The 124,808-nt window shown below is 41.2% G+C and overlaps 3 protein-coding genes across 11 annotated transcripts; 2 read left to right on the forward strand and 1 right to left on the reverse strand.

Moving 5' to 3' along the window:
* Positions 1-18,883: 18,883 nt before the first annotated feature.
* Positions 18,884-70,345, reverse strand: apol1 (apolipoprotein L, 1). Of its 7 annotated transcripts, none has more exons than XM_048242548.1 (33): positions 70,235-70,345; positions 68,669-68,725; positions 68,433-68,501; positions 68,233-68,292; positions 58,382-58,426; positions 35,188-35,256; positions 35,018-35,083; positions 34,852-34,920; positions 34,608-34,664; positions 28,838-28,906; positions 28,656-28,727; positions 28,313-28,372; positions 28,102-28,152; positions 27,912-27,965; positions 26,825-26,890; positions 26,693-26,746; positions 26,454-26,522; positions 26,250-26,303; positions 25,953-26,015; positions 25,705-25,770; positions 25,458-25,517; positions 25,221-25,298; positions 25,044-25,103; positions 24,712-24,768; positions 23,612-23,671; positions 23,348-23,407; positions 23,066-23,149; positions 22,231-22,287; positions 21,917-21,970; positions 21,275-21,343; positions 21,144-21,183; positions 21,002-21,053; positions 18,884-20,889 (listed from the first exon to the last, which is right to left on the reverse strand). In XM_048242548.1, the coding sequence occupies exons 3-33, from the start codon at positions 68,478-68,480 to the stop codon at positions 19,812-19,814; spliced, it is 2,901 nt and encodes a 966-aa protein (XP_048098505.1). In that variant the 5' UTR covers positions 68,481-68,501; positions 68,669-68,725; positions 70,235-70,345; the 3' UTR covers positions 18,884-19,811. The 7 variants fall into 7 exon arrangements, with proteins under 7 accessions (XP_048098505.1, XP_048098468.1, XP_048098459.1 ...); XM_048242511.1 differs by lacking the exon at positions 70,235-70,345 and adding an exon at positions 68,924-69,062 and having other exon boundaries at positions 23,624-23,671; XM_048242502.1 differs by lacking the exon at positions 70,235-70,345 and adding an exon at positions 68,924-69,062.
* Positions 58,216-60,820, forward strand: LOC125294152. Of its 3 annotated transcripts, XR_007193494.1 has the most exons (8): positions 58,216-58,504; positions 58,746-58,833; positions 58,947-59,099; positions 59,218-59,286; positions 59,440-59,644; positions 59,734-59,893; positions 60,218-60,293; positions 60,388-60,820. XR_007193494.1 is itself a non-coding variant. In XM_048242562.1 (7 exons), the coding sequence occupies exons 1-6, from the start codon at positions 58,344-58,346 to the stop codon at positions 60,268-60,270; spliced, it is 729 nt and encodes a 242-aa protein (XP_048098519.1). In that variant the 5' UTR covers positions 58,216-58,343; the 3' UTR covers positions 60,271-60,293; positions 60,388-60,820. The 3 variants fall into 3 exon arrangements, 2 of the variants coding, with proteins under 2 accessions (XP_048098519.1, XP_048098533.1); XM_048242562.1 differs by lacking the exon at positions 59,734-59,893; XM_048242576.1 differs by lacking the exon at positions 60,388-60,820 and having other exon boundaries at positions 59,734-60,380.
* A 28,505-nt stretch (positions 70,346-98,850) lies between the features above and the next one.
* LOC125304216 (complement C1q-like protein 2) lies at positions 98,851-100,212 on the forward strand. Its single transcript, XM_048258296.1, has 4 exons — positions 98,851-99,016; positions 99,096-99,143; positions 99,530-99,655; positions 99,804-100,212. Exons 1-4 carry the CDS (start codon positions 98,902-98,904, stop codon positions 100,082-100,084), a joined length of 570 nt encoding a protein of 189 aa, XP_048114253.1. The 5' UTR covers positions 98,851-98,901; the 3' UTR covers positions 100,085-100,212.
* Positions 100,213-124,808: the final 24,596 nt, after the last annotated feature.

Below are 124,808 nucleotides of genomic sequence, written 5' to 3' on the forward strand. Positions count from 1 at the left end.
AATAGCCTAGGCTACATTATTTCATAGAGATGCGCGGTGTAGCCTACACAACTTTGTTCAAAATTGATGCATTCAAGTAGCCTAGAAATCTAGACGCGCCCCTAGCGGCAGATTACATTTGCTGCCAGGGCTAGTCTAGCAACTCTCCGTTGGCTTGTGAGCTCCAGAGATCAAAACTTAATCAGGCCAATGAAATCGTGAGTCGTTAGGTGGGCTTAACATAATGATTGATGGCAGAGTTGCAACGGTTTGGCTTGAATTCCCTGCTACTTGAAAACAAATAAGATGGATGTTGCTGTTGGCGAACAGTTTGACACGAGTTAAGCTTTTAATAAGTTGGCAAACGTTTGAGCTAGCCAACTAGCTCCGCTGGTGGGAAACGCATGGGACTCATAGCGCTGCCACTGTCCTATTGCGTGCAGAGGGAATTTGAAAGACAACTGATTATCCCGCCCCTCGGACTGAGCACTGCGAACGGTGAGTGCCCAGACCCTATATTTTAATGTGGGTCTGGCTCGTCAGGCTAGCATTCAAGTTGACTTTGCAAAGTTAGTAGGCTACTATAGCCTATTTATCACAACATTGTCAGTCGCGTTGTCAATCGGCTACGGAATTAACTGTAGTTTAATTTGTGGAGGTCGAAGGGAAAGCACCTGTTTGACATACGCGTAGCCACGGGCTGGCCTGGACGGGCCTAGGCCCATCTACTTGTCAGTCTTGTCCGTCCGATTAGAGGGCTTTCCTTCGTTTACGCTCACCATCAAAGACGCGCAAGTCAACACTGCGCTGAGAGCTCAATAATCAGCATACCTGTCAACACTCCCGTTTTTCCCGGGTTTCTCCCGTATTTCAAGGTCATCTCCCAGCACCCTCCTGTTTTGTTATTTCTCCCGGGAAACTCCCGTAATTTGCATGGCCATCTTCATTTTAAAATCATTGATCCATTCATTTTTTCTATTAGTCTGATATCTCCAGGTTGCCAGATTGTGTATGAAATACACCCTACACATACACAATCACTTAGTTTCAATTTCAACCGTTTTGTCATAGGCTAAAACCTGGCAACCCAAAACCCAAATAAAGAAGCGGGTGCCGATTGCGCAGCCTGAGTCTCGTCGTAAGCAAGCGGGCTAGTTGAATAGCCTACTCCAGAACAAGCTGTTGTGAAATTGTTGGAAATGTAATTGATTAACACATCACATAAACTGTTACTGAGTGTTGTTGATATACTGAACTTGTGTCCTCGGAACCAAATCAGGCAGCAAGCAGCTTTGGAGTTTTGGAAGTAGGCTGCAGGCAGGCAGCTGGTGGATACATAACTGGCATGCATAAGGTAATGGTAAGGTAAAAGCAACGACCGAAATGCAGTGTTGAAACACGTGTATGAAGCATATTAAAAAATCTCCCGTTTTTGGAAAGCTAAATGTTGACAGGTATGATAATCAGTCAAATCGCAGTTCACACTCGGTATCATGTTTCAACACACTTTAGGTCAATATCACACCGGAATTCTCCTTTAACAAGTTACCAGTCCAGAACACACAGAAAATTGCAACAGAAAGTTGCCTTTATAATCAACTATTTGTTCCAACAGCATTTAAACAAAGCATTTATAAAATTGAAAAAAAAAAAATTACATAAGAAGTAAAATAAAATACTGTTACTGTAGTGACTGTATCACATTATCCCAAGCTTCAAAGAGCTCCCCACGTCTGTCTGTGACAGGCAGACGTGACACCGCTAAATTCTCAGCTTGTTTATACCCCACACTGAACGCATAAGAACGCTAGGCCCATCTAGGCTAGTGACAAATGGTCAGAAAGGGCTTTAGTTTTTGAGATACCCCTACCGGAGGTAGAACTAAACCCAACAATGTTTTTCCTCATCTATAAGGTCTCCCATATATGAAAGGGATTCTCGGCTAAAAATATTTTACTGCTAAGATTGTTAAATTAACAGATATTGTTATACACCCCAAAACCAAAAAAGGACTAAAATATAGCCTGTCCGTATTGGAGTTAAGGAATATAAATTAATGCAGATCAATCACACAAGCTTTGAGAGCTTTGAAACTTGGCATGTTTATAGTCCGGAAGTTGCTTTACCAACTAGAAAGGACTGGATGTGAATATCTTGATGTATGGAATGAATAGAGACATGTAAACATACACCTAAAATAAGCGGACATGCAAGAAATGAATATCTATGCAGAATGTTTTCATTTACTTTGTAGCTGCTTAACCAGGGATTATCATAGAAACACATATGATTGCTTGTTGGAAAGGTGGGGTTGTTCTGGATCCAACAATACCAAATATGTAAATATAGTATGACGAATCAGGGTGTTCTGTCACTCAATGTATGAGGTGTCCAAAATGAAAGAAAACGGAACACTGGCAAAATACAGTCTCAAGTCCAAATCACATTATCAGTGGTGAGAAGAATGTTGACAAATGCATTGTTACTGCAAGGTAAGTGCTGCTCTATATTTACATTTAATGATGATACATTTCATATGTCCCAGTATTAAACAATTCATATGAAACACAGATCCAATTGAATCAGGTTAACATTGGAATGGAACACCTTTATTAAAATATTTATATTCACTTGAATTTTGTTTTGGTCAAGTCATTACTGAATAATGGAAAATAATTTTGTTAGCTTTTGTCTGTCCAGACCAGCAGTGGAGCAGCAGCAAGTTGCAAATGTTGAGAGTGAGAGCACATCTGCACCAATAAGGCTGAGTAGGGTTGAAACAACATCATTTCAAATACTGAGAGATTGTTTCATTTGTGGGAAAGCCAGCTCTAGATCAGAACCTCTGACAGCCAATTCGACTGGTACAGGGGCAATGTAAATTATAAGCCAAGTATACTTGCGTATACAAGGAATTTTGTCTTTGCATTTATCCCATCCGTGAATTAGTGAACACACAGAGAAAACAGTGAACACAATGAGGTGGAGCACACACTAACCCGGAGCAGTAAGCTGCCTTATTACAGCGGCGCTCGGGGAGCAGTGAGGGGTTGTGTGTCTTGCTCAAGGGCACTGTGGATATGGGAGAGCAGTGCTTAACCACTTCCCCCGACTTTTTTCCTTTCTGGGTCGGGGATCGAACCGGTAACTCTTTGGTTAGCCCGAACCCCTAACCAGTAGGCCACAGCTGTCCCCAGAGCCAGAGACAAGGTCCTTCGGGCAGCTTCTGAATGTACATTCAAATTCTTTCATGCCCAGATCTCTTTGCATATGATGGCAAATACCATAAAATGTGCCTTGCACACTACATTTCTAAACAAAATATAACAGCAGCCATAGAAAAGAATCAAAAAAGCAGACCAATGTCTATAACAAAGCCTTTATTAAGCTCACTGAAGACATTGATAAAACAGTATTGTCCAAAGATATAAAAGTGAGGACTCAATTATTTGACTGATAGCTATGACAACATACTAAAGACCATTGCTGAGCAAGAAGGTGTGTCTATAGTTCAACACAAGAAATATAGACCCTGGAAACTAAAGGAAAAGCTGATACAGCATTACAAAGACAGGCTTGCATTTTTTCCGTGTCCAAGACAGTCAGATCTGATCTGCTCAGATAGTATGACCATATTGTGCACTGAGGGAAGCTGCTAAACTCACAGAAATAATAGTAGACTGAGACTACACTTCCACAGACAAGTCAGAGTCTTTCTAAAATCCAAATATTACACAGGGCTGCAGACATATTGAGGAAAAGCATGGATCAGGTAGAGCATGACAGTGAGTAATATGTCAGCAGTGACTGTCTATTATGTTTCCAATGCAGCAAGTATGTACCCAACATCCTGTATGACTTTGTGAACTGTTGTGTTGATTAACATGCCCACAGAAATTACCAAACATGTGATGATGACCCAGCTTCAAAGGAGAATCTGTGTGTTATCGCAATTTGTCATGATCTCATTGAACAGAGCTGTCACATCCATACGCCAATCACACTGGGACTTCCCATTTTGATACATCAGAAGTTTGGTAGTAAGACAGTCATCAATGAGCTCAGTGCAATGGGACACTGTGTTTTCTATACAGATCAAAGTCAAAGTCAAAGTCAGCTTTATTGTCAATTTCTTCACATGTTCCAGACATACAAAGAGATCGAAATTACGTTTCTCACTATCCCACGGTGAAGACAAAAGACATATTTTACCAATTTAAGTCCACAGACAAACATAACATTCAAGTAAACAAAAAAGTAAGTAAAAAAGTAAACAAGAGGGCACATATAATAATGAAAAAATAAGAGCAGCAAAATTTGGTGGAAATTGTGCATAGACAGTCAATAAAATACTAGTGCAAAGTCAGGCCAATAAAAGGCTTGGGTAGTTCTGTTTGACCTAAGTAAGAAAGAAAGTGGCATAGTGGTGCAAGTTATGTAAGAGCAGCAGAAGTGTTTTCAGGACAACAACAACAAGTTGTAAAGTGTACAAGTGTGCAAGTGGAGTAGTGCAGGTGGCCATTGTGGGTCCAATGTCCAGGATGTTATGTAGCTGAGGGTGGAGGGGGGAGAGGAGGGAGAGAGTTCAGCATCCTTACAGCTTGGTGTATGAAGCTGTTGGTGAGTCTGGTGGTGCGGGAGCGCAGGCTTCTGTACCTCTTCCCAGAGGGCAGTAGATCAAACAGATTGTGAGCGGGGTGACTTGCATCACTCACAATTTTGGTCGCTTTGCGGGTGAGGTGGGTGGTGTAAATGTCCTTCAGGGAGGGGAGTGAAGCACCAATAATCCTTCCAGCTGTGTTCACTATGCGCTGCAGGGCTTTCCTGTTGTATTCAGTGCAGCTTCCGCCCCACACAGCGATACAGCTGGAGAGGATGCTCTCAATGGTGCTGGTGATGTTAGGCACTTCTCACATCTTTTGCAGCAGACCAGATATCAAGGACAGAGAGTGGTGTCTACATCCCAACTGGCCCCACTGGAGTTGCTGAACATGGAATTTGTGATGCAGCCATCAGCAACTTTGACCAAAATGAAAAAACCCTGGATGTGAAGCGTAAAAGAATGGACAAAATGTACCTGTATACAAGTTTATCTCCATCCATTCATATCAATCGTGTTTAAGGTGGTGAGGGACCTCTGAACCTGAGGGAACCTGTGCTAGGCATTTATCTGCTGTGGAGACTTGGCCTCTTCGGAACACAACAGACATTATAGCATGAGTTGTACACTTCCCATCCAGGCTGTCTTCATTTTGGTAAAAGTCGTCGATGGCTGCATAAACAATTCCATGTTCAGCAACTCCAGTGAGAACAGTTGGGATGTAGACACCACTGTCCTTGATCTATATTTCTTGTGTTGACACCTTCATGCATGACCTTCATGCTCAGCAATGGTCTTTAGTATGTTCTCATAGCTATCAGTCAAAGAGTTGAGAGTCCTCACTTTCCTACCTTTGGACAATACTGTTTTATCAATGTCTTCAGTGAGCTTTATAAAGGCTTTGTTATAGACTGATATATATATATATATATATTGGTCTGCTTTTTTATTCTTTTCTATGGCTTCTGCTATATTTCATTTAGAGATGTAGTGTGCAAAGCATTTTATGGTATTTGGTATCATGCAAAGAGATCTGGGCATGAAAGAATTTGAAGATGTACATCTTCATCACACATATCTTCACTGTCATCACTCACATACATTACATACAGTACTCTGCTTGCAATAGTAAGTCCCTGCCCCCCCCCTACATACACAGCACATTATTTCATCAGGAAGCTTCTCCAACACACATCCCCAACATACTTACAGCACACTGCCCCCAAATACACAGCACATTGTCTCATGAGGAAGCTTCTCCAACACACATATTGCACACTGCCCTCTCCCCACATACACAGCACACTATCCCATCTCCCCTGTCATCCCCCCACACACACACACCAAGACCCTGGCAGTTGGGTTAGCCCCTTGAGCCGTGGATCTGCCCAAGGTTTCTTCCTTGGTAAGGGGAGTTTTTCCTTGCCCCTGTTGCTCTTGGGTGCTCCTTGTTGGTGCCCCCACCCAATTCCAATCCTCCCCACCTTTTTATGCAGCCCTTGCCACTTAATCTACTAAACCCCTCTTCTACTGCACTTTTTACCCCCCCATAAATGCACAAATAGGCTGACACCAGACATAATTTCACTGCATTTCTTAGTTCCAGTAACTATATGCACGTGACAATAAACTTCCTTGTATCCTTGTATCCTTGTATCTTCATCAAGCCTTTCAGAAGCTGCCCGAAGGACCTTGTCTCTGGTACTTGCAACTGTTCCAGTTGAAATTGCTGTCAGAGGTTCTGGTTTAGAGCTGGCCTTCCCACAAATGAAACAATCTCTCTGTATTGGAAATTATGTTGTATCAGCCCTACTCAGCCTTCTTGGTGCAGATGTGCTCTCACTCTCAACATTTGCAACTTGCTGCTGCTCACTGATTTTTGTCTTACTGCAGTAGTTCGCTATACATGATACATGATATGAAACTTTGATTTTGGAGGAAATATCATCTGTATATAGAGCCAGAGTTTTATGGACATCACCATCTCTCTCGCTGCTGAGCAAGGGGTGGGTATCGTTGGAGGCCTTCTACTGTGGGGTTTTGGACATACATAGGAATCTTTTTTCTTGCCCTTTTCAAAATGTTTCCCACAAGCTTTGGATCCAATCTCTACAATTCAAGAGACTAGTGAAAAGGAAAAATTTCAGAATTTTCATTGAAATTACACATGCAACATTAGTCAGAGGGCTAAGTACTTTCTTAGCTAGGGAAAGTAGTTTCTACAACTAACTGTTTAGCTACTTAGGGGTGAAGTAAGCAGTGTAGGCTCTAATGTCCACTGCTGGTCTGCACAGACAAAAGCTAACAATATTATTTTCCATTATTCAGTAATGACTTGACCAAAACAAAATTCAAGTGAATGTAAATATTTTAATAAAGGTGTTCCATTCCAATTTTAACCTGATTCAGTTGGATCTGTGTTACATATGAAATGTATCATTATTAAATGTAAAAATATAGAGCAGCACCTTGCAGTAACAATGAATTTGTCAACATTCTTCTCACCACTGATAATGTGATTTGGACTTGAGACTGTATTTTGTGTTTCATTTTGGACACCTCATAAATTGAGTGACAGAACACCCTAAGTTGTCATACTATATGTACATATTTGGTATTGTTGGATTTAGTACAACCCCACCTTTCCAACAAGCCATCATATGTGTTTCTATGATAATCCCTGGTAAAGCAGCTAAAGTAAATGAAAACATTCTGCATAGATATTCATTTTTTGCATGTCCGCTTATTTTAGGTGTATGTTTACATGTCTCTATTCATTCCATACATCAAGATATTCACATCCAGTCTTTTCTAGTAGGTAAAGCAACTTCCTGACTATAAACATGCCAGGTATCAAAGCTCTCAGAGCTTGTGTGATTGATCTGCACTAATTTATATGCCTTAACTCCAATACGGACAGGCTATATTTTAGTCCTTTTTTGGTTTTGGGGTGTATAACAATATCTGCTAATTTAACAATCTTAGCAGTAAAATATTTTTAGCCAAGAATCCATTTCATATCTGGGAGACCTTAGAGATGAGGAAAAACATTGTTGGGTTTAGTTCCACCTCCGATAGGGGTATCTCAAAAATGTGGGGCCATTGTCACTAATCACTCTGGGGTGTGGTAGCCTACTCTCTGGGATTTATGCACCAAGGTAACTGAAGTATCCAATTTGTGTCTTGAAATTATGTTTGAAATAAATGTCTTAGAACAAAAACGTTGATAGACTTGTATTTTATAGTTAGGCTAGTGAAAACAAGTTGATAAGTAGGCTAGTTGAGTTTGTTATCATAAACATAACAGCTAACGTCATGTTGAGCAGGAGGAGTTGAGCACTAGGCTACCATAAATTCTCAAATTATGCCCGGGATTGATTCTATTTATAGCAGGACAAATAAAGGCAGGTTCCCATATACAAGACGGGGTAACAATTGCCTACCATACCAACAATTGCCATCAGTCCACTAGAAGACATTGTTCGATTTAAGTCAATGAAATAACCTCTTCTTAATATTTTATTATATGTTGTATTGTATTGTATTATGTTGGTTGGATTAATAGCCTACAGTTGGAAAAGAAAAGTCGTTTTCCTACCATGGGTCTCCAACACACGTTCTCAAGCTCATTCTCTTGCCGCCCCTTTCGAGCTAATTGCCAGAGGCTGAAGCCTACTACATTTAAACACAATTGTTGCGACTCAAGGCATTCCAGCCTACGAATTTTATTTATTTAAAAATACTAAATCATGCATAATTAAACAATAACTCAATTTAGGCTACTTGGCTACACAAAAAGGTTTCCATTACAGCACAACTCAATGAAGGACTGCTCACAATAAACAGCAGTGGAAATCCCGACACTTTTTCAACTGCATGAAACTTAACAGTGAACCATCAAATATCTTCCAGATTTCAGTGCCCATCAGTCCCAACATTTAGCAATATAATCAAACAGTGCAAAAGTACATTAAATCCCAAACCAAACCAAAAATGCTTTTGATAGCCTACGGGTATGCATGCCGCTCCAAACGAAATGCATGTCTAAAGCCTGCCTCGAATACCAGCATGCCTCAAATAAAGATGATTATAAATGATTTATGCTAAGCAAGTAGCCTGGATTATTTTATGATTGTTAGTAGACAAACTGGCTTCAGATATCCAACAGAGTGAATATGAGATTGTGCAGTCTTACAGTACTGTAGATGGCTGTGGTTAGTGATGTGATGCTGTTAATCGGGAGTTTTAAAGTTAGCGCAAATCCTATATGTTATTATTTTTTTAGCGTACCTATAACTTTTTTTTCCTTATCAAAAGTCTAAAAAAAAGGCTTTTTTCCTTATCAAAAGTGAGGGGGACGACGGCTGTCTCTTCAGCACTGCGTTGGACATATCCCCCACGTCCCCCGTGCCTCCTGCGCCCCTGCATTTGCACAAGTGTTACCGCCTACGAATTTAATAAAAAGTAAATCATGCTTAATTAAAAAATAAACTAAATGTGGCTACTTAAAGCTAAACAAATTAAGTTCAACGGTTAGATTTATTTGGACGTGTTTTAAGTTGGCTACAGCCTGTAAATAGGCTAATGATTTTTGAAAACGAACTTCTGTGGTCATATGCATTTCACATAGGCAAGCAGTACAATTTGGGAGTTTTTGACTGCATGGAAACGATAATAATTAGTGTCAAGCACGGTTGTGTTTAGCCTAGGCCAACCATTTGCATTTATTTCAGTTATGAACATCAGACGCTTGAGTGAAATCTCGACCTTATTAGTGATTGATAAAAATAGCCTATTGTAGGCCTATGCGCTGTGTTTAAGCAGGCCGTGAACAAAGGGTTAACGTATATAGCCTACAGGTAGAAAAAGAACAATGGTGATAATATAACCGTTAGCTAAGTTAGTTTGCCTGCTAGCTAGCTCATCAGTAGGCTATACAGTCTCAATGGGAATTTATGTGATCTATTTACCAGTGCAATAGCTACTTCTGTCTAAATAATAGGCCTATTTACCTCTCCTTATTCAGTGTAAACTTGGAAAAAGATAAATCAGGCCTTTCACACTGTCAGTTCTTGCAGTTCATTACCGAGTAAAAAAAAACAGCTGGCAACAGTTAAAAAACAGCTGTTCAGGTGGGCTCACAGAATTGGAACTGTATATGAAATGTTGCGCTGAGCTTACCAAAATGGCGCCCTGTCGGGCTCAGAGCGTACTTCATGCCTATGACGTAACTGATCTATCTTGCTCTATTCTAGAATCTTTGATGAATATTTTAAAGAAAATACATTATTTGCCATCATGAATGGTCTCCTTTTCTACTATTATATGGAAGGTATTGAAAAAAAAACAAAACGATTTCCATAAGAAATAAATGGGTACTATAAAATATGTGCAAAAATTATATTAATTTGAGGTGTGTCTGATTAGTCCCATAAAGGATATTCTGCATTGGTTTGGTGTCCCTACGTCACTTCCCTTGGGGGGGCTGGTATTGAAAAAGGAGACCATTCCTTATAGGAAACAATGTATTTTCTTTAAAATATTAATATGAAATAGAGTGTGCATTCAATGGTTATAGGAAGAGGTGTGTCTGATGAGTCCCATATAGGATAACTATTCTGCATTGGTTTGGAGTCACTAGGTCACATGGCTTGCGAGGTATTGAAAAAAGGAGACCATTCCTGATGGCAAATAATGTATTTTCTTTAAAATATTTATATTAAACATGTCAAAAGCACACATTTTGTAAATAAGCGGGTCGGATCGCGGGTCGGGTATAATGTTGTCCTAATTAATATTTGCGGTCCGAGTTGCGGTCGGGTTGATTAAAATATCGGGCGACCGCGGGCCGTCTGTGACCAAACCCGCGCAACACTGGTGTGTAGCCTACCCGTGTGTGTGTGTGCTTATGACATTTGCTGGCCGTTTTAACCTTGTAAACGTCATTTTTCGACCAGTTTTATTTGATTCACGTAAGGGGGGAGGGACTAGGAGAATTTTTTTGAGCCGGGGGGAGGCCCCTGGAAAAAAAAAATTGACCAGGGGGGAGGGCCAGGCAGAACATTTTTAACCTAATCGTCTGGCGACCGCCCCCCGCTAAATATCGTACAGTCCCTTAGGCAGAAACATTTTAAACTGGAGCAAAACAATGCATGAATGTAGGCCTAGCTTCAGCGCATCACATGAAACACAATTGAGACAATAGATTGACCATATTGTACAACTGCAAAGCCTTATCATAGGCATGTTAGATTCATGACATGAAAAGTAGAACTTATTGAACAAAAATGGCAAATTACGCAGTTGGCTAAACATTTTAAACTTGCGCAAAACGGCATGAACCCAGCAACGGTGCGTTGCATAACTTAAAACACAAACTGAAGCAACAGCTTGGACAATCCTACTGCAAAGCCTACATGCCTTTCCTTCCATAGGCATGCAACGTCTATGACATAAAAAGTTGAATATGAACACATTTCACACCTGACAATTAAACGAGCTGCCGCCTGTTCGATTCTTGAGCTCTCAGAGCAGTGTTGACTTGCGCGTCTTTTTTAGATGGTGAACGTAATTGGACGGGCAAGACTGACAAGTAGACGGGCCTAGGCCCGCCTGTGGCTACGCCTATGGCTCGATTTGAATTATTTGCTCTGTTTGTGAATGAAGTTGTAGCCCCTCTTTCATTTGATCAATGTGCTTGTTGAACGATGTGTGTCCCTAGTTTCCCTGTCATAGCTACTGTCTTAGGTGTAATCTCACCAGAAGGCTACTGCAGCTGGCTGCCTTCCAATGATGTTGGCGACAAATGATTTTTAATCCATTTTAGCACAGGGGTTAATTGACAAACGTTTCGGCCTGATGGCCTTCGTCAGTGTGTTTCGTCCCTATGGCTACTTCCTAGTTTTAAATAGACAAGTATATTCAATTAGTGACACCTGTCCTCATTATCTCCGTATGAATTCAACAGGCGCTCCGACACATCAGGCCTCCCCGGCCGTTCATCAGTCGGAGCGCTTGGTGTCTCCAAAATGCAACACACTAATTTACATTGTAACAACGCACCACCACATATCGTATAGTCAGACAATGATAAATGCATAAGACAGTAACATGTAAGTAACACTCAGAATGACACAATCACAGAAATGACGACAGATCAAAGTCTTCATTCATTCCCTGGTGACATAGAACGTAGGCGATACATCCAGAAAGACTCCCTCTGAAGGAGCTTTTTGTCTGTATCTCCTCCTCTGCGTGGTCTTTGTATGTGCTCTATACCAGTGCATTTCAGATCTTCTAAAGTGTGATTTTTTTCTATGAAGTGTCTTGCTACAGGTGAAGTTATATCATTCCTACGAATGGCTGATTTATGTTCACTCAGTCTTGTTCTTAATTGTCGCGATGTTTTCCCAACATATCATAACTGGCAAGGGCATTGCAAAAGATCAATTACGTTTTTCGTAGAACAATTTATTAATGAATCTATTTTGTACAATTCTCCCGTGTGAAAGCAGCTGAACGTATTGGTTTTTAACATGTGTGGACAAGCAGCACAATTTCTGCAAGGGAAGCACCCCTTGATGAAGGAGGGCTTCCCTGTGCGGATGACGTCCGACCTAACCAATAGATTATTTAAGTTACTCGACCTTTTATGAGTGAAGAGAGGTGGTGTAGCAAATGTGTTATTCAAAGAGGTGTCTGTTGTTAGAATATGCCAATGTGTATTCACAATTGATTTGATAGGTCTTGATAATTTGTTGTATGTGAGTGCGTAGTTCACTGAAAAAGGACGTGTCTGTTTTTTTCCTTTCTTCGATAGTAATTCTGATCTTTGCGATGATCTTACTTTCTCATAAGCTGGGGTCAACCATTCTTCAGGGTACCCCCGTGATCGGAATCGGTTAAGCAAAGTTATTGACTGTTTTTCAAATTCGTCGTCTGTATCGCAGATACGTCGGACCCGGTATAATTATGACCGCCGCGCAGCGAAGCGGCGGTCATATAGGTTTAGTCAGATTTTTTTTTTTTTTTTTCTTTTCGCATGTCCAAATTTCTGTCAATGATTCCCGGACACTGAAAGACGGGGTAGACAAAACTTGGTGGACATGTAACCCCACATGGATAGCATGGAACCATCGTTTTTCGTTTTGATCTGTAGCCCCCGCTGAATTGGACCCCCAAAGGAGTGGTAGGGCAGACACAGTTTTCTGTGAATATCTCGAAAACCGTAGGGTTTAGGAGGACCATTTTTTTTTTTGTATGTTGATCTCAAGGGGCCATGTCAACCCATTCCATAACCACTCATTTCATGTATAGCGCCACCTAGTTAAACACAAAAAGTAAAAAAATGAGGTGGTGTAATTGAAGGTATCTCTGGCTGACAAGGTCAAAACTGCAACGAAATTAAAAGTGTAGGATCATTATGACACCCTCTGAATGCATGCCAAGTTTTGTGTACTTTCGTTCATGGGGGCCTTACAATAAAATAATTTATGTGTACATTTAGTGACGACACCAACAAGGATTCCCGGACACTGAAAGACCGGGGTACACAAAACTTGGTGAGCATGTACCCCCACATGGATAGCATGGAACCGTCATTTTTTTTTTCATCTGCAGCCCCCGCTGGACTGGACCCCGAAAGGAGGGTAGGGCAGACACAGTTCTCTGTGAATCTTTTATGGTATGTTGGTCTCAAGGGCCCACATCAACCTGGCTCATAATCACTCATTTGTGATTTGCCCCCCGTAAAAAATGAAAATCAGTAGGATTAAAAAGAAAGCCAAAATAAATATTCATCATCATCATCATGGCTGCATTTTCAGTATTGGCAGAAGTAGTCGCTTTGTCCACTAGATGGCGATCTTGCAGTGAGACGTAATTTTGTTGGAAGTTAAAAGTGGGTTGGAAAAACAATGGACGCTTTCCATACAAGGACTGTAATTTACCGCGAGCTTAACATCTAATAAGGATAGGACACACAACTTCATGTTCACATGAAGTGTAATTCCCATTTCTTCTTGAAATAAATAAATCTGAGGATGTTTATCGACATGCTTGGTTTTACTGCAGGTACGTTAATCTTGTAATATCAATAAGGACCTAGGTAATGTTACCGTTAGCGTTGGTTGAGTGATGGAGGCATTTGATTTATTGCATTTGTAGAAAACTATAAATGCGTTATACAAGCAAATGTATAGCAGCACTGTTTGTATCTTCGACTGTCATTTATTGCACGTATGCCTACAAAATCATTCTGTGCAATGGAAGATTTACCAACGCTACAATCGGTCTGATACAGTTTTGCCTATACATGCATTGGAGACTGAGACGCCTTGTTTATTTTGTTTTAAGCGCGTGCAGGGTGTGAGAGGGGAATCGATGTTTTTGATTACAGCTTGATAGTTGTAGTCTGTGAAATTAAAAAAGCACGCGGTGCGTGAAGTATCCAAACAATGACACCTTCATTTCATTATGGCTGCTTTAGCAAAACACCTTAAGCTACTGTGTAGTGGGTCCCATTTAGAAGTGGCTACTTCATTCACGCTTTCCTTGACTCATGGAGCTCGTGAATGTTATTACAACTTTTCGCCACGATATGACAGTTTAAGTCCGCTTGATACTGTAAGGCGTAAGCCATTGGTTTCAAAGGAGATTTTATTTGTGTCACCAGCATAGCCTATTGACAATTTATGTTGTCAATAGGCCTACCTTATAATCCTACCTGTAGCTTAGGGAAGCTAACAACTTTCTATTAGGATCTAGTTTGTTAGTTACCGTTTTGTCATAACTCCCCTGATGCATTTTGCATTTAGAATAGCCAGAGCGTGTATATCTCAATCGGAAAATTAAACAATATCGGTGCCTATGGACTAGGCTGGGTGAACCCAGCCTGATCTGCCCGCTATTTATTTTTGATTTCTTAAAAGATTGAGCTTGGTCTGATGAAAGCCAGACTTAGCCATGGACCCTCAGTTAAACAATGCAAGGGAACATGAATCAGCCTATATTTGCACTAACAATAACGAAAAAAGCTCTTCAACTTTGGCCCGTTAAATGTGTATGAACAGTCTAGCGGCGCATTTCATCAAGGCCCATTTGGACATGTCAGTTATTTGCACCACTGGTTAGATGTAAAACAGCATTTTCGTTTCAGACTAGGCTACTGTTACTTAATTTGTGCATTAACAATAACGTTTCAGACTACTGTTACTTAATTTGTGCATTGACAATAAAGTATTACATGAACTAAAGATGACTAAAATCTTATGTAGAAGAAGAAACATTACAAAAAATCCATCCATCCAAAAAATGACCTTTTGTTTTGATAGCTGCTGAAAAACGGCATGGAACTGACAGAGCGTTTTGTTTATAAATACATAAAAAAATAAATAAATAAATAAACATTTATGCTGATACCTTTTGCTTTTCCCAAATACAATAAAATACAGGTAAGTGAATTTTCATCAATCCAGTTGCAATGGATGAACTGTGATGAACTGCCTACTTGTGATTGTTTAGAGATTTTAAAGTTTATAACAATTCTACATCTTCTTTTGGCTATTCTATAATCTATTCACCTTTTCAGCACCAGTAGGGTACTTTCTGTGCAGCCGCGATTAATAGACCAGGCATGCCAAACAAGCATACAGCCAAAAAGTTTCAAGAGTGGGGATGGAGTAAAAATATGAGACAAATTGAAGTGTGATTTATTTTTCGAACTGATGTACAGGACTGAGGCGGTCATATTTTGTACCGCTTATGGGTACATCTAGTTATTGCTGCAACCCTTTCAGCTTTGGCACTGATGGTGGCTAGGGATGGCCAAAATTAGTAGCTAGGATTTAGCAACAAAGTCACTAAATTGTCAACACTGATCATTGACAGGTCTAGACCAAGAAAGAGACTAGGATAGACTCCAGGTCACAGAAATCGGGAACAAATAAATATCAAAATCAGTTTCCGCCCCCTGGAAGTCATTTTTTAAACGCTATACTTTTGATTTGACCATGAAATCAAAAAGCCTGAAAAACAACGTTATTTGTTTGTTTGTATCACATTCATAAACAAATAATGAAATAACAAGTCATTTTATTTTTTTCGTTTTGGATTCTCAATTGAATATCAAATGAACGAATGATACACTCGACCCGGGTCAATAGCCCCCATTTAAATAACCCATTTTCCAGTTTAGTATTTACATTCTGTGAGTTCCCTCTGTCTAAAAATAAAGTTTTTTTTTTTTCTTTTTTCAAGATGTCCAAATTTCTGTCAATGATTCGGGACACTGAAAGACCGGGTAGACAAAACTTGGTGGACATGTAACCCCACATGGATAGCATGGAACCATCGTTTTTCGTTTTTTGATCTGTAGCCCCCGCTGAATTGGACCCCCGAAGGAGGGTAGGGCAGACACAGTTTTCTGTGAATATCTCGAAAACCGTGGGGTTTAGGAGGACCATTTTTTTTTTTGTATGTTGATCTCAAGGGGCCATGTCAACCCATTCCATAACCACTCATTTCATGTATAGCGCCACCTAGTTAAACACAAAAAAGTAAAAATGAGGTGGTGTAATTGAAGGTATATCTCTGGCTGACAAGGTCAAAACTGCACGAAATTAAAAGTGTAGGATCATTATGACACCCTCTGAATGCATGCCAAGTTTTGTGTACTTTCGTTCATGGGGCCTTACAATAAAATAATTTATGTGTACATTTAGTGACGCACACCAACAAGGATTCGGGGACACTGAAAGACCGGGGTACACAAACTTGGTGAGCATGTACCCCACATGGATAGCATGGAACCGTCATTTTTCGTTTTCATCTGCAGCCCCCCCCCGCTGGACTGGACCCCCCGAAAGGAGGGTAGGGCAGACACAGTTCTCTGTGAATCTTTTATGGTATGTTGGTCTCAAGGGCCCACATCAACCTGGCTCATAATCACTCATTTGTGATTTGCCCCGGTAAAAAAAAATGAAAATCAGTAGGATTAAAAGAAAGCCAAAATAAATATTCATCATCATCATCATGGCTGCATTTTCAGTATTGGCTAGAAGTAGTCGTTTGTCCACTAGATGGCGCATCTTTGCAGTGAGACGTAATTTTGTTGGAAGTTAAAAGTGGGTTGGAAAAAACAATGGACGCTTCATACAAGGACTGTAATTTACCGCAGCGAACATCTAATAAGGATAGGACACACAACTTCATGTTCACATGAAGTGTAATTCCCATTTCTTCTTGTTTTAAATAAATCTGAGGATGTTTATCGGACATGCTTGGTTTTTACTGCAGGTACGTTAATCTTGTAATATCAATAAGGACCTAGGTAATGTTACCGTTAGCGTTGGTTGAGTGATGGAGGCATTTGATTTATTGCATTTGTAGAAAACTATAAATGGGTTATACCAAGCAAAATGTATAGCAGCACTGTTTGTATCTTCGACTGTCATTTATTGCACGTGCTACAAAATCATTCTGTGCAATGGAAGATTTACCAACGTTACACCGGGTCTGATACAGTTTTGCCTATACATGCGTGAGACTGAGACGCCTGTTTATTTTGTTTTAAGTGCGTGCAGGGGTGTGAGAGGGGAATCGATGTGCTTTGATTACAGCTTGATAGTTGTAGTCTGTGAAATTAAAAGCACGCGTGTGTGTGAAGTATCCAAACAATGACACCTTCATTTCATTATGGCTGCTTTAGCAAAACACCTTAAGCTACTGTGTAGTGGGTCCCATTTAGAAGTGGCTACTTCATTCGCTTTCCTTGACTCATGGAGCTGCGTGAATGTTATTACAACTTTTCGCCACGATATGACAGTTTAAGTCCGCTTGATACTGTAAGGCGTAAGCCATTGGTTTCCAAAGGAGATTTTATTTGTGTCAATAGCATAGCCTATTGACAATTTATGTTGTCAATAGGCCTACCTTATAATCCTACCTGTAGCTTAGGGAAGCTAACAACTTTCTATTAGGATCTAGTTTGTTAGTTACCGTTTTGTCATAACTCCCTGATGCATTTTTTGCATTTAGAATAGCCAGAGCGTGTATATCTCAATCGAAAATTAAACAATATCGGGTGCCTATGGACTAGGCTGGGTGAACCCAGCCTGATCTGCCCGCTATTTATTTTTTTTGATTTCTTAAAAGATTGAGCTTGGTCTGATGAAAGCCAGACTAGCCATGGACCTCAGTTAAACAATGCAAGGGAACATGAATCAGCCTATATTTGCACTAACAATAACGGACAAAAGTTTCTTCAACTTTGGCCCGTTAAAATGTGTATGAACAGTCTAGCGGCGATTTCATCAAGGCCCATTTGGACATGTCAGTTATTTGCACCACTGGTTAGATGTAAAACAGCATTTCGTTTCAGACTAGGCTACTGTTACTTAATTTGTGCATTAACAATAACGTTTCAGACTACTGTTACTTAATTTGTGCATTGACAATAAAGTATTACATGAACTAAAGATGACTAAAATCTTATGTAGAAGAAGAAACATTCACAAAAAAATCCATCCATCCAAAATGACCTTTGTTTTTGATAGCTGTTGAAAACGGCATGGAACTGACAGAGATGTTTTTTGTTTATAAATACATAAAAAATAAATAAATAAATAACATTATGCTGATACCTTTTGCTTTTCCCAAATACAATGTAGCCTACAGGTGTAAGTGACCTTTCATCAATCCAGTTGCAATGGATGAACTGTGATGAACTGCCCTACTTGTGATTGTTTAGAGATTTTAAAGGTTTTATAACAATTCTACATCTTCTTTGGCTATTCTATAATCTATTCACCTTTTCAGCACCAGTAGGGTACTTTCTGTGCAGCCGCACACACACACTCAGGCATGCCAAACAAGCATACACAAAAGTTTCAAGAGTGGGGGATGGAGTAAAATATGGAGACAAATTGAAGTGTGATTTATTTTCGCGGAACGGATGTACAGGACTGAGCGGCGGTCATATTTTGTACCGCTATGCGGTACATCTAGTTGGCTAAGCGGCAACCCTCTTTTCAGCGGCACTGGATGGTGGCTAGGGATGGCCAAAATTAGTAGCTAGATTTAGCAACAAAGTCACTAAATTGTCAACACTGATCATTGACAGGTCTAGACCAAGAAAGAGACTAGGATAGACTTCCAGGTCACAGAAATCGGAACAAATAAATATCAAAATCAGTTTCGGCCCTGAAGCCATTTTTTAAACGTTATACTTTTGATTTGACCATGAAATCAAAAGCCTGGAAAACAACGTGTTATTTGTTTGTTTGTATCACATTCATAAACAAATAATGAAATAACAAGTCATTTTTATTTTTTTTCGTTTTGGATTCTCAATTGAATATCAAATGAACGAATGATACACGGACCCGGTCAATAGCCCCCATTTAAATAACCCTATTTTCCAGCTTAGTATTTACATTCAGAGTTCTCTGTCTAAAATAAAGAAAGTTAGGTAGGCTTACCTGCACCCACATAAACTTAATAAAAGCTAGATAGAATAAATCAATATATTTGTTTTATGCCAGTGGCCGACAGTTAAGTCTTTCAAATTTGTACATAAATTCTTGAAACAGATAGGTAGTGGTTGAATAAGTGTTTAAAAACTGCAGCTAAAATAGGCATACATACATTGCAATCAAAGCATGTCCTGAGGCTTTACACAGGCCTAGTGAAAACACTATGCTGGCAACAGTCCAATAGTTTGATTAAACAAATGGAAGAGAAAACAATGAATAAAAAAATAAAATACTATTATCTAATAATTCAAGAGATCTTGGGTACATCATGGTTAGCAAGAGTTCAAATCCCCACAATCCTCCACATCTGTGCGTTTCTACGCATGCCACTTTGCTCATGGTTCATCTATAGTGCAGCAGATATGTGTTTTCATACTTGCTTAACAGCTGGCTGTTTGGCTAGCTAAATACCTGTAGAGCAGCAACAACAGCTTTTGCATAACCCATGCAAGTCTGTGAGTGCATACAGAGGGAGAGTGGTAGAACCACAAAAGGGCTGAGAGAGCTTGGAGGGCGAGGCCGCCTGTTGCTGTGTAATATGGAGTGACAAATAAATAATGTGGACCATGGTGATAAGGGAGTCAACTGGAAGAGAATGTGGTTTGGCCTTGCCTGTTTTTTTTTTTTCAGTTTCAGGCAGTGTTTTAGTAACTTGAGTATGTTTAGTGTCTGTAGTGTTTGGTGTAGGGGAGCTCAGAAGCTCAATTCTTAGCCTTGCGCTTGATTTCGGCGATGTCGTCAGAATTGTCCCTACTTGGAGGTGGGTTGTTTTTTAGTTTGCGCTTGATTTCGTCAATGTCGTCGGTATCATCAGCACTGGGGGGTGGGTTGCTCTTTAGTTTGCGCTTGATTTCATCAATGTCGTCGGTATCGTCCCTCCTCTCGGGAGGAACACTCTTAAGTATGCGTTTGATTTCATCAATGTCGTCGATATCGTCTGGCTGGTGGTCCTCGGCTCTGCCTTCTGGCGAGCTGGAGGACTGCAGCTCCTCACGGATACTGTTGAGCTCCACCAACCCGGCATGCAGCTGTTCCGCCACCTCCCTGATCTTGCCGGCGAACTCCGACTTGGCCCCCTTCTTGAGCTCGCGGGAGTCTTTGGCTACAAAATAGATGTCCATGCCCACGAAGAGTCCCGTCAGGACGCCGGTGGCCATGCTGGCTATCTGCACGGCTCGCGCCGCTGTGCTCCCGGCCACGTTGGCAATCTGCACTACACGCATGATCTCGTTGGCATTGATAAGAATGGCCTTGCCGGCCATGGCCCCATCCTCGTAGATGTTGTTGAGGGCTGGGAAGTCCTGGTTGTAGGCCTGGCTCTTTAACTTGATGAGGTCGAACCTGCGCAGGTTCTCGATCCCTTGCTTGATGAACTTCATGCACTTGTTGAGGTCACCCATCTTTTCCTGGTAGTCCTCCACGATGCGTTCCACTTTCTTGCGGTCAAGCGAGTTGTTCACCTGGTTAGAGATGCCAGCGGAGGCGGAGGTGAGTCCACCTGCTGTTGCCACACCCAGGCCCACAGCGGTAATAATCAGCGATGTCCCAAAGGTGACTGGAGCCAAGGCCAGCCCGGTGATGGTAGCAACGCCCCCAATGGCACTGGTGGAGCCCCCGGTGATCTGGGCGATCTTGGTCCTCTTGTTGAAGCGGTCGAGGCCATCTGCGATGGAGTTCAGGTCGATGACATGCTGCCACAGTCCCTCTGCCCGCTCGGTGAACAGCTTGTTGAAGACGCGGATACCTTTCTGTACTTTCTCAGCAGTCACAGCAAAGGCTCTGTGAGAAGAGACCAACATGGGAACATGGGTGAACAAAGCTTAACCACCAAAGAGAGGATAAAGGATGAGGAGGTGGTAAAGAAAAAATCCTTATCTGAAAAATGACATACTTTGCCTCTTCTTTCTCTGTCATGTCATCATTCTGTGGCAGGTCTTCCCATTCTAGAGAAAGAAAAACAGATAAATCACGTTTGTGTCTTTCAGAAAAACTGCTAGGTACACATGGACGTTAAGGGTCTACGGTGCACTTACGTTCTACCGTATTCCACCATTCCATCAAGCCATCCAGATCCTGTGAAGTATTGTCATTTAAGAAAATTAAAACATAAAATCTATTTAACAGGACTTTCATTCTGTATTCTGAAGATGGTATCATCACAAACCTTGTTCTCTTCTTCATCCTTATCAAAACGGTACTCATCCAACTGCTCAAACAGCGACTTATTTTGGCCCTTTTTTGTGAGGCAAACATTGAGAAAGAAAACAGAGAAATTACCATTAGTAAGATTTCATATGTATTTAATAAAGAGCTACCAGTAGTATCTACACAACCACATGCAGCTTCCTGGAGTTCCTGGACCAAAGAATACAAATATGGGCTTCATTGACACAAATGGTTTAATTTAACCATTTCATAAGAAGATGAAGTATTTAGATCACATTCAGTGATGTGGAGGATTTAGGTGGCATTACGCTGGTCATGTGGAAATGTAGGACAGCCTGCATGGTACACCTGGGATGTTTGCAGAAGTCAGAGGAGGAAGTAACAGAACAGGTTTGAGCACATCTCACCACAATCAGATAACTGAAGCACACATACAATGCAAAATACCTTAGGCCTTTTTTTAATTAATTTTTTTATTTTGAGCATTTGCTGCTCAAATGTCAAACCTGGCAAAAAGGGAAATTACCAGAGCTGTTGGTAAACTGTCCATACAGAATACAGATTCATATTCACCCAGCCATGGTGGGTGGTCATTATCAAGTTGTGAGGGACAGCAGGAGAGCGACAACACCAGACATACCTCAGCAGAGTCATCCCCTGGGGCTCCTTCCTCCTTCTCATTCTTCTTTTTACCCTGGTGGTTAGGAATGAGCAAACCAACAATGTTTTCTTTTTCTGTGTTATATCACATGTTTGTGTAGGTAACTCATTTTTGTGAGGTTCTCAAAATCACCATTTAATTCTGTGAAGGACAGATAAGCAGTCCTTGGTTGGATGGTTGTAAGTTTTAGCTAGTTAGCATGGTAGATTCAAAAACTGCTGCTTTAAACTTGATCAATATCTAAGGCAATAAACGATAGCTAATGGCTAACCACTAAAAGAGTACGTTCATACCTTTGCAACATGAGCCATGAATGGATTTTTGACTTTTTTAGGTTTCTTCTTCTTTGGCTGAAAAAGTAATAACATACAAATTCAGTATCTTTGTGCATGAATGCATCAAGGTAAACAGTAGTCTCACATAATGTATGACTGTTAGATGTCATCTAGACAGAAAGACAGGAATGGAAGAGATACTTAACTCATTGAGTTCCTTTCCTTCCCATGCGTTGAGTGCCAATAGCTGTTTTTTTAATTACGAAACTAGACACTCTAACACACCTTATATGTGATTTTGGGAACTCTGTGATGAATGGAAATGAAATATATGACGATCGAAAACTCATGAAAACGCACAATCTGGACATTTTATCATAACTCGTTTGCCGCTTTGGGTCGAATCAGTGACGCATGCACCTCAGGTCAAAACCAGGCCATTTTCGTGGGTCTATCACTGGGTGGCAGTCTCGCCAGGTCTCGCTGATCACTTCCCGGAAAGTTTACACAAGTAACAGGCAAAACTTCATATTTCATGAAAGACGTTATATCTCCATTTCTAGAGAAAAAAAACAGCGATTTTGATGAAAACTAGCCACTGTTTAGCTTGGGATTTCTCAGGAACAGAGGCGTGTAGAAATACACGGTTTGCACCCACCGAGAGCTTAAAGTCTCACCTTTTAAACGAGCCATTATATGTGTTCATAGCTATAACACAGTGGCTGTACAAAAATCATCAACAATGGTCTAGATTGCTGGCACTCTAGGACAAAGCTCCCGAAAACAGCTTGGCATTCAATGAGTTAAAGAAATGCAGTGAATTTGAGAGGCAGATCACTTGAGGACTTCATACTTTTGTGGATGACACTTCTTGTTCTGATTTCTTTTCTTCTGTGGAGAGTTCCTTCCTATCTTCAAGCCCATCTTCACTTTCATCCTGTGAAAAGTGACAATATATAGTTTTGGAGAAATGAATCTAAAAATGATGTACACACTGTTTATGTATAATTATGTACACACATTTTTATAATTGATTGTGTAACAGGTCTAAACATGTCTTTGTATAAATACTACTCGGCCTGTAAAACCATCTTGCTAAAATGAGAACACAAAAAAAATTGACAAAATAAGGTACCTCCAGATAATCACTACCCGACGCCTCTTCCTGCCCAGTCTTCAGTGCTGAGGCTTTGTTCTAACGAGCAATGAGAGCCATATTAAAGATAACCGATATATGATAGACGTTATGATATTGCTGATATAAGGTTTTTAGAACCCTACACTGTTAAAACGACTGTGTTGTCCCTATCTGGACACAGAGATGTGTTAAAAAACAACTCAAGATGTGTTATTTTCAACACATTCATTTTAAGAGTGTACTAATGACCCTTAACATTACCGTGGCAGCTACCTGTGACAGGAACGGATTCTTAGGCTTCTTTGCCTTCTTTGTGGTAGGCTGAAAAACAAATGTTGCCAGTAAATGTTAAGCACAAGGTTACACATAGAGGGCCAGAGTGTAATCAGTTTAGGGCAAAACACTGAAAGACAGAGAATAGGAAGGAGAAAGCAATACAATGCTTTGCTTTTGTAAAATGCTTAGTCCCTGGCAGCGGGGTTGGTATAAATTGAGCGGGTGTCCATGGACACCCGCATTTACGAGTCAGAAAGAAATATTTCTAATGATATTCGTGTAATTTGCGGGCGGGTCAGTTAAAATAAATTAAATATATTTTTAAAAAGACTTAAAATATCATGAGAAGGCTGACATCAACTCATTTAACTCATAATTATTTTTCATTGGTTAGGCTATCTGTGTGATAGGAGGATGATGGAGATGGAGACGGTAGAGAAGCTGCTTTTGGAGACACGAGAATTTAAAAAGACACTCCTTCGGGAAAAGCAAAGTATGGGAAGTATTTGGAGAGATTCTTAAAGATGACAGCATTACTGGTTATGTTCTATGCACTTCTTGCAAAGCCATTTAAAAGCATGACAGCCACATACTCAGTAAAATAATGCTGACACTTTACCACTTTTTGTTGTAGCCTACCATTTTTTACGATCCCGACCATGTTGTAGCCTATGTTAGACTTTTACCCTACAGCCAGTGTTGTAGAAGTTAAACACGTTGTGTTTGTGCAGTATTTGATTAGGTAAGTCATGGGTAGGCTAAAGTGATTAAGGAGGGCCTTCTGTTCCTGTTTGTGTAAAGGTTTTACATAGCCCAATAAGGATACACTGCATGTTAGGCTACAATAATTAAAGCGCACATTTTGTAAACAAGCGGGTCAGACTGCGGGTCGGGTATCCTTTTGTCTTAATTAATATTCGCGGTTGTGAACGGACCTACGCAAAACTGGTCCCCGGAAGTGCCCTCAAATAACACACACTGAAAATAATCTCCTAATTATGTGGAGTTCACAGTGTCCAACCTCACCTCACAGTGGTAAAGGGCACTCAACATGCTCAATATCACTCAGAGAAAATGAGCCTTACCTGAATGCCCTCCTCCCCACCATGTGTCGGCTCATCACAACACTCCGCACCAGCACCCTGACAGAATACATCAGGCCATTATCATAAACAATATACAATAGTAAAGTCATAATTTGGACTATCTGTTTATATGATAACTACATACAATTTGAATAAAGGGCCCTTGGGATAGGGATCAAATGTATGAAAGCAAAAATAAAAGCAATTTTGGCAAATTCTGGGATGTCTAGAGTTACTTTTTGAAGACTAGTTTTTTGCAGAGGCTAGACTCCCAGGGTCTTTTTTCTGGATATCTGGTTTCATGTAACCCTGTTATGCAAGTTTGTGTATACCTGTTGTTCTTTAGACTGTGCTTCCTTGAGTTCGCTCTCTTTCATTCTTGCTGTCAGCTCCTGGAGTGAATGGATCAAAACCACATCAAGGACAACACACAATCCAAAAAAGAAAACAAGGGCCTATTTTAAAAAAAAGTCCCATGTGCTCTGTAACCCAGGCTATTTTAGACTCACCTTCTCCTTAGGTTTGGGTGGAACCAGGGAAGGTCTAGCTATGCTCTTGTTCTCTCTCTGACTCATATTACCACTGACCTGACAAGGACAAAGCATGGTTACATACGGTTCTCAGTTTGGGTAAGTAAATGTGTTTCACTCACACAGACACACACACACACACACACACACACACACACACACACAATACTAACTGTTGTGAACAACCTAGAGCACATTAGACATGCTGATATCTACCTCCCTCTCCTTTGCTGTGGTTCTCCCCAGCTGGCTGTTGGAGGCTGCGCTGCTCCGCTCCTGGTCAGAATAGGATAAAACAGAAAAACGAACACAACCTTAGTGAAGCAGGTCCAGACAGGGATCCAGATTACAGCTGACCGGATCTGCGATCATCAGATCATGGCCACATCTGGGCCACACCTATTCCCCACTCAGCCGCTGCTGAGCTGAGACTCGTGAGGAAGAAAATAAAGCGCTACTGTACCTTGTCAGTGGGACGGGGAGGGACCAGAGCCGCACGAGTTGTTCTCTCTTTCCCCTCTCTTTGGTCCTGTTGTGCATCCATTTGACAAGAGACACATCCCATAATTTTACACAATACAGTGTCTATGTTTCTCAGCTCCTCTTTTTCTCTCCCTATCTCTCTTTCTTTCTGGGGTACATGACTGAGTGATATGACAGTGAGAGTAACAATGAATGAGAGAGTGTGTACAGTGTACATGAAGGACATACCGTTTTCACCTCATCCTTGTCTCGCTCTAGCTCCTCATCAGATTCCATCTCTGAGTTGAGTTTCTACAGATAATTAGTGAGATTTATTAAATCATTATTATAAAATCATTCCCTCTCCAGCATAGTACACTTACGCCTATCCCACACAATCAAACAGACAACAAGTCACAAACCCCTTCACCACCTCTCACTGATTCTGCCTGTAGCCCGACATTTCACCATTACCCTTTCCATCACCATTTCCTGTCTACATAAGTCACCGCCCATCACCACATGATAACCAAAAGTACTTATTACTTTGGGAGCGGAGCGAAATGGGTTCAATTTCGTTAGGGCTCCAACCTTAACATTCTGATTTGAAAGAAAATTGCAGACGGATTACAGAATATGTCAATACAAAATATGTCATACAAAATATGTCACCACACACACACATGCATTTTAACATGTATAGCAGAGACCATCCATGACAAGGCTGTCTGCATCTAAACATTGCCACACCTGTTTGCGATGGGAATGGTTTTCACTGCCAGAGGACTCATCTTCATCATCCTTTTCCGACTCTTTATCCTCCAATAGAATGTTATTTGTGTTATAAAGGTATATGATGAACATAATCAATATTATAAGTAATGAAAGTAATATATGTAAAAAGTAATGAACTGAATGATAGTTTATGTGCATGCAGTAATTTGATGTTGAATGTGTGATACTATTGTGAATTTGTACTAAGACCTTACTTTGTTGGCATGACGGAATGGATTCAATTTTGACATGACTCCAACCAGCGCATTCTAAAGAGACAGAGTAAGTTCAATCAAAACACAACAGAGACAAGCACCGCATTTCAAACACCACACAAATTCACAAACCTGTTTGTGACCGGAGTGTATGCCACTCTCCTCCATCTCTTCTGTCTCTGAATATGAATCCTTCTCCTTCAATACAGAAATAAGCACAGATCCATTAATTTATATGAGCCATTTACATGGGAGCACTAGTTGACTTAAAGGAGAATTCCGGTGTGATATTGACCTAAAGTGTATTGAAACATGATACCGAGTGTGAACGTATGTCTCATAGCCCATCTCGGCTTGTCCCCTGCACTCCAAAATCTGGCTAGTTAGCGATGCTACCAACAGCTTTTCAATAGTGGTGCTTCGGCATCGGGCTAACCATGCAAATAAATCACTGTTTTACACCCATTTTACGAGGCTCAATGTATCTCCACACGTCATTGGTAGACTTCCGAGGGCCCTGACATTTAAAACGAGACATTGAGAACTTTGAAAAAAGCACTGGTAGTTTACTTACAAGGCGATTTATACAGACAGTATCTTCCACGAAGTTTAAGCGTTTGCAGCCATCTTGAATTTAGTCATGATAAATTAGAACAGCGGTAAGAATGAACAGGTATGATAAGGGATGCATGGATTCCAGTTTCTTCCAGTAGCAGCAACTGGAATCCATGCATTTCCACTGAATTATTTTTGGAATCTGATCCCTTATCATACCTGTTCATTCTTACTACCGTTTGCTTTCGAATTTATCGTGACTAAATTCAAGATGGCTGCAAGATAAACTTCGCGGAAGATACTGTCTGTATAAAATCGTCTTGTAAGTAAAACTACCAGTGCTTTTTCAAAGTTCTCAATGTCTCGTTTTAAATGTCAGGGCCCTCGGAAGTCTACCAATGAAGTGTGGAGATACATTGAGCCTAATAAATGGGTGTAAAACAGTGATTTATTTGCATGGTTAGCCCGATGTCTAAGCACCACTATTGAAAAAGCTGTTGGTAGCATCGCTAACTAGCCAGATTTTGGAGTGCAGGGGACAAGCCGAGATGGGCTATGAGACATACGTTCACACTCGGTATCATGTTTCAATACACTTTAGGTCAATATCACACCGGAATTCTCCTTTAAGTGGAGAGAACACAGAAAAACACTAAATATCCACCTGTTTTGACTGTGAAGCCTTTGCATCTGAAGATTTCTCTGTTCTCTCCTTGTCCTGTCAAAACCATCCAAAAATAACCAAATCCATGTAATCCAAACCGTTCATTTCATGGAAAACCCCAAAATCGAAAGACCCAAAAGGCTCTACAGAGCGACGCTAAACAGGAACTGGCCTGTCCCTGTTGGGTTACCTGAGCAGTGGAGTGAAATGGATTCCTCAGAATCTTTCCCATCATCCCAGTCTGTGAGTCATAAATAGAGACGTCAGCATACAGAGAGAAAGGGGGAATTGTGGAACAAGTAATTAAATAATATCCACATTATTGGAAATCACAGACATTACATCACAGATAATTTAACCAAATTTAGAGTATGTCATGGTTTTTGATTGGCTGATCGTACCTTAGGGTTACTGTTTTCTGAGAGACTGTCACTGCTAGCAGATATATCACTCAGGTTATCCTGACATAGATTAAAAAAATATATATGATCAAATGCGACAGTTCTAATATGCCACTATAAGCTACACCAAAACAGTCTTCCAATCTTGGAGTCAGCAGTAATTAATGTAAGTAATAAAAAACACTTTTTGACAAATGTATCCTCCATGTTCACTTTGCTCATGAAATAATTGAGTTAAAATACAATGCAGAAATATATCATGAACAAAGTACGCAAAAACCTGTTTAAAAATAGCGAGAAAATGTGTTTGGAACTAAGATCAGTTAAGCTGTGGTTATCTCACCTGTGATGCTGTGCGCTTATGATTTGGTTTTGGAGACTTTTTGAACATGCCACTCAACATGCCAGATTTCTCCTATAATAAGAATGTTTTTGTTAAAGTCATGTAAAAAGACTGAAAGAAAATAACGGAAAAGAGGAAAAAATAAGGAACACCAAGCAATAGGCAAGGATACATAAACTTACTTTGTTTGAGCTACTCTCTGAGAGACTGTCATTGCTGGCAGATACATCACTTTGGTCACACAAGTTATCCTGTCATAGACAAAAAAAAACCCAGTGTCTTTTAACCTTGGGGTTATCAGTAATTTACGGAGCCCCGGATATGTCTTTGGGAAAAAAAATAATAAGTTGTGGCCACGAAATGGCAATTCGTTCCCACAAAATAATAAGTTGTGGCCACGAAATATTAATTCGTTCCCACGAAATAGTAATTCGTTCCCACGAAATAGGTAATTTGTGGCATCGAAATATTAATTCGTTCCCACGAAATAGTAATTTGTGGCCACAAAATATGTATTATCTAACGTGCACTGGACAGCTGGGTGAGCAAATCGAGCGCCAGTAGAAGCCTGTCGTGTCTTTTCTCATCACTCCCCACCAGCTCTCAATTCTCTGGTTTGCAGTAGGGTAGGGGAGAGCGGGGTTAGATGTCACACGGGTAAGTTGTCACATGTGTTAGATCTCAGCCACTCAAGGGCACTGGTCAAAACTGTTAATACAGAAATGATCAGAATTAGTGTCAGAGGTCATCTACGTTGGAATTTAAAATGAAAGATTTATTAGCTTGATGTGAGACAACTTTAACTGTTGTTCATGTCTAAAAGTACATTTTGAGACATTCAGTCTTTTTCTTCTAACTCATTACACAATGGGTTGACAATAAAACAATTAGTACCATTTGGAAGTATAAAGAGAGAGCTACAATTCAGTTACCTTTCATCATAGCTACACTAAAACATGTGGATGCTGGCCATCAAAAGAGCTAGCAATGTCAGTTGGGGTTGGTTGTCACATTTTTTGTGAGGTTAGTTGTCACATGTTGGCCTATGGACTCTTCAGTATTTCATTATATCATCATATTACCTTGGTTTCAAAAGGGATTTAATCTAAATAGTCTAAAAAACAACATAAAACATAAAATACTAATGAAAAGAACATACTTGATGTTTCCTGTTCATGTTCTCAACGCATTAGATGTATGTAGTTTTGCATTTCAATGAAATTAAACTTTTTACATTATTTTTAAGAATGTATCCATTTTTCATTTTTATCCCATTGGAATAACATTGGGACAACTAACCCCATAGCGTGTGACAACCTACCCCGTGATGGGGATGGTTGTCACATTTGCGCAAGGTGCATTTGACAGCCCACATCCTTCTAACTGAGTGGATTCAAGCAGACCAAGGTCCCTCCATTTGTACCTGACACATGAGGCTTCCTTTGTGTCCTGAAAGGGAATTTGTGCAGGACACGGTTTTTGTGGAAACTAATTTTAAGTAAAAAGTGTGACATCTAACCCCGCTCTCCGCTCTACAACCGGGACGAATGAAACATTCTGGTTTTCTCCGAGTGCAACGATGATAGACAGACATCATTTGGACAAAACATAGAGCATATTAACCTCCGTTGCTCAGCCAAATGCCTTCCTGTTACGTCCTGTTATCACAGAGTTACAGGCGATAAACGATTTCTGATGGTCACAAGTTTACTTCATTAGCGGTTTATTGTTTTTTATTATTAAAGAGTGTTTTTCATTTAAAGGTTTGACTTCATGCTCATTCAGTAGAGCATTTAGTGCTCTCCCCAATCCCAGACGTTCACATTGCATGTTTGTTTGTAATGGATGCAAAACAGCCTATAATGCTAAATTTCTATGGGGGGACGATTGAAACACCTATTTGTCCCGACCAGGCAGTAAACCCCATTTATTCTAAGTCAATGCACACATATCTGTGTTTATACTATATTTTATGCAGGTGAGACATGGAAAAGCAGTTTTAGAAAGATGCAAATATATTTGGGGCTATCAGGTAGGGGGGTCGAGTTTTGCCATGTTAACCTATGGAGACTGACGGCCTGTGGGTCATGAAGGGCACTTATTTGGATGTGTGGTGGCTTTAACCACATAAAAACAGAGTGAAATATTTTTTTTTTGTATAGTATGGAAACATTATATAATTCGAAACATGCATTATTCTAGCTATATTAATGGCATAGTGCATGCTATTTCCATAACCAATGAAATCTGGCGCATCACCCATGACGGCAATGAGTTGTTAACAGACATGAACCAAGACATATAGCCCAGCAGCAATCTATCTAAAATAACACATACTTGAAGTACCATTAATGGTATGTTGTCAAATATTGAAGTTGTGGGAAGTTTACATAATTTAAGCTGTATGTTTCATTCGTCCCCCATGCTGTTTCATTTGTCCCAGCCAGGAGGGACGGATGAAACATAACGCACGTTCGACTTCTCCTTAAATAACTCTTGAACGGTTTTGTTCAGAGCTGTAAATGCAACTGTATCTGACAGAGGACAGATGTAGGTTGCTAGAGACAAAATATTAACTTTCAGTGTTTTACAATGTCTTTGTAAATTACGTTTCATTCAATTCATTCATTTCATTCAAGTGTTTCATTTGTCACGGTTCTCCATCAGCCTCGGCGTCAACGCACCTCTGCGACACGACGTTTTACAAAAGATAGAAGTGCCCGATATATGATTTCATCAGCGCGCGGCGTATGCAAATAATAACTAAGAAATGGAACAGTGATGGGTGTGTGGGTAGAAGGCGTGAGATGAGATGAGGATGGGGAAAAAGTGAGAGTGAGGGGGGGATGAAGATTCACCTCCAGTTAGCTGATGCATGTTTTAATGGAAATGTTCACGGCTGCCTTATAAAAAAACACAAACGAGAGAGACACGTTCAAGTCGTACCTACGCCGGTGTGGCGACCTGGGGCCGGTTCCCCAACACGTTCTTATCGCTAAGTAGTTCTTAACCTATTCCTTTACCTCACTCTTAACGTTATGGCACGATTCCCGACACGTTCGTACGCTAAGTATATCTTCTGTAAGTCACACGTTAAGTAAGGTTGGTCTGGACCATTCGTAAGCTCTTTCTTAGCGTTGTTTGAGCTCAAGCCGCCACTGTGCAGCAGTCTTTAGAAATCAGCGCAGCGCAGTACAAGTCAAACTATGGTACAGTATGTTGACAATGTTGTGGCTCAACGATGATTTTATGTTATGGACATTTTAAGACTAATAATAAAATATGTTTGCAATGGATACAGGCCTATTTATGAAGTTTACTTTATTTGGTATCAGAACTAATATGGTGGGCTATTTTAGTAACGTCATTAAAGCGTTCAAATTGGCAACCACTTTTGATAATTAAAACTGGCAGAGAATTTGCCTCTAAATGGCTAAGATCTATATATGGGAAAGCATGGTGGTGTCCATTGACCAACTAGGCCTATTTTGTGTCCTTGCATTAAATGCCCGTGTAGTTATTCTCCATAGCTAGAAAACAGTGTCACCTATTGAAAGCTGGAAAACGGTGTCACCTTGTGCAAGCTCACCTCGTCCAGCAAAACTTCAAGTTCCTCTGACGAAGCTTGGTGCCTTTTTTTTTATGTTGCTTCCCCACCATATTCTGTATCTAAATCTCTCTCTGTTCATTGTAGATAGGTTGCTTTTTATTGAAAACATTAACCAATGGCAATCTTTGTTTTATTTGAACCTTGAATTTCCCCTGGGGATCAATAAAGTATCTATCTATCTATCTATCTATCTATCAATACCGCATTAAACAGAAGTAACTCCTTGCCAATCAAATTATTAATTGTACCTTACCATTAATATAAAAGTGCATTACATAATTTTTAGAAGTTGTTAAATCCATGTCAAGAAGCAGCTCAAGTGGCACAACGGGATAAGGAGGGTGGATGATTAGCGAGGGATAGGCCTACCCGGTTAGTCTACCCGTCACAACATATCGTGTGAACATATTCCTGGCAATTTGATAATTTAGTTAATAGTTTATATTTTATTGATAACTTAAACTATGTTAAAATAAATGTTACTGGAATAATTTGAGGAATGTTTCATTTGCATAGAACGTGTTGTCTTTCTTAACGCCGTCATGCACCTTCGCGTGAAGTGGAAAATCTATTCCTGAGCAATCGATGCCAACTAATTCAGCACCTTCACTTGGGACAGCGCCTTTGTAACGTCGAACGTAGGAGGCAGCGTGTTAAGAAGCTTCCTAAGGGACACTTTGGGGAACACACTTAGGAACATAAACAACTTTGGTAAGATATATCTTTTGAGTCTTCTTAGCGCGCTAAGAGTGAGCGTTATCGGGGAACCGATAACGAGTCTGTGGAGATGCCTCTCGCTAATAATGAATCCCTCCAATGCCAGGCTTTTCAAAATGTCTTTGTATTTCATTCCCAGCCTAAAATAGCACTCTACCATATCCCTGTCCATTGTGTGACAGGGCCCACTTCCCCGATAACGACGGAGACACGCTCTTAAGAGGGTTTTCTACGATTCATCTTACGATCGTTCGTTTGGTTTTTCCTACTGTTTCCCGAACATGCTCGTAGCGTGAACGCGCATGCACTGCTCTTAAGATGCTCTTAAGGGGAGCTGTCCACGTTAATAGTTCTGAAATATCCTCTGATTTGACGGTGATGTCAGGTGACTGCACGTCACAGCTATAGGCCTACCATTTAAACTTCGGATCTACACATTAATTCACATCAATACGAAAATAGAAACACTTTGACATCTGCATGTAAGCATCCCAAGTAGGTTATACACACAGAGACATAAATAATTGTAATTATTTTAAGATTAGATTGTTGCACCATGCAATAATTTTTCGCGGTGCCACTTAAGAACACGTTTGACGATAAGAAAGACGTCGAGTAAGAAAGAGAGGAAATGTGTAGGCTTAGATTTTGATGCAGTAGGCTACAGACTAAACCACATGTTGCTTTCTCTGCTTTTTACCTCATAGGCCTAATAAAATATTCACTTAGCAAAGATAATGTCAAACTATTCTGGCAACATCTCGTTTCTTAACTTGATTGCATTTTTGTCCGCTTTTCATCACATTATTATGCCCATTAAATGTAGGCTATTTTGCACGCTAAAATCTGATTCATCACAGGTAAACACAATAAAGAATGGGAACGTAAAATGGATTATGTATTCTAAGTTGTACTTCCTCTGTATGTCCTGTTGGTGACCTCAGTGAGAAGTACTGTTAAGGCGCTCTTAGCGTGCCTGAGTACTCTGGAGCACTCGTAGATCTCGAGTGTTTTCCGCGGCGCTCTTAAGATCTGATGGTTTAGGTGAAACAGTCGGCAAATCTTAAGACGTTCGTAAGAGGGACTTTACGACGCTCTTAGGCTTAAGATGCTTTCGGGGAAGTGGGCCCAGGACTGTTCCTGTTTGAGGAGTTGCGCTTGATTTGCTCATCCAGCTGTCCAGTGCACAGCCTATAGGCCTACCTATTTCGTGGCCACAAATTACTATTTCGTGGGAACGAATTAATATTTTGTGGCCACAAATTACCTATTTCGTGGGAACGAATTAATAAATATTTCGTGGCCACAAATGAGTACTTTGTGGGAACGAATTGCTATTTTGTGGCCACAACTTATTATTTTGTGGGAACGAATTGCTATTTCGTGGCCACAACTTATTATTTTTTTCCCTAATGACATATCCGGGGCTCCGTAGTAATTAACATAATTGCTCAAATAAAAACACTTTAAGCCAAATGTACCCTCCATGTTCACTTTGTTCATTAAATACATTAAAAACATAATGCAGAAATATATCATGAACAAAGAACGGAAAAGCTTTTGTTAAGAAACGAGGGAAGGGAAATCATTCAGAATTAAGATCACTTAAGTCTCAGCTATCGCACCTGTGATGCTGTGCGCTTCGGCCTTTTGAACATCCCACTCAACATACCAGATTTTTCCTTTAATGAGAATGTTTTTGTTAATAACAAAGTCATGTAAAAACTGTAGAACTATAAGAACATTTCTCCTTTAATGATAATGTTTTAAGATGTCAGTCATGTATAAAGACTGAAAGAAGAAAAAAACAGTGACAAAAGAGGAAAAACTCAGGAGAACCAAACAATAGGCAAGGATACATATACTCACTTTGTTTGAGCTACTCTCAGAAAGACTGTCATTGCTGGCAGAAAGGTCTTTGTCAACAGCCAGGGAGGCCTGTGAAAGTTGGCAATGTTAAAACATGCTAATTCACACAGATTGACAGATGGAAGGAGAATCTCAAACACAAGAAACAACAGAGAACAGAAGCAACCTGGTCCATGCCTCCAGGGGGTTTGGGAGATTTCCGGAACATTCCACTGAACATTCCTCCTTTTTCCTGACAATAAACACCACATGTGGTTGTTCTAATGTAGCCTATATGGAATTGCTTATTTCAGTACAGAATGTATCACTGTCAAGTCACAAGATAAGTGGACTTACCTTGGGGTTCGCCTTGGCGGACAGACTGTCATTACTGGCAGATAGCTCTTGATTATCTCCAACACTGGCCTATGACAGATCACATGATCAGTGAGAGAACAACTATTTTTCTCTCGTTCTTATACTATGATGTATACAAATGTTGTATGAAGTAGTAACAGTAGTACAGTGTACCAACACATGCACACTTGCGCAGACAAACTATCGTATGATGGTTTGGCAGCCTTTAGGATTCCACTGAAGACACCCCCTTTTTACTGGTGGACAAAACAATCAGGGGTCTAAATTAACACCCGCCAACCCGCCAAATGCTGGTTAAAATTCATTTTGGCGGTAGTTAATAAAAACGTACTAGCCAGTTTGGCCGGTGATGCATGAGGCATTACATGCATGATACATAAGGCCCTGTTTTCGGTCATATATCCCCCGGCAGTACTTCCTACATTTCCCATGGACAATGCTACGTCGGCTGCACGCAGTTTGCAGTGAAACCAGCGCGAGAGACCATGGAAACGAACGGAGCGTCTACCAGAAAACACAAGGAATTAAAAGAACGAACGGAGCCAGAGCAGGGAGCATAGACTGAAAGAGGAGGGAGTTAGCCAGTAAAGTAAAAAGTAGGCTACCTAACATGTACATAACACAAATGCATAATGCAATACGAAATATGAACGCATTGTGGTTACCTATTTCCTTTGTGGGGGGCTGATGTCATGTAAGGAGGCCGCAAAACCTGAAGCAGCAAGATTGTTTATTTTATTGTCTATAAAGTTAGCTGAAGATGGAACATGAGGAGCTTATAGGCGAAAAGTTTCAGTTTTAAAAAGGTAGCCTAATCGTTTATCACCACCACCACACGCATCACGCACTGTGCGTAGGGCACCAAGAGACAGAGGAGGGACCAACATTTAGCCAATAAATAGTAGCTGTACTGCAAACTGTTTTTAACTCTTGTTAGAGAAAGTCAGAGGTGGAAAGTAACGAAATACATTTACTCAAGTTACTGTATTGAGTATTTTTTCTGTGTATTTTGTATTTTTTAAGTAGTTTATAAAATCGGTATTTTAAATTTTACTTGATTACATTTTGAGTGAAGTAGCCTATTGTACTTCGCTACATCAAAAATCCCATCCGTTACTTACGATACAACATACGAAAACAGAAAGGGAGAGAAAAAATCGCGCCCTAAACCACTAGCCTAGTGATAATGATCAGCATGTAGCCTACAACAGGACATGAATCAAGCTGGCGCCATGTCTTTCTGAAAGTGATTGAGATGGAGCTGGATCACGAGATGCATCAGATTACATGTGTAGCCTAACCTATGAAAGTGTATTTTCCGCTATTTCAATGGGTTGTCTCAGTTCGTTTTAGCACTATGATTGCGGAGATATTCAAGCAAACACCATGGGATTTCGTGTTTTGACGTTTGTGCTCACCTTTCTTTGGAAAGTAGTTCATTAGCAGTTGTTTCCCCTCATTTCTCTCTTTTTCCTGTTTTGGCATTTGTTTTTGGTAACCTGACTTCTTGGATAAAGACATTGCACCAGCAGCACAACAATTAGCGGTCCACTACTAGCGATGCTCAACTAAATAAACAAAAGATAGACTACCTTATGAATCGTGCAGGCGGACTAAACCATTTAGCTCTTTAGCAAGGGAGAGTGAGAGTGACCTTAGACAGTTTTCACTATGTTTTGTATAAACATCCAGTCAGTCAAACTTTACATTTCGTATGACATTCATTTTGACATTAATTTGGAAGTTAAAATATTAAGGTAAAATAAATATATGGTGGAAATAAGTATTGAACGCTTAGACTTTTTTTCAGTAATTAGCCTAAACTTCCAGTGAGTTCTTCAATACTTTGTGGAAAAGCCTTTGTTTGTAATGACAGCATCAAGACATTTCCTATGACAAAACTTATTAGTCACAGTATCAGGTGTGATTTTGGCCCATTGTTCTAAACAGATTCCATGGGTCCCTCTTGTGAATCCTGATCTTTACTTCCAGAACTGTTTAATTGAATTTAATTGAATTGGCTGCCTTCGAGTCTTTCTGGAGCTTTCTCCGAGTGGTCTTTGGCTCTTGGAATTGACTATCCTTCTGACTCCCTGGTCAGAAATATTGCGAGGAGATCCTGTGCATGGCCGGTTGATGATGCAGTGATGTTCCTTCCACTTGCAGACAATGGCTCCCATGCTGCTAACTGGAAGATTCTGAAGTTTTGAAATTCATCTGTAACCAGTTTCATTGATATGTTTTGCAACAATAAGGTTGCAAAGGTCTTGGGAGAGCTTTTGCTTTTATCCATCATGAAATGTTTCTTGTGTGACACCTTGGTAATGAAAAACCTTTTATAGCCCATCAATATGTAGGCTACTAACCAAGCTTATATTATATTATATTAAGATTATATTCATTTGCACAGATAGCAAGGATAACTACTCTCTAAGATTCCAGCTCGTTCCTTTCCTTGCCTTAGTGCCTTTTCTTAGCGTGTTCAATACTTTTCCCCTGTGTATTTCCACTTCATTACACATGACTCTACTTATGGAGTTGTTTGGATTTTTATTTGTGGATTACCTGAGTTATTACTAATGCCTGGTGAAAATGTTGTGCCCCCGTATTCCACTTTTCAAGGGCCCTCTCCTACATTGGGGCCCTATACCCCCACTTTCCCCCAGTTCGACGCCCTTTAATCTGCTGAACCTTCTGCTCGTTTCAAAATATTAAAAAAACTCTGCAACTCAACATTGGCCTGCCTGCCTCAGCTGCCTGTGAGGGGTTTTCAGTTGTGCTGGATTACTGTTCACTGCAAAGCGACCAAGGATGAGTGCAACTAACTTTGAAAATCAACTACTGCTCAAACTTAAAAGGAGAACTCTGGTGATTTTTCACATACAGTAGATCTCCATTTCTCAATGTCACCGAGTACTGTCGGTATGAACAAAACTGAAACAATCAGTTTTACCTTGCTTGAGTTGCTGCACCTACAGCGCTACACACTGGGAGCATGAACACGGCTGCCTTAGCTGCTGGCTGCAGCAACTTCGAGCTAGGACCAAAATCCTTTAGGCAAAGTACCTCCACTTTCGCCGGCCATATTGCAACGCTTTTGGGCACTTATCGGGCATCTATTTCAGCAGAAATCTTGGCGTGCATAATAACCTGACCCTCGCCAGATGAATTTCGTTCCACTTAGCTCGCCTAGCTTCACTCACATCCATCTGGGACCTCTTCCATTGAGAGTGATTTCTGCAACCGACTTTATGGTTCAGCCAATCAGAGCGCAAAGCGGGAGTTTCATAGATGTGATGTAGTGGAGAAGCGACCGTGAGACTGTTATCAGCGTCCACGGGTTGGCTTCGATGTGAGTGGTTGAAGTAGCACGTCAATAGATGACAGACAAGTGGCTTATTCAATCATATGCAAGCATTTCAGTGTTTCCCACAGAATTAAATTCTATTTGGCCATTGGTAGGTTTGCAGAATTGACTTGAATGTCTTGAATGTTGAACAGTTTTTAACAAATTAAGCAGCCTGGTTATGATGCTAACCAGATTTAAGCACAATTTAGTAGAACATGGAAAATCATTGTGTGGTGTTCAGTGTTGATATTGTGGTGGGCCGCCACAAATAAGTCAATGTATGGGAAACACTGCATTTTTTGATTAGGCCCAGCCTTCTGAAACACCTTTCCGATGGATCGGTTCCAGATGGATAAGTGGAGCTAGGCGGAGCGAAATTCATCTGGCTAGGGTCAGGTTACGTGCATAAGGCTTCACAACACCAATCTTGCTCCAGCGGCGAGATCACAACAGATGATTGGCACGATGTCTTCACAGCACACCACATGATTGGCTCAATGTATTCTCAACACACCACATGATTGGCTCAATGTTTTCACATGTCAACGTTTTGCCGTGGAAGGGTTGTAATATGTGTAGACAACGTTACAAACTAACCCCATGCATTACTATTGCTTCGGCAGCACATATACTATGGAGGATTTTTTGAGTGCTGTATCTCCTCATTAGAAAGTCTCTGGTAAAACTGGTTGTTCTGGTACCCCAAAAAAAAAAAAAAAAAAAAAGTAACTAAGTAACTTTTACTTAAAGTACATTTTAAATGGACTACTTTTTACTTTTACTTAAGTACATTTTCAGATTGGTATTTTAACTTGTACTTGAGTAATATTTCATCAAAGTATTGGTACTTTTACTTGAGTACAATATTTTCGTACTTTTTCCACCTCTGGAGAAAGTATACAATGTCAACATGCACCAACAGCATGTTACATAAAGATGATACTTTTCGGGTCCTCTCTATAAAGATCCAACTTGAACATAGGCCCTACTCTATTTAATTGAGCGTCTGAGTGTGCAGGAGAGGGAGTAGTCAGGGGGGCAAAACTGATATTAAAACTTTGTCGGACACTTTTTGGTACAAGCATACAACCTATCCAGTGTTAATATTTAACCCCTCAACATGTGTTCTAGCCAGGTTGTCAGCTTAGAAAATGTTTTTTTGTCCATTTAAACACTATATACTTAAAAGTGGTAAAAGCGGATTTTTTTCTCAAAGTGCTTTCATTTTCTTCCATGTTACCTACTGTAATTTTGGGCAAATGTGCAATATAATCCCACTTATGTGCAAGCATGATCATTAGGGTGGTTGTCAAGCTATTTTTTTTTTGGTGTGTGTATGACTTTAGCAATGTCAGGCCAATTTGTTGGTTTCCTGCTCAACACGACATGCCAACAATAAATGCTGAATATCTCCACAACCACAAGGACCATATACATATATATAGATAGATAGATAGATATATAGATACTTTATTGATCCCCAGGGGAAATATAAATGGTATCAAATGAAAGCTAACACTCATGGACTGTCTGCTGAAGTGTCAGAATAAACATGTATTGTACAGGGTAAGAGACAACAGAACTAGCACATGAAAAAAAAACAATCTTCACCTAAAGAGAACCAGTTTTCAAAGTGAATATCAGCTTGGAAACATAACATAGTATCCCGAAACCTCTATCAATCAGTACCCCTATCTATGGGAACGAGTCAAGCCAAGTTTAAAGCTTGTAGGGAGAGACAGTGCAATACTGCACAAGTTATAATTCTTTAATGGCAAGGCAGAAATGGTGGTCTATGGTGCTATTTGACTTCATTAATGTACCAGGTTGTAACACAAATTATATTTAATTGACATATCACTATACTTATCAATTCCATCCTAACATAACTGCTCTCTCACTTCTTTAGGGTTAGGGGTTAGTAACTAGTTAGTACCTAGTCTTGCTGATCCTTGCCACCTGACTAGAACTGACTAGATTGTTTAAAAAACAGCACTCACTGATGCACTATAATCTTATTGTACTAGAGCTTTTTTAATTGTCCTATAATTGTTGAGAGAATTGCTTTAAAAAGCTTAAAGCAACACCAAAGCACTTTTCCTCTGTCGCACGCATGCTATTTGTTTATCCAGCACTGGCTTTGCAAATAACGATGTCCACAGACAAGGTAGAGTAGCCTATGTTGCATGATTTTATGAAAGTATGATGTACTGCGACATCAGAAGCAAGTCAAATTTGTAGTTTCTTATGTCTCATTCCATCGAACTGAGATCCGTTACCCGATCTGGCAAACTTACATAGTGCGATTATAGCCGATAGAGGGCCGCGAAGCGAATGTAAAAGTGCCGTTCGCCCTGAACCACTGAAACGATTTTGGAAACATTATATAAGCTACAAAAAACTCTTTGGTGTTGCTTTAAACTGTTAACCATGTTGTTAGTCACTTTGGTTAAAAATGTCAGCCAAATATAATGTAATGTAATAACTAATAGTCGTATGGCAAAGGTATGTTTTTCCCCATCCAAGCAGTGACACTCAAGGCAACCAACAGAAGGCACCCAGGGACCATGTCCATGTGCTCAGTCTGAGTCCTGGGGCCTCATGTACAAAGACTTGCGTGGATTTCATACTAAAACATTGTGTAGGCCTACGTGCAAACCTGAAAAGTAGCGTACGCACAAAAAATCCTGATGTATGAAACTGTGCGTAGGCCACTGTGATCTGGATGGCGTTGCGGTGATGGAAACAGGAGACAGTGGTGATGTTTCTCAAAAGTAGCCAGGTTTTTATTTCCACCTTAGCAGCTACATGCATGAACCAGTATGGAGAAAATCGGAAAAAGAAAAGAAAAACCAAACTCCAAACAATAATCTCAAATCAATCAATGAGCTTTCAAAATATATCAAAATAACTTTGACAACCCTTTTCAATCATAGGGCCAAGTGCTGCAAATCACAAAACGAGTGTTAGGCCTATTAGCAGGGGCTATCACTTGCTCACCTCAGACCATTCTACCTCCTTCTGCTCTCAACCATAGTCCCACCAGAGAATTTAACTCTGCCGACTAAACCAATGCACCATCAATCAATCAATCAATCAATCAATCAATCAAAAACACATCTTCTCCATATAAATATCCAATAATACATTCCATACCATAAAACCCACAGTTTCATAACTAACTTCATCTAATACATAGCATACATAACCAGAACGTCCCAAACACCCCTCTTGCCCTGCACACTTGACCTCTGCTTGTGCAGTAAGTCACCTCCCACAGGCATTATAATGTTCTTGCGACTTTCCGTCGGGTCTTTTCTCCGTCCCCAGACCAGGAAGCGCTATTGTCCGACATAATGAAATGTTTGCTGAATGTCCGTGTTCCCTCAACCTTCAGTTGGCCACCCTGAAAGTAAGGCTTATATTGTCCTGTATGCGTTTGTGGTTTGCAGTTGCTGCAACCATGGTGGATGCCGTTCGTGTTCGTGTGTGCAAACAAAGTGTGTTTGTAAATCACGTTGTCCGTTTTTGTATTTAGCTCCCGTGTGAAATAAACTGTAGCCGTAACGGGCAACCGCACCGTTACACTACGCAGCATTCCACGCAGCTTTTCTTTGTAGGCCTACATCCCAATTAATGTGAAATTAAGCACACATGCACAAGCATTACACTTCTCCCTCAATCACACTCATTTTAATATGCTAACTAGGACATTCGAGCGCAGACATCCGCAAAAACAAAATGGCCTATCCCGCAATAACAATGAAAACTCATTTGTGGATCCATTCATACCCGAACCTGCTCCAAAGTTTAATAATTGAAATCATCAAATTAGGCTAATACAAAAAAAAGTTTATCTCTAGCGAATGCGAGGTAGAAGTGTTTATCCGACGAAATGGCAAGAATCTTACGTCTTTATATCATCTGTAATTAATAACAAAACAAAAAAACAGTAGTGGCAGAGCGTAGCAGTGGCTAGCTATAGGGTCAGAGACCGTGGTAGAACTAGAAAATGTAATTTCGAGGAAATTACCAGTGCATGAAAATATAAACATACTGTATATTAACATAAAATGCAAAACAAACTTTTATTCGATAACAGTTGGCAGAAGTCATAGTTGATAACAACTGACAGTTGAAATGGCTGAACAGTTAAATAGTTGAGTAGTTTAAATAGTTAAATTATTTAATAGTGAATTATTGTAGTGAGGACATTTATTTTGAAACAGTTGTGGGCAGAGGAAATAGTTGAACAGGATCTGTAGAGCCAGATTGTATGTTTAAAGCCTGAGACAGAGTATATAGTTTAAAAGTTAAATATAGATAGTGTAATGGATGTTGATAGACAGAAAGTTGAATGGATGTTGATATGCAGATTGTTTAATGGATGTTGATGGGATAGTTTAATGGGTAGATGAGTGAATGGTTTGAAGAGGATGAATGGATAGAAAGTTGGATGGAATGTGCCTTATATCCTTGTAGAATGGAGATACACAGAGAGTTGAAGTGAATTGAGCAGAAAGCAGTTGATACAGGTGCAATCAGTTTAACTAGCTTTTTGATGGGACCTAGTAGAGCAGCTGGAAGTTGATTCAGGTGCAAATCAAGTTAATTAGCCCATTATGATGTCATAGTCCCCATACAAAGTCTATGGGGGAAAATAAGCTTGTTTTTTATTATTATCTCAAAAAGTATAAAGTTTACAAAAGTGAAAAATACATTCCTCAAGTCTCCTTTTCAAGACCTATGTTACAAAGTTTGAACGAAGTTTCTACGTTAAACGGTTGAAGCTGAATTAGACGCAGAAATTTGGTGGGAAGAATAATAACTAGAAAATGTAATTTCGAGGAAATTACCAGTGCATGAAAATATAAACATACTGTATATTAACATAAAATGCAAAACAAACTTTTATTCGATAACAGTTGGCAGAAGTCATAGTTGATAACAACTGACAGTTGAAATGGCTGAACAGTTAAATAGTTGAGTAGTTTAAATAGTTAAATTATTTAATAGTGAATTATTGTAGTGAGGACATTTATTTTGAAACAGTTGTGGGCAGAGGAAATAGTTGAACAGGATCTTAAGAGAGCCAGATTGTATGTTTAAAGCCTGAGACAGAGTATATAGTTTAAAAGTTGAATATAGATAGTGTAATGGATGTTGATAGACAGAAAGTTGAATGGATGTTGATAGGCAGATTGTTTAATGGATGTTGATGGGATAGTTTAATGGGTAGATGAGTGAATGGTTTGAAAGAGGATGAATGGATAGAAAGTTGGATGGAATGTGCCTTATATCCTTGTAGAATGGAGATACACAGAGAGAGTTGGCGTAATTGAGCAGAAAGCAGTTGATACAGGTGCAATCAGTTTAACTAGCTTTTTGATGGGACCTAGTAGAGCAGCTGGAAGTTGATTCAGGTGCAAATCAAGTTAATTAGCCCATTATGATGTCATAGTCCCCATACAAAGTCTATGGGAACAATAAGCTTGTTTTTTATTATTATCTCAAAAAGTATAAAGTTTACAAAAGTGAAAAAATACATTCCTCAAGTCTCCTTTTCAAGACCTATGTTAGAAAGTTTGAGCGAAGTTTCTCGTTAAACGGTTGAAGCTGAATTAGCCAGAAATTTGGTGGGAAGAATAATAACTAGAAAATGCAATTCCAAGGAATTACCAGTGCATGAAAATATAAACATACTGTATATTAACATAAAAATGCAAAACAAACTTTTATTGATAACAGTTGGCAGAAGTCATAGTTGATAACAACTGACAGTTGAAATGGCTGAACAGTTAAATAGTTGAGTAGTTTAAATAGTTAAATTATTTAATAGTGAATTATTGTAGTGAGGACATTTATTTTGAAAACAGTTGTGGGCAGAGGAAATAGTAGTCTTAAGAGAGCCAGATTGTATGCTTAAAGCCTGAGACAGAGTATATAGTTTAAAAGTTGAATGTAAGATAGTGTAATGGATGTTGATAGACAGAAAGTTGAATGGATGTTGATAGGCAGATTGTTTAATGGATGTTGATGGGATAGTTTAATGGGTAGATGAGTGAATGGTTTTGAAAGAGGATGAATGGATAGAAAGTTGGATGGAATGTGCCTTATATCCTTGTAGAATGGAGATACACAGAGAGAGTTGGCGTAATTGAGCAGAAAAGCAGTTGATACAGGTGCAATCAGTTTAACTAGCTTTTGATGGGACCTAGTAGAGCAGCTGGAAGTTGATACAGGTGCAAATCAAGTTAATTAGCCCATTATGATGTCATAGTCCCCATACAAAGTCTATGGGGAACAATAAGCTTGTTTTTTATTAATATCTCAAAAAGTATAAAGTTTACAAAAGTGAAAAATACATTCCTCAAGTCTCCTTTTCAAGACCTACGTTAGAAAGTTTGAACGAAGTTTCTACGTTAAACGGTTGAAGCTGAATTAGACGCAGAAATTTGGTGGGAAGAAAAATAATAACTAGAAATGCAATTCCAAGGAATTACCAGTGCATGAAAATGCTAAAGTTGTGATGTAAAATATCATGTATAGTTAAAACAGATAATACAGAGATGGTTACTACGGTGATGCTAGGATAGACATGGTGGTTGCATAGCTTAATAAAAGTTGATAGTTTAAAAGTAGACTGTTTAAAAAGCTGAATGTAGATAGTTTAAAAGTTGTTGATAGACAGTAGATAGTTTAAAAGTTGTTGATAGACAGCTAGTTTAATAGATAGTTTAATGATAGTTTAAAAGTAGACCGTTTAAAAGTTGAAGGTAAATAGTTTAAAAGTTGTTGACAGACTGGAAGTTGAATGAATGTTGATATTCAAATAGTTTAATGGCTGTGTATAGGTAGATATTTGTGATAACTGAAAGTTGGAATGGCTCTAATGTTTGCTAGCAGTTATGCTAAGATTTTAACTATGCTAACCATCTTATTTAAAGTTAATGTTTTATAGCAGTGTTAGCAATGCTAACCTCTTAACCATTTACTTAGCTAACGTTTTCTAGCAGTTTAATGAATGTTGATATTCAAATAGTTTAATGGTGATAACTGAAAGTTGGAATGGCTCTAATGTTTACTAGCAGTTATGCTAAGATTTTTAATTCTGCTAACCATGCTACTTAGCTAATGTTTTATAGCAGTCTTGCAATGCTAACATCTTAACCATCTTTACTTAGCTAACTACGCTAGCAATGCTAACATGCTAACCATGTGACTTAGCTAACCAAGCTTATAATTTTAGTAGTCATGCTAACTAGCATGTTAACTATCTTTAACCATGTTACTTTAGCTAACTTAGCTAATCATTTTAGCAGTTATGCTAACTATCTTAACTAACATGTTAGCATGCTAACTATCTTAACCATGTTACTTTAGCTAACCTAGCTAATCATTTTAACAGTTTTGATAAAAAATGCTAATCTAAGATGTTAACTATGCTAACCATGTGACTTAGCTAACCTAGCTAATCATTTTAGCAGTTTTGTTAAAAATGTTAACAATGTGTAATCTTGCTAACATCGCTAACCATGCTAACTAGCTACAGTGGGTAGGAGTCATAGTTGATGAAAAGTGTTGACATAGTTGATGACAAGTTAAAAGTTGTTGATAGACAGCTAGTGAATGTATATAGTTTAAAAGTTGAATGTAGATAGTTTAAAAGTTGTTGATAGACAGCTAGTTTAATAGATAGATAGTTTAATGATAGTTTAAAAGTAGACCGTTTAAAAGTTGAATGTAAAAAGTTCAGTAGTTTAATGGGTTACATTGTTTAACAGTGGATTATTGTAGTGAGGACTTTTATTTTGAAACAGTTTTGGGCAGAGGAAACAGTTGAATAGGATGTGTAGTCTTAATTGACCCATTGTATGCTTAAAGCCTGAGGCTGCAGGTGGCCTGAACACCTGCCATAGGATTCTAATTGCTTAACGGCCGTATTATGATGTCACAATCGGCAATGTTAAGTCTAAGTTTTTCTTTAATAGTTTAAAAAGTAGCTTTGTTGCGCTGCATTGCCTCTAAGTGTCGCCAACTGACGATACACATTGGAAATGTGCGTACGCCTATGGCAAGCCATTTTAACATTTACCCGCTAGACTGGATATGTAGGCTATTGCAGATATCTGTAATTCAGTTTTGCCTAGTCAAAACGAACATTTTAGATATCCGCAATTGAATTGAAATTGAATAATTGTCATTTCAGATATCCACAAAGACATTCTTCCTAGGACAAATGATGCCACATTTGCCATTCATTTCTATGGGGTTTATCATTACGGATATCTACAATTTAGTTGCAGATATCCACTATGTGAATTACAGATATCTGCAATTGAATTGTAGATATCTGTAATTCCATTTAGAGATATCTACAATTTGATTCTGACTAGTCATAACTCCAGTTGAAGATATCTTTAATTCACCTCAATTCAAGATATCTACATGTTCCTTTTCAGATATCTTGAATTAAGTTTTGACTAGGCAAAATGACATTGTAGATATCTGTAAATGGAATTATGACTAGTCAAAATGACGTTGTAGATATCTCAAACTGGAGTTAGGGATCATAATTTGATGTAGAAATCTATTATCAAGTTATAGATATCTTGAATGAGTTTTGTTTAGAGATATCTGAAATTGGAGATATCTATAACTTTCATTCTGCCTAGTCAAAATGTAATTATAGATATCTTGAATTAGAGTTTTGACTAGGCGAAATGACGTTAGAAATATCTGTATTGCTATGCAAATTAGGCCCGCATCCTACTTTAGGCGGGAGCAGAGCGTTCAAATCATAAAATCACATACATACAGTCGGCACCTAGTCATAATCGTCTTTACCGCCCCCAGTTGCCGTGGTTACCGTGGCTGAAACGCCCCCAAGGGGGAAAATATTAGTTTCAATTGCATGTAATCTAATGGATGTGCACCGGCTTGAGTACAGCTATAAAAATATTAAATCTTTTAGCAAACATCAATAAACGGTACAAACACGTTTGAATTGAGAGTTATCTGTGTGTCAATGAGGTTAAGGGTAACATTAAGTTCCCTGATATTGCTAATTCCAGTTCAACGTCCAGAACTGTCTCGAGTGTACTCATTGTAGAACTGCTTTCAATGGCCGGACTGTGTAGCTCGGTTTAGCAAGCTAAGCCTTTTGCCGTAACACCACACACTCATAAGTTGCATCTTAATTTATTCTCACATGAATGCACATTTCCTACAATGTCTGTGGGAATAGTTTTAACAAGTAATGTGTACCAGTTGGTTATGTTACACGCCGCGACTCCCCCAGTCAAGGTTGCATAGCAACGGCAATGTTTCATAGTTTGTCTTCACCGAAATGGAGTTTGTGACACCAGAGCCTGTCTACGGAGGTGGCACTAACCCTGCGTGAAATCATCATGTTTGATAGGTTGTTAATACATTCTGAAAACGTTACTGTTCTGATCAAGGTCATGCAAAATAAAGCTATCGACTCAATACGATTCAGCCTCTGATTCCTAGTCTGCTTATCATTATCTGTTATTCTTGAAAAAAAATCTCATCTCGTCATGTCTTTAGTGTCTTCGTCGGCAATTTCTTTCTTTTTCAAATATCTCAATAACAGCCAACAAACTCGCACAGTCAAACCAAAGTTAAGTCATGTTGAAAAGAGGCTGAACCTTGCAAACGATTTACATTTATAGACCACTGAAACCACGCATGAATCACACGTGAAAATGACCATCAGTTAGGTTGTGACCGGGTTGTGAGCAAGATCTAACGCCCTCCTCCGCCCGCATACATCGGAACTAGCTCCCGGTTAGCATTAATAATCGTTTACTACTTAAACGGCACCGACAATCAAAAAGTCCAGTGGAAACTAGATGGCAGAAGTGTGTAGGCCAATCGGCCCACCAGCCTTTTCTAGTTTGTCACCTACAGAGTTTGACAGGTACGATCTTTCGAAACGCCATGTTATTTCCCATAGACATTTGACGACTGGAAGTTGGATGGATACGGACAAATTAAACATTCTGGTTTTCTCCGAGTGCAATGATGATAGACAGACATCATTTGGACAAAATATAAAGCATATTAACCTCCGTTGCTCAGCCAAATGCCTTCCTGTTACGTCCTGTTATCACAGAGTTAGCCTACAGGCGATAAACGATTTTTGATGGTGCAAGTTTACTTCATTAGCGGTTTATTTTTTTTATTATTATTAAAGAGTGTTTTTCATTTAAAGGTTTGACTTCGTGCTTATTCAGTACAGCATTTAGTGCTCTCCCGGGACACTGAAAGACCGGGGTACACAAAACTTGGTGGGCATGTAACCCCACATGGATAGCATGGAACCATCGTTTTTCATTTTGATCTGTAGCCCCCCCGCTGGACTGGACCCCCCGAAAGGAGGGTAGGGCAGACACAGTTTTCTGTGAATATCTCGAAAACCGTAGGGTTTAGGAGGACCTTTTTTTTTTGTATGTTGATCTCAAGGATGTCAACCCATTCCATAACCACTCATTTCATGTATAGCGTCACCTAGTTAAACACAAAAAAGTAAAAATGAGGTGTTTTAATTGAAGGTATCTGTGACCTAACATAGTCAAAACTGCACGAAATTGGATGTGTAGGATCATTATGACACCCTCTGTATGCACGCCAAGTTTTGTGGAATTCCGTTCATGGGGGGCCACACAATAAATTATTTTATGTTACTATGCACCAACTGGCCTGTAGGTGGCCGGAGACAGTTTTCTGTGAATATCTCGAGAACCGTAGGGCCTAGGAGGTCCACCTTTTTTATGTATGTTGGTCTTAAGGGGGCATGTCAACCCATCCCATTACCACTTATTTCATGTATAGCGCCACCTAGCGGACTCCTAACTCACTAAGACCTATTCATAAACAGCTTTTTTGTGGCATTTTACGTTGCGATGTTTTGAAATGCGTAGCTTATGCGCAACAGGAGCTTCCAATCACGAGGAAACTATTTTGCATTCATAAAAGGGATGCAATAACGCCACCAACAACAACCAAAACTATGCATTGTTAACATGTACAGGGCTTAAATTTCACTGCGGGATTGCGGGTATTGCGCATAATTTGTTCAAGTCCCGCAACTCTAGCCATCATAATGCGAGAAATTCCCGCATACACTTATACAGCCTGTCTGATGACGTTAATATAGCCTAATCATTAAGTGGCGAGTTGAATTGAACATAGCCTCATGCGGGGCCTAACACACGGAGAGAGAGAGAGAGAGAGAGAGAGAGAACCACTTTGGCGCTTACGCTAAATAGGCTACGCTTACCATGGCAAACTTTTACATCTGGAAAGAGCTCCTTGGTAACGATCCTGCTAGCTCAGGTCACGCCAACACTTGATCCCAGAAAGATTGTCTTCGACATGTTAGTTTTTGAAAATGTATTGTATCTAATGACATAGAAAACATAATAATTTGCATACACATACCGCACTATGCACAACTTTTTATTCACTAGCTTAACTATAGCCTAAAACCGTCAGGTTGAAGGGGGCTAATTACTCCATAGAATTACTCTCACGTATTTTCTTAAAGTGACAGGCACTCAATTACACCTACTCATCAGCAATGTGCACTCAATTGGACCTACACACCACATTAAAGATATGCCTAAGTGTTATAGGTTAAACGTCAATATGAGGCATTCAAATGACTAAATATGTTTAGCTACTAGTAATTACTAGTAAAATGCTAAATGCATTATTAAATAAATACACTCTATATGAATTAAAAACATATATGATAGAAACATATCACATAAGCTATCATTTTCAGTGTGTGTGTGTGTGGAGAGAGTCAAGCAGAATCTAGGATGTCCACTGTTGTGAATGATCCCACTACAGTATATATTACTGATGACGTCAGGGTGGTGGGGGCCCCAAAATCAAACACTTTTTAAAAAAAAGTATCGAAGTATTGAAGTATTGAAATCGCAATTCTTGACTTGGTATCAGAATCGACCCCCCCTCCCCCCCAAATTGTGTAAATCCCCCCTACATGAATAACCTAAGGGGGGAATTCCCCCCCATTTTGAAAAATGAATTTTAAGCCCTGATGTAAATGAAATGTAACGTTTCATTGTGAATCAAATTAAAATGTTCTCCTCTTTGCAAACGTAGCCTAGGCATATGGTGACAGATTAATTTAATATAATATAATAATGCTGCAAAGGTAGGCTACTGCATCAATCCATTGGCCTATGTTTCATTAGGCTACTAGGCTATTTGTTTTGCCTTACTCTTTATTCATTTAGGCTAGGCCTTTTTATTCAGTTATTAATCATCTTCCATCCTTCGCACTACTTGTGTCATGGAGGTATTATATATAACTGGAGAGTGACTAAGTCCCGCCCCCATTCATTTCAATGGCCCATGCTAGGCTAGCTACTTCAGCCAAAAAAGTTTGAAATTGACCGCAGCCATCTTTACAAAAATGGCGTTTCATGGGTGTTGTTTCCGGCACCAGCTAGAATTAGCCTATTAGATTCCACGTTACAGACAGGGACAACGAAGGTACAACGGTATGTCGTTGATGAAGATTGGACATTCCCTCATAGGAAAAGAAGTTATTCGGGAACGCGCTTCACCTCGTTATAAGCGCAAATGTATTTAATTGTTTGGGATAACATTTTGGGAATGGTGGTAGAAGTTTGCCCTGTCTCTGAAGTCCTGGGTTATTTAATGTGATGTTCATATTGTGATAATAAACATACGAATCAATATTGAGTCACGTTAGGCTACACAAATAATGATCCCTAAATGCTATATTTGGACAGGTTGTATTACGCAATAGGCTATCCAACGAAAATGACTATTAATTAAGTAGACATGCGATGAAAGAAACTTGTGGATAGCTGGGATTTTTGCTGCACCCAGTATGAAGGCAGACGAAATGAAGCCAACGCAAGTTAAACTTCCGATAGAAGCGCACATCCCTCGGGTATTGTGGTTCGAGCAGGCATAGAGTCTGCAACTGTTGTTGGACATTTGGCTTTTGCCTCGACTGGCAGCCTGAACATTTAAATCAAATGCATAGCCTAATCATGTCAATGTTGCAAGAAAGCAAAGGAAATAAGTCATTGACATTTGTTTCGTTTTAAATCACTTGGGGAGACATAGGTTATATGATCCAGACGTTGCGTTCTACAGAACTACAGGCTGTGCGTTTTAAAATAGTCTTCATACACAACGCAATGAGTAGGCCTTACTCCTTGCCTTAGCATACTGAACAAACATGAATGCATTTCAGACATTTAGAGTGGCCTTTTATTGTGAGCAGTCCGGGGCACATCTGTGCAATAATTATCATGACCTCTCTTGATAAGTCACACATGGAAAGTAGCCTTTAAATCAGCAGGTTTTGGTTGGATACAGATTGGATAATTAAAGAATATGGCATCAGTGACTGGCTATTGTTTGAATGGACCTTGGCCTAACTGTTAATAACTACCTCAATGGGGTGTAGATATGAGCTTACACTGTTCCACTGAAAACATTAAAATACAAGAAATGGTTGTTCTACAGAACTTTGAATACACCAAATTTGGTTTTGCTTATTGCCTGCATAAACAGGACATGTGCAAATAGTGGAATACGCCTGTCCTGTCCCCATTCAGCTAAGTGTTCTGTGAGTTTGTTCATTATACATATTGGGAGTATTTTTTAGCTTAATTTGTGAGCACTTGTTCATAGTTTGCAGTAAGTTCAAGGATGTGACATATACCAATATTTCTGTTTTCAGATCTGGAACATTTTGAAATCATTGAGCAGTGGCAGCTTCTGACTTCAAAGACTTTGTTCACCAGCAGACCCCTTGATTACCTTTATTTACAGCATTTGCATCTGTCAGTCTTTAAAGTGATCTAATATGTATTGACTATGTACTAGCTTAGTACATATTAGTTTTTGTTATTTTAGTTTCACAAATTCAGTGGTTACCTGTAATGCTCAAGATATACAAGTAAAAAGTCACCTTTACTTCTGATTCTGGGTCTTCAACTCAACCTACTGACTGAAGCTGACAGATTTGTATAAATGTTTTTGAGAGCACAGGCAAATTGCTTTGATAGATAGATAGATAGATAGATAGATAGATACTTTATTGATCTCCAAGGGGAAATTCAAGGTCTCGGTAGCATACAGACATCACACACAACATGCACTTACAGCAGAAATGGTAAATATAAGTATAAACATAACAAAACTCCACTGTACAATAGACAGTTGAAGATAAAAAAAAAACTAACAAAACTAAATACTGGCATGAGTTTTAATGTAATTCACAGTTCAGAAAAGTTCCATAAACATTTTCAAGTTCAGTGCCATCAACAGTAAGTTTGCTTTCTGATATTTAAAGAACATAAATGGGTTTGGCATAAGTAAAGGGTAGGTGTAACATTCATCAATAGACATAAAGTGAAATGTACTGTATAGTCTCAATGGGTTCAATATCACCACACCCCAGCCAAACCACTTCACCTGGACCTCTAGTCCCAGGTTAAGAGCCCATGGACCTCCTTGCCGCCTCCTCCCCATGGCGAACTGCCAAAACAGAAAGGTAAACATTTTATTAGTCATACCTACTTACAAGATAATACAATAATGCAAACCAACACCACTTGTTGTAATCAACAAAAGTACAGTTGTTGTACAATGCTGTAGTACTATTGTGCGATTTGAAATGGGTCTTCAGTGACAGGACACTAATATTGGCATTGTTATGCAAAACACCGGACACTGTAACGGGATTTAACGTTTTGATAATAGCCTGACAAGGGGAAATCAGGCAAGCTAACCGAACATGAACGCTGGATCGTGAAATGGCCACCGATGAGAAATTTCAATGTCATCTTAGACCAAACTACCACTGACAACTTTAGAGCAATATAGCGATTTCAACACGTGATATTAAGAGTTAATGATGTACAAGTTAACTAATACCCTACGATTTTGTTATCAATTCACACCATACGTTGACAGAATACAGCGAGCTGGCTGATGTTATCGTAAATTAATTAACGTTACAATGATGGCTGCCACTGAGGATATGAGATGGATAACGTTAACTACAAAACAATAAAGGCAAAGATACATTTTTGTCAGTATGAGTTGCTGAACCTGTAAACTGCTAAGTTACTCTACGTGAGTTGGTGAACCTGTAACGCTAAATTACTCTACGTTATTTGACCGTAACCTCAGCAAGGGAGGGATAGCTAAGCTAACGTTAGTTTATTTCACCTAGAAGCTAGAATCTGCAAACTCAACTCTTCATTCTCAACTTTTCAACCGTTCACCCGAATATAGGGAGGGAAAGTGAAAACCAGCGCCCCAAGTGGTTGCGTTCCTATCGAAGAGCAGCTCCAATGTTGAGTCCCATAGACCTATTTTTTTTTTTTTTTTTAAATACTGTGAAGCCAAATCAGCGATCTTATCCACCAAAAATATTTTTCAGTGTCTATACAGTAATAATCTTCTAACTGTGAAAATGTCAGACCATATTTTGCCTTATTTTAAAAATCGAAATTGCTCCTTTTGTTTCATCAACGAACTACAAAAAAAGCCATTGACTTTACCCTTCGGACGTTACTCGCGGTAGCATGGTTTGTTTATTAGCCTGGTTAGCATTGCCACTTAACACTTACTGCCAGCTCTTCATGTGAGTAGAAGCACAATACCAGTTATCCAGACATAAAGGTTATCACCATGCGGTTTACATCACCTTCCGTTATTACAAAAATATGTAAGCCATTTAAGCAAATTGCTGTATTGATCAGTTAGAGATTAAGAGCCCAAACCTGTGACGTCACATGCAACTGTAGTTTGTTATCACCATGTTACGACAAAAACTCAAAATAATTCAACTGATCCTAAAAATAAGGTATGACCACTTGAAGCAATAGAGGTGACCCCAGTGCCTAACATATGGAAGGCATTAAATTAAGATCCCAATGTGCACAGAGATATATTTTTTCTAAAAAAAAATCCCATCCCCTCCGCTAAACTCTAGGAACGCAACCACTAGATGGCGATGAGATTACTGTCCCTCCCTATAACCTTTTAGCATACAACATTAAAAAGTGTCTGAACATGGCATTAAGAAACATACATGAACTTCACATTAGCAGATCAAACTTACCAGCAATGTTACAGCAACGTCTGTGCCAGTCCATCTTGTAGGCCTAACGTTAGCTGAGGCTGCTCGGCTGACGACGAGGCGGGTTCACCGGCTGCTCAGTCTCATACAAAGCCCCGCCCTTTTACCCATATATGGATTGGCTAGGAGGTAGGTGGGGTTAGGATTTCCCAAGGTTTTCCAAGATGGCGCCGCCCATACCCCCTGTCACTCCCCGATGTGAGTCGCTACCGGATGTGAGTCGCGCATGCGTCACTTTGCTACTTTGCGACTACCAGTGCTGTTAGCCACAGAATGACATTAGCCTAAACAGCAGTAATGTATTATTTAGCGTAAGGCATCACATTTTCACGGCATAATCTCTAATGTCAGTTCTAGATTAGAGGCTGAAGTAGCCTGCTAGCGAGAGACTTCTGTAATATCGATAAAATTTGACCTATAACGAAGTTTGTTTACTGCTGGGAAGTAAGTAAGCAATCAAGCACAACAAAGGCTGTCACTTGAATGGCGTTTGCTAACGTTAGCAATCAAACAATCTTAGATAGCTAAAACGTTTTTGAAACAGAAAAGTTAATTATTTTATGGATTTCAGTCGGATCCCTTGGCGTTATGCCGTAAAACCTATCAATCTGAGCATGCGGGACTCACATCGGGGAGTGACACCCCCCATAAACGGCTTCATAACGTTCTTCAGAAAATCTATGGGTGACGTCACAGACGCTTTGTCCATATTTTTTACAGTCTATGGTTCTTAAGAACCAATTGGGGGTGCTATATAGAACCATGCAGGTTCTTAGCCAAGAAAATTTAACCTTTTGCCTAAAAAGGGTTCTATTTCATGCACGCCAGGGTTATTTGAACTTCAACGAATTTTTATGGAACCATTCTGGACTTGATTTTAACGGTAAGTGTCACGAAACTTGTATCTCCTTTTATCACCCATTTCATAGTGTTTTCTGCAAACCACTGTATGAAGCAATACTCCTTTAAATAAAAAATAGGGGCGTTCCCCCTAAACGCCTGTGGGCGTTTTGGTTTCGTCAGCTGTCGAAACAGCTGTTAGTTTGTTGTTCACGTTAGTGTAGTCCTGAATAACGTTAGCAGTAGCTAGAAACTATCTTATCAGTTATATCTACTAGCAGATCCATCATGAAGATAAGTTTACTTCTTACTTGTCAGGCTAACAATAAAATCAACTATCGCTTTTTTATCAATGATTTTGACCGTGTATTCGGTGTTGATGTTCATTGACATTCTCTAACGATAAACGATGTTAGCGTGCTAGCTAGCGGATAGTTTAGCACTAGGGAGTTGAGATAACTAGCTACTAGTGCTAGCTAATCAAACGTCAGCCAGCCAACAATCCAAAGTGATACGGCAGCAGTAACATTTCACATTTCATTACCAGACTGTTTTGTTAATTTACAAGGAAAACCTTATATAGTTCTATATATACAGTCTATGAGGAAAACATGTCATCAAATAAATGGTGTTGGGTCTTGTCATTGGCAACACAAAATTGTCACAATAATATAAGTCAGCTAACTAACGTTATATTAATATTAGTCAGCTAACTAACTAATATTTTCGATGTAGATGATGAGGATTGTGATTGTGAGTAAATGGAAGATCTTTGCCAACAAATGATTTGGACACACTTTTGTCTGGACTGAAACAGCATGTGGCTCTTTTTATTCTAAGTCTCCAGGAGAAGCATCTTTTACCAAAAGTGACGCAAGACACAATTGTCACAAATCTACAATTTGTTTTGAAGTTCTTTCACCAAAATTATAGCCTGACGAGCCAGACCCACATTAAAATGTAGGGTCTGGGCACTCACCGTTCGCAGTGCTCAGTCCGAGGGGCGGGATAATCAGTTGTCTTTCAAATTCCCTCTGCACGCAATAGGACAGCGGCAGCGCTATGAGTCCCATGCGTTTCCCACCAGCGGAGCTAGTTGGCTAGTTCAAACGTTTGCCAACTTAATAAAAGCTTAACTCATGTCACACTGTTCGCCAACAGCAACATCCATCTTATTTGTTTTCAAGTAGCAGGGAATTCAAGCCAAACCGTTGCAACTCTGCCATCAATCATTATGTTAAGCCCACCTAACGACTCTATACACGATTTCACTGGCCTGATTGAGTTTCGATTTCTGGAGCTCACAAGCCAACGGAGAGTTGCTAGACTAGCCGATTAGAGGACCATGAAAACTTGGATGTTTTGCTGTCCAATCGAGTATTCGATTCTGTATTTGAGTATGTGCAGTCAGAATTCAAACTTCTGCAGTATAGTAAACAGCATCTTCATCTGGTAGAGCCTGTGCAAAAGGTTCTAGGTAGTAACAGCCAGGGTGGTGAAGATACCTTTCAGTATATACCAATAACTGATGTTCTAAAGACCCATTTGGAGAAACAGGATATTTTTTAGTCATTCCAAAGGACCTGTGAGAGAGCCCCAAATACTTTTCTTTTAAATGACTTCACTGATGGGGAGATTTTTCAAGGAAGTCCTTTTTATGGCTATATAAAGTATATAATATAAAAATATATATTATATAAAGTATATAATATAAAAATATATATTCTAGTATTGTGAGATTGCATCTCTACACTGATGAATTTGAAGTTGTAAACACTTTAGGCTCCAAAAAATCAATTCACAAGCTAACAGCATTTTATTTTACAACTGGCAATCTTGAATCAAATTTTAAATCACAATTGAGGTTCATACACCTCTGCATACTGGTGAAGCACAAATTACTCCAAAAATATTCATATAGAGACATTTTACAACCCCTTATCGATGATCTTAAGACTTTATACACTGATGGGCTCTGGATCTCCTTGAATCAGCAACATATAAATTTAAAGAGTGCTCTAGCTACTGTTTCAGCAGATAATTTATTAGCGCATAGCTTGGCAGGATTCACCTGCTGTTTTAGCAGTGGACGTGTGTGCAGATTTTGCATGGTCACTTATGTGCTTGAAGTCCCATGTGAATGAAGACAAACTTATAATCCGATCCGCTCAGGTGCACAAGTACCATCTGGAAGCACTCAAGGAGAGTAGTGAGGTTTCTAAACAGACATATGGTGTCGTCAGCAAATGTCCATTTAGTGAGTTGGACTACTTTGATGTTACAAGAGCATTTCCACCTGACTTGATGCATGATTTCTTGGAGGGCATTGTACCTGTTGTGATTTGTCACCAAGGCATTACATTCCAAGCATATCGTCTCACTGATCGACATCAATGCTGAGTTAGATGCTTTCAAAATAGGAAGGAACGACAGGAGCAACATCCCACAGCAGTTATCTCAAAGTGTCTTAAAACAGACCAGACTACCAAGGGTCTGCAGCACAGAATTGGTGCCTCTTCAGGATTTTGCCATTTCTTATAGGACATTATATCCCACAAGGTGAGGTCCACTGGGATATTTACCTGAAGTGTCGAGAGATAGGCGAAGTAATATTTTCCCCCTCCATAAGGAAGGGGGTAATCCCTCTTCTCTGTCAACAAATAGGGAATTCCTTTCTGATTTCCAGTCTGCATTCCCCGAGACTTTCACCCCCATATCTTATCCACTCTTTTTAGACAAGAACCCCCTGTGTCTTATATGACCCAACCATGGCCAGCAGTATTCAGTCTGCCCACCTTCCCTCCTGAACTGCAAGCTGCTCTCCAGAGGAAAGATCCTGCCTTTAAAAAGAAGGACAAATCACATATACGGGCATTATTGATTCAAGTGCTGTTTGATAATGTCACTAAACACACTTGGTAAGTTTAGTTCAAAATATAAAGCAGATTTATTTTTACTAAAAGTTATTTTCCATTTTCCCAGGGGTTTATAAACTTCCAAGTTTTAGGGCCTGCTTACACAAAAGAATTGTCACAGTTTTCTCTTGGTCAGTGGCGTATTGCGTTTTAGGTAGTGTACAAACGCACCAGACCACTTCTTAGGTTGTTAATTACCACACCCTTAGGATGCATTTCACTAACAAATAATTATCTGTTTTAGGTATCCCAGTCACAAAATGTATGGAGATGTCCTGGGGAGTTTGATTACAAAATGTCCATTCTTAAGAGATGGCAGTTCATCTGGACATGTACGTACAGTACTGCTACTTGCAAAAACTCTTTCTGTTTTGGTTATTTTTTTTATTTCTGTGTAAATAATGTCATTTTACTATTGCAATTTGCATTGTATCCTTGTATCTAGGAGACATTGTTAGAGTGCTTCCGTAACAAATTCAAGAAGGAAAGGATTCCACTTGTGCACAACTCCACAGTCCTCCAAATGAAAACAAAGTATGGAACCAAAAAACGAATGGTGGAGCAAACATCCTATGTGGACACTACCATCGAACCTGAGGTACATTAGGCTATTTGTTTTTCTGATCTTTATTCTTTTAAAAGTGTCAGGTACCAAAAGTGGGTTAAGAATGTTATCTTTACTCATCCTATATGACATGAATTACTGTCCATTTCAGCTGGCAAAAAGGAGAGAAGAATTACTGTATTATTCAGCATCACACAGTAACTCCAGTTCCTCGCTTGAGGTATTTTTTGTTTTCCTTTTCATACTTCATTATTGTTGAGATACAAATAACAAGTGCAACACACATGCAAAAGAGTAACAATGAGTTTGTAGAGAATCAGCCACTCTACTGATTTGATTACACTTGTTTTATAAAATTGTGTTTTGTTTTCAGGTTTTAGAGCTGGAAGCAGTTGGAGAGGATGACACCAGTTATCAAGAGCACCTGAATTTCATCTTAAGGGAGTTGGCCAAGAAGCAACCAAATTTGGCAGAAATTAAAATCAGGATGAGGAGGACACTTTTTAAGCGCATTGAAGCAATGACTCCCAACAAAGAAAGTCATGGAGATTTTTCCATTTCTTGGCATCCCACAGCTAGTGAGTAAATTGTGCACAAGACAGTTAACACAATACCAACAGTGGTTATATTCTATTTATCATTCACTCTTAATTTGTTCTCCTTAAAGATGCATCATGAAATGCAAATGAAATTTGGGATAGACATGGACAGGAGCTTGCAAACTGCAATACACGAGTTGGCCCCAAGAATCATCAGGGTGGTGAAGGAGGGCAGCCAGAAAAGGTTTTCACCCTCCCTCCTTGAGCCAACAAATGAGAGATTAGAAAGTAGGTGTCTTCTGTGATCAAAAGTCTGAAAACATTCTTTTGTTTATGTAAACTAAAGCACATTGAATGACCTCTGTGTATGAAATGCGCTATATAAAAAAAAAAGTTGACTTGAGTTGACTCTCACACAAATTTAAGTTTTAAGAATCACTGAGAAAGAGAATCACAGAAGGAATGGAAAGATATTACTATGTATTATGTATTTTTCTTGCTGGAATGTTGAGGGATAATTGGTGTTTATGGTACATTTAGGTTTTGCGATGATGACCTCTGTGAATGATAATCTAAGCATGGTGATTAATTTGGGTAAATGTCTCTTCACAGATGCTGCACTGCTGTTGCTGCCGGAACTCTTCAAGGAGAAAACAGATACATAGATACTTTACACCGTGTTGAAGATGTAAGTGTGGTCTGTTCCTGTTCCATGATTTCAATTCATACCAAACTTTAAAATGACCATGCCCTGATGTTTCCCCTACTTGTTTCCTCTACAGGAAGTCCACCCCTGCCCAACTGTCGTTTTCCATGGCTCCCTCAATGAGCTCAAGGCAGACACCATCAGCATCAGGCTCGATGGACTAACATTAACCACTGGGAAAATGACCATAGCCATAGCCATAGACCATAGCCATAGCACTCGAGTACCTCTTCAGCACTTATGTCCTGTTCAATGCATCATATCCCGCCCCTCTTGTAAATACTTTAACATTCATTCAGATATTTTTATTCCAACACTGTCCTAACAAGAAAAAAATCCCCATCCCTGTTCTTAAAATGTACAAACATTTTATGTCATTTGATTAAATATCCCCTTTATTCCCTTGATAAATTATATCTTTCTATCTTTCTTTCTTTTTTCTTATACTGTAGCTTGTTACAATAAATTACTTCTTAAAACCTTTGTCTTGTTTCATCATTTTCATGGCATTAAAGTTGCTGATAGAGCACATCAATTAAGCTATACTTTAAAATAAATATAATTTCTTAAAATATTAATTAAGTCATTGATTAACCTAATAATTAATTGATTAATTAATATTATTAAAAACATATTCAAAGAACCTCTTATTGGTTCTATATAGAACCATTTTGTTTAGGCTTTAAAGAACCCTTAGGGGTTCCTTTGATGAACCCTTCAGAAAGGTTCTATATAGAGTGTCCCAGTGACTTCCGTTTTACTTCCGCTACAAGGGACCTATCTTTCAAAAAAATATGAACGGGAGTTAATGGAGAGATAACAATTATTTTTTGGTCCAGTTTGAATTGTGCCACGAATTTCACATATGTGAATTTAAAAGATAATTTTTCACGTCAAGAAAGTACTGTTGTTCGATAGACTTCAAAAGTTATGTTGGTTTTGTGCGAATAATTAACGATATGATTAGCTGTTATGCTAGTTAACGGTTGCATCTTGCTGCCTGCAATATCACTTAACAGTATCTAATGTACAGTCTATGGACGAGTACAACTTACCTGATGTGTTTAATCCTCTGACTCATGGTATTTTCATCGGCAAGGAAAGCCCAATTAAGACCTGTTGCTGGTATGCTTGTACAATCTAGTGTGGCTGTGAATGAGCTAACGTCACTAGCGCGACTGATGGGTTTGTAGTCGTGGGAATTACGATCTTTCACAATGTTGTAATTCAATAGTTACGAAACAAACTGCAAATGTCTTTACATGAAAATTTGTCTTTAAAATGGACAAACATCATATGGGTAATTCAAGGCACAAGTCAACCGGGACCAGAAAATAATTTCTTTTTCGCCGTTCAAAATTTTTTGAAAGATAGGTCCCATGGAGGCAAATGGAAGTGGCGTCACTGGGACACTCTATACCCCTCAGCACTAGGCTTGTTCGACTTCGGCTGAGTCTGACTTGGTCTGGCTTTCTACGTAAACGCGGATCTTCAGAGGCTAGCCGGGAGGAGCTACAACAGAGGGCAGCTCATCCCGACAGGCAGGCTACAGTCTGCCTGACGTGACTCTTGGGAGATATCGCGGGAATTTTGTTTGCAATAAACACAGCAGAACTTTCATTCCTACTCATTAAAATGAGCATGATGACTGACTTAAATAAATTCTTATGATGTAGTTTAAATAAACCACTGTTGTCATACAGTTAACAGGCCTGCTTTGTAGCACATAAATTCAATATCAAGTGTTTTCCCTATATGTGTGTCTATCTATTTAACCAACAGCAGAAAATAACAGAATATCCAAACATTTTCAGTAGGCTAGCCTACCATTGTTGCAGAAATCACGTATGAGAAGGTATCCCTTCGATTTCTGTTTATTTTCGCATATTCCAACATAAAGAAGCAGCATGAGACTTCTGTCAAAATCGCCATGAGGACATTCCTCCCAAATGGCCCTATCACGCCTTTGAACTGACGCCATGAGGGGCATGTTTTAGCTCGTGCAGCTCGTGGAAGGCAACTGCAAGATCTGTCTGCAGGCTAAGACTCCCGCGATATTTTAAGGTCATGTGACATGGTGTCACGGTGGTAAGTCCCTCCCCAGCTGACAGAAGTCGGACAAAATTTCTAACCAGTAAGCATTGCGTCCATCCCAGTATGCATTGTGTTCAACCCAGCATGCATCACATCAAGTCAGATCTGCCGCAAGTCGAACTCGCCTACTATTTCAAAACGGAAATACGTAACAAAGCCGAGTGCAAGTAGCGAATTAGCACTAATTAGCACCATGTCAGAGCAGCAATAGGGCGAAGGAGTTTTTAATCGTCTTTTTAATGCTGCAGCCTATGCAAGACAGGAGCTGGCAGCAAGAATTGATGATTCAATGTTGCTTTGATTTTTTCGATTACAGCCAACACCATTATGAATGGAGTTTCCTGTAGATGGTGCTGGTGCATGTAGTAGCCTGGGCCTACTAATTTATGTAGGCTACGAAACAGAGATCAAGCCAGTTGATAACGTGAGGGTCTAATAAACTACATGGTGTCCCCGAGTTTTAGTTATTTTAGATGTCAACAAGACATTACAGCCATGACTGCTTCTTCTTCTTCTATTCATAGAAATAAGGAAATAAGCCCACTTCTTCGATTATGTTGGGGAGGGGAAATTAGCCTACGGACAGAGAATGTCTAATAAGACGGGCTCTGCTGCGGATCTAAAGAGCAACGTCTTGCACAATAATTTGCACTAGTCATAATGACGTTTGAGATATCTTCACCTTTCATTCTGCCTAGTGAAAACTGAATTAAAGATATCTGCAATTGTCATTTAAGATGTGTGACGATTTGAATGTTGGAACACTGGATGAACATTTATGGAGCAGCGTCGACCAAATATAACTGAATCGTGATTTACACGGCGGCAAAGTGCGATGCTGGTGTACGGAGTTGTATTGAAAAGAATGGAATCTAATATAAATGAATGTCGAAAGCAGAGCATGCGTCAGCCTAGGCTACTACTCTTTGGCCGGCTCGTAAGCCCAACCAAGTGTGTGCAGCGTGCCTTTACGTAGCCTAGCCTACTAACGGCGTCTCATCATAAAGATACATTTAATCTGCATCACGCCCCATTTTAGCGGAAAACATGTTAACATTGATCCAATGGGAAAGATAGCTAGTAATCACACGTTGACGTTGACATCTAGTTATAAATTCACAGGACATTCAATCATTTTACTAACACGGCAGTTATGAAGAATTATGTTTATGTAACTTGCTCATGTCGAAACAATGTACATTACCAACCTAATTCGTTTGCAATACCCCATGCATGTATTGTACACATTTAGCATGTAGCCACACTTACCATAATATTCCATGCAAAACGGTTAGCTTGCTGGCTAGCTAACTGTGGAACTTCAGTATAACATAGCCAAGTATCTCCTAGTTGTAGGAAATGGGCTACGTTCATATTACAAGTGATAGAATGAATGTGTGACTTATGTTTAGTTGATGTTATGACATGTAAAGTTAAGCTTGCTGAATTATAGTCAGCCACGGGCAGTTTGACTGTGCCTATCTATACATTCGTGACACTCTTGTTAGTAAACTGGAAAGAGCAAAACATAGGAACATCATCACATTAATCCCATAAACACACAGATAACTCTTACACCAACCTTATTTTGTGCCTTTTATTCACGTTTGTTTCAAGATTTAGTACGTTTATTATAAGCCCTTTTCGCCCCCACTTTGATGCAGCATAGATTTCCATTATCTCAGTCATCTTTCCCCTAAAAGGGGGCGTGTACGTGCAGCACATACAATGTTCCATTCCATCCGGTGTAGCTAGATCTGGTGTGGTGTTGTAGTTGTTCTAACGTTACTAGTTGTTGCAACAGCATGTGAAAAAACTACAAAGTTTGTTACACCAAAAAGAATGTTAATCTCGCGATAAAGAAATTGACGCCGTTAAAATAGGTTTACATTAACGCTGTTAATAACGCGTTTAACTGACAGCACTAATTTATTTATTTATTATTAAACAAAACAATCCCTGTCAGTTCCATGCAGTTTTCAACAGCTATCAAGAAGAGAGGTCATGTCATGGATTTTTGTGAATGTTTCTTCTTATACATATGCATAAGTTTAGTCTAGTTTAATCTAGTTCATATGATATTCAGCTTTATTGTCAATGCACAAATTAAATACCAGTAGTCTAAAACAAAATGCCATTTTACCCAGTGGTGCAAATAACTGACATGTCCAAAAGGGCCTTCATGAAATGCGTTGCTAGACTGTTCATACACATTTTAACGGGCCAAGTTGAAGAGCTACTGTCCGTTATTGTTTGTGCAAATAATATGCTGATTTATGTTCCCTTGCATATTGCAACTATGAGGTCCATGGTTAGTCTGGCTTTCGCCAGACCAAGCTCAATCTTTTAAGAAATCGAAAAGGAATCACCGGCAGATCAGGCTGAGTTCACCCAGCCTAGTCCATGGTAGACGCCCGATAGAAATATTGTTTAATTTTGCGATTGAGATATCCACGCACTGGCGCCCCCCCTGCAAAGTGTTCATCCCCGGTTTCAGAGCTATTCTAAATGCAAAAATGCATAGAGGGAGTTGACAAAACCGTGACTGTTAACAAACTATAAGCTATATAAGGTAGGCCCTATTACACAACATAAATTGTCACTAGGCTATGCTGGCGACCCAAATAAAATCTCCTTTGGGAACCAATGGCTTACAGTATCAAGCGGACTTAAGCTGCCACCTCTTGGCGAAAAGTTAATCGTTTTGCATATCAGTAGTAGGCCTAATACATTTCACGCAGCTATGTGAATCACGGAAAGCGACACTTCTAAATGGAACCCAACCCACTGTACAGTAACTCAAGGTCTGTGGCTAAAGCAGCCATAATGAAAGCGTTATCATTGTTTGGATACTTCACACACTAGGGCTGGGACAAACGATTATTTTTTAAACGATTAATCTAGCGATTATTTTTTCGATGCATCGATTAATCTAACGATTCATTTTTTCAGTCCGATTCTATTTCGATTCGATTATCTCCCCATTAATTGACTAAATAGCAACTTATACATGTTGATTTACATATCTGAATGAAAAAACATGAATTCCTTTATTGCTCTTAAAAGACTATGCAAGTGCAAAGTAATGTATTCTTAGTCAGAGGTAGCATTCAATAAAGTTCAGTAGTGTATAGGTCTAATTGAGTGCCTGTCACTTTAAGACGTTTGTGGGGGAATCCTTGCAATTGTAACATTAACACAGTTAAAAGGCTGCTGATGTGTGGATGCAATTCATAACGTAGTTAGTTCAAATAACGGTTTGTACTTCTCCTTGGGACAAGCACTTTTGAGTCTTGGAAAACACTTTTCTATTTACATCGGGATTTTGCAAACATTCAGTGTCAGAGTCAATAAAATGAGCCCTGCATGAGTAACGAAATTGACAAGCAACTGTAAGTAAGCATGCTAAACTTGACATCCAAACAATATTCTAACGTTAGCTTTGAGATACTGCTTGATTGCATAACTTAACTTAGTTCAGTCTCCTCAATGTCCTTTGTTGTGATAAGACCTTAGCAGAGTTAACTTTAATGCAGCAGTTTTGAACAAATTTGCGCAGCATGGTCACGATGCTAAGCAGATTTAATAGCAATTTAGCCCGCTGTGTTCTATGCAATGCTTCTATGTGGCAACAGCAATCCTTCAACAATCGTGAATATTTTGTTAAATGCACATGCAGAGGAGGGGCAGCGGGAGAGAGTGGGCGGGGTAAGGAAAGGCTGTGAGCGTAAAAAGCGCAGCTCAATGAAAGGATTTTATCTTATCTTTAATTTAAATAGTACATTAACATCAACATAGAACATCAATGTGTGGTGGCTGGTTTTGATTTTGTGCCACCCAGCCACAGATTAGTCAACGTATGGGAACACTGAAGGTGTAAAATTAAAAATATTTATGTTACGTTATGCTTGACAAATCGATGCGCATATTTTGCGTCGACGTCATCGATTACGTCGACGTCATCGATTACGTCGACGCGTTGACCCAGTCACACGCACGTGTTTTTTAATCGCATAAACTACTATTACCAAGCTGGAATCAAACCCCTGTCACACCCTAAACACGCACTTCGAACAAACAAAAAACGTCTAGCCATAGGCAAAACTGTATTGGACCAGTGTAACGTTGGTACTAAATCATCCATCGCAAAGAATGATTTTTGTAGCATGTGCAACAAATATGTGTAGGTACAGCCCTGCCCTGGATACATCTCTTAACGTACGCTTTAAAACATTTGGTTTAAATGGAGATCACGGGTGCGTTAATAAATCTACATTGCGGCGAGTTGACACAAATTATTCATTTTGACGAATTTATGTAGTTTCAGTCCTAGTTACTTTACTTTGAGCCATGCTCTTCCTTACTTGAATCACCTTTGAAAATAGAGGATTGAAGTAGCCTATATGGGTGTTTGGGAATGAACGTTGACTCAGATGCTTTTTGAGACTTTGAGCTAAATGTCCCAGCCCGGTGTTTAGGATGCATCATAAACAGGTTATCTTTCAGGTAGCCTATATTTTCCATTAGAAAACCATCACGTAGCGAACGCGTTGTGGCTAACTCACTTAGCTCCTGTTAGTAGCCTAGGTTATGGTCATAAGCAAATGAGATGACAGTCGAAAGATGCAATTAGTGCTGTTATCAATTTTCTTGGTAGCCTATAACCGCATTTATGGTTTTCTACAAATACATCAATAATCAAATTGGCCTCCATTTTTACCTACTCTAGGCTATTGATAACTTAAGATTAACGTAGCCTACCTGCAGTAAAAACCAAGCATGTCCGATCAACATTCTCAGATTTATTCGGCTTCAAGAAGAAATGGGAATTACATGTCATGCCGAAATCATCCTACCCTTATTAGACGTTCTCTGCGGTAAACTACAGTCTTGTCCTTGTAGGAAGCGTAGTGTCTTTCCAACCCACTTTAGATCAACTTCCAACAAAATTACGCCTCACTGCAACGATCGCCATCTGGTGGACAAGCGACTATGTGGCGACAATACTGGAAATGCAGCCAAATTATTATGATGAATATTTGGTTTTCCTTTAATCCTACTGAATTTGTAATTATGTATCGGCCGTTGTAATTGCCGATACTGATGGTATGTGCGTGCCTGTGTGTGTGTGTGTGCGTGTATATGTGTGCACCACCATCTACAGGCCAATGAGTGTACAGACGCTAAATGTACACATAACTTAATTTTTTTAGACCCCCATGGATGAAATTCTACGAAACTTGGCATACCCCCAGAGAATGTCAGGTTAATCATACACATAAAATTTGGTGCAGTTCTGAACATCTTAACTGAAGAGAGGGGCGATTAAAGCAGAATGATATTGCATTTTCATTTTTTACCGGGGGGGGGAGTGCAAATCACAAATGAGTGATTATGGGCTAGGTTGATGTGGGCCCTTGAGACCAACATACCATAAAAATTTCTTCATCCTCGGTGCCACGGTTCAGGTAGTTATTTAGGAAAAACTGCATTTTTTGGGTTTCGGGGGGCCCAGCGCGGGGGGGGGAGTGGCCCCGGGAACCAAACGAAATTTTTCCGTAAAGGTCTAGTGGGGCTACATACCTACCAAATTTCATGTGCCCTGGTGGTTTGGTGTCCCGGGTATCGTTGACCAAAAATTCAGGAAGTAGATGACGAAAAAAAACAAAACAATTTTGACAATCCCTATATGACCGCTTCGCTAGCGGCGGTCATAATAATTTTAATAATGAGAATAAATCGGATAACAGTAGAGTGCATTTTCACACATTTTCACATTAGAGTGCACTCTAATAAATAATAGCCTAATATACTTTGAGATACCTACCTTCAAGCTGCTGTTGTCGGAGAGATTATCATTGCTTTTTGAGAGATTGCCATTTTGTTCCTGTAATAAATGATCAATTACATTGCATATAAAAAACATGTTGCTATTCACTCAAAACTACACTCATAAGGCACTGATTTTTCATTTGTTGGCAAGATGTTGTCAATGTTGCCAGAATCATCATAAAATGGTTTTCTCACCTGTGCAGGTCCTGAGCTTTCTGAGATTTTTGATGCCCTTTTGAACATTCCACTAAACGCACTTTTCTCCTGAGAACAGAGTAGAAAACGTTTAAGGGTTTTTATGTGCCTTATCAAATTACACAGTCTAGGGCAGTTAGTTGCCAAAGGTTATTTGGGTCAACCCGACACCTAAAGGCGCAACGTTAGTAAAGCGAAATGTGTGTCCCATTCCCACCCTCTGAAAGTTTTCTCACCGTCCTTGTGCCCTCCTCACATTCCAAATCCAACGTCTCATATCGACCTCCCCATTCCTGAGGATCGAAGGACAGAGAAATCATGACGACTGAGTCCAAACCGTGTAAACTCATGGGCATAGCCTAGGTTACATCAGTGATGTCGACGACAGGCGAAATGAAACTACTAGTCTGGTGTGTGCGCTAGTCTGCGACTAGTCGAGAAACGCAAGAATACTATCACATGTAGTAGGCTATCTTGTTGTTTTGACTTACCATGTTACCTCGTAGTAGCCTTTATAAAATATTTACTAATACAATGTGTGTGGACCCTCTACCAGTTTCAGATACACGTAGACAACGACACAGAAAGGTCACTAAGAGCGTGATCTCGAACGAAATCGCAGTTCCTTATTCCTGGCGATTCGCTCTCTGTTTTTTCCCTTACACCCCGCCCTATAGCCTACCCTTGATGTTTGGCAGCTCCTCCTTCCACCAAGACAACATGGAAAACTTACAGTACAGGTGTTCAGTGTAGTGCGTCACCTCACATGAGAGTGAGCAACATGTCCAAAATATTCGCTTTTATTAAGTCTATTGCGTTGTTTTATTGGTACCATCACACTTTATTGTAGGCTACTACTATTGCTCTGATGTTATTGATCTAAACAGACGCGAGGTTATCAGGGGGGTATTCCAGAAAGCAGGTTTACTGGCTTAACTGGGTATGTTAACCCAGAGTTAGCGGTAAACCTGGGATTTCAGTTCCAGAAAGCTCAAAAATGATCAGGCTATAACTATGGTAACATAGGCTCTGAACTGAACTGGGTATGTAAACCCAGAGTAAACGGTAAACCTGGGATTTCAGTTCCAGAAAACTCAAAAATGATCAGTCTATGTCAGTAACTATAGTAACATACGCTCTGAACTTAACCTGGTAGGGGGTATGTTTTGTTCAGGTTATGTTAAATTATGTTCGGTTATTTTAGTGCATGTTCAATCAGGCCGCTATTTTTACACTTGTCACGCAATGGCGTTTCATTTTGATGAAGGTCCGATTGACAAAGAAGCACAAAATCATATATCAATCAAATATTCATCCGTGCAATTCACCGTGAGAGGGCGATAAGACCACGACATCACATGATCCATTCTTTTCCAAACGAGTTTTTCAAGAGCGCTAGAGTTTTTCCAGCTGAATCCTAAATATAGGCTACTTGAAAAGCATTCTCCATCCCTACATTACGCATGGTGGATTAGAATAGAATAAAATAAATCTTTAATGTAGGCTAGCTATAGCCTACACCATATGGACATTTGTGTTTGGCTCACCAGACACAGTGTTGTGCCAGTTCACAGCTTTTCTGAACTAGTTCAAGTTCAGTTCATACATGCTCAAAGTGAACAGTTCACGTTCAAAGTTCACAATTTTAATTCTGAACTAGTTCAAAGTTCAGTTCATTTTACTTTTTTCGTGAGATATTTAAATAAATACTTTTTTCACACTACGAGCTAGAAATCGCTATACGTTCTTTGAAGCTGCTCATTAGACATTTGCTCATGACACTGCAATTGTGGGTTTCTTACCAGGTGATAAAACTTGCAGCAGTAGCCTACAGACAAGTTAGACCAGTTCTATACTTAGTGCAATGAAATCCAGCCCTCGGCCCTCTCGTCGTTACCTGCTACGCGGCAGTTACTATGCCTACCCCGCTCTGCTGCAATTTATCACGGGTAACGTTGTGCGGAAGCCAGTATGCTATTCAACTATTCTCAGCCGGACACTACGTTGCCCGCAATGCATTGCGCACACAATGTCAAAACCATTTGTCTGGTGATACATGATTTAAGCGGCACCAGCGAGAATACAGGAGGGAGGAACTTTCTCTCGTTGCGTTTCAAAAGAGAAAACAGATGTCACTCAGTTAACAAATTCCAACGTTCATTTACAGTGATGTCTGCCGTTCATGACACATAATGTGAACTAATTCACGTTCAAGTTCTTTATTAAAAAATGTGTTGCGTTCAGTTCAACGTTCACGAAAAAATGAGCGTGTTCAATGAACGCGTTCTTTTGAAGTCGTTCACGCACAACACTGACCAGACAGATCGACAAACAACATCTCAGACACATTGAAGATATAGGCTAATTAAAGTACAGTACAAAAAAGGGGAAACATAGCCTATAGAAAATGAATAAATACGTTTAAATATAGCTGTACAGCTCAGCCTATGCATGGTGTCACTAAGTTTGGTTAAGAATGCTGATGGCATTTGGGATAAAATATTTTTTAATAAGCTATACACACGCTCTCCGACTGGGAGTTTTTGTAGTGTTGGAGACGCAGAGCATATCGGCAAGCTGTCGGTCGGTGCGTAAAGTTTGCCTTGCGGTAAATCAGTTCCTGCGCAACTTCATTTGTTTTCCTGGACACAAACCCACGAGGATCATTAAAGTGTAGTATCAACAACTGGCAGGTCAGCATCACTTATTACATTTTCCAAATGTGCACCGAAATGTGTCCGCTACCCATGCCTTCCGACATTCACCCTTCCGATGATGGAGCGCAAAAGTTTAACTTGGCCCACAGCTGCAGGACCCGCGTTAAAATAGAAAATTACATTTAGGATTCTCAAAGAATTCTATGGCCCACTCAATCTGTGACAACTAAGCTAGTTTAAGAAAGCATCATTCAAAGCAGTCAATACAATATGTGATGTCCAGTGAATTATTTAATTGTTCTTTTGACATTAAATAGGCTATCTTAAACATACGCATTTACACGGTCAGTTAGGCTATTCTCTGCCAAGCAAGGTCTCGGACACCAGGGCTTAAGTATTGCTCTTTTTTTGTTATTACAGTTCTCTCCTCCTCGTAAGCCTCGACTACTCCGCCTCTAAAAAATACGGTGCTCAATTCCTTTCGCCGGTTTCACTCATGATTTTACGGAGCCCCGGATATGTCATGGGGAAAAAAAATAATAAGTTGTGGCCACGAAATAGCAATTCGTTCCCACAAAATAATAAGTTGTGGACACAAAATAGCAATTCGTTCCCACAAAGTACTAATTTGTGGCCACGAAATATTAATTCCCACGAAATAGTAATTCGTTCCCACGAAAAAGGTAATTTGTGGCCACGAAATATTAATTAGTTCCCACGAAATAGTAATTTGTGGCCACGAAATATGTATTATCTAACGTGCACTGGACAGCTGGGTGAGCAAAGCCCGTGTCTTTTCTCATCACTCCCCACCAGCTCTCAATTCTCTGGTTTGCAGAAGGGTACAACCGGGACGATTGAAACGAAACACACGGTTTTCTCCGAGTGCAACGATGATAGACAGACATCATTTGGACAAAACATAGAGCATATTAACCTCCGTTGCTCAGCCAAATGCCATCCTGTTACGTCCTGTTATCACTGAGTTACAGGCGATAAACGATTTCTGATGGTCACCAGTTTACTTCATTAGCGGTTTATTTTTTTTAATTATTAAAGAGTGTTTTTCATTTAAAGGTTTGACTTCATGCTTATTCAGTAGAGCATTTAGTGCTCTCCCCAATCCCAGACGTTCACATTGCATGTTTGTTTGTAATGGATGCAAAACAGCCTATAATGCTAAATGTCTATGGGGGGACGATTGAAACACCTATTTCATTTGTCCCGACCAGGCAGTAAACCCCATTTATTCTAAGTCAATGCACACATATCTGTGTTTATACTATATTTTATGCAGGTGAGACATGGAAAAGCAGTTTTAGAAAGATGCAAATATATTTGGGGCTATCAGGTAGGGGGTCGAGTTTTGCCATGTTAACCTATGGAGACTGACGGCCTTGCCGGCCGATTTATACAGACAGTATCTTCACGAAGTTTAGCGTTTGCAGCCATCTTGAATTTAGTCACGATAAGTCGAGCAACGAGTAATAATGAACAGGTATGATAAGGGATCAGATTCCAAAAATAATTCAGTGGAAATGCATGGATTCCAGTTGCTGCTACTGGAAGAAACTGGAATCCATGCATTTCCACTGAATTATTTTGGAATCTGATCCCTTATCATACCTGTTCATTCTTACCGCTGCTTGACTTATAGTGACTAAATTCAAGATAACTGCAAACGCTTAAACTTCGCGGAAGATACTGTCTGTATAAATCGCCTTGTACAGAGGGTCCCCGTTAAAAATTGACACTTCATTCACGATAATGGTGATTCCGCGGCTGGGTGACATGTAAGTACAACTGCAGCCGCGGGGGGGGCAGCATAGTCCGCTGTGGCGTTCAACGGTCGAACCGGACGGGCGATTCGACAGCAAGGGCTGTGATTGGCGAAGTTTTCAGTCGTTTCTCTGTTTTAGCAGCCCTGCAACATGCTAATCCACTGTAGCCTAAGCTTTGTACATAATGTTAAACATAGTTTTGGATTCAGTGGCAAGATTTCTTGATTGTATAGTGCCTGTCTCTCAGTAATGTTTTAAAATGAGAGCTTCGTCAGCTGGCAGTAGGCTACTTTGTCGGTAGTCATGAGAAGTTCGCTTGCTAACAGAACATAAAAATGCTGCCCAGAAGCCTTGTGAATAGTTCTGACACTAACGAGGTTGAAATATAGCCTTGCCTACAGCATCTCCTTAACAGTAATGTTAACAAAATGACAGCATTCATATGACAAAGGAAAACGAATCCGGTCACTCAAGACTGTGCCGCAGCCGTGGGGCAGAAGACGCTTGGTGGCTGTCCACAACGTTATAAACTTAACCTAAATAGCCGGCTGCTGTAAGCTACAATCGGATTTTATTGTATACCCTGTTGTCTCAATGATGATAACATCTCATTTCCGACTATATTTCAAAGTGTGCGTTCATTTGCATTATTAACATAACATCATTATTTTGTCATTTTTGGCTAAGACATGCATTCCGTTAGGGATATTGAACATATTTAACATTCTCTAACCATCATTGATTTCAATTGGTGCAGTTGTCAGCACAAAAATCATTTTATTCTTTTGCTCTTTTGCATTGCTCTATGCTGTTCTATGGTGCTTTCTGCCTCTTGGTTGCGACGATGTTTTCGTGACGTTTCATAGAAATCCATATATAATGAGTTTATAAAGCGACTTGTTGACGTTTTGGGACATTAATCTACATGTAGGCTACGTTTTTTTTAAGGATTGTATGTCCTTAATTTATTTATATAGGCCTATTTAGGCTACTTGCTAAACCCTGGATACTTTTATTGCCACACAACAATATTGGTGGTATTTGTTACATTAGCTTCAAAAGGCACCGCTTCAGAAAGCTGCACTGCTTGTGAAAGAAGGGGGTGGGGGGGGAGCTTGCAGCCAAGTGTCGGAAAAATGCATAGCCTACAACAGAACTCGCATTAGTCACTGACAGTAGACACGCTTCCAGCCTAATGACTTTCACACATTTTGAATGATTTACAGTATGCCTATACATTAGCTCCAATGTAGAGACTGCAGAATACAATGTGTGAATGATGCTCAATGATTTGCCAATAGCCTATAATAGTCTTCTGCTGGGTTGCATGTACTGTATAGCCTAGTTTTACTGTACATTTTTTCAGCCTTTATTGGTTAAATGACCATTTTATTACTTTAAAATATTTCTTAACTTCAAAAAACAGTGTCCAAAACTCGGTGTCATTCAGACTCAACCCTCTTTGACGCTTTGGTGATTAATTGACAGCTGTTTTGGGACACGTTAAACTTTCTTTATAATGAGCGGATAAAAGCGACTTGTTGTTGTTTGGGACATTAATCTACATGTAGGCTTTTTTAAGCTTTAAGGATTGTATGTCCTTAATTTATTTTATATATTTAGGCTACTTGGCGCAAACCCTGGATACTTTTATTGCCACACAACAATATTGGTGGTATTTGTTACATTAGCTTCAAAAGGCACCGCTTCAGAAAGCTGCACTGCTTGTGAAAGAAGGGGGTGGGGGAGGGGAGCTTGCAGCCAAGTGTCGGAAAAATGCATAGCCTACAACAGAACTCTCGCATTAGTCACTGACAGTAGACACGCTTCCAGCCTAATGACTTTCACACATTTTGAATGATTTACAGTATGCCTATACATTAGCGCTCCACGTGTAGAGACTGCAGAATACAATGTGTGAATGATGCTCAATGATTTGCCAATAGCCTATAATAGTCTTCTGCTGGGTTGCATGTACTGTATAGCCTAGTTTTACTGTACATTTTTCAGCCTTTATTGGTTAAATGACCATTTTATTACGAAAATATTTCTTAACTTCAAAAACAGTGTCTAAAACTTCGGTGTCATTCAGACTCAACCCTCTTGGCGTTTGGTGATTAATTGACAGCTGTTTTGGGACACGTTAAACTTTCTTTATAATGGCGGATAAAGCGACTTGTTGTTTGGGACATTAAGCCACGTTAAGCTTTTCACGTTAAGGATTGTATGTCCTTAATTTATTTATATATTTAGGCTACTTGCGCCAAACCCTGGATACTTTTATTGCCACACAACAATATTGGTGGTATTTGTTACATTAAGCTCAAAAGGCACCGCTTCAGAAAGCTGCACTGCTTGTGAAGAAGGGAGGGGGGAGGGCAGCTTGCAGCCAAGTGTCGGAAAAATGCATAGCCTACAACACAGAACCCGCTTCTCGCACTAGTCACTGACAGTAGACACGCTTCCAGCCTAATGACTTTCACACATTTTGCAGAAAGCTCGAGTAGCGAGAGCAGAGAAAGCTTCGAGTAGCGAGAGGCGCCGAGAATGATCGGTTGAAAGCGGAGGTCAAAACCTCAAACGAGCTTCAACAACTCCGAGAGACCAGCCACTTGGAGAGCCACAGAGACTGGAATCGGGAGAACTTCAGCCCGGCCTTCATTGAGCAGAGAAGTTATTGACGCCTGAGAGACCAATCCCCAGGTGCACCTCGACACCAGCTCTCAAGCGTCCTCCTTGCAGATGTCTCCATTGGCCCTCTCCGTCACACTCAGCGACAGCATCCAAGTTCCTAGTCAACACGCAGGCGTGACCTTGCGTGATGTTGGTCGAAGACCACGCTAAGATTCACCAACAGAGCTCACGCCAAGTGGGCGAATCACGGATGCCTGCTCTTCAGGTCCATCGTCACAGAGGAACACTATAAAGCCTGGAGCAAAACCACCAACTGGGATGGGCCCGAAGGGCAGCGAGCACTACCGCCAAAATGTGAAAAACTTTGTGGTCTCAACACTACAACGAAAGTTCCCTGCTATGGGGAGGAGTGAACTGAAGGACTGCATCAATAAGATCAACGAATTCCTCCGCACAACCGCGCAGATCTTCCCAGGGATTCAACGTGCTTTAAATTTAGACTGTAGAATGTAGAATGTAGACTGTTCATTATTTCAATAAATACGTTTTCTCTGAAGCACTTTCCGACTTCGTCTTTCTATAGGCTAAGCATATCATGGAGATAGAGTAGAAAACTGGATTTAACTAAACAAATGTAACTAAGTAAACTGATTGTTTACTCTACAGTAGGCTATGTTCCCCTCTCAGGCTGTACAGTAGGCCTATTGAAAGTAGGCTAATGAGCTCAATAGACACGTTAAGCTTCCATTAGGAAACTTTCGTTGCAGACTTTCACAACTGATTGTTTAGCCTATAGCCTACTGTAGGCCTACTCTACAGTAGCCTAGGCTATAGGTTATGTTCCCCCTCTCAGGCTGTACAGTAGGCCTATTGAAAGTAGACTAATGAGCTTAGACACATTAGCGCTTCCAGCCTAATGACTTTCACACATGAATGATTTACAGTAGACACATTAGCGCTCGCAGTGCATTAAACTAGGCCTAGTAGGTGCAGCAAGTGCAGTCAGCACCAGGGCCTGTGACCTCCGTCGCTACCCCCGCAATGCAATTGCTGGAAAATTCTATACCGGTCCTTTCTGACTACCTGCGTGCCTTTGACCAGGCCAAGGCTACAGCGCAGACACTCGCAAATAAATGGGGGTTCAGAGTACATTTGAAAATGTTAGAGCACGGAGAGTGAAGCGTCACTTTGCCGAACTATCGGAAGATGAGCGGCTTAACCGATGCAGAGATACTTCAAAGTGCAGGTATTTAATGCAACTCTGGACATCATAATCAGTCCCAAAGATGTGCAAGCATGCGGGAAACTTGTTATGTGGTTGAGTCTTCACGTCCTATGATCCTTCAACTCGCAGGTGATGATGAACTGCTTGAAAAGGCATGCGCTTGTCAGACCATTATAGCATGGACATTGCACCCGACATTCCCAACACAACTCCTCTCATTTAGGTCTTGCTTTAAAGCAGAGATTTCACAGAAGTCATCTATTTTTCAACTTGCCAAAAGGCTGGTGGTAGATTATGACAGTGTAACATCCACATTCGGGGAAGTGTGTACTGCTCTCATGTTGTTTCTGCCTGTGACTGTGGCAACAGCTGAGCGATCTTTTTCCAAATGTTCAACAATTGCTGGTGTACAGGCTATAATCAATTAGCTAAATCATTTGTCCAGCTGTTTAAACATTTTTTCGTGTTACATTCAAAATAAAAAGGTGCTTTGATATCTTTTTTGTTTAAACGTCGGCAAGCAGGCATGCTGCGGTTGCAATGAATGAGGATAATTGGTTTTATCTGCAGTGTTATTTTTTGCATTTTGAATATGACTCGCTCCAGCACGTCTACTTTTTTGCACGGTGCTTTCTTAAAGGAGCTGCACCATCTTACAACAATTGCATCTACATTTTCATATTAGAATGTTTTGTCAAGTGTAAGCTTAAACTACCGTGATCAAATTAAGTTTCCGTGCCCCCGCTGAAAGTCTCTTATGTTATGCGCTTATCGTTACACTATCAAATCTATAAGTAACCGTGACAAATAGGGTATAAGATATATAAACTCACGCTATTGTATTATCATATATGTTTGGTAATGGCTCAGCTTTCTCTGATTGTTCTACTGACTTGGAAACTGCATCATGGAAGCAGTAAGTCAAGTCGCATCAAAAATAATAGTGGCAGAACTCCAAAGTGACACCTTGTGGTTGTTTGTGTCAACTGCAGTTTGTGCCATTTCTGCTGAGAAAATGGGGATCGTGATTCCTGAAGGAACCCGTCCAAACTTAACAGGGACCCACTTTAAGTAAACTACCAGTGCTTTTTCAAAGTTCTCAATGTCTCGTTTTAAATGTCAGGGCCCTCGGAAGTCTACCAATGAAGTGTGGAGATACATTGAGCCTCGTAAATGGGTGTAAAACAGTGATTTATTTGCATGGCTAGCCCGATGCCGAAGCACCACTATTGAAAAAGCTGTTGGTAGCATCGGCTAACTAGCGCCAGATTTTTGAGTGCAGGGGACAAGCCGAGATGGGCTATGAGACATACGTTCACACTCGGTATCATGTTTCAATACACGTTAGGTCAATATCACACCAGAATTCTCCTTTAAGTTTTATCTCAGTGTTTATTAAACCTCCTTTCTGGAATACCCCTCAGAACAGTAGGCCGTGTCAACTTGGGTGAGATAAGAGAGCTGTAAAATCATTTAGATGGATAACATAGGCTAATCAGGGCAAATTTAGTGACAAAATTCAGTCGACCTTTGTGTTGACTCTATTAAGAAAACGGTGCTCAACGGAAAAGATACTCAGAGCAATTTTATGTGAAATGATTAGACCAGCCTTTCCCTTAAAGGAATTATACGGAGTAAAATGCACTTTAGATCAATTTACGGATGATTGGGAGTACATATGTTGAGTTGACATCAAAATCATGTCATTCGGATGTGTTTTCAGAAAGTTTGATTTTACCGTTTTTAGTCAAAACTCGTTAGCCTGGAAGTGACCAGGGCATATCATTTCGCCGCTACAAAATGCTATTTTTATACCTCTTCTACAGTTCCAAACAACATTACACTTACATGGTAGTGAGTAGAGGGTCCATAAAGCCAAACTGAAGTATCCCGAGGTCTTTATGAGCCAGTACCTTTCCGGAAATGTTGCTGCTGCAGCTGGCATCTTTAGGGGAAAGTCTGTATAGGAGGAGTCGATTGCATCGTCGTGGATTTACCATCATCGCGTCACGTGACATTTCAAAATTCCAACCTGTTAGTAAGCTAGGGTTTGCTGTTGCATACAACTTCATTTCAATTTCGAAAGAAATACTGGACTATGTTTTTTTTTTTTTTTTAAAACAGCGACGAAATAGTGAATTTCCAGAGCGTATTCACACTCGGCAATTGACTCCTACGGACTTTCCCCTAAAGATGCCAGCTGCAGCAGCAACATTTCCGGAAAGGTACTGGCAATAAGGATAACTGCACCCTGGAGAGGATTGTGAAACAAACCTCATTCAAAAATGTGGGGGAGATTCACAAAGAGTGGACTGCAGCTGGAGTCAGTGCTTCAAGAACCACCACGCACAGACGTATGCAAGACATGGGTTTCAAAGTTCAAAAGTCTTGGAAGCTTGAAGCTAAGACAGTATATTTAAGAGGTCATACATTATAACACAAAGGTAGAGTGTTTTGCGATTTGCAAAGGCATCAAGGAATGTTTTTTTTATAATTTGCCACACAAAATGAGTTGGGACTTTGGATTTCTGACTGTAAAGTTGTCACCAAAGTGGAAAAATCAATTTTTTCTGCGTTTTGAAGAATCATGACCAGAGAATAGAGTTGATTTATAAATTCAACATACAAAGACTGCAAAATAAAATAGCTAAAAATGGTTTCAAAAATGTACCTAAATCTGCCGTTTCTCCTTTGGAACCGATTGGACCTGGATGACCTATAGGTCCCCTTTTACTATTATTAGGGTCATGGGCTGCCAACTCTGTGGAGTGATTATAAACTACTACTGTGCTTGCAAACACACACATGAGATGGAGATTCCGACACATGCAGAAATAGATAAACATTTGATCAACTTGAATAATTCATTAACAGAAAAGTTCACACACATGGTCTCTGTCTCTCACACACATTCACAGGTACACACACACACACACACACACACCAGGATTTCCTTTCTGTTGGGTCCTAGAGCTCCATCTCAACCATCTCTCCCATCTCTGCCAGGGAGGCCTTTGTGCCCAGGGCAGCCAGCAACAGCAAGGCAGCTGAGACCTGGGTGGTCTTGTGTCTGCACTTTGCTTATGTGAGGAGTCACAATGGTGAGCAACAGCAGAGAATGTCTAATAAGGGGAGAACCGCCACTCTCAGGAAACTTCCGGTTTCTGAACTGGTTGCAGTTACTTTTCTGGTTCCACATGAGGGCGCTCACGAATAAGTGCAGAATTAATGGAGGTCTATGGAGCTGTACCCCTCAAATCCACTTTTCTCAGGATATAATTTTTTGCCCAGAAATTTGAATGTTGCATGCGAAAGAGGGGACAGATAAAATACACACCGCTGAGTATTATATTTTTTGAGTCACTTATTTGTTCTAAAAAGCCTTTCAAATGTGTCAATTACGTCATTCATTAGCAGAAAGCTAGTGTGTTGTGGGCAACAACGACCCAACCTGTAAGAAATCGAAAGGACGTAAGTACTCATTCATTCAACTTTTGACCTATAATCCATAGTGAGCTTGCAGAAACCACAATCAAATCTTTGATTTTTCAACGACAACCAGGTGAAAGAGACAAATTTAGCCGTCTAGCTCCATAGACCCCCATTGTTTTTGCACTTATTTGTGATCACCCCTAGCGGAACTGCAACAGATTGCAGGTACAATGGAGTTAATACAGGGTTCGTACACCTATTCCAAGATCAAATTCAAGCACTTTCAAGGTCAATTTTCAAGCTTTTCCAGCACTTTACAGCGGTGGCAAATGACGTATTATACGACTATAACTCAAAATGATTTTTACTTTTTTATCATTTAGAGATGGTTTTAAAGGAATTGTCCGGAGTAAAATGCACTTTAGATCGATTTACGGATGATTCAGTCCATACAACTTCATTTCAATTTCAAAAGAAATACTGGACTATGTTTTTTTTTTTTTTTTTTAAACGGCGACGAAATTGTGAATTTCCAGAGCACACTTGGCAATCGACTCCTACAGACTTTCCCCTTAAGATGGCAGCAAAGATGGCAACATTAGAAAGGTACTGGCTTGATAAAATTCATTCTGGACTCTCTAGCCGACCACATAAAGACCTCGGGATACTTCGGTTTGACTTTAGGGACCCTCTACTCACTACCACGTAAGTGCAATGTTGTTTGGAACTGTAGAAGAGGTATAAAAATAGCGCTTTGTAGCGGCGAAATAATATGCCCTTCTCACTTCCACGCTAACGAGCTTTGACTAAAAACGGTAACATCGAACTTTCTCAAAACACATCCGAATGACATGATTTGGATGTCAACTCAACGTATGTACTCCCAATCATCCGTAAATCGATATAAAGTGCATTTTACTCCGGATAATTCCTTTAACAGACAAAATTGTGTTTCTTAATAGCAGGAAAAGAAATTAAAGGGAAACTTAAAAATGTGTCACCTATCTGGAAGTAAAAAAAACATTACATAAATAAATAATTAATATAAAATAAGAAAATAATCACTCAACAAATAACTATTCTTTGCTGAATATGTAAACTCAAACTAATGTTAAGGCTCACTCTCATGACAGTCAAGACTAATTATGTCTCTTTCTTGCCTACAACGGCATGCAGACAAGCCTACATCTGTCATCATGAGCTACCAACCAGTAGGCTAGAAATGCGGAGATGTGACGTTGGGTGACGTGAAGATGACTGTTATATAATTAGTTGAATTTAACTTCTTGCCAAACGGCACGATATGCACATATGCATGGTCTTTTAATGTCCTTTCCACTTGTAGGGCCTATAAGCATTAAACCACAAAACTGAGCCGAAGTTTGAGACATGACCAAGGCCGTAGCCAGGATTCAAATACCGAGGTCAGGGGTGTTGATAGAAATACTATGGGGGTCCAGGGGCATGCCCCCAAGAAAGTAAAATGTGAAAAATAACCCCTTAAATGATGATGATGATGGTGAATATTGCGGAAGCTAATTGATAAATTGACATACATATAATGTATACATTATAGCATACATCACACTTAGAAATACAGCCTATTAGGCATATGGTACATTTATAAAAGAGCAAAGTAGCCTATATATGCTTATGAAAGACTTAACCATAGAGGGCTGTAATGTAAAGGCTATCATGATCATTTTGCCGTCTGACGTAGAAACATTTGTTCAGTTTTTTTATAACATGTTTATAACCAACACAATTTTCCCACAATATCCTACCTTTTTAGATGCACCTGTATATTTCAAGAGCCTTTTCTCCAATTGGTTTTGAGGATAGTTATACTGATCTCTGCTCCATCTTTAATTAGGAATGCTCTGCTTCTCCTCATCAGAGTAGTGAATGTTGCATTTATAAATTGCAAGGTCATAGGCTGCAGAGCTTGTACCTTCTGACACAGTGAGTGTCACATCTTGACTCGCACTCACTTGTGAGGGTCCTTTGCCTATTATTTGCCTCTCTTCTCCTAACTTTCTCCTCATTTCCACCTTTCTGCCTGATTTCCCTTCTCCTGTCTCAGGGATGCAAACAGAGGTATGGTCAAAAAGGAGTGAGATTATCGAAGCCCACGCCCCCACAGGAAATATCATATAATTACATTTTGCCACCACCTCTGCAGGGGCGGAGTCAGAGGGGTGGCTCCGGGTGGCACAGGCCACCCTTGAGATTCGATTGGCCACCCCCAAATCTTAGTCTACAATTGGCCATTAACATGGTCTAAGGCAGGACCTTTCTTGATGCACTTGCAGCAGTTTGAAGTATCAGACGTCAGAAATGTAAGTGGCAAACACGCTTGCCTTTATTGGCCTACAGGCTACTGCTTGTGCTAACACGCAAAGATATCTATTTACCTATTGCATCTGCCAGTGCCTATTTATCTAATCACACACTTAAGTCGCCGACATTTGTAAAATATGTCTCCATGCAGGGCAGGGCTGGTTCTAACCTAGGCTAGGCTACTTTATTTGGGTGGGCTGGTAGAAATTTTGGGTGGGCAACATAGCAAAGCTGTCAAATTGGATCAAAACTAACATAAACACAAAACAATAAGTACTACCTAGCTTGAGTTACTGCAGCCAACAGCCAGGGATAGGCATGTCTGATGTATTTAAAATACAAATTTGTATTTTATTTAGTTGGAAAAAAATGGCATCGTATTTTGTATCAAAATACTTTATAGGTTTGTAGTTTAAAAATACTGCCAAATACTTTTGGTAAAACCAATAACCTACTTTTGGTGATGTGATTATAAAAGTGAAAAACAATGAATGCAGCACTGGTGCTGACTTGTAATTTGCCCACAGTTGTTGTGATCAGAAAATTGAGATTCAGGCAGATAAGTAACATGTAGGTTGCTCACACACTCATCCCAACCTCAAGTTTCTTGAGAACTTTAGTCATCCAATTCGAACACATGGAACCGGTTATGTGGTTGCCCTGCAACAAGTTGCCCCATGTGCAACGTTAACAATGTTTGCTCACATACACAATACACTCCTTCATACCAACTTCAAGTTTCTTGAGAACTTTACTGATCATTAATCATCCAATCCGAAGACATGGAACCGGTTATGTGGTTGCCCTGCAACAAGTTACCCCACGTGAAAATGTAATTAACTAGATGTACCGCATAGCGGTACAAAATATGACCGCCGCTCAGTTCTGTACATCCGTTCCGTGAAAATAAATCACACTTCAATTTGTCTCCATATTTTACTCCATCCCCCACTCTTGAAACTTTTGTGTATGCTTGTTTGGCATGCCTGAGTGTGTGTGTGCGGCTGCACAGAGAGTAGCCTCCTGGTGCTGAAAAGGTGAATAGATTGTAGAATAGCCAAAGAAGATGTAGCTTTGTTATAAAACCTTTAACATCTCTAAACAATCACAAGTAGGGCAGTTCATCACAGTTCATCCATTGCAACTGGATTGATGAAAGGTCACTTACACCTGTAGGCTACATTGTATTTGGGAAAAGCAAAAGGTATCAGCATAATGTTATTTATTTATTTATTTATTTATTTATAAACAAAAACATCTCTGTCAGTTCCGTGCCGTTTTCAACAGCTATCAAAAACAAAGGTCATTTTGGATGGATGGATTTTTGTGAATGTTTCTTCTTCTACATAAGATTTTAGTCATCTTTAGTTCATGTAATACTTTATTGTCAATGCACAAATTAAGTAACAGTAGTCTGAAACGTTATTGTTAATGCACAAATTAAGTAACAGTAGTCTGAAACGAAATGCTGTTTTACATCTAGTGGTGCAAATAAATGACATGTCCAAATGGGCCTTGATGAAATGCGTCGCTAGACTGTTCATACACATTTTAACGGGCCAAAGTTGAAGAGCTGTTGTCCGTTATTGTTCGTGCAAATATAGGCTGATTCATGTTCCCTTGCATTGTGTAACTGAGGTCCATGGCTAGTCTGGCTTTCACCAGACCAACCTCAATCTTTTAAGAAATCAAAAAATAAATAGCGGGCAGATCAGGCTGGGTTCACCAAGCCTAGTCCATAGGCACCCAATATTGTTCACGCTCTGGGCTATTCTAAATGCAAAAATGCATCAGGGAGTTATGACAAAACTGTAACTAACACACTAGATCCTAATAGAAAGCTGTTAGCTTCCCTAAGCTACAGGTAGGCTATAAGGTAGGCCTATTAACAACATAAATTGTCAATAGGCTATGCTGGCGACACAAATAAAATCTCCTTTGGAAACCAATGGCTTACGCCTTACAGTATCAAGCGGACTTAAACTGCCATATCGTGGCGAAAAGTTGTAATAAAATTCACGCAGCTCCATGAGTCAAGGAAGTAGCCACTTCTAAATGGGACCCACTACACAGTAGGTGTGTTGCTAAAGCAGCCATAATGAAATGAAGGTGTCATTGTTTGGATACTTCACACACACATGCTTTTTAATTTCACAGACTACAACTACCAAGCTGGAATCAAAGCACATCGATTCCCCTCTCACACCCTGCACACACTTAAAACAAAATAAACAGGCGTCTCAGTCTCACGCATGTATAGGCAAAACTGTATCAGACCGGTGTAACGTTGGTAAATCTTCCATTGCACAGAATGATTTTTGTAGCACATGCAACAAATGACAGTCGAAAGATACAATTACAGTGCTGCTATCAATTTGCTTGGTATAACCGCATTTATAGTTTTCTACAAATGCAATCAATCAAATTGGCCTCCATCATCACTCAACCAACGGTAACGGTAACATAGGTCCTTATTGATATTATAAGATTAACGTACCTGCAGTAAAAACCAACCATGTCCGATAAACATCCTCAGATTTATTTCGGCTTCAAGAAGAAATGGGAATTACATTTCATGTGAACATCATCCTATCCTTATTAGACGTTCTCTGCGGTAAACTATAGTCCTTGTAGGAAGCGTCCATTGTTATTCCAACCCACGTTTAACTTCCAACAAAATTACGTCTCACTGCAACGATGCGCCTAGATCTAGTGGACAAACGACTACTTATGGGGGAGTGGACCCCGGGGACGAAACAAAATTTTTCGCTCCTTCATACCACCCTCAAGTTTCTTGAGAACTTAAACAAATAGACAAAAAAGCAGGTTTTAACAGCTACAATAGATGCACATACTGTAGATATAAGTTATTGTGGGGGAAAAAAGAAATGGATGAGTATATTTGTATATCTTCATTTAATAGAATAGAATAAAAAGGATTATATTTTAATGTCCCCATGATGGAATTTGTTTTAGCACAGCATAGCCCAGGGACAGACAACTTAGATAATTAACTTTAATATGTTTGTATTATTTTATTCAAATACAAAGACATTTTATGTGAGAGTAAGGTATTTGTGGGGTTTTTTTGTGTTTGGGTGTTTTTTATGGTGTTTGTGTCTGTTTAATGTATTTGTGCTAATTTCACATCTTGGTTTGTTTATCTGGTTGTTTTGCCTCATGCCACCTTTGAATTAATCAGTGCCTCACCAGTGCCACCCTTGTTAAAAATGTCTAGAATCGCCACTGCACCTCTGCCATCCAGGGCTCACCCTATTCACACAAAAATGTTCTTTATATGAAAATACACTGTCCCCGTTCCTTCCCTTATTCTGTCTGCTGGGGCCTGACTTTGGCTGGTAGCTGGCTTGTCTTGACAGAGGAGATGGGCCACACTGGGTAGATATGATGGTAGCCACTCTCTCTGTGTGTATAGCACTCTGGCAGTGATTCAACAGAGCATGCACTCCCTTGTTAGCATAATTAATCTCTTTCATGCAGAAAGTACATTTGGCATGTCCCTTTTTTCAATTTTTTTTAAAAAAGTCTGACATTTTGAATTTGTGTTTGGCTGTCTTGACCTCAATCTCCGTTTCAACCTGTAACCAAGACCAGTTCCAATTTGTTTTACAACCCTCATCCACTTTCTTAACTGTTAGTGCCTCACTCTCATCAAATTCTCTCATTCTGTAAATGAAAAGTTGCATATATTAGCCATAGTGTTACCCTAGACCTGACAGTATCATAACAGAGTGCAAAATAGTTCACTTCACTTTGCCCCCTTTCTCAATGCGCCCCAAAATAACGTTATTCTGCACGAAAATGTACAGTTAAAATGTATCAACAGTAGTGCGGTCTGTCTGTTAGGATAAGCCCACACATCAGTTTTCCCTTATGTGGTAGGTGTCATTGAAAATAAGTCAGTTCGTCACTTGTCACTTCGGGTTGCATTTACGAAAAAGCCTAGACCAGCTGCTCATTAGGCTACTAGACGCCAACAAGCGGCTAGTTTAAACAAAAACGTTACCATTAGGCTACACGTTGGAAAGGGGTAGAGTTGGATATAACGTTAGGCTGCTACTAAAATATTACAGGACAAAATACTGCTAGTCTGTCCGGAACTGAACTAAACTGACTGAAGCTGAAGGTTAAAAAAAAAATCCAACTGTATTTTTGCTAGTCATGTAAAATGTAGCGCTAGTGTGCTACTTAAGCAATATAGCACGAGTGAGAGTGGGGTTGGTCATGGATATTCCCCATCGGTGTTGTTTTGGCCGTAGCCCGCAGGCTGGAGGCCGAAAGTAAATGAACAACAACAGCCGTGGGAATATCCATGACCAATCCCACCATCACGAAGTGCTATACTGCTTTTATACAACAATTCTACAACAAACTAAATAATCTGAAAACACCCCATTATTGTTTAAAAATGTTAATTTAGACATCGTTCTTACGCATCAAAAATAGTTCCCTTTTCAATAGACAGCATCTTGGTTGCTAGGTAACCAACATTCCAGATCCCTCGTTACGGGTCTTGGTGGTTTACATGTCTTTTTGAAAGAAATGTTGAAAGTCGGGCTGAAATCACATTCATATCTAGGTTTGCTGAATGCATGTTACAAGGACAATGGGCCATGTCATGTAAGGGACATGGTACTGCAAAAAAACGGAAACATTGTCTACATTGCAGAACCACTCAACTTTATTAATTTACGGTGAATAAATGTTATATTACTGTGCACAGCCTGACGTGACGATGCTAGCACGTTAGCAGCGGTTAGCTAATTATGCTAACGTTAGTCTCCTCCAAGTGACAATCATATTATACACAATGCTGGCAATGCTAAGAACAATTAGCATCCTTGTTTATCTTACTTACATTGAGTTGACTGTGTGGCTTAATCCACAGATGTGGTGAAGCACTGTTTCATATGGTTTGCTAAGGAGTAACCCATTGCTTGAAATCGTGGAGAGCTGGGATGAGAACATTGTGTCAAATCTTCGCATTGTATCGTGGAGTGATTTATTATTAGCTGTGCAAAGTCTGAGTTGAAATGTCCAGGGATATTCCAACTCATGGAACGTCTCTCGGCCAATCAGAAACAAATAAATAGTTCCATAGAACCCAATTGTTGTATAACTAGCACTAACCTGGCATAGTTATTGTAAAGACTGTAATGACACATTAGGACAACCTAAACATTACACAATGCAAATGGTAGAAATTATGTGATTAGAAGACATCAAATATGGTTAACCTTACCTTTCTTGCAAAAAAGACCAGGCGCGACACAAAATTACTGGATCCCGGACTGATAGATGTAATGTTACATCCTTTCAGTGAGATAGTGCCTTGTAGCAGTAGGATAATGGTGTGCAGCAAATGGGATTTTTACGTGCGCAGCTTTTTGATTTAGTGTTGTCTTACACTTCCTATGTTTCATGGACTGTAACGGTAGGCTATGTGTTTATGTAGTCATTTTAATACAGAATTAACTTTGATGAAATTATAATCAGACACTTCAACCAATTTCCAAAGAAAAAACTCGTCGGATCTGCACGATTCACACAAGTCCCCCAGACAGCCGTGAAAAAGGCGGCATCCGCCAAAAGGCGCGCTGTTTGCATCCCTGTGTCTCCTGTGTAAATAACTGACCAATAATCAATATCATGCTTAGATATCCATATAAATATCTACTATTATATCTAGGCTAGGCTACTATATGCTAGGCCTAGGCCTACTATTGGTCCAGACTCTGATATCTAATTTTCAGTGCAGGTTAGCCTCCACTAAATTTCAGCAGGGTCATTCCACGTCAGTTCAACCAGGGCCCACGCACTTAGGTCTCAAAAAATTATGAAAAAATTACCAGGTGTACCTATGTTACCCAGGAGACACACTGTAAAATTACTCTTATGTAAGATCAATACTTTCCAAGATACAGCCAGTTATACAGGAGGAGGGGGGTGTCGATTTTGTTCGGCCTCTTTTTTTTGTCAAAGTTCAAAAGCCCACAGCGCAAGAACTAAACCATGTAGGAGGCTCAAATTTTGCATGCTGGTACATAAATAGGAATAGTATGTAGCAAAATCGTCACGTTTGGTCTGGATAATCCTGCATGGTCATAGCTGTCCCTCAAAGTTGATACAAATTTTATTGGAGTTTTTGGCTGGGCTCTGTTTAAGCCTTGTGAGGTCTGCTTACAGATTATGACAAAATGTTCCAAAAAACCCTCAAAAACCCTCAACAAATCTATAATTCTGAAGTGCAAAATAGCTTAGGCTACAGCACAAATATTTCCATAAAAATAACCAAGTCTGACCTGAATTCATTTTCAAAGTGCACCTGATTGATGCATTTAAAAGTTAAAATATACAAACATTTCTTAAATTCTTACAAAACACCCACCCACTTTTTAAAATTGTTAGTTTGGACCCCCCCACTTTTGCTGTGCGAAATACCAGTGCTGTTTTCAGCATCTGTTTAGTGCTTCATTGTCATTTTCATTGGATTCTCCCATTTGCGTGTAAATCGTTCATAAACTTTTTTTTTTTGTTACACGCATTCTCCCATTCCTCTTCTGTCACACACACAGTGACAAGCGGCAAATCCCCCGCAGTGTTGAAGAGATCAGTCATCCCCCTCACTTTTGATAAGGTAAAAAGCCTTACAGGTACGCCAAATAAATAATAACCTATAGGTTTACGCTAGGCTATGTAAAACTCCCCATTAACAGCATCACGTCACTAACCACAGTTAGACTGCACAATCTCTATTCACTCTGTTGGATATCTGAAGACAGTTTGTCTACTTAGATACTGTAAATCCTCAAATTATGGCCGGGATCTTAAGACAAAGTACAGGCCTTTAGGGGCAGGATTGTATTCGAGACAGCCCTTTATTTCAAACAAACCATCCGCTTTCATGCGTTCATTGAACGTCTGCGGTGCTGTAATGGAAACCTTATTGCGTAGCCAAGTAGCCTATTGAGTTATTTTTAAATTATGCATGATTTACTTTTTATTAATTTCGTAGACTGGCTTTATTTTGTTATATAGAAGTATCTAAATAACCTGTTAAAATGTACCAGAATTCAGGAAATTGCATCTAGTCCAAAAAAAATGTTCTGGGGGAGGACCCCCATACCCCCCCCTCTTAAATGTCCCACCCACTTTCACAATGCCTCCGATGCCCATAGTCCTAGTAGTAGGCTAGATCCCTTTGATACCAATGTTCATTTAACTCTGGGACCCTGGTCCCAGGGATGGATTACTACACGGGCCTTCCGGGCCCAGACCCAGGGGCCCAAGGTGTCAGGGGGCCCTGAAGCCCAAGCCTTTGCATGGAATCATTGCCTCAATATCAACACATCAGGATGTAGGCTATAAATCTGATTGAATTTAGTATTGGCCATCCCCAAAATGCTAGCCTGACGAGCCAGACCCACATTAAAATGTAGGGTCTGGGCACTCACTGTTCGCAGTGCTCAGTCCGAGGGGCGGGATAATCGGTTGTCTTTCAAATTCCCTCTGCACGCAATAGGAAAGCACTGAGTCCCATGCGTTTTCCCACCAGCGGAGCTAGTTGGCTAGTTCAAACTTCTGCCATCTCAAAACCAGCTTAACTCGTGTCACACTGTTGGCCAACAGCAATATCCATCTTCTTTGTTTTCAAGTAGCAGGGAATTTAAGCCAAACCGTTGCAACTCTGCCATCAATCATTATGTTATGCCCCCCTAACGACTCTATAGACGATTTGATTGGCCTGATAGAAGTTTAATTTTTCGAGCTCACAAGCCAACGGAGAGTTGCTAGACTAGCCATGGAAGCAAATGTAATTTGCTGCCGCTAGGGTGTGTCTAAATTTCTAAGCTACCAAAATGCACCAGAATACAGGAAATCACATCAAACAAATGAAAAAAATTCTGGGGGAGGACCCCCAAACCCCCCTTCCACATATGCGACAATTAGTGGGGAGCCCTTAATACATGTGGGCCCAAGGGCCGAAAGTTCATAATCCGTCCATGCCTGGTCCCTACACCTGAGAACCACTGATGTACGTATTTTTTACTGTACGGTATAATGCTGAATGAGCCAAACAAAAATTTCTGCAGCAAAATTTTGGTTGGCCCCACCAAATCTCCCTCCAAGGTTTTTTGAAAAGTTGGCAGCCCTGCTATAAGGCTACTGAAAGTGTAGTGGTTGCAGAGTGAAGATGTTTTTCATGGGTGTCATTAAAGGTGTGAAAACGGTAAGAATATTTAAAAATATGCCTGACGTTTTCGTGGTGTAGCCGAGGCCTGAGAGATAAGCAGGTAGCCGTGAGAGGGAGAGTTAGCGATAGGGCATAAAAAAAAAATTCTTGGGTTCCGGTTTCCGACCGACCCTGTCAATTTAAGTGCGACCCAAATTTATTTTATGAGCTTGGGGTAGAAATAACACTAAATAGTCTAGGCTACATTAAATAAATCCACAAATAAAAGGCGAACTATAATTACATTAATTACCCGTTGCGTTATGTATAGGGATGAGCGTATTCTCTCTTTTACAAAGTAGCCTATGCACAGCTGTTAGGCTAGTGACGATTGTGTTCGTCACTTACCAAGGCACTCGCAATTTTGTCCAAACACCACAACTTTTTCGCAAATTTGACCAATCATCGTAGTTTTACCGTGAAATTTCACCTACCACAACAGTCCCTCGTGCAGAATATTGAGATTAACACACTTAACTTCTGCACCTTCTGCATATGACACCAAAGACTGCCCTAACTTGTTCGTTCCTCTGCAGTTTTGATGACAATACATAGAAGGCTAACGTTAATGATCTGCTTACTTGCATCTCTCAACCTGGTGTTGCTAACCTACCTAGGCTATGAAAGTAAGTTAATTAAGGCCTACTTGGTTTACTGACATTTGAGTAGGCTATGCAACCCATTGGCAAACGTTTACCTGGATATGTCCTTTTAGCTTATGTCATGTTTGCTAGCTTGTGGGCTTAGTTTGAGTAGTGCTACCAAAATCATAGGAATTAATAAAATTGCAAGACATTTACCTCTTCTTTGATCCAAGAATGATTTCATTCGAGTTGTTTTTTTAACATTTATTTTAACTAATGACATAGAAGACATTCCCAATTGCATCCACATATCGTAATGCACTATGCAAAAAATGATTTACATTCGTAGCCGAACACAGTGAGATGCAAGCCTTCCAATCCACTCAGAAATGTAATTAGGCTACTCTCACGTCCTTAAAGGGGCAGGCAGTCAATTAGACGTACACCACCAATGTAATGACATTAAATAGAAGTGTAGTCAAATAGTTTAAATCAATATGAAATTATTAGATACTTACTTGGCTATTAGTAATTATGCAGGCCACAGACTATGAATTATTAAAAAGATATGAACTTAATATGAATTACAAAATATATGAATGTATTGAAACATATGACATGATGCCATCTCTTTAGGTGACTGTCTTTTTTGGACAGTTCTACGAAAGGTTATACTGCTTTGTGAATTACCTCAGTCAAAGCATTTTCACAAATAAAGTAGGCCTACTTGATTTTCTGTAATCCTTACTGTTTACCTTTGATTATCCTTTTTTAATAAGCATCAATATTATCAGTGTGATTTTGGTCTTACTAACCTTAATTGCCCTAAATTTAAAAAAAAAAAAATCGCAACTATTTTTGCAATTTTCACTTCCTCCCGCAATTTCTCCACAAGAAACAGCTAAAAACACCGCAACTGCCATCCAGGCATTTTAGGTCGTAACAGTCTCAAAAAACCTTGTGAAATCCTGGAGGGACTGATTTTCTACCTATCCCTTACTGCCACTGGGGAAATAAAAATTAAAAAAAATTCCCTACCGACCCATGGCCTCAACTGACAACCAACAGGAACCAAACCTTTTTTTTTATGCCTAGTGTGGCCATACGTTCGGATTTAGGCCGGACATACGGATTTTAAAAGCCCTGTCCGGCGCAGCCTCAAGCCGGACGCTCATTTCTCCTATTTTTTGGAGTTGCGTTGGGCTTAGAATCTTATTTGCTCGGATGCAGCATCGTTTCACAAACTATGGACACGAAGAGTGCTGGTCAAATTGTGCGCGGACCGGTGCTTCTGTTTGCTGCGCAATTTATGAAGGAACCTCGGACCGACAGGAAAAAAACAAACGTTTTCGCAATCAGGAGGAAATACTCGTGAAGTGGATCTATTTGCATCTCTCCCGCGTGTTTTTAGGCTAATTGCTGGCCTAGCCTAAGTAAATATCTGTCTATAGCCTACCTATAATATCTGTCTGCAGCTTGCTTGCCAGCCTTTCCCAGTACTTCGCAAAAGTTGTGAAATATAACCACTTTTTTTTTGTCTGCGACTAGGCTACATAAAATGTTGGATACATTAAAAAAAAAACGCAAGATACGTGCGTGTTTGAGATGAAACCAGCAGTTTTTTCAGCAGGAACATGAGAGGAGGACCTGTCTCTTAATTAATGGGGTGGTTTCACTTTTCCCATACATTTTTTAAAACAAGTCAATGGTTTTACAATGTTTCAGTCCAGCTTTGGTTGGTTTAAATACAACTGGTGTGCAAAATTTGAAGTAGTGGATCAACTTTGATTTGCTGTGCTGCATATAGTACAATAGATGCACATAGTAAATTATATAAAGTAGGCCTATTAAAATATTTAAATAGCTTAGTCTACCTTTGAAAAAAATATTGAAGGGAATCCAGTCCAGTACACATGTATGGCAAGTAGCCTAGGCTACAGATACAGGTAAAGAACAGTCAGTCTCAACCAGTAGCACAACCAGATATGTCAGCTTCAAAAGAAGCACCCCAGACCCTAAAATTGGGCATTTATAGCTGTGAAGGTAATTCACACACAATTATTGTCTTTTGCCAAAATATATTTGGTAACTTCTGTAGACATCCAAAATGGGGTGGGTGTTCAAATTAGTAGAAAAAAAAAACAATTGCACAAAACAGTTTTAAGTTGTCGTATGTGTCTTTTTTGCCGTGGTATAGTCTTCATTTTTGCATTTAGATGTCTTAAAAAGGTCTTAAAAGTCTTTAAATTTGGACTTAGAAAATGTGCAGATACCCTGTGTATGAAATCCATCACTGGCCTTAAGAAGAGCAGCAGCTCTGTGGAGGGAGACCTGGACAGGGCGAACCAGCTGAACCACTTTTACAACAGGTTCGATTGCCCTGCACCAGCTCCAAGTACTGCTCTTGTTTGCGTGCCCTCCCTACCCCCACCTCCCATTCTCCCAGTCTCTCCAGCTCTGCATCCCGGGGACATCCAATGATCTGAGCCCCCATCACCCCACGCCCTGCCCCCGCCTGATGCCTCCTTGCCTGTGCCTGTTGAGCTGGCAACCTTGACAGGGACATCAAGGAGGTGGTCATCCCCCAGCCCCCACCTTACCTCATTACCAGTGCAACACTCACCCCCACCATCACTGGATATTGCACCCTTCCCCCACATGGCGACCACAAACAATGAGGTGACAACGACTTCAGTCAACAGCCATCAGACACACAGACCCCAGATGCACTCCCCTCCCCTCCCCCCATCACTGCAGATCAGGCTATCGCACCTCTCCCCCACATGGTGACCACGAGCAGTGCGGCAACAATGGCCTCAGCCAACGGCCATCAGTCTCTAGCCACACGACAACCCCCTCAGCAGCACCCGTCCTCCTCCTCCCCCTCCACTCCCCTCATCCCCCCCATCATTACAGCTTCCGAAGTAAGTTATCTTTTAAAAAAACTTCATCCTCGTAAGGCAGCCGGGCCTGACAGACTGTGTCCAAGGCTACTCAAGGCCTGTGCTGCTGAACTGGGGGAGCCACTGAAGCACATCTTCAACTGAGTCTACGTCTCGGACAAGTTCCAACACTGTGGAAGACATCATGTCTCACCCCCGTCCCTAAGAAGCCACACCCCAGTGAGCTTAATGACTTCAGGCCTGTCGATCTAACATCACATGTGATGAAGACACTGGAGCGACTGGTCTTAGGTATGCTCAGACCCCAGGTATGCCATGCACTAGACCCGTTACAGTTTGCATACCAGGAGAAAGTGGGCGTGGACGATGCCATCACTTCTACACAGGACACATTCTCACCTAGACAAGGGGAAAAGTGCTGTGAGAATCATGTTCTTTGATTTCTCAAGTGCTTTTAACACCATCCAACCCCTCAGACTGGGAGACAAGCTCTTGCAGATGGGTGTGGACGCTCACCTGGTAACCTGGATTACAGACTACCTGTCCGAGCGACCACAGTTCGTCAGACTGAAGAACTGTCTCTCTAAAACTGTGATCAGCAGCACCGGAGCGCCACAGGGAACTGTGCTCTCTCCAGTCCTGTTCACCCTGTACACATCTGACTTCTGCTACAACACCGAGTCATGCCACGTGCAGAAGTTTTCTGACGATACTGCAATTGTGTGGTGTATCAGGGACGAGCAAGAGGAGGAGTACAGGAGCCTGGTGGAGGACTTCGGCAATGGTGCAAACTCAATCACCTTCAACTCAACACTTCAAAGACCAAGGAGATGGTGGTGGATTTCCGCAGGTCTAAGCCCGCTCTGCTACCAGTCTCCATTGATGGGGTCAATGTGGAGGTGGTAAGCACCTACAAGTATCTGGGTCTCCACCTGGACAATAAACTGGACTGGTCAGCCAACACTGACACACTCTACAAGAAAGGGCAGAGCAGGCTGTACTTCCTGAGGAGGCTGCGGTCCTTCAATGTGTGCAGCAAGCTCCTCAGGATGTTCTACCAGTCTGTTGTGGCCAGCGTCCTCTTCTATGCAGTGGTATGCTGGGGAGGAAGCACGAGGAAGAAGGATGTGGGGCGAATTGACAGGCTGGTAAGGAAAGCTGGCTCTGTAGTTGGAGCTGAACTGGAGTGCATCACTTCACTATCTGACAAAAGGACCCTGAACAAACTGATCAACATCTTGGACAATGAATGCCATCCACTCTACAGCACTATTAAAAAGCAAAAGAGCTTGATCAGCTGGAGACTTCGCTCACTGCCATGCACAACTGAAAGGCTGAGGAAGTCATTTGTCCCCAGGGCCATTGAACTGTTCAATGCTTCACTAAAGGGAAGAGGAGAGATAGACTTCTCTGCTTAGTCTGTCTGCCTCTCCACCCTCTCCATGTTTGAGTACTGACTGCCCACTACTGCTTTACTACTGTTTTACTACTGTTTAACTAATGTCCACAGCCTAATGTTTTTACTACTGTTTTCCTGCTACACTGTTTTTCATGCTATATTAGCACACATGATCAATGGCTTCTGCTACAATACTGAATGGCTGTAACCCTATTACCTGTTCTTCTTGTTCATATTACCTCAACCTGTTCTTCTAGTTTTTTATATTACCTTGTCTACATTATACTTTACTCTCCTATTTGTCCATATTATTTATGCTGGTCTGTAGACCTTATTATTGCACTGTTGCACTGTTTGACTAATGTTGGACTACTTTTTGCACCTTCACCATGACACTCACTCTCTTGAGCATCTTACCATGCACACATAACTAAAGGACTACTGTTGGACTACTTTTTGCACCTTCACAAGTAGTGTATAGTGCTGTCTTGAGCATGTAGTAGGTAGTGTCACCGAGTTCTGATGTTTTTTTGCATTGGAAAACACTGAGAGAATAAACTGTCATAATGAAAACATGACAAAGCCATTTGACTATCATGTTCATAAACTATGGTGTCAAGACTTCTCATTTTGATGACACTGGCAGTTTCATTGACATAAATACTTGCTTTTGAGGATTGGACAAGTGACGTGCTTTTGCAGGTTATCCACTAGGTTTTGCAGTTTGCACTAATTGTTTTGAAAAATGCACTAACTGCTGTGCAAATGTTGACAGTGATGTGAGAAAAGCACCAAAGCGACTAAGAAAAACTGTATTATGATCATTTTAGATTTCTGAGAAACACCTAGCCATCTGCTTACTGTTGTCCTGAGGTCCAGCCACAGAAAATGCAATGTAAATGTCAATCGATCGGTCAGTGACGTCTTGATGGTCGAAAGTGCTGTGTGCATTCTCATTACAGTACTTTGGGTATAGGAAAAGCCTTTGGAATCAGCTTTCTTAATTGGATATAAAATAACAGAGATAGATATAGATAGATAGATAGATAGATAGATAGATAGATAGATACTTTATTGATCCCTCAGTAGCATACAGACATCACACACAACATGCACTTACAGCAGAAAAAAGTATATATATAAAAAAACTACACTGTACAATAGAGACAGTAGAAGATAAACATGATACTAAATATACTATATAAACTAAATCAAATATCAACATAGTGTGCTTAAGGATGATCAAGCATGACAGGGCAGGGACTGAGCCTGTAATTCAGTGTGCAGCTGAGGATGATTGCTTCCTTGTTGTCCCTGTCAAAGGTGCCATGGTCGTGGACCCCTCAACCGACACAAGCAAGATGCAATATACAGTTGAAAGGGTGGGGATAGTAATATGGACATATAAGAAAATATTGTATAATGTAGACAAGATAATATAACAAAACTATGTCAGTGCAAGAATAGGTTGAGGTAAAAGGGTTACAGCCATTGGTCAAGTATTGAGTATAAGGTATCAAGCATCAAGTACGGCCACAGTCCAGGAGGGAGGGAGGGGTTGTGCAAATGTGCTAATATCATGTAAACAGACTATGCAGAGAAGTCTATCTCTCCTCTACCCGTAAGTGAAGCGTTGAACAGTTCAATGGCCCTGGGGACAAATTATTCCTCAGTCTGTCAGTTGTGCATGACAGTGAGCAAAGTCTCCTTTTCCTTTTCTCCTGCTTTGTAATTGTAGTGCTGTGGAGTGGATGACATTCATTGATGTTGATCAATGTGTTCAGGGTCCTTTTATCTGATATTGAAGTGATGCACTCCAGTTCATGTGGGGGATGGGTGCGATAGCCTGTGATGATGGGGGTGAGTGTTGCACTGAGAGTGAGGGGGGAGGTGTGGGTTGGGCAGGCAAGCAAGCAAGAGTGTCTGAGTCAGCAGAGGGTGGCATGACATTGAGCGAAATCTCCAGCTGATCAAGCTCTTCTGCTTTGTAATAGTGCTGTGGAGTGGATAACATTCATTGTCCTTGATGTTGATCAGTTTGTTCAGGGTCCTTTTATCTGATATTGAAGTGATGCACTCCAGTTCGGCTCCCACGACAGAGCCAGCTTTCCTTACCAGCCTGTCTCCAGCTGATCTTTGTGCTTCCTCCCCAGCATACCACAGCATAGAAGAGGACGCTGGCAACAACAGACTGGTAAAACATCCTGAGGAGCTTACTGCAGACATTGAAGGACTGCAGTCTCCTCAGCAAGTACAGCCTGCTCTGCCCTTTCTTGTAGAGTGCTTCAGTATTGGCTGACCAGTCCAGTTTATTGTCTAGGTGTAAGCCCAGATACAGTAATTGTAGGTGTTTACCACCTCCACATTGACCCCATCAATAGAGACTGGTAGCAGAGCGGGCGGAAATCCACCACCATCTCCTTGGTCTTCGAAGTGTTGAGTGGTTGAGTTTGGTGGTTGAGTTTGCACCATTGTACTGAGGGGGTTGTCAGGTGGTTGGAGACTGATGGCTGTTGACTGAGGCCTAGTCCACACGTACCAAAATGATCTTTTTTCCCCCCGTCTTCCCTGAAACCGTATCAAGAATATTTGAAGCCATTGTTGTCGCACTGTTCGTGGTCACCATGTGGGGGAGGGGTGCGATAGCCTGTGATGGTGGGGATGAGTGTTGCACTGGGAGTGAGGGGGAAGGTGTGGGTTGGGCAGGCAAACAAGCAAGAGTGTGTCTGAGTCAGCAGGGGGTGGTGGACAGACTACTGCCATTGGAGCTGGAGCAGGACAGTCAAGTATAGTATAGTATATATACTCTTTTGTATATATCCTGTATATATCCCGTGAGGCAAATTTGGTCTCTGCATTTATCTCAATCCGTGAATTAGTGAAACACTCAGCACACAATGAACACACAGTGAGGTGAAGCACAGACTAATCCCGGCGCAGTGAGCTGCCTGCATCAACAGCGGCGCTCGGGGAGCAGTGAGGGGTTAGGTGCATTGCTCAAGGGCCTTCAGTCGTTCCTACTGGTCGGGGTTCGAACCGGCAACCCTCCGGTCCAAGTCCAAAGTGCTAACCAGTAGGCCACAGCTGCCCTCAAACCTGTTGTAGAAGTGGTTCAACTGGTTTGCCCTGGCAACTGGCAGCCGGAAAGGGGGCAATCAATATTATTGACTGTCTTGAGGTTAATATTAACCAGCGTTTAGACTTTATAAGGAACACAGAAACAACGTTATTTTACAACTTATAAGAGGTCTGCAAAGAGGATGATTTCTCCAAAGCTGATTGTGTTTTTGGTTTCTGTGTATGTGGCAGAGACACATCCAACCACAGACTCTCACATTAGTGACACTGTTGCGGAGCTGAAGAGCCAAATCGAAGGTAATGTTAATTGGAGAAAAACATAATAGTGGATTATAATGCTTACTTCAGTGTGAATTAATTAAATGTCTTGTTTTAGCCTTACAGAAGGAATTGGAAACTATCAAACAGCATCCGAAGATTGGTGGTGAGAAAAACTATATTAATATACATCATTTTTCCTGCTGAAATTGTCCTTGCTACTTTCTTTCCACCAAACAAAAAAGTATTTTTCTAACAAATCTTTTCTAAACAGCAAATCTTGGTTTGACATTGCCACTCAAAATTGATGTATTTTTTTCTCTGTAACTTTTGTGTCAAATACTGTGCCAGATAATGAGGGGCTTACTTACCCAAACCTTGAAATGATCCCTTCCCATTTCAAACCTTTTTGTCTTCCCTTCCATTATTGACTTTTAATAATTATTCCAAATTGTTCTGTAGCCTAATTATTTTGAAGAATTAATAGGTAACAATCATGATGATTTTAATAGTATTTTGTTGCAAATTGTTATTCTTTGTTTCTCGCAATAGTGGCATTCTCCGCCACTCTACAGACTCAGAAATCATATGAATTTATTGGACCTTTCAACGGAGATGTCATACTAAAATATGATAATGTCATTACTAATGTCGGAAGTGCCTACGATCCAAGTACAGGTACAAGTACAATCACTTTAATGTTTTTAGGATGATAGGATGAAACTTGATAGACTTGCTGAGGATGGCATGTTAAAGGAATTGAATTTGGGATGATTGTTCATTCTATTCAAAATAGTAACATAAAATATGTTGTTTTTTCTAACAGGCATATTCACAGTGCCGGTGAAAGGGGTCTACTTTTTCACCTTTGTCCTCTTTAATCCGATCGGCCACAACCACGCCAGCGGGGCAAAGTTGATTAAGAACGGGGAAATGGTGGTCTCAGCTACTGATAACCTACCCGGAGCAGACTCAGAAGACACAACATCTAACACTGTCATTCTCGACTTGGAAGTGTCAGACAGGGTGTACATAGAGATGTTTAGTGGCAGGGCTATCTACACAGACGGGAATAGGCGCAACACTTTCAGTGGCCACCTCCTATAAAGTGAAGTGAATGAGAGGTGTGAAATGAAGTGAAACTAGATGTACCGCATATAATAGCAGTACAAAATATGACCAGCGCTCAGTCCTGTAGATCCTCTCAGCAAAAATAAACCATGCTTGTCAATTTCTCTCCATCTCTCTTGCAACTTTTGTGTATGCTTGTATGTGCGTGCCTGTGTGTGTTGGTGTGCGTGTGTGTGTTTGTATGAGTGCGTGCGTACCCATGTGTGTGTGTGTCTGCAGGAATTAATGCTATGGTACGCACACCCGACCCAAAAAAAAAAAAATACGCATGGTAAATCCGTTTTCCCGGTTTAGCCGTGCATTGGTCGGCAAAAAATTAGCCTATATAGCATAACAACATCCACATGCAATAATACAACAACAACGTCTACTATGACCTATTCATTTGGACAGCCCTAGACCCTAGATAGATACAGCCCTATACAGGCTAAAGTCACCTTGTTTTGTTCTTGACGTCTGGCTTTAAACAGCTGTAATGCTGTCTAACGTTCTGACAAGCACACCAATTGCCTACCTTGTTCTTTTTTTGGTGAGCATACACATTACACACACACAGGGAAATTTTCTCTCGTTGTTGAGCCTGATGGTACGCACAGTGCGTACGGACGTACACCTGCAGGCGCGCCTGTGTGTCTGCATGCGCATGTATATGCGTGCGTGTACAGTATGTGTGCGTGTGTGACACATGGTGCAAATCCCAAATGAGTGGTTATGGGCTAGGTTGATGCGGGCCATTGAGACTTAAGAAATTGCGCAGCAATAAAGCAGCTGGGCCTGACAGACTGTGCCCAGGGCTACTCAAGGCCTGTGCTGCTGAACTGGGGGAGCCACTGAAGCACATCTTCAATTTGAGCCTACGCCTTGGACAAGTTCCAACACTGTGGAAGACATCATGTCTCACCCCTGTCCCTAAGAAGCCACACCTTAGTGAGCTTAATGACTACAGACCTGTCGCTCTTACATCACATGTGATAAAGACAATGGAGCGATTGGTCTTAGGCATGCTCAGACCCCAGGTACGCCATGCACTAGACCCGTTACAGTTTGCTTACCAGGAGAAAGTGGGCGTGGACGATGCCATCACTTATCTTCTACACAGGACACATTCCCACCTGGACAAGGGGAAAAGTGCTGTGAGAATCAACTTTGATTTCTCAAGTGCTTTTAACACCATCCAGCCCCTCAGATTGGGAGACAAGCTCTTGCAGATGGGTGTGGACGCTCACCTGGTAACCTGGATTACAGATTACCTGACCGAGCGACCACAGTTCGTCAGACTGAAGAACTGTCTCTCTGACACTGTGATCTGCAGCACCGGAGCGCCACAGGGAACTGTGCTCTCTCCAGTCCTGTTCACCCTGTACACATCTGACTTCTGCTACAACACCGAGTCATGCCACATGCAGAAGTTTTCTGATGATACTGCAATTGTGGGGTGTATCAGGAACGGGCAGGAGGAGGAGTACAGGAGCCTGGTGGAGGACTTTGTGCAATGGTGCAAACTCAATCATCTTCAACTTAACACTTCAAAGACCAAGGAGATGGTGGTGGATTTCCGCGCAGGGTCTAAGCCCACTCTGCTACCAGTCCACATTGATGGGGTCAATGTGGAGGTGGTTAGCACCTACAAGTATCTGGGTCTCCACCTGGACAATAAACTGGACTGGTCAGCCAACACTGACACACTCTACAAGAAAGGGCAGAGCAGGCTGTACTTGAGGAGGCTGCGGTCCTTCAATGTGTGCAGTAAGCTCCTCAGGATGTTCTACCAGTCTGTTGTTGCCAGCGTCCTCTTCTATGCAGTAGTATGCTGGGGAGGAAGCACAAGGAAGAAGGATGTGGGGCGAATTGACAGGCTGGTAAGGAAAGCTGGCTCTGTAGTTGGAGCTGAACTGGAGTGCATCACTTCACTATCTGACAAAAGGACCCTGAACAAACTGATCAACATCTTGGACAATGAGTGTCACCCACTCCACAGCACTATTGTTAAGCAGAAGAGCCTGATCAGCTGGAGACTGACCTTGCACAACTGACAGACTGAGAAAGTCATTTGTCCCCAGGGCCATTGAACTGTTCAATGCCTCACTTAAGGGAAGAGGAGAGATAGACTTCTCTGCATAGTCTGTCTGCCTCTTCACCCCCTCCATGTTTGGTACTGTCTGTCCACTAGCCCCTTGTACCACTGTCTTTATGCCTCACTGTTTGCGTGCTATATTAGCACATCAGCACACATGCATGACCCCCGCCCCCCTCCATGCCACAGCCGAACTGTGGCCACACTTATGCATTTTCTTAAATAGTTAAATATATAGATATATAGACTTTACTTTACTTTATTTCTGCATTGTTGCACTGCTGACTTACTCATTTGCACTATCACCATGACCACTATCACCATTGCACTACCACCATGACACTCATTCACACAGAGCACCTTAGAGCACCTTACCATACCTTACTATGCACAGAGAATCACAGGCTCAGTCCCTGCCTCAGTCATTGCAAGCGCCTCTGATTTATTCATGACCACTATGTGGATACTGTTTTTAGAATTGATTTAGATTAAGTATAATTTGTATTTTTGTAATTTGTATTTTAGTATATTTTTATATATTCTTTATCTTCTACTGTCCTTACTGCTTAGTTGTGTTTTTATATTATATACTTTAATTACTCTTTCTGCTGTTAAAGAATGTGTTTGTGTTGTATGTATGCTGCTGCTGAGACCTTGAATTTCCCCTGGGGATCAATAAAGTATCTATCTATCTATCTATCTATCTCTATCTAGACCAACATACCATAAAAAATGTATCATCCTCGGTGCCATGGTTCAGGTAATTATTGATCCCCGCATTAATAGCTACTTCTTAAGAAGTGCATTAAGTCAATCGGTTGAAGTTCAGCGACAGGAAGAAACCTACAGTTCGCAGGACATCAGCACCCCTGTTGTTGAGGAATGTTCTAGCACTGAGGCAGAAAGAGAGGCCAGTCAGCCAAGGAGGGAGAAGATTAATGGTCATAGGCCTGGGGTCAGATGGCCAGGTGCAGCAGAATGTAGAATGTGGGAAGATGTTAATAGTGATTTGGTCAGCATCCTAGGTCAGCTCAAAGGGACGGCTGAAAGCAAATTAGAGAAAATGGGAGACATTATTTATAGCTATGGTAAGGAAAGATTTGGGACTATTGAGATAAGGGCAAAACGGCAACATGAGGTAGTCAAATCTAGGCGCCAGCAGGAGATAGATAAACTTATCAAGGAGAGGAGGCATCTTAAGAAGCGGTGGAGAAAAGCTACAGATGATGAGAAGGAAGGTATTGACTGTCTACAGGCAGATGCAGGCAGATGATGAGACGGAAGGTATTGACTGTCTACAGGCAGATGCAGGCAGATGATGAGAAGGAAGGTATTGACTGCCTACAGGCAGATGATGAGAAGGAAGGTATTGACCTACAGGCAGATGATGAGAAGGAAGGTATTGACTGTCTACAGGCAGATGCAGGCAGATGATGAGAAGGAAGGTATTGACTGCCTACAGGCAGATGATGAGAAGGAAGGTATTGACCTACAGGCAGATGATGAGAAGGAAGGTATTGACTGTCTACAGGCAAATGGTGAGGGAGCGGTTGGCAGTGCTAAGAAGAGCTGAAAATATTAGGAAAAATAGGAAGAAGAAATCACGAGCTCGACTAGCATTCTATAAAGACCCATTTAAATGTGTTAAGTCTTTATTCGTAATGCAGAAGAGTGGTAGTATTTTGGAACCTAAGCAGAAGCTTGAGGAGTAGGCTATTTAGAGGGAGTGCACAAAGATAAGGAGAGGTTCAGAGAGATGGTATTTCCCGCTGAAATCCCACCTATTGGTGAATTAAGTAGCCAATGCGACGATAGTCCACCAAGGTGGAAAGAGGTGCAAGAAGTAATAAAACGTACAAGGGCCTCTTCAGCCCCGGGACCTAATGGAGTGCCCTACCGGTTGTATAAGAGTGCACCAGATGTTTTAAGATTTCTATGGCAATTAATGAAAATAATTTGGAAAAATCATATTCCCAAGGCTTGGCGGAGGGCTGGGGGAATATTTATTCCCAAAGAAAAGGACGCAGTGGAGATGAATCAATTTAGGCCAATTAGTCTACTGAATGTTGAAGGGAAGGTTTTCTTCAGTGTGGTGGCACGGAGACTGACAAGTTACCTTGAAAGAAATAAACTAATTGATACCACGGTGCAAAAAGCTGGAGTTCCTGGCTTCTCCGGGCTACCAGCATGATGTGGCACCAAATTCAGTTAGCAAAGTGTGAGAAGACAGACCTGCACGTTGTGTTCTTGGATTTGGCTAATGCTTTTGGGTCAGTCTCGCATAGTCTGTTGTGGGAGGCCTTTGATTATTTCAGAATCCCAGGTAGCATTAAAAGCCTAGTAAAAGCATACTTTCTGGATATTCAATTATGTTTTACTACAGCTGAGTACACCACAGGGTGGCAACAACGAGAGATAGTAATCATGGCGGGATGTACCATCTCCCCACTTGCTTTTACAATGGCAATGGAGGTCATCATTAGGGCCTCAAAATGGGTAGTGGGTGGGGAGAAGTTGCAGGGAGGGCCACGCCTCCCCCTGATTAGGGCTTTCATGGACGACATGACAACCTTGGCATCAACCGTTTCATGCACCAACAGGTTGCTGGATAAGTTAAATAGCAATCTGCAATGGGCCAGAATGAAGGTGAAGCCAAGCAAGTCTAGGAGTCTCTCAATTGTTAAAGGGAAGGTAATAGATAAGAAGTTTGCTATAAATAAAGAGGTGATTCCCACAGTTCTGGAGAAACCAGTGAAGAGTCTGAGAAGGTGTGATGCAAGCCTTAGTGATAAATCACAGGTTGAAGACTTGAGACAGGTCACTAGGAAAGGTATTGCAAAAATTGACAAGGCAGGGCTGCCAGGTAAGCTCAAGCTGTGGTGTTTGCAGTTTGGTTTATTGCCTCGGCTAATGCAGCCATTGACAGTTTATGAAGTTCCTCTGTCAAAGGTAGAGAGGTTGGAAAAAATGATCAACTCCTTTGTCAGAAAATGGCTCTGAGGCCCATGCTGCTTAAGCAGTGTAGCCTTGTATGGGAAGGGCATTGTAGAGTTGCCAATATCTAGTCTGACAGAGGAATTTAAGTGTGGTAAGGCTAGATTGGAAATTACTCTTACTCAGTCCAAGGACCCAGTGGTGAGGAAAGTTGCACCCACAGTTAATGCAGGGAGGAAGTGGAACCCTGAACAGGCAGTTAAGCAAGCTCAATCAGCATCGAGGCATAGGGATATAATGGGCCATGTGCAGCACGGGCGGGGGGGTCTAGGGGTGGGCGTAAGTAAACCCTTGTGGAGCAAGGCTTCTGCAGGAGAAAAGAGGAAACTGGTAGTGGAGGAAATGCATAGACAGGAGGAGACTGTAAGATGTACTAAGGCAGTGTCGCAGGCAAAACAAGGGCAGTGGGTGAACTGGGAAAGGGTGGAAAAAAGACGGATTAAATGGAAAGATCTATGGGGCATGGAAGATGGTAGGATCAGATTTATGTTAGATGCTACATATGATGTGCTCCCATCTCCCAAGAATTTAAGTCAATGGTTTGGTGAGGATGATAGATGCATACTTTGCTCGTGTGTGGGCAGCCTCCACCACATCCTATCAGGGTGCAAGTCAAGGTAAGTCTCACCCAGGGGCGGTATATGTGGCGTCATAACCAGGTATTGAAATGTGTGCCTTGTACTGGTGTTTCTTAGGTTGAGTGTTCGAATCCCCATTACAGCTTTAGGATTTGTCATTTAAGATTCACACCATTGAACAGCACCTGAATGACATCAATCAATCAACATTCACACTCATCAGTTACCAAGAATCAGAATGCCGGGACTCTCTGTTACATTTAGGGGAACTTCTTTGTTTACTATTTTTCCTTCATCATTACGTCCATCATATTTATATTTCATCTATTAGTGTTAATCTCTACAAATGTCTAATTGCCCCAGAATTTCAAAAAGTTTTCAGTTTTCAGGGGAAGCCCTTCATTTTATTGTCAAATGTATGCTTGGAGTTTTTCTTGTGTGTTTACCAGTACACATTTTCATCATGTGAATGTGACTGGCCAACATGTAGAATTGGCAGTGGCTCAGTGGGCTAATGCCTTGTACTGGTGATCCTTAGGTTGAGAGTTCAAATCCCACTTGAAGCATTAGTGTTTGAATGCTGTTGGGTTGTGGAGGTTAGCATACTAGAATAGAATGCTGTTGTGTTGTGGAGGTTAGCACACTATAACATTACAACTACTTGCCTTGCACTACTACTGCAATGGACTAGTAGTGCAAGGCAAGTATAACTGTATAATTATATAGGCTGTTTATCTATTGACTCCAACACAGAATACTATTGGGTTGTAGAGATTAGCACAGAGTTTTAGAGATGAGTACTGTTAGAATACTGTTGGGTTGTGGTGGTTAGCATACTACAATAGAGTATTGTTAGAATACTGTTGGTGAAAAGACTCCCTAAGTTTATATATATACTATTAGCCTGCCGAGCCAGACCCACATTAAAATGTAGGGTCTGGGCACTCACCGTTCGCAGTGCTCAGTCCGAGGGGCGGGATAATCAGTTGTCTTTCAAATTCCCTCTGCACGCAATAGGACAGCGGCAGCGCTATGAGTGACATGCGTTTCCCACCAGCGGAGCTAGTTGGCTAGTTCAAACGTTTGCCAACATGAGTTAAGCTTTTATTGTGTCACACTGTTCGCCAGCAGCAACATCCATCTTATTTGTTTTCAAGTAGCAGGGAATTCAAGCCAAACCGTTGCAACTCTGCCATCAATCATTATGTTAAGCCCACCTAACGACTCTATACACGATTTCAATGGGCTGATTTAGTTTCGATTTCTGGAGCTCACAAGCCAACAGAGAGTTACTAGACTAGCCCTGGCAGCAAATGTAATTTTTAAATCCGCTAGGGGCGCATCTAGATTTCTAGGCTACTGTGGTGATTTTATTAAGGAATCATGCTTGTATGTATTGGTTTATCAGAAATGATTCCATTTATCATAAGAATGTTGTTTGTGCAACTGTTGTGCGACATTTACTGGAAGTCATGGGACTGGACTGTCAGAAACTAAGAGTGAAAGTAAACAGGACAGGGCCTGGGAGAGAAAAAGTACTTACCAGAAGGGCATAAATAGAAGGAGCTAGCAGAAGAGGAGATGCAGGGACTTTCCAGAAAGGGGAAGTGAAACCAAAGTTGGAGTGACACATAGAACCAAACGAAACATACCCTGCCTGGCAACAGCTTACACATAGAACCTGGTCACATGTATTCTGCCTAGCAACACACATTTTTTTATGTTTAAATGAGAAGGGTTTTCCACCAATATCTCAAGTCCAAAAACGGTCTGATTGGCTAAAAGGGGCCTGGTGATGTTCCTGATGATAGGAACGCCTCCCAGGCCCCTGAGAGCATAAAAGAAAGAGCTCAGGCACATTCAGATCAGATCTCATCGGGGTAGCAGCTGCGACTCATCACTCTATTGCCTGACGGTCCAGTCCTGACGCTGTTTGGATTGTATTCTCACTGCAAAACGGTGAATAAAGGATCAACGGTCTTCAGCGCTTCTCATCTTGGTGTTCTCCTGCGGGTCTTTGACATCAGAGTGTTAGTTGGATTGGAGGTTCGGGAAGTGGTCAAATTTTCCGCGACAGATCTGGAGGTTCTACCGAGATTTGAAAGGATTCAACAAGGGAAGCAGTTCCATCCTGGGTGAAGCAGACTTCAGCAGTACAGCGTTCCAGGGCCCAAAGGTAAGCGTTTTGCTTATTATTATGGAAGGCTGTACTGTGGGAGTCAGTGGGTAGGCCGGCAAGGGGTGTTTACCTGAATCCTCAAAAGAATAGTGGAGACACAAGACGGAGATTGGGTTGTACTGTTGACCTTTTTTTTTTTTTTTTTTTTTTTTTTTTTTTTTTTTTTTTTATTTGCAAACATCATTGACATTACAGAAAATGCAACACTACGACATGCACATGAATACTACATACGACAAACAGACGTACATTACATAAACACATACTGTAACTTAACAAGACATCACATTGACTTGGCTTCCACAAACATAACACAACATAACATTAATAACAGAAAGGCTAAGGATGATTTGCGTCCAGGATGATTACAGATATGATTATCAGGGATGAAATTGATGACCGGAATGAAAAGAAGGGGGGATGGGGGGTGCGGATGGTAGCTCTAAGAGTGTGAATGAGGTGGTGTTGGGATGGGGGTGGGGATGGGGGGTGAGGGGTAGTGAGTATGTGAGGATGTATGTGTGTGTGTGTGTGTGTGTGTGTGTGCGCATATGTATAAGGCTGGTTTGCTGTTGGGCCAGGAGGAGAGAAGCTGGAACATAGAGAGGGAGGGTTTCAGGAGAGGAGTTGTAATTATTCTATTAATGATAAGTATAATAATAGGAATAACTGATTGCCTGGTTGATTGCCTGACTGATTGCCAACCTGGGCACCCATTAATGGCCACAGTTCCACCCAGCCCCTGCAGTTATACTGCGACGAGCTGACAGAGGGGAGGACCTGCGTGCCACCCATCGCCTCAGGCCCCCAGCATATGCACACATCCCCCACTACCACGACCAACCACACCTCGCCCCCAGACCTTCACCCAACACGCCACTCTTGACCTAAATATGTACAGTATGTGAATGGCTAGGTTGAGGGGTCTATCTAGAATGTAGCATTAAAAGAAGTGGGCATGCATGGTGAATATCTGTCAGGATTTCCCCATGCACACCACACTTACCCTGTGTAAGATGTATTCCTCAACAATGTGTGCATTAAAATAAGTGAGGCATGCAGATAGACACCTGATGAGGCATCTACCTGCACTCCACTCTTACCCTAGCCTGTTTTGTAGTTTTTGTTTATGTATGTCACCTAACATGTAGTGCGATTAAAAGAGAGTAAAGCGTGCTGTGTGCTTCCAGGACAAGGCGTGTGCATGAGCGTATGAGGAGGGTGCACACCGGGGGCCCAGGGCCAATAGGTAACCCACAGGACCCAACCAATGCCAAAACCACACAGCGACCCGCCAGGACCGAGTCTCCCAAGCCATCCAATGGGGCCCCGGCAGAATAACGATGGGAGAGGCAGAGAGAAAGAGTGAAATTAGTAAAGTTATCAGAGAATGTAAATAAAAGGGGGAGGGAAAGAAGGGGATGCTATTTATATTACTACTACTAATAATAATAATAACAATAATAGTTCCAGCTACCCTCCCCTGCCTAGTGTTCGATGATATGTGTATCTGTTGATGAAGTGTGTTATGATCGTGTGGAGATGGAACTCAGGCAAAGAGGGTCAGGACTGTAAGTAGGTGATAAAGGGGTACCAAGGAGAGGTTGTATCCTGAGTATTGATTAAGTTTGTAGTTGATAGGTTTTCTAATGATATATAGTCTGTTAACAAGTTTTTCCAATGAGTGATGTGAGCTTTTTTTCCTAGATTTCCAGTTCATGAGGATTGTTTTCTTGGCGATAGTCAGCGCTACCAGTAGTGTTTTATTGCCGGAGTTGCTTAAATTGACTGTGGATGTATCACCAAGTATGCATAAGGAAGGGGATGCTGGGATGTGACAGCCAAAGATGGAAAGAGAGATTTTGTGACACTCACCCAGAAGTGGTTGATTGGAGTGCAATGCCAAACCGCATGAATGTATGTATCTGGGTTATTTTTGTGTGCAGTGAGTGCAAAGATCCGAGCCAAACCCCATTTTTTGCCAATTTATGTGCAGTGTAGTGGAATCTGTGAAGAACCTTGTATTGTATTAGTTGTAGATTACTATTCTTTGTCATGAGGTAGATGTTTTTGCACATTTTGGTCCAGAAGTCGGCACCGGGAGTAATTGATAAGTCTGATTCCCATTTGTGATATGGCAGGCCAATTGTTTTTTCTGAACAAGATATAATTTTGTAAATTTGGGAGAGTATTTTTTTGGGAGAGGGAATATTAAGCAGCTCTGAGATTGGTGGGGAATGTCAAGGTTAGCTGTCTGGATGTTAATTTTTCCTAGGATAGATGATTTAATTTGCAGGTATTGTAAGAAGTGTTTACTCGATGCCGTGCTTCTGGACCAAACAGGAAAATGAGGCCAGATTATTGTCTTGAAGAATGTGTTGAAGGTGAGTGATGCCCTTTCCCATCCATGTGTGAAAGTTAAGTGTTTTTTTTATTGACGGTGAAATCTGGGTTATTCCAAATCGGGGTGCGAATTGATGGTGCTATAGGTGAATCAGTGATGTGGTAGAATCTCCACCAGGCTGTCAGAGTAGCTGAAATTGTTGGGGCTTTGAAGGATGGATGTTTTTTTGACCGACTGACTGCAGAAAGGGAGATCTGAGATTTTAATTTCTTTACAGATTGTTTGTTCTAGGTCTAACCAGGTGTTGTCTGAGGGGGTGGGGTGTAGCCATTTGTGGATGAAGTGGAGCTGGTTGGCCAGGGCATAGTGCTGGAAGTGTGGGGCCTCTAGTCCTCCCATTGCTTTTGGTTTTTGGAGAGTGGCGAGTTTGATCCTTGGGGTCTTATCTTTCCAGTAGAATTTAGTGATTAATGAATCGAGAGACTTAAACCAGAGGGTGGTGGGCTGGGTTGGAATCATAGAGAATAGATAGTTTATTTTGGGCAGTATTGTCATTTTGATTACTGAGATTCTGCCCATGATGGATAATGGGAGGTTCTTCCAGCGTTGAAGGTCATCATCTATTGAAGTGAGTAGAGGGGAATAATTTAGGCTAAATAAGTCTGACAGCCTGGGGGGGAGACTTTTATCCCTAAGTAAGTGATATAGTTAGTGCAGAGTGGGATAGGTGAAGAGTTGGCTGTCACATCCCAGCTGTTGGGATGTAATGGGAGAACTGCAGATTTATTCCAATTGATTGAGTATTCAGAAATTTTAGAGAATGTGTCAATGAGTTTGATGGTTTCTTCTACTGATGTTGTGGGGTCTTGAAGAAAGAGAAGAATGTCGTCAGCATAAAGGCTGATTTTGTGATGCATATATGGAGTCTGGACACCTTTGATGAGGGGGTTCTGACGGATGGCAGCTGCTAGGGGTTCAATGAAGATTGTAAATAGTGAGGGGGGAGAGTGGGCACCCCTGTCTAGTTCCCCGGTGAAGAGTGAAACTTTGTGATGTTAGTCCATTGGTGATTACTGTGGCTGAAGGAGAGGTATATAGAAGTTTAATCCAGTTAATGAACGACTCCCCGAAGCCAAACCTCCCTAATGTGGAAAACAGGAAATTCCAGTTCACCCTATCAAAAGCTTTTTCTGCGTCCAGAGTTGCTATGATGGTATTATCTTGAAAATTTGTAGAGTGATACATTATATTTAACAGTCTGCGGGTGTTGGTGGATGAAATTCTACCTTTAATGAAGCCTGTTTGGTCTGGGTGGATAATGGATGGGGTGACCTCTGCTAATCTGTGTGCTAGCATTTTTGCGATTATCTTATTGTCCACATTGAGGAGAGAAATTGGTCGGTAGCTGGATGGCAATGTTGGGTCCTTATTGGGCTTGAGGAGCAGTGAAATTGAGGCTGTGGTGGAACTAGTTGGAAGACGTCCTTTCTGTTTTGATTCATTAATCATTCTGATGAAAAGTGGAGCTAAGATGGTCCAAAATTGTTTGTAGAACTCAGCAGGAAAGCCATCCGGACCTGGTGCTTTATTATCGGGCATCTGTTTCAGAGCATCAAACAGTTCTTGTTGAGTTATAGGTGATTCTAGGTTTTTTATTTCGGTCTCATTGAGTTGTGGTAATTGATGCTGTTTAGGAAAAAGAGTCTATGAATTCCTGGTTGGGGTTTATTTCTGAAGAATATAGTTTATTGTAAAACTGGTAAAAAACATGATTTATTTCTTCAGGTGAGCTGGTTAGCTTCCCTGCTGAGTTCTTTATGACCGGGATTGTTGATTTTTCTTTGTTACGTTGGATTTGATTTGCTAAGTATTTACCTGATTTATTGCTATGGTGGAAGTTTTCCTGCCTTAGACGGTGAATCATAAATTGAGTGTGTTTATTGAGTATTTCATTGAGTTTGAATTTATGTTTCCTAAGTTTTGCCTGTGTTTCTTCAGTTGGGTTGCTTGCATTGGTTTCTTCTAACTGTTTAATTTTATTGTTGAGTTCTACTTCCTGTTCTTTTTTCCTTTTTTTTTTGTATACTGAATATGAGATGATTCTTCCTCTGAGTACTGCTTTTCCTGTTTCCCACAGAAGGGAAGGAGATGATTCAGGGGAGCCGTTCATTTCTAGAAAGAATGCCCACTCTCTCCCAACAAAACTGATGAAATTTGGGTCTTGTAAGAGGGATGTATTAAAACGCCATTTGCTAATTGGTCGCTGTTGGTTCGTTATGTTCCATTTAATTGTAACTGGGGCATGATCGCTAATGACTATGGGATGAATAGTTGAATCAGAGATATTTTTTCATTATAGAGTTGCTGGTTAGAAAATAATCAATACGGGAATAGGAGTGGTGGACCGGAAGAGAAAAAAAGAGTAGCATTTGGAGTCTGGGTGCTGAAGCCGCCAACAATCGCCAAGGCCAGAATCGCTCATGAACTGTTTTATTGTTTTTGTGGATTGCCAGATTCGTTTGCTTTTAGAGTGATCAGATCTGTCAAATGTGGGGTCTAACACTGTATTAAAGTCGCCTGCAATTATGATGGGACAGCCCGATAGAGTTGAGATGGAGGTGAAGAGGTTCTGAAAGAAAACTGGGTTGTCTGTATTAGGGCCATAAACATTAACAATTGTTACAGGGTATTGTGAATTGAGATGTTTATGATGACAAAACGTCCTTCTGGGTCTGTGATGGTGGCGTTATGGATGAATGAGATTCTTTTGTTAATCAGAATGCAAACTCCCCCTTTGTTTTGTATTGTAATGAGATGAGAAAAATGTGATTGAATTGTCTTGATTTGATGCGGGTGTAGTCTAATTCTGAGAGATGAGTTTCTTGTAGGAGACATATGTCAGCTTTTAAACTATCCAAATGATTTAAGATTTTCAGCCTCTTTGCCTGAGATCCAATCCCACGGATGTTCCAGGTCAGGAATGTAAGTGTTACCATGTTGTGATTGTACTGTTGATCTTAAAAAGCGTTTTGTAATTTTGGAAAACCGGTTAAAAGTAGTTTTCAAGGAGAAAACTGAGTCAAATGGCCATGTAATAATTTCCAAGGAGGAAATCAAGTTTTCAAGGAGAAAACTAAAATAGTGTTTTAATTTTCAGTTTTTTTCAGAGTCAGGTCTGTGGGGTCCAGTGAGAGCTCCAACTCCCTATCCAGGTAATACCGTATCCCACCTGCTAATCCGTAGTCCATTCCGTATAGTTAATAGCCCAAGTTACAGCCCAACAAGGCCCCAGTATAGCCCTGAGCCAGAGCTAGAGGAAGAGCAGGGGGGAAGTGGCGGCCCAGCTGAGCCCCAGCCAGTCCAGGACACAGAACAGGAACTAAGAGAGATAGTCGGCCGAGACAGAGGTAGGCTGGCCAGTTTCATGAGAGAGTCTTTGGCAGTGTCGGTGTTTTGGAACAAGGAAGGGAACAGTAGGGATAAATAATCAGTTCACATTGACCATTTTGACAAGTACGAAGGAACCCACTCGAGATTAGGCACCTGCATAGCGCCTTTGGCCCTGCAGACAGTGATAGAGCAGGTCGGAAAGTTTGTAGGAGTAAACACAAGGCCAGTAGTTGACCAGCTCTTTGCCCCACCTGAGGGAAGGAAGCGCAAGTTTGAGAGAGATTCCCCAGCTGCAAGAAGAAGGAGGACGAATGGGGATTACAGATAGAAACTAGGAAAAAGTCAAAGGGGAGGTACTGCTGCAAAGCCTCTATAATAACTGCTTAGCTAGATAAAAGGAATAGTAATCTGTTAACTTTGCTTAAATGAAAGCTTTGTACTTACTTCAATAAAATAAAAGAGAAATAAAGCCAATAAATGTACTTTGTTAAAACAAAATAAAAGGTTAAAAGATAATTTCGAGTGAAGAGATATTATTGAAAAGGAAAGTAGGAACTCAAAGTCCCCACTGATGAGATAACATTGGTAATATAAGGATAATCATAATAATAAAATAAAGTAAGAATCTAGAGAGAACAGACAAGACAACGCCCACCAGTAGTGAATGAACTTAGAAAGTAAGTGGCATACAACTTTCACTAGACAGCAAGATAATAAGTGGTATATATTTACAAGGAACCGAGAGGGCCTTGTGAGTGGAACATACAGGTGCCACAGTTACGCGGAGCTGTTAGAGAAAGTTGAATACCTGATAGGGAGAGCTTACCTGTTAGAGTTAGGAACGCCTATGGACACGAGGAGTGACGATAGCGACACATCAGATTAAGCGAAGGCTCAGGAACCCATTAGGTAGGTCCAGAGAAGGGCTTTGAGAGTATATGGAACATCAGCAACAAAACGTGATCTGGACCATAGATATCACTGAATACGGCGAACACGATTGGAAAATAAGCATCCGAGACCGAGAAGATCAGGAACACGTGGGGTACGTGGGACGGTTTCCCTTTGGGTGCAGATTCCCTTTCAGGTGCAGGTATCGGGACGAAATAGACGAGAAGGCAACACTTCCCCTGGAGTCGGAGCTGACCCCCTATACCCTGCCGGAAAAAGAACAGGAGGAACCACAGCCCCAAGCAGCCGGGAGTAAAGAAGAAGGCACATCTGGCGTCTCAGAAATAAAAGAGACGTGGACAATAAGGATCGCCGAACACGGGGATAGAGGGTGGAGCGTGAGCGCCATAAACGATAAAGGAGAGCTATTTGACGGAGGAAGAGCTGAACTAAATACTGTCCTTGAAGATTGGGGAGAAGTGAGGGACACTATACTATACACGGTGAGCGACCTTCGACTGGACTGGGAAGAAAAGGACCAGAACAGGTGCCAGAGGGAGAGGGAGAGACAAGACAGGGAGGACTCTCTTAGGTTCTGCAGTGCTGAGGGAGAAATAGCGGAATTTGAAAATAATTACTACAGGTCTATATGGGGTGACGAGGTTTGTGATATTTCCGGAGAACACAACCTCTAAAAATGGCGACCAGAGTAATGACACCCCTGGAGGAAGTAATAAAGAAAAATGCCATCGCTGAAAAGGACATAAAAGGCATCAACCACAAATGGTTCTTAAGGTACAAAGGAGACCACACAGCGTGGCCAAAAGAGGGGTCACTCAACCCGACAATAATTGCCCAAATGAGGGAGAAAATCATGAATTACAAAGGCTATGACAAAAGCACGCGGAGGCAGGAGAAAAGAGAGAACGAAAAGAAAAAAAATACCTTCTGGGAAATGCAGAGCCAGATGAAGAAAAAGGATGGACCGGAGGGGAAGATGCTGTAAGAAAATCGGAAGAGGAGGTGGTGAGTGATTTCCAAGTAAGTACAGAAGGACATTGGGAAACGAGTGGCCCCCCTATAACCAGCCCCCAAAAGTCCTATTGGGGGAGCCAGGAGACGGGTGCGGGTGACCCGAGAGCCAAAGGAAACGAGCCCCAACACCTCCCAGGCCCAAGAAGAGAGCAGGCCCCCGAGGGGGAAGAAAGGAAACAGGGACAGTGGTATATGAACCTGTGGCACCACCTGGAGGCAGTCATGGAGGAATGGATGAGGGCCACAGGGGAAAAGGAGAAGGAGGTCCTAGGAAAAGAGGCTCTGAAAGCCCTTACCTGGGTGAGATCACAGATGGACGAGGAGCCCGTGACGAAGGGGTGCGGGGAGCTATGGCAAAAGCTTGAGAAATACATCCAGGAATGCAGGGAAGAAGTGGAAAAAGCCACTAGGCAAGCAGAGGTATCGAAACAGAAGAAGAGAGGAACAAGAGATTGAAAAATGGTATGAGAGAAAATTGATGAGAATGGAAGAAGGCCTGAAAAAATTGAAGGCCGCCAGAAAAATTGGATCAGAAGAGGGACGGCTGGCACAAGAGATTATGGAGGAAATAGAAGAGGTGGAGAAATGGGGAGACAAGGGGGCAAGTCCAGGGAGCACGCCGGAACATATCAAGTACAAAGGGGCCTGCAGGAAATGTGGCGAGAGCCTGAGAAGGGAAATGACGGAAGTCCTGAAAAGAATGAAGACCATGGCAGAGCAGGAAGGAAGACTCAGAGTGGAAGAAATAAAGAGGACCAAGGAACTGAGAAAAAAACAGGAGAGTAGGAAAGGGGAGGAAAGCCGTCAAGAACTCAGACGAGAGTCCCTCGATAAACAGGATCAAAGAGACAAGAATAAAAGGACCCGCCGGCTAACCCTCAAACTGACCTGCGGTCCAGACGCGGCGCCAGAAGAGGAGGAAGACACGGACGGGGTAGACAGCCAGGTTGGCTCAGAAGAGGACTATGAGTCGGCGGAAGGCGAGGGAGAAGAACTGGGTGTCTTGGAACAGCTCCTCGTAGAACAAATCCAGAGAGAGCTGCCACAGGTCTTGGAAGAAATGGACCCCTCAGTGTGTCTCGGCTGCGGAGAGACGTTCAAAGGGAAACGGGGTGTGAAGACCCACCAACGACAAGTAGCGGCGTGTAAAGAACAGGCCGGAATACTCCCAGTGATGATCCCACCCAGTGTGCTTACCACAGGACTGTTTGGAATCAGTAGAGTAAAGAAAGGAGTGGAGAAAGGCCTGGACGAGATCAGAAAGGGAGTGCGAAAGGGACTCAACGAGATTGAAGGAGGAGTCAAGAAAGGCCTGAAGGAGAACAAGAAGGAGCTGAAAAAACTGGAAAAGGAAGGGAAAAAAGAAAGAGAGAAAGCACGAAAAGAAAAGGAAAGGAAGGAAGCCATCCTAGAAGAATCGGATGAGGAAGAAGCGGTTGTGATGGCACCGTTGATAACAAAAAACCAAACGGCCCACTACCAGCCGTGGACCCACTCAGACGTGAATGGCCTCATCTCACGACTTCCTGTCCTACATGAAGGTGCGGGCCGATGGATAAGTCGGCTAGAATCGGAGACTCAAGGCCGGAACCTAGCCGTGGGAGATATAAAGTATCTACTCGGCCTGATATTGGGAAAGGCTGACACAGAGGCTGTGCTGGAGAGAGAGAACCTAGGACGACTGATGAATGCCAACAGGGATGCCCTGTGTTTCGACAGTGTCCGAAATGACATATGGAAAGCCTTAAGGGCAGCATACCCCAACCAGTACAGCCCCTCAGCCGTCTGGATAGAGAAACTCAAAGACAGTGATAATCCCGCAGCCTTTGTGGAAAAGGCAACGCAGGAATGGACGATAAGGATGGAACAAAGGCCAGAAGACTCAGGACCCCTCACTATGCTCGTTGCCATGGCGCCGCTCGATTCTTTTGTTGTCTCACTTAACTTGTGCTTATATTTACTCTTTTACCTTTATTAACCCCCTAATTTTTGCACTTTTCCACTGCACTGATTACGATGATGATGCTTGCTACACCAAACATCGGAAATGAATTGCCTTTTTTGTTTCGGGATGTTTTAATTGACGATTCTACCTGGCCGATTGAGATTCTCCGAGATGCATCAGGGAACCATGGAGACGATCTCGGCGCAGAAGGAAAAAAAACACCGAGGAAAAAACGAGCCGGGGCCCGTGAACAGATTGGCGGAATAGAGCTCATAGGCCTCCACTGCCTAGCATTCTCCTAGCCAATGTCCAGTCTCTTGTGAACAAGATGGATGAACTAAGAGCGAGGATACAGTTTCAAAGAGACATCAGGGACTGTAACATTCTATGCTTTACTGAGACATGGCTAACTGAACTTGTTCCGACAGTGCCATCACCCTCGTGGAGTTTTTCTCTGCTGCTCGCTTCTGACAGGACTGAGGAATCTGGAAAATCGAAAAGGTGGCGGTGTTTGCATCATGACCTAACAGCAAGTGGTGTGATCCTAGAAATGTCACCGTTCTCTCAAAGTCCTGCTCGCCTCATCTAGAACATCTAGCGGCATCGCCTGGTCCACCCTTCTACCTGCCCCGTGAGTTTACTTCGTAATATTCAACGCTGTCTACATTCCTCCACAAGCCAACACAGATGCTGCGGTTTCAGAATTGCAAGAAGTGTTAAATAGACAACAACACACGCACCCTGAAGCGCGCTTTATTGTGGCCGGTGATTTCAATCAAGTACATCTGAACCGGGTCCATGCCTGAATTTATTCAACACATTCACTTCCCTACACGTGGTGACAACACACTGGATCACTGCTACACACAGTTCAAGAACAGTTACAAAGTTTAAGTCTCTACCAGCTTTCGGAAAATCAGATCATGCAGCTTGTTTTCCTACTGCCTATGTACAAACAGAGAAGTCGGACGGACTCTAGTGTGACTTAAGGAGGTCAAGCTGGACTGACCAATCGGAAGCCAGGCTACAGGACGCTTCTTAGCAACGCTTGACTGGGAGATGTTCAAGACGAACTCTGCTGACATCAATGAGTTTACGGAAGTATCATTGAGTTACATCAATATGCTAACTGATTCCATCATCCCAACTGTAAGATCCAAAGCTTCCCTAACCAGAAACCATGGGTGGATAGAGAAGTGAGAACGGCATTAAAGACACGCACCATGACTTATAATGCTGGGCTTATTTCAGGGATATGACGGATTACAAAGCAGCATCTTATAGTTTACGTAGTGCAATTAAAGATGCTAAGCGGGCGCTTATAGAGACAGAGTTGAAGCTGATTTCTTGGAGGGTGATCCAGCACGAGTGTGGAAAGGACTCGAACCATCACTGGCTTTGAAAGAAAGTCCCTCCTATGATGAATGTGAGTAAAGCCCCTCCCTGATGAACTTAATGCTTTTTTATGCTCGCTTTGACATGAAAAACACAGACTATATTGGACTAGCTGCAGCATGTGAAGCAAATGAGGATGCACCTTTCTGTGTCTCTGAGGTCGATGTGAGCAATGCCTTTAGGGAGGGTAAATTGTAGAAAAGCTACTGGACCGGATGGAATTTCTAACAGGGTTTTGAAATCCCTGCGCTGCTCAGTTAGCTCCTGTGTTCACTTATATCTTTAACACATCATTGGCTCAAAGACAGTTCCTACTTGCCTCAAGCAGTCTGTTATTGTTCCAGTACCGAAAAACAAAAGTCCATCATGTCTGAATGACTACCGCCCAGTAGCCCTGACGCCTACAGTGATGAAGTGTTTTGAGAAGCTTGTGAAAAAAACATTATCTGCTCATCCCTCCCCGCCTCCCTTGACCCCCTCCAATTTGCTTACAGAGCCAACAGGTCTACAGAGGATGCCATCTCAAACCCTCATGCACACCACCTTAACTCACCTGGAGGAGGGGAATGGGAATTATGTGAGGGATGCTGTTCATTGACTTTAGTTCAGCATTCAACACGATAGTACCTCTCACCTTGGTCACAAAGATGAAGGCCTTAGGACTGAACACCACCCTGTGTCACTGGATATTTGACTTCCTCACCAACCGCTCACAAGTGGTTAGAGTGGGGGGTCTGACATCTGACTCATTAACCATCAGCACTGGTGCTCCCCAAGGCTGTGTTTTGAGTCCACTGCTGTACAACATACACACATGACTGCAAAGCCAACAGTAGTCATACATCCATCATCAAGTTTGCAGATGACACAGTGATCTTGGGGCCTGATTAGTAACAACAATGAACAGTTCTACTTGGATCAGGTTGATGAGGTGGGCACAGTGGTGTCAATCTAACAGCTTGACACTGAATATCAATAAAACCAAGGAAATGGTAGTGGATTACAGAAGGCAGCAGCAGAACTACAGTTACACCCCACTAATGATCAGCGGGGCAACCTGTAGAGAGAGTCACAAGTTTTAAATACCTTGGTGTCCACATTACTGAAGACTTAACATGGACTGTTAACACTCAATATGTTCTGAAGAAGTCCAGACAATCCACTCTACTCCTTCGGCCAGCTAAGGAAATTCAAAGTTTCTACATCCATCATGAAGGCCTTCTACACTTCAGCGGGTTGAGAGTGTTCTAACTGGTAGCATCATCACCTGGTATGGGAACTCCACAGTTAGAGATTGTAGTACTCTGCAGAGAGTAGTGCGCTCAGCTGAACGATACTATAAGAACTCAACTCCCTGCTCTACAAGATATCTATTCCAGAAGAGTACTCCTAAGAGCCCAAAAGATTCTGAAGGACTCTTCTCATCCTAACAATGGATTATTCCTACCGGCTGAAATCAAGAAGACGCCTATGTAGTCACAAAGCCAGAACTGAGAGACCAGGAGAAGTTTTATCCCCAGGCCATCCGAACTCTGAACTCACACTATACTGACTTTGCACACATTCACTCCCTCAGCACTCTCAAACATTTCCCAACTCTGAACTCACACTATACTGACTTTGCACTCATTCTCCCTCAGCACTCATGACCCCCCCCCCCCACACACACACACACACACACCTACAAGACTTTTAGCACTTTTACATCCCTCCTTTATATACAGACTTTTTATTTATTTTCTTTTTATCTTATTTCATCACACACACACACAACACACACACACACACACACATATCTGACTTTCTCCAACTTTTGCACACTTTTTATTTATTATTTTTGATTTCTCCTCCATCTACCCATGTCCTTGATTGCCTAGCCTTGCCCTGCCCCCCACCCCACCCCATCCCATCCCACACACACTTTTTACATCATCACTGTCATCACTTCACATACATACAGCACCTCCTCTACATACTTGCTGCACACTGCCCCCACATACACAGCACATTGTCTCAGGATCTTCTCCAACACACATCCCTCTACATGCCTTTACAGCACACTGCCCCCACCTACCCACACACACACACTACACACATACACACACAGTCACTGCTCCACTCCTGCACACACACACATCTTCACTGTCATCACTCACATACATTACATACAGTACTCTGCTTGCAATAGTAAGTCCCTGACCCCACAACACACACACACTTACATCATCACTGTCATCACTTCACATACATAGCAGCACACTGCTTGCTACAGTAAGCCTCCTCTACATACTTGCTGCACACTGCCCCCCCCCACATACACAGCACATTGTCTTCAGGATCTTCTCCAACACACATCCTCTACATACTTACAGCACACTGCCCCCACCTACCCACCCACACACACTACACACACACACACACAGTCACTGCTCCACTCCCCTCCCGCCACACACACATCTTCACTGTCATCACTCACATACATTACATACAGTACTCTGTTTGCAATAGTAAGTCCCCCCCCCTACATACACAGCACATTATTTCATCAGGAAGCTTCTCCAACACACATCCCCAACATACTTTTACAGCACACTGCCCCCAATACACAGCACATTGTCTCATGAGGAAGCTTCTCCAACACACATACATTGCACACTGCCCTCTCCCCACATACACAGCACACTATCCCATCTCCCCTGTCATCCCCCAAACACACACACCAAGACCCTGGCAGTTGGGTTAGCCCCCTGAGCAGTGGATCTGCCCAAGGTTTCTTTCCTTGGTAGGAGTTTTTCCTTGCCCTGTTGCTCTTGGTGCTCCTTGTTGGTGCCCCCCACCCAATCCCAATCCTCCCCCACCTTTTTTTTTTATGCAGCCCTTGCCACTTAATCTACTAAACCCCTCTTCTATCGCACTTTTTTACCCCCCCCCATTAATGCACAAATAGGCTGACACCAGACATAATTTCACTGCATTTCTTACTTCCAGTAACTATATGCATGTGACAATAAACTTCCTTGTACCTTGTACCTTGTACCTTGTATGCAGTTCAGGAGAGCGGTCATGGATGCACTGCCAAGAGAAGTAAGGACACAGTTGGAAAATGACTGGTGCCTGGCAGCCATGCCCAAAGAGGAATTCAGACTAGCAGTGGTGCACCATGTAACTCTGCACAGACAAGGAAGAGACAAGGAGGAGCAGCAAGAGAAGGCTATAAGGAAGCTGACCCATGTACAGCTCCAGGACCAAAGGGCAGAAGGCAGCCACCAAGCTCCAGTGATGCCCACTACAGCCCCTGCCCCCAGTCCACAATAACCGTGATGCAAATGAACCTATGGTGCAGCAGCCGATGATGCAGCCACAACCTAGCAGCCCATGAGTGCAGACATGGCAACAAGCGCCCATTATGGACCCCCACAACAACAGCAGCAGAGACAACAATGGCACCAGCCAAGAGGTAGAGGAGGATTCCATTCAGGAAGAGGGGACAAGGCAGAGGAGGCTACGGAAGAGGACAATACCAGGGGCAGCAGAATCAAAGGAACAGCATTCAATGTTGGATGTGCGGAGGAACGGACACATCTCCAGGATTGCCGACAAAGCCAGAGGCCAGAACAACAAATCAAGGACAAATGCAAGGGGAATTATGCTCCCCAACAAGGGAGAGCCCCACAACAAGTACAGGCATCCCTCTGGCCCACGGGGAACTGGGTGACGAGGCCCAGAAAACCCAGGGGAGGGTCCAGTTCCCCGCCCTGGACGGGGGACGACGAGAACCAATGCTACAGGTTCTAATTGAGGGCATGGAAGTCAAATGTTTAGTAGATACAGGCAACGTGCTTTTGTCTTCACCCAAAAGATGCCAACACCTCCCCAGATTCTTGGGAAAATTTATGAAGACGGGGTGGGTTTTTCCGGAAAACCAGCTAATTCCAATGTGCAACCCCAGTGTCAATCCAAATAGAAGACAAAAATCAGGATACCAGTCTTAATAGCAGAACACACGCCTGTCCAACCCTATTGGGACGTGGGATCGGCTTCTCACAACCTAAGACTCCAAATTGAGTGCTCCCCAACAGGAGTACAGATAACAGGACTAGCAACCCAAATGGCCCTAAGAATAGGTGCCCCATCTCAAACTGAAACTCATCAGGTCTACTGGATTGGACAATTGGAACCGAACGTGGAGCGAGTGGTCTACAACGAGCATGTTCTTCAAATAAGCAGCATTCGTGGCCGCCGAAGTGAAATTTGTGGAAGGATGGGACTTAGGTGTGATCTTCAACATGCCTGGAACGATGCCACACTAGTGATGCTCGAGGCCAAGTGCATCAAATGGAAAGACACAGGGAATGACCGACTCCAAACGGCCATAAGCTGTGAAGGAGAACCAATGTTCAGGATAAAGTTGGACAAGTCCCACAAGGATAAAGTTGGACAAAGTCCCACAAGTGATCGAGATCATGGATACAGAACCACAGGAGAAGGAGGAGATACCCTATGCAAAAGAATGTCCATATGGGAATCAATTCTGTCTCTATCGTTTGTTCCCAGGATGGGCTACGCCGCTGCTGGGACAAAACGAGAACATGCCGTTCCAGCAAAGAAGACGCGAATGGAGCATCGCATGCGACATCTGTCATGAATTGCCCCAAGAAGATGACAACACAACCAGCAACACATCCCCCGGAAGGGCATCAGGGCAGACAAGTGGCCTCGGAAGAGGTCTATGGTATACCCTACGTTAAGGGGTGCCCCTATGGCAACCCATACTGCATGCCTGGCCTGTGGGAGGGATGATAGGATATCGGTGCTGGGATAAAAAAAGGGCTCATGTGCCCCTCAACAAATCTGACCCGGATTGGGAAGAATACAAGAGGTACCACATAAACAGACGAGACAGGCAGAAGACAGGAAGGCGGGGACCGCCCCTGAGAATGATGATGCTGCAGCAGTTTACAGAAACAGGCGCCCGAGAACGAACAGAGAGGATATTGAGACAAGTACCACCTGTGGTATAGTCACAAGGAGATGGTGACATAGGATTGGTCAAGTCACAGCCCTGTGGAGTTTAGACTGAAACCAGGAGCGACGCTTGCCTTTCCAACCACAGTACCCAATTTCAGCAGAAGCAGCTGAAGGATAAGAGGGACAGTGAAGATCTCCTGGGAGCAGGAGTCTTAGAGGAGGGGTCCCAAGCGCGAGGTACAAATAATAACCTATATTTCCTGTAACTAAAGGCAGGCGGAGGCGATGGAGAATGGTCAGGGACCTCAGACCGTTAATGAACGGTGAGGACTATCCAGCCGGACGATCCCACATGCTAAATTTTGCTGATGACCAACATCCGGCAAAGCGCCTTGACGTTCTCCGCCATTGATCTGGTTCAAGCATTTTTTACAATATTTGTGGCCCCTGCAAGCAGGGAATTCTTTTGCATTCAAATATCAAGGCAAGGCGTTCCAGTACAAGGCTCCCACAAGGTTCAAACACTCACCGCATTTTTAACCAAGGCTCAAGGAGGACCTAAAACACATCGCGGTGCCGGAGCCGCCATTCTGCAGTACGTTGACGATGTCTTGGTGTGTTCACCGGATAGGGAAACGTGGTGAGAAGGGATACAGTCCGCGATTGGACTGTTCTAATGGCTGGGGTTCAAAGCGTCAAGGAAGAAGCTACAATTTACACAGCCCCAGGTGATCTACTTCTAGGTCGCCGAATCATGATGGGCACAAGGGCATTGCCCCAGAACACACTGAGGCAATCACCAAGGCTCCAAAGCCAAACACGGTGAAGCAGATGATGTCATTCATTGGACTCCTTAGGTTTTCAGCCACTGGGGTGGAGTGCTATGAGCAGAAGATAGCCCCCACCA

Source organism: Alosa alosa, chromosome 1 (assembly GCF_017589495.1).
Source record: "Alosa alosa isolate M-15738 ecotype Scorff River chromosome 1, AALO_Geno_1.1, whole genome shotgun sequence".
Classification (NCBI taxonomy): Eukaryota; Metazoa; Chordata; class Actinopteri; order Clupeiformes; family Clupeidae; genus Alosa; species Alosa alosa.

Coding starts and splice junctions, on each gene's coding strand:
- LOC125294152 (XM_048242562.1), top strand. CDS start 58,344: ATGACCCAACCATGGCCAGCAGTATTCAGTCTGCCCACCTTCCCTCCT. Junction 59,287..59,439: donor ACTCCAGTTCCTCGCTTGAG/GTATTTTTTGTT, acceptor TTTTGTTTTCAG/GTTTTAGAGCTGGAAGCAGT. Junction 59,645..60,217: donor TTCTTGGCATCCCACAGCTA/GTGAGTAAATTG, acceptor GTCTCTTCACAG/ATGCTGCACTGCTGTTGCTG.
- apol1 (XM_048242502.1), bottom strand. Junction 34,921..35,017: donor CCCCTGGAGGCATGGACCAG/GTTGCTTCTGTT, acceptor CAACTTTCACAG/GCCTCCCTGGCTGTTGACAA. Junction 26,891..27,911: donor AGGCTTCACAGTCAAAACAG/GTGGATATTTAG, acceptor TCTGTATTGAAG/GAGAAGGATTCATATTCAGA.
- LOC125304216 (XM_048258296.1), top strand. CDS start 98,902: ATGATTTCTCCAAAGCTGATTGTGTTTTTGGTTTCTGTGTATGTGGCA. Junction 99,017..99,095: donor GCTGAAGAGCCAAATCGAAG/GTAATGTTAATT, acceptor GTCTTGTTTTAG/CCTTACAGAAGGAATTGGAA. Junction 99,656..99,803: donor TGCCTACGATCCAAGTACAG/GTACAAGTACAA, acceptor TTTTTCTAACAG/GCATATTCACAGTGCCGGTG.